The 144179-nt window shown below is 43.0% G+C and overlaps 1 protein-coding gene across 4 annotated transcripts; it reads left to right on the top strand.

The window, feature by feature from the left end:
* The first annotated feature begins 55951 nt into the window (after positions 1 to 55951).
* Positions 55952 to 129762, top strand: Glce (glucuronic acid epimerase). Of its 4 annotated transcripts, none has more exons than XM_060375603.1 (7): positions 55952 to 56087; positions 56768 to 56830; positions 60727 to 60799; positions 94072 to 94165; positions 119998 to 120596; positions 121404 to 121649; positions 125949 to 129762. In XM_060375603.1, exons 5-7 carry the CDS (start codon positions 120011 to 120013, stop codon positions 126971 to 126973), a joined length of 1857 nt encoding a protein of 618 aa, XP_060231586.1. In that variant the 5' UTR covers positions 55952 to 56087; positions 56768 to 56830; positions 60727 to 60799; positions 94072 to 94165; positions 119998 to 120010; the 3' UTR covers positions 126974 to 129762. The 4 variants fall into 4 exon arrangements, with proteins under 4 accessions (XP_060231586.1, XP_021495612.1, XP_021495611.1 ...); XM_021639937.2 differs by having other exon boundaries at positions 56768 to 56834; XM_021639936.2 differs by lacking the exon at positions 56768 to 56830 and having other exon boundaries at positions 55955 to 56087.
* The last annotated feature ends 14417 nt before the right edge of the window (positions 129763 to 144179 follow it).

Below are 144179 nucleotides of genomic sequence, written 5' to 3'. Positions count from 1 at the left end.
CTGGCTCTCGAGGAAGAGTGTCGCACAACAGGTTTACACTATACCAGAACTGCTAAAAATAAACACATTTACATTGTGATGGAGAGTTGGGAATGCATATTGCTCTTGTTGGGGACCCAAGTTCAGCCCCCAGCACCTGTGTCAGGGGGCACACAACCCATAGCTACAGCGCCACAGGCTTCTTGTGTCTTGAGGGCATTCGCACTCATGCACACATCAGACCTTCCTACGCATGTAAACTAAGTAAAACTTTACATGTATTTATAATGGGAGTCATGCACTGGCATAAGTGTGGGGTCACAGGACATGGCAGGTGTTATTTCTCTCCTCCTACTGCGTGGTTTCTGGTAAGTCAACTCAGGTAGCCAAGCTTGGTAGCAAAAGCCCTTAGCTACTAAGCCACCTTGCTGCCTCTCTTTATGTTTAACCTGAACCTCCTATCAGGACCCCAAAGATGGATTTTTGACACTTGTTGGGGGGTGTCACTAGATCTCCTTATTTATTCTTCTTCCTGGTGTGGCCACATGGAATAAATCTTCTCTCTCTCTCTCTCTTTTTTTTTTTTTTTTTTGCACTTCACTATTTCTTGTCTCCTTTATCAAGCTATTCAGGACTGGAAGCCATGCCTCACTTCTCAGGGCCACTGGGGGCCCAGGCTCGGGGCCCAGGCTTGGACACTAACAATGGTGTTAGGATCCTCCTCCACATTTACACCTGCTGTGTCACCTCCCCCTCCCCCCCACCCAAATGGGAGAATGCTGCCTTCCCTGAAGACTCAGTGCTTAGGCAGCCTGTAGTAATCCCAGAGTGGATGAATTTGTAACAGAGCTTTGGCCCACCACATTGTGAAGGACTAGAGTCAGATCCACCCAGGGACTGGCAGAGGAACCCACCCCCACACCACCGTTGTTAGGTCAAGCAGGGATTTTTAAAGGAAGTAGGATTTTAAACTCCAGGTAAATAAGGCATTGCTGGATGAGTTGGCTTCAAGCCAAGAAAGGACTGTGGTGAGTGAATGAAGAACTGTAAGCACATTTTATGGAGAGGAGGAAAAAGTTGAGTGGCAGGAGGAGGGAGAAACTTCAGAAGTTTAAAGCAGAAGCTAGAATTCAGAAGCCCCCTCTCCCCACCGACACACACACACACACACACACACACACACTGGTGAAGAATGGTGCTCAACTGGCAAAGTGCTTGCCTAGGATGGTGGTTTGAGTGAGAAGTGACCCTCATAGTTGCACATAATGGTCCCCAGTTGGTGGCGCTGTCTGGGGAGGTTGTGAAGGTTCCCATGTAAAGTCTGGCTGGAGGAAGTCACTGAGAGTGATGGCTCATTCACTTCCAGTGAGTTCCTTCGCTCTCCTTGTATGGTTGAGACCTGATCTCTTCATGCCCTGCTTTGGCCACCTGCTGCCATGCCTCCTCGTAAAACTCTCCTCCAGGACAGTAAGCCCAAGTAAATAATTCTTTCTGTAAGTTGCCTTTGCTTACAGTATTTTATTACATGCATGATGCTTTAGGTTCCCTCTCTCTCTCTCTCTCTCTCTCTCTCTCTCTCTCTCTCTCTCCCTCCCTCCACATACAGCTTCGCAAACTGGGCGTGGTGGGGTATACCTGTAATCCCAGCCCTTGGCAGGTGGAGGCAAGAGCATCAGAAGTTCAAAACCATTTCAGCCAGCCTGAAAACATGAGAATCTGTGTAATACACAGAACAAATGAAGAGCTTCAGGGACTGGAGAACAGAAAGGAGACAGACAGATCAGATATCTCTTAGAACCCATAGTCCCAGACACCCCACAGCAGAATGCTGGGCACTGTGGTGACCTCGACAGTCCTGAACCCTCCTAAAGGGGATAGGTCTCCACTTCATCAAGTGCCAGGTTTAGCCATGGAGAATGTGAGCCCAGGGTTGCCTACCCTTTAAAACTACAAAAGAAGCTTGGAATGTGAATTTTAAGATGAAATTTCCCTATTTAAAAAAAAAAAAGCATAACAAAATAAAACAGCTTCAATCAAAACATGCCTACAGGCCATGAGTTTACAACTTCCTGTTTGAAAGGTTCAGAAAGATTCCTAGATCCTAATCATGGAGCTGCTTTTGCAGGAATTGGTTCCAGCATGGCGTGCTTTTTTTTTTTCTTTTTATGTTAGTTTGTTGTCTTTAGAGGAGGATGGTAGTTATGCAGAGAAGAAAAATAAAGACAAAGGAAGATGAGATCATGCAAAATTATGAGAAAGACTTAAAAAGGGCTTGAGTACAGATATAGTCCTGTCCTCTGTACAAATAATACGCCAGTGCAGCACTCATTGCTCCAATTTAGTGGCTCTGTGGCATCCCCTCTCCAGTGCTTGTCCTGACCAGGGGTCAAGGTCATTAGCAGACAAGGTACGAAAGGCTGGAGAAGTGCTTGCCCACTGGAATGTGCTCTGGAGGAAGTGTAGGGTAGAGATTCAGTCACCAGGTATCAAAGCTAGCTGTGAAAGAAGAGAGGGAGGGCTGGGCATGAAGACCTGAGCTCCTCGGTTGGAAGAATGCTTGCCTGACATGCTGGAGCCCTAAGTCTGGTCCGAAGCACTCCATAAACTGAGCATGGCAGCACACACCTATCATCTCATCGCTGGGAAAGTGGGGACAAAAGGACCAGAAGTTCAAGGACAAATGTGAAGCTAGTCTTGGGGGGTGGAGAGAGAAGAGAGGTACAACCTTGCGGTGCCCTGTCAAAGTGTCAGGTGTGTGAGCGGCGTGGCCATCTTGGACTCTTTTAACTGCAACTGCTGAGACCAGAAGAGTAGCCTAGATTAGTCTCTGTCAATCAGGAGACACATGAGAAAAAGAAGGTTGTTTAAGTCACTGTTTTGGAGCAATTCCTTAGGCAGTGACAATGGAAACACTTAGTAAGGAGCCAGCCCATGATCCCTGCCACTTGGCTGGATGGCTGACAATCAATGAGTTAAATAAATTAGAGTCTCATCATTGTCCGGTACCAAGAAGTTTGCTTTGTTTCACTGGCCAGAAGCCAGTGGGGAGAGGGGCCCGAGACCTGAGGAAATGTCATTAACGAGGTGTGCTGATGTGCTAAGCAAAACAAAGGGCTTTTCCCCTAAGATTTATTTTTTTAATTTTAATTATTTGTATGCCTGCAGAGGTCAGAAGAAGGAGTCAAATCCGCTGGAGCTGGAGTTACAGGTGTGAGCCACCTGGCATGGATGCTGGGAACCAAACTCAGGTCCTCGACAAGGTCATTGGCATTGAACAGCTGGGCCATCTTCTCGGTCCCCTGAGTGCTGATCAGTAAAGAAGAATATCTAACTATTTTTGCAATGCCTATCAGGACCAGTTTCCGACAAGGAAAAGACTAATGTGTGATTGTCTGGTGAATTTTACTTTCTGCATCAAATTTAGCCATAAAACCACAAGCCAGGCAAACCAGTACAGCACCCACTCACCCTGCATTTGAAGGAAGAGGTCTCATCTTAATGGCTCAGTATTTCATGTTTTTCAGCTTCCTGCATGTTCATTTCATAAGCAGCTGATTGATCTTGAGCTTGATTCAGACCGTTGATGTCATCACTGCTGATCAAAGGTCCCTGGGCAATCAGCTCTAAGTCTGAAGCAATGGAGTGGAGCAGGCAGCTCCACGTGAGCGGACCTTCTGCCAGCCTAAGCAGACTTCTAGGATGTCTGGTACAAGCAACCATGGAAGTAGCTAAAAATAAAAAGTCTGTAGCTGACACAGTTAGCCGAGGGCTGTTTCATGAGTTAGAAAGCCGTAGGGGTGGACGATGAGATAGAAGCAATAAAAGAAAATGAGGTTGATATCCACTCATTTTCTCTCTTTCCAGTAACTTCTTGGAAGGAGGAAATGGAGATGAATGGGACATAAAAATCACAGAACATAGACTTGGCAGGGCTTTTAGAGATAAGTCATCAACCTTTCCCCACTTGTAAGTCACAGTGGCTAACATTTGTTGAGTATTTACCACAGGTCAAACATTATGCAAAATATGCTTGAATTCATTCTTTAATTTTATCCTCAGCTCATTCCCTCAAGGTACCGAGACTTGAATGTCCACTGTGTGACATCTAAATAAGTAAACTGCACACAGCCACACTGGACAAATAGAGGTTCATATCCTGGCCGGAATGAAGATTAAAGACATACTTGTGCTGTCAGACCCTTTGATTATCAGAGTATTGAAACAATGTACCCCAAGAAACTGGCATCCCCCCAGGAGAGTCATACTTGGAGTGGGAAAGGGATGAAGTCTAGTGCCAATCAGAAGAGGAACTGTCTCCAGGCAGAGATTTCCCACAGTTCTGACCACTACAGAAGAGCTTGTCTTGAGCCGATGATGATGATGATGTTGATGATGGGCAGGATCAGGACCTGATGGGACTGTCTAGTTATGCACACCTCTCACTGTCTACTTAAACTTAACCTTTATGGCAGGACCCTGATAGGGAGGGAGGGTCACTGAAACTCTTTGTTCTTCCTCCCAGTGTGGCCACATTGAATAAATCTCCTTTTCCCGCTTTTCACTGTTGTTTATTTAATTGGCAGGTGCAGTCCCTGCTCCGCTATCCGGGATGCTCAGTTCCATTTGAAAGAACAGATTGCTCAACATCTCACCTACATCTACATGAAATCTGTTTTCCTAGAACCCTTTGCTCCCACTGCAGTAACGCATTGGCCAATTCTGCTTTAGCATGGTCCTTCACTCAGCATCCTCTGAGCTCTTACATCTCCAAACTGAACATGGATAATGGTCCTAAGCCCCTTCTCTTCAGGTATGTGTTGTTGTGTGTACGTGTCTACTTATGTTACATGTGTGCACATATGACGTGTGCATATTTGTGCACATGAGCATGAAGTTGAGAGGTCAGTGTTGGGTGTCTTTTTCAATTGTTTCTCCACCTTGGAATTTTATTTTTTTTTTTTTTTGAGACAGAGTCTGTTATTTAACCTGGAGTTTACTGATCCAGCTGGGCTGTCTGTCTGTCTAGCAAGCCCTAGAGATCTGCTGTGTCTGCCTCCCCCAAGCTGGGATTACACTTGCCATCGTTACACAGATGCTACATGCCCCAATTATTGTTACACAGATGCTACATGCCCCATGCATGTCCTCATACATGCATGGCAAGCATTTTACCTGCTGAGTCCCTGCCAGCCCTCACAACAGATATTTGTATAGACTGTGCTGCCTCTCTGTGTAAACCCCCAAACTTGAACTTCTGCAAACCCCAGGCCAGTCAAGCAAATAAAGAGTGGGCTGGAACAAGGAGGTCACGAGGACTTCTTATGCCTTCATCTTTCCATAGAGACAGGGACAAGGAGGTTTTTTTCCCTCTGAAAAGTCAATGATAAAAGACAGCTAGCACTCAGCCTTGCCATGGGGACAGCTAGAAGTGATAGGCACTGAGACAAATTGGCAAGCAAATGCTTGATCTCTGCGAAGCAGACATCCCTCAGATCTCTCCAGGTATTGCGCCAAAGGGCTGTGCTGAATTGTCTGAACTTTCTAAAACCTGCTGGAATTTGGAGTTTTATTTGAAAACTTTTGATTTTTATCAGATTTCCCCCCCTACCAACTTCTACACTTGAAGAACAGTTAAAATGGATTCTGTGAGCCAGAGTAAGTCTGCAGACAGCTGTGGGTGTCACTCTTCTTTCTCACCAGGTGGACCCAACACCCTGACAGAGTCTGAGGGTGGGGGAACCTCAGCCCACTTGACCTGCACATCCCGCTTCTAGGAATGCGGACTCATCTGCAAGACCTCCTCCAGCAGCTGTGGCGCATCATCCTTGAAACTGACTGAGGGCTTGAGCTCAAGTGAGCTGCAGGCCTCCACATGTGGCCCAGCCTGATCTCACAAGGCATCTTGTTAAAGGCATCTGGAACCAAGTGGTCCAATTCTGCATTCATTCATGCCAGCCCGTTCTCTCTTGGAGAGGTTTTGACTATTTTCCCTCTGTTTGTTTTTGTGTGAAGCTTGGAGCATCACCTTTTTCTGTAAAACCAAGAGCTGGATTCCAAACCCCGCTGAAGCCTGACAGCCCTACAGCATTCATAGGAGCATGGACTCATGGGCGGGAACGTAGCCCAGCAGGCAGGGTGTTTACCCAGCATGAGTGAGGCCCTGAGTCTGATCCTCTGCAACACAAGAACTGGATGTGGTCGCACATGCCTATAATCTTGGCACTTGGGAGGTGGAGGCAGGAGGAACATGAATTCAAGGCCGACATTCAAGGGAACTCAAGACCAGGGCGAGCCATCGAGGTCGCTCAGTGGATAAAAGCGTTTGCCGTGAAAGCCTGAAAGCACCATAAAAAGCTGGGTGTGTTGGCATGTATCTGCTGTTCCAGTATTTCTAAAGTGAGGTGAGAGATGGAGATAGAAAAATCACCCAGAAGCTTACACGCCAGCTATCCTGAAGTGTTCAGCACAGCAGAAACAAGAGAGACCCTGTTTCAACATGGCAGGAAGAAGGTGAGAACCAACTCACAAAAGTTGTCCTCTGACCTTCACATTTATGCTGGGCATGTAAACACACACACACACACACACACACACACACACACACACGCACGCACACACGCAAACATACACACACAGTGAACACTCATGAGCTCTTGAACTTCAGAGGGCTGGTCTATGCTCAGCACCTGTCCAGCTCCCTCATTCTCTCTTCCTACCACCTGGAGGAACCTATGTCACAGCTCTGCTTGGTGGCTACGGATAAACAGTAGGCTTCCTCCCACCAACAGCTGAACCCCCAGCTCTAGTCTGTAATTCCCACCTCGGTGCCTAAGTGGAACTCTTGCTCTGGGTCTCAGTTCCTCTCTGCAGATCCATGTACCACAAGGGTCAGCCTGGCGTTGGTAAATGGCCTGTGGACTAAGGACACACACAGCTCTGGGCACTGTCTCTGGCGCTGCCACTTCCGTGATGTCACTTCTTGATGAATCTGCTTCCACAGCCACGCACGCCACGCTCTTAAACAGAGCCTCCCGGAGGACCAAAGCATTCGTGTTGTTTGTGCTCTTCCTACCCCCCCAATAGTGTAACCAGGAGGAAGCACCTCACGGCCGAGCAACTTGCACAGCTTGCTGTGATAATCTTCTGACGCAGCACCCCTTCAGTCTAAGAAGGCTCTAGCAGCAGGGAAGTGGGGCCATAAGGAAGAGTTCCCTATCATGGCTCCTGAACTGTGTGAGAGTAGAAAACTTGAGCTGAGCACAAGCAAGCAAGCAAGCGTGCATTCTTTTCTCTCCTCTCTTCATCATGGGTGTGACGGGACCAGCTGCCGCCGTTGTGACTTCCTGAAGTGATGACTGTGATATGGAATTGTGAGCTGGTATGAACTCTTTCTCTCCTGGGTTGCTTTTTTTGGGTGTCTTATCACAGCTCCAGATGTGAAGCCAGGACACTCGCCTAACTACTAATCCACCCAAAATGAGTCCTAGAGCCCAGGCTCCAGATACATGGAAAGGGGAGAGGAGTGTATCAAAGCACATTTCCTTTGTGCTTGAAAAAACATACAGCAGCAGATGACCCACATATGCATGTATGGCCTATGTCTTAAAAGTACAAGAACATGTCAGATCCTCTGTAGCAAAGGACCCCACTGGCCATGGTCCCCTGCACCCACTGTAATCATTCTGCATCTTGGGGCTAGCTCCGTTGACCCAACACTTCCTAAAAAGTAAGTAGGCAGTGAAAGTGCAAGCAAATGGTACTTGTTCATGTTATGACCAAGTCTGACATTTCCTATCACCAAATGATCCTGGTACATAGATATTATTCACTTAAGTAATCAGTCATTGTCGATGAATTCCAGGATGCTGAGTGAAATTAGCAAAAAAAAAAAAAAAATTGTGGGTGTAAAATTCATTCAAAGTTCAATTTAGTGACAGCATTTGCTTTCAATTATTCTGCCCAACTATTTGAACATCTCTCTTGTACTGGTCTTTTTTTTTTTTAAATAAATAAACAAATGTGTTAAACGTTTTTGTTCCATTGCTGTCAGGTTCAATCCTATCATTAACAACACACTCTTCTTGTCTGAGAGTGAGAGTGAGATGATTAAATGGAGAGTTGACATGAAGGTGGTAGGGTAGCTGTGTAGCTTGCTGGGGTCTCCTGCCCCTGGGCCAGCCACTGAAGGGTAGGGAACAATAGGGGCCCATGAGGTTGAGGGATCTCACTGTCTCCATTCTTGAAGAAGCCTTATGATACCCGCATTCTAGGCTCCATTATCCCTATTCTACACACCTGGGGTTGTATCCTACACATTGCCTCAAAACTCAGCCCCTTCCCTAGGACCTGACGTACTCGTGTGGTTCTCTGACGCCTCTTATCCAGTGGTTGTAACTGCAGGGCTGAGTCCCCCCAGACCCTGCACCTCTGTTCCTTGGGTCCCATCACACTTCACATCGAACGCTCTTGTTTATTCCTCATTCTGGGTCTGTCTGGGTCCTCATTCTGCTCTCTGTCAGTTTTCTTTTTTCTTTATTAATTACACTTTATTCACTTTGTATCCTTTGTATCTCCCTCCCCCCCATAGTTCCCTCCCTCCTCCCGTCCCAATCCCTCCCTTCCTCCACCCTCTGCATGCATGCCCCTCCCCAAGTCCACTGATAGGGCAGGTCTTCTTTTCCTTCCTTCTGATCCTGGTCAATTAGGTCTCATCAGGAGTGGCTGCATTGTCTTCTTCTGTGGCCTGGAAATGCTGCTTCCCCCCTCAGGGGGGGGTAATTAAAGAGCAGGCCAGTCAGTTCATGTCAGAGGCAGTCCCTGTTCCCATTACTATGGAACCCACTTGGACACTGAGCTGCCATGGCTCCATCTGTGCAGGGTCCTGGGCCGTCGCCTTGCTTGGTCCGGGGCTCTGTGGTTTTGCAGGCCTCTCTGTAATCCGCCGTAGACACTTCTGCCGGCCCTGACCTAGACAGTCACACTCCTCGGTGTCCCATCGCCTGGGCAGTTCGGCCCAAGCCTCACATCAAGGGTGACTGTTACCAGCAGCTATGACCTGCTGGACATAGCCTCCCCCAACTCCCCCACCTTTGATCCCCACCCATTTCCAATTGTCAGTCCCTTCTCTGCTTCCCAACATGCCCTGTGCTCTCCTGCCCTCATGCTTTTGGTCACAGCAGCCTCATGCTGGGAAAGCAAGCTTTTTCCATTTCTCTTTTTTAAGAAAATCATTCTTTCCTGAGCCTGCTCAGTGCTCACATCGGCCATGAAGCTTCCTTGCCTCACCCCAGGCTCCAGCAATCTGTCAACTTCAAAGGGCTCAAGCGCTTACTGTCTGGAACATTCTTTTTGATCCTTAACAAGAAGTTTTGTGATTTTTTTCACCTTCCATTCACTCAGCTGACTAGTACATTCTTTGAAAGCAGGAACATGCTTTGTGGACCTTGTGGATGGTCTTGCTTAACGGAAGAAGCCATTTATAAGCCTTCTTGAGAAGAGGCTATGCTGGCTGGTCTTAGGTCAGCTTCATACAAACTAGAGTCATCTGAATGGACCAAACCTTAATTGAAGAAATGCTGTCATAAGATCCAGCTTTAAGATGGGCATGGTGGCACATGCCTGTAATCCCAGCACTTGGAGAGGCAGAGGCAGGCAGATAGCCGCGAATTCAAGGCCAGGCTGGTCTATAAAGCAAGTCCAGGACAGCCAAGGCTACTCAGAGAAACCCTGTCTCAAAAAACAAACAAACAAACAAACAAAAACAGCTCTAGTGCATTTTCATAATTAGTAATTGATGGGTGAGGACCCAGCCCATGGTGAGCTGTTCCATGGCTGGGCTGGTGGTCCTGGCTTCTATAAGAAAGCAATTGAGCAAGCCATTAAGCAGCATCCCTCCATGGCCTCTATGTCAGCCCCTGCCTCCAGGTTACTGCCCTGTTTGAGTTCCTTTCCTGACGATATGGAAAGTTCCAACGATATGAGTTCCTTTCCTTGATGATGTGGAAGTGTAAGCCAAACAGACACTTTCCTCCCCAACATGCTTTTTGGTCATGGAGTTTTGAGTACATCAATAGAAACTCTGAGATAGAGGTGATGTGTCCATTTCTCTCATCTCCTGCTTTAGGGATGATTCGAGCTAGATGGTTCAGAAGAGTTAGCCTGGAGGCTGTGCCTCAAGAATGGCAGTCACCTGCTTGGGATTTCTATGAAACAAGCAGCCTGGAAGAGGCCCCAGCACATATGGACATAGTGTTTGCATGATAGTAGTCTCTTGTTAGCTGTGAGCAGTCTCCACTAGTTCACATGACCCATGACCCATTTGTCTCCCCAGAGACTCAGGGAGTGGTCACAACACTAAAGGTCTAAGATGAATGTGGTTTTGCTGCAGAGAAGTCAGTTACATGACAACTTTAGGAAGCCTGGCTTCTCTAGCAGCCCAGCAGCAGAATTCTCCACGAGTGGCCAAGAATCTCTGCCGATTCTCAAGATTCTCTTCCCAAAGATCCCAGGATGAGGTCTAGGTGGTGAGGCCTCTTTCTCACGGCCAAAAATGGAAAGAAAAAAAAAACAGCCCTTGTTCTGCCCAGTTCACGAACCCCAAAAGACCAGGAATAAACAGACTCTGCTGTAAATACATGAGGTTCTTTTTATTGTAAATTACAAGCTGCAGCTTGGGCCCACACACCCCCCACTGCCAAAGCGGTGGGAGCTGAGCACCCGTGCCCAGGTTAGTTGGGTGATATATAGATTCTGGTCCCTCCCAGCATGCCCAAGGCAGGGGCAATTCCTGCCTGGCAAGCATTTATTGGTCAAAATGCTACATTTTGAATTGATTGGCTATAGGAAGGTCCCCAGACCATAATGACCTGGTCTCCCTTCCTAGGGGGATGGGCCAGTTTCCTAGCAACTGTTATCTCTAGTGGGTGGAAAAAGAATGCAGTAAGGCAGTCCTTCCCCTCAAGGCATCAACAGACTTCTCCACCCGCATAGTTCAGGCCTTAATAATAGCTGCTAATTTTTAATCTTTTTGGTCTCTCACCCCCAGTGTCTCCCAGCTGTCTCCTGAATATTCCCAAAGCCAGCCTGGGTCTCCTGTTGGCTAGCAAGCTAATATTCCTTTTGTTTGTTTGTTTGTTTTGTGTGTGTTCATGGTATATCTATGTGTATGTGTGCATCCTGGACTGTGTGTGTGTGTGTGTGTGTGTGTGTGTCTGTCTGTCTGTCTGTGTGTGCCAGTGTAGGCTAGAGGTCAACATAGGGTGCCTTCCTCATTGCTCTCATTTTATTTTTCATCTGTGTGAAGTGTGTGTAAGTGCCTTGGCAGAGTGTGAAGGTCAGAAGACAACCTTGGGTGCTGGCCCTCACCTTCTGTGTTAAGACAGGGTTTCTTGTGGTTTACTGTTGTGTATGCTAAGCTGGCTGACTGTAAGCTCCCAGGAGTCTTCCATCTTTGCCTCTCTCCTGCCATAGGAGTGCTGGGCTTGTAGACATATGCCGCCATATCCTTTTTTTTTTTTTTACTTGAGTACTGCGATATGAATGCAGATCTTTGTTTGCAGAGCGGATAGGTTAATGAATGAGCCATTGCCTTGGGTCCCTATTTTTCATTATTACTGCTGCTGCTACTGCTGCTGTTACTATTGGTGTACTTCTGAGGTGTGGTTTCACTCTACCACCTTCTGCCTCTGCCTACTGGGTGCTGAATTCTAGGTTAGCTCAAGAATATCCATCACAAGCTCACAGTTAAGAAAGGCTGCCTTAGCTGTGCCAGGAGCTGTGCCAAGGACTTCTTGAGTGCTATCTCATTCCACTATCATGGAAACCTGCTAGAAAAGGTTAGAGATAAGAAGACCCAGGCTGGAAGTTCTGGGCCCACATGGGAAACAGATTTGGTTAGAAGCACAGCTGACTCCAGATCCCCTCTTTCAACAGCCACACTGGTTCTGTCTAAAGGCCCTGGAATGGGAAGCCCTTCCCGGCTGCCTGGATCACAGTTTGCTCTGGCTCTCTTCTGCTTCTCTCAGTCATAATGTGAACTGTGGCTTCAGACACTCTTACTTGATACTTGTGAGGCTGAGATGTGAGGCTTTGGGAATCACTATGCTACAGATCTCATCGGCTGCCCCACCAACAAGTCTACAGCCAAACTGTCCATCTCTGAGGCTAATTACAAACCATGTGTTTGTGTGGGTTCTAGATCACAGCAGCTCCTTGGCTACACCCTCCAACGTTCTTTAGGAACATTTGTGCTAGGCCAGCAAGGCAAGTCCCAATCTCTTCCTTGGATTTAAGTCCTGGGTAACTTGACAAAGGGCTTTACCTCTCTCTCTTCCTTGGATTTAAGTCCTGGGTAACTTGACAAAGGGCTTTACCTCTCTCTCTGCCTCAGTTTCCTCCAGTGTAAAGGAAGACATCATTCACCATTCTCTCTTATGTCACTCAAAGAGTAACTGAGATACAGGATAAGGCTCAGCACAACGTCCACATATTGTTTTCTACTAATGTCAGGGCTTCATTTCTCACATGCCAAAAGATTACCCAATGCATAACTGCTGGGGAGAAAGCAGACCGAGCAATTGCACCCAGACAGTGCCGAGTGACTTGCAGTTAGTAGGGCCAGCCCCCTGCCTCAGCTCTCAGCTCCTTTCCTTAATGCCTCACTTTTGCTAGGCTATCCTCTGCTCTGCTCAGGGTAGACTGGGCCCTTCTAAGGGAGGCCAAGGGAGAACTGAGATGGGGCAGCAAGAGCCCCAACCCTTTTTCCTAAAGACCTTACAAAGCTCTGACCTAGGGAATATCTCGCCTCTCTGTCCCAGGGTGAGGCATGAGCTCAGCTTGCTTATGCCTTATTGAACTCATATAGTAAGGTTCACATTCCTGCTCTGCTCATGATTGTCTAGGTAGTCTCCTCGTCCTTTATCTCCTCCTCTTGAAAATGAGAATGTAATAATATCTGCTGAATTTGTGTGAGGACTGAAGGGATGTGACTTGGGCTGGCATAGTCCTTGTGGTGAAGGCTCAGGATTAACATTGTTACCAGAGAGGTTATATGAGTCTAGGAACCAACTCTCATGGGCCACAGGTGAGAACACTAACAGACACGAGCTCTATTAGCATGGCAGGACTGGTACCTGGGTCCTTCCAGTCATTCAGATGCCACCCCTGTTACCCAACTATTCTCTCACCTGCCTTCCTGCCTGGGCTTCCCATTGTCTTTGGGGATGTATTGCTGAGACTGCCTGGGTGTGCTCCCTGTACCCGAGTGCGCTCAGATGAGCTCTGCCTTTTGCCCTGTGACTGTTGTGTGTTAATTACTGGGCAGGTGGAGGCAGCTGCCATGATCATGCAGCACCTGCTGTGGCTTGTCAGCCCTGTGTCAGATGCAACCCCAGGGCAAACAGCAGTCCAGCTAATGAAAAGCTCAGCCTTGGCCCTGGGGCTGAGCAGCTGCCGGCTTTGTGTTTCTCTGCCGTTTGCTTGGTGATCTGGCCCTCAGCACCCAGAACCAGGGCCAGAGCCTTGGCACCACAGTCTCCAGTGATCTAGTTACAGAACACATTCTCTGGCTCATCTCAAAAAGGCAGCTTTTTGCTATCATTTCGGGAACTCGGAGTGGGAGGGGATCTCCAATCCTCAAATATTTTTCTGCTACAAACCTGAAATTCTGCCAGAGAGCTAATGGTTCAAAGGAACAATTCTCAGAGCCCAGATGCATCTGCTATGTAGTGTTACCTGGCTTGTTAGGAACCCAGAGTCTTGGAGCTGGGGCTATAGCTCAGTTTGTAGAGTACTTGCTTAGAATACATGGAGCCTTGAGTTCCACTCCCAGCAGCCCATAAGCCAGGCATGGGTATGCATGTCTGTACTCAGACTCAGAAGCTGGAGGGAGAGGGAAGGATTAGAAATTCAAGATCATCCTCAAATTGTGAGCCAAAATAAATCCTTAAATTGCTTTTCTCAGGTGTTTGTCAAAGCAGTGAGAACGAGCGACCAACACAGAAGAGGTCTGAAGGAGCCATGGAAGGATGGCAGCAGAGCCTTCGCCTCCAATCCGAGAATCCTCATGGTAGAGCCCAGCAGAGAGAGAGAGCGGTAGAAGCGTGTGACAAATAGGGACAGCAGAAGCAAGAATGAGGCTCTCCCCTCAACTTCTCCCCATCCCACTCCCTTTGTTTTGCAGGGATTGTAACTCAGCACAGACACCACCATCCTTCCCAAGATTCCCCACTGGGCTAATGCTTTTCTCACTCTTGATACTTCTTTCCAATCTCCTTTGGGTACATGTCTCACAGGCTGTAAGGCTTCTTTAGAGAGGTGGCTGGTGGAAATATAGGAGGGGTGAGCTCTCCTGCCATTCTGGACCCACCTGGTTAAGAAAAGACCTCTTTAAGAAGGAGGACCCTGGGTAAGATGCTCAATCCTCATTCAGAAAGGCAAAAGGGATGTACATTGGAAGAAGGAAAAAAACAGGGAACAGGACAAGAGCCTACCACAGAGGGCCTTTGAAAGACTCTACCCAGCAGGGTATTGAAGCAGATGCTGAGACTCATAGCCAAACTTTGGGCAGAGTGCAGGGAATCTTATGAAAGAACGGGGAGATAGAAAGACCTGGAAGGGACAGGAACTCCACAAGGAGAGCAACAGAACCAAAAAATCTGGGCCCAGAGGTCTTTTCTGAGACTGATACTCCAACCAAGGACCATGAATGGAGAGAACCTAGAACTCCTGCTCAGATATAGCCCATGGCAGCTCAGTCTCCAAGTGGATTACCTAGTAAGGGGAACAGGGGCTGTCTCTGACATGAACTCAGTGTCTGGCTCCTTGATCACCTCCACCTGAGTCAGGGGCAGCCTTACCAGGCCTCAGAGGAAGACAATGTAGCCAATCCTAATGAGACCTGATAGGCTAGGGTCCTATGGAAGGGGAGGAGAACCTCCCCTATCAGTGGACTAGAGGAGGGGCATGGGAAGAGAAAAGGAAGGGTGGGTGGGGTTGGGAGGGGCTACAGCTGGGGTACAAAGTGAATAAATTGTAATAAATAAAAAGAGAGAGAGAGAGAGAGAGAGAGAGAGAGAGAGAGCTTTTGCAGTTCATGCTGAGATCACCTTGGAGACTGACTTTTGCCCAGATACTGGAGGTCCTCCTGCCTAGTTCACATCCTCAGAAAGAAAGACAAGCCCCTGGAGAAACAGATTTGTGTAATCCATAGCACATACAGTGGTGGTTTAAATGAAAACATTCCCCTCCTACCTGCCATGGCTCAGCTGTTTGAATACTTGGCACGAAGGTGGTGGTGCTGTTTGGGTAGGGTTAGGAGGCGTGGCCTTGCCTCCTAAAGGAAGTATATCAGTGAGAGCAGACTTTGAAGTTCAAAGTCTTCTACAGGGCCCACACCTTTAACCCCAGCAGAGGCAGGCGGATCTCTGAGTTTGAGGTGGGCCAGGGGTACAGATAGAGTTCCAGGACAGTAAGGGCTTTTAAACAGAGAAACCCTGTCTCAAAAAGCCAAAAACAAACAAGGGCCCCTCCCACCGTGTCCAGTGCTCTCTCTCCTTGTGCACGCCGTTCACGATGTGAGGCTCAGCGTCCAGGTCCTTCCGCTGTGCCTCCTACTTGCAGGCACTTCCTCCACTCCGCTCTCCGGAACTGAAAGTCAAGTAAACCTTTCCTACTATAAACTTCGGTGGTTGTGGTGTTCTAGCACAGCAATAGAAAAGTAACTAATACACTCCCCTTGCTTCTCAAGCCTTTGCATAGCTACTTGCGCCTTTGAAGGAGGAGGAAAGCGAGTTAAGACCTGATCTCTCTAGGACGGTTCACATGCAGGAACTTTTAGGTCTGCTAGCCCAGTTTCCCCTCTCCCTATTGCCAGTGGTTTCAGAGTCAATGTTTCATCTTTAATTTAAGGGTGTAATTCTCACTAGAATTCCACTCCATTCCTAAGTGTTCTGGGCTTAGGTCAGTCAGGGTTCAAATCTTAGTTTTTCTACTTGTTAGTCGTTATGTTCTGGGTTAAATATCTAAACTCTTCGAGCTTCATGCTTTTCTTTGTAAAGTGGAATCTATGTTTTATTCCTCCAGACACACATCTATAGATACTCATTATTATTTCAAGGGTTAAAAATATGCACTGCTAGCTGGATTCCTCACGAGCACATTTCTTTAAAGTTACATAAAGAGGGGAGTGAATAGAAGCAGAGCGAATGGTTGAGGATTCTGACATTAACTTGGATTATTGGTGTTTCTACAAATGCAGTCATAAAATAGAAATATAATATGGACGGGGCATAGTGGCACATGCCTTTAATGCTGGTTCTCAGGAGGTAGAGGCAGGCAGATCTCTGTAAGTCTAAAGATAGCCTGGACCACGTAACAAATTTCATGCTGAGACCCTGGAGTTATGCCAGAGAAGACCTAGGATTCCTAGGATGACAGAGTGTGACAGTATGGAAATGTCTTAGTGTGTGTGTGTGTTTGGCAGGGTGGGGGCTGGTACCATTAGCAACCCACTTCTCTGCTCTGCTTGCTTCTCCCTGCCTGAAGGCGGAAAGGCAGACTATGACTTGTAATTACTTGCAGCAGAACTGAAGGAGCCATTACCTGGGCTCTTCAAAGGCAAGCACAGAACGCTACTTAGCCTCTTAATTGAATGCAGCCCCCAGCACCATCTAACCCTTGGAGGTGCCCCTGGTCGCAGCGCCTGTCCTCTCGATCATAATGAGTAAACTCTTCTATGTGTTCTCTTGAGGAAAGAGAAAAGAGTTTCTCTGTAGCAGCATGAGACACATGTTTGTGAGCCAGAAAGACCATGAAGCCTGTTTCATAGAGATTGAATGAGAACTGGGGCCTGAGGAGGAAGAGAGGCTTGGAGGAATCAGGCTCCCATGAGAATCTGGATTCTAACTTCGTGGCTGCTTGGAGATCAATGGTAGCCTTTGTCTGTGCTACCCAGCTGGATAGGGCCTGGGGCTGGCAGGTGTTTTACATTATTAATAGTGAGCTCTCTTTCCTTCCTGATAATCTAGTCTCCTTCCACATGTATGGAACCACTTAGAAAACCAGCCCTGTCTACGTGAGTGTTAAGTTGGTAGCAAGGCAGCAGCCCCTCCCATCTGGCGCCGCAGGCCTTGTGCCTGAGGGCCTCTGGACTTCTGAGGACCAGAAAGATGTTTTAATTTGGGTTTCTCTTTAAGACCAGGGTGAAAAGAAAGAATAGTAATGAAATAAACAATGATGACTATAGACTGGTGAATCAATACTTATTTATACCAGTATAATTATATATAAAATATAATATTTAACATTTATTTTGCTAGAAGGGTCCACAAAGTCAAAAGGCATAGGGCCTGGGAAAATTATACTATGGTCCTAGACAAGGGATTGGAAGAAATTTTAGTGGGGTTTTAAGACAAAAGTGTGATCTTACTTCGGGCCCTTTTAACCCCTTGGCCTCAATTAAGTCATTCACTCAGGCTGCAGCATTCTCTGTGGTCCAGGCTTACGAACTGCTGAGGAGGGTGAGTGTGTCCCTCACCTATTCCTCTCTGGCCAGGGTCTAAGGACACAATCATCATAAAACTGGAAATCCGTAAGCATTCAGTGGGTGTGTGCCTATGAGGACAATGGGTCCTGTACTCCAAGAGTGAAGGGCTCCATAGGAGCATTGAGGAAACCCACCAGGCAGCCACTACCTGTCCAGTTCCCAGCAAAAGACATGTTAGTAAACAGCTGTGCCCTTGAAGGTGCTTGTCCACACATGTATCATGAAATATAAGCCTCCCTACACACATTTAAAAACAACCTTTCTAAAACAGGAAGAAAGGAAAGAAGAAGGGGTGGGGAGGAAGTGGTGGCTCACACTTTAGAAGTAGAGGCAGGAGGCTCCGTGTAAAGTCGTCTTTCTGGGTTGCACGATACCCTGTGCAACGAAGAGGGGAAGAAAGGAAGGAAGAACAAGACCATGGGAGAGAGGAAACATGGGGCCATTTGGCTAGAACCTGCTATTCTTGATGTGACACAGCCTCCTCCTGCTACCCCAAGGACTCATGGGAAAAAAGGTAGCGCCAGAACTGGGTTGTGTGTTTGGAACTCTCACTGATAAACATGTCCACTCTGTGTTCCAACTTGCTCTTCCTCTCTTTCCTCGTCCCCCTTCTCCCTTTCCCATTTCCAACTCCCTCTCTCTCTCTCTTTTTTTTTTTTTTTTTTTTTTTTACCCATTCTCCATTTCCGTCTTCCCCTACATCTTTCCAGAAAGTTCTTCCTTCTTATCAGGATGCAGAGAGCATGGCTATCTGAGGCTATCTGAGGCATAGCTGTGAGGCCTCCAGGTTGGTATGTCAGGAAGGCCTCTGAGAATAGCTGCTTAATCTTCTGGTCACATGGAACCTTGTTCAGACTGTGAAGTTCATCCAGGTGTCCCCAGCATCATTTGTCATTCATGTCATTTCCACACCCTCTCATTTCTTTTCTTCTGTGCCCTGGTAGGAAATGGGGGTGATCCTTTTCAATTGATTTACCAGAACAGGGTCCAGGTGGTCCAGCCAGCTGTGGAGAGTTCAGACAGCTGGACCTTACTCTGCCAGCCTGTAGGGCTGGTGGGTCAGGGGCTTAGGGATACAAGCACCTTCATCTGCAGGGGTGAACCAAAGGCACCTTGGACTAGAGAAGGTTAGCCTGGCTCTATTTCGCTCACATTCGTGGGGGTCGGGGAGCAGGGGTCAGCTAGAAGGGTCTGGGTATCTCCATAACTGGGCTGGGATGTACAGCTGTCTGAATGGCATACAGTGTTCTGTCTACCTCTGTGAAACTCTACCCACAAGGGTCCCTAGCTACTGTAATTAACAGTCAAAGAAATGTGCACTCAGGCAATCAAAAACCATCTTAAAACTTATCAGATGGGCAGGTAATAAATATTTTTGAAGTTTGCCTTCTAAGCAGGTGTTTTCAAAGCCTACAAGGAAGAGTCCTACAAGCTCTCTGAAGACGTGGGTTGGAAATAATGCAAGCCCCAATATACTTCTTGACACAGCAATTCATTCCTAAGAATGTGCCCGAAACATTTGTTATTGTTCAAGCAAATTTCTAATTTAAGAATTATGTTTCTCAATAAAGAGAGGAATAGGCTAAAAAAATAAAAAATAAAAAAAATGGGCCTGAAGAAAATCATGCCGTGCAAGAGTGAGGACCTGAGTCCCCACTTGAATCCCCAGAGACTATGTAAAGATGGACGCCATGGTAGCATGGGCATGCTTGAAATCCCAGTGAGTTTGTGGTGAGATGGAAGATGGTGGGTCACACTTGGTTCTCTACAGGTTCTGGAAGCCGAAAGTCTGCTAGTACAGTGTTGTCAGGCTGGCGTGCCCTCAGCAGGCTATAGAGTCGCATCTTTCCTGGCCGCCGGCTTCATGCCCGCCTCTGCCAGCACTGTCACATGTTCCCTTCTCTGGGTAACTCTCCTCCGTGTGTCTCTTATAAGCACATGAAGTCCTGGGTTTAGCTTAAAATACAGGATGGCCTTGTCTTGAGACCCCAAACTTAATAGCATCCACAAAATCCTTGTGTTAGTCAACTTCTCATCGCTGTGACCAAAACGTCTGGCAAACAACCTCATGGGGAAGGATTCATTCTCACTCAGAGCATCAGAGGAGTCAGCTCATGGTAGCTCCATTAGAATATCATGGTGGCAGAAGGATGTGACCAAAGAGTTTCTCTACCTCATTGCAGCCAGGAAAAATAATCTAGTGGTAGTGGCTTGGCAGATGGCATGCCAATCATGGTGTGTGTGTGTGTGTGTGTGTGTGTGCGCGCGCGCGCGCGTGTGCATTCATTGATTTTCTTTTTTCTTTTTCCTTTCATACCCTTCAGCCTAGCAGAGTGCTGGGTACTTGGTACATGATAAGGAAGTGGAGGGCCTACGTGTGTTGGACTGGCTATCAAGAAGCCACACCTTATGCGACATCTAGTTGTTATTATTCTGTGCCTTAGTTTCTGCTCTTACAATATATGGTGGTCAATGAACTCATTGGCTTCTCAGCTTTTTTTTTCCATCAATGGAGTGCTTCTACCACCTCCAGTTACAGCTAGGACAGTGGGGGCTGGGACATGGCTCGGCTAGAAAGTTCTTGCAATGCAAGTGTAAAGACCTGAGCTCAACTTCCAGAATCTACAAAACCCAACCAAATGAACAGGGGTGGTGGCAGAGATAGGAGACTCCCTGGGGCTTGCTGGCCAGCCAGTGGGGCCGAATAAGTGTGTTCTGGGTTCAATGGAGAGACCCTGTCTCAAGAAATAGAGTGGAGTGCACATGAGAAAGACATTCTTTGCACACACATTTGTTCATGCCCAGGGACATGTACATATGCGCACACATACACACACACACACACACAAATAAATAAATAAAAAGATAAAATGAAATAAAACACCCAGCACAGCAATGAGACAAAGCAGTACAGTAACAGCACAGGAAACAGACTGTAAGAAAATGCTGTGTCTCTCCACTCCACCTCAGCTGACCCTCATACTCACTAACACACCACATGCCAAATGTTTCATAAATACCCATCAGTAGCCAACTTGTCTGATTCTTTCCAGGCCTTTCCTGCTGCCACGTTGAAATGCTGTACCCAGTGTCCCTCCACCTGGCACAATCTGGACATTCCACCCTCTCTGCTCTGTGGGCAAGGCTGCCCTGCTCTGTGTGTGCTGTGGAGGAGGCCTTGTTTCTGGACACTGCTGACGAAAGTTCACTGGTGTTTTTAATCAGACCCAGGGCTCCCTAGGGAGCAGGAAGCAGCTCTGAGATCCCCTGTTAAGCTAGCCAGAAAGTTGCTGCTTTTCTCTAAGCTTCTGGATAACAACCCTCAGGGAGGATTCCAGGCTGAAATAAAATCTATGGCCCTGACATCCTTTGCTTCCCGGCCAGGTGCCTCACTGCCTAGGCACACTTGATAGAGCTCTCTTCTGCCCTCTGACCTTCGCACCTCATCCTTGAGACAGCATTATCAATACCTACTGCCCAACAGGTGCACATCAGAGCCTGTACCCTGGGTGTCAGTCAGTCCCTGTTATAAAGCCAATACCCTCACGCTCTAGAACCCCAGCCACCCCTCTGGAGAGCCAGATGTCCCCAGAGTCACCAGGTCATATCAACATCTGACCTAAAAGGCCCTGGAGTTCCAGCACCAATGCTGTGGTCAGGGTCAACTCTGACAACTAGTGCCCAGGCCTTGATGGTTATTAATATAATGGTTATGCCCTTGGCTGCCTGGATGCAAGGTCATGCACATGAGGCACCCCGCACACTACTTCCTGGGAGCTAGAGAACAACAATGTTTATAATGGTCATGCTTCTCAGAGCAGGATGTCCTGAGTGTGTTTCCCTCTGTCAGTGTCCAGCTAACGTGTCTCCCTTTTTGCACAGCACCCACTTCCTCTCTCTAGGGCTGAGACATGATGGTTGTTGTTTGGTTTCATGTGCCCTTTAAACACTCTTGGGTCTCCCTGCAGGTTTTCTGCTTGTTTCCTTTGTGGGTTGGCTCCAGATAGGAGGTGAAAAGAGATGGAGTCATTTGGTAGTGGTACAGAGAAATCATTCCGTATTTAGCAGCCAGTGCTGTTGGCCACACCACGAAGGCCCATCCCAGGACTGGGGAGGGGAAGGCCCTCATTAGACACACCCTCTAGTGTATGTTCTTTGTTGTCTATCTGTCTGTCTGTCTGTCTCTCTCTCTCATTCTCTCCCTCTCTCTTACCTCTCTTTATCTATAGATAAAACAAAACCAAAACTTACAAGTTAGGACTGGAAGGAGGCTTGCATTTGGGGGTCCTTAAAGACTCAGACCATGGGGCTGTCCTGTGCCTCCTTTCTCCCCAGCCAAAGACGACTCTGGGTATACTCTGGACCTAGTTAAACCTTTGCCCCACTTCACCCTGACTCTAACTAATCCACCATGTCACCTTGGGCCAGTTGATCAATTCTACTAAATCTCAGTTCCTCCAAGGGTTAAAGGAGGGGAAAACAGAGAAAGAGGACAGGGTCTCAGCACTGACTCTGGAAGCCCCAAATATAACAAGTCACAGAGGGCATCCCAATCTGCTGTCCCTGTGACAGTGTAGTTAAGTTACAGAGATGTTCAACACGGGGGACACAATAGCCTGATACCCCCAGTCCATGCATAGAGGGGAACCTGGAATTTAAAGAAGACAGCATTATTAGGAAGCTTTGGTTGGCATTTCATCTGCCCCTATCCTAATGACTTTAGGAAACCAGATAAAGAAAAGCCTCCCTAACAGGAACAGGCAGGCAAGCTCAAGCACCGCATACTTAGCTCGTTGCCATCTACCCCCATACCCATTCTACCCATATGCCGTTGTATGCCCCATCTTCTTCCAAAAACTGTCTGTGGCAAGTATAGTTAGGCAAAAGCTGTTGTTTTTAGCAATAAAACCAATATCTCTTAGTATGTTGAGGAGGGAAGGGAAGGAGGAGAGGAGGAGAAAGAAGAGAAGAGAAGAGAGTAGCTAGAATGACAAATAGCTGAGAGAGGGGGAGGGAGGAGGGAAGAGGGAGGAAAGAAAAGGACAGATGCTCTGTAGCAAAAGTCCATTTATTAAGCAAACGACCTTTCTCTTTCCCTCTGCTATGCTCTTGAAAGGCCTCTGCTGAGCAGTTATTGATTGGAGAGCTGGCCACAGTCCCTGCCTGGCAGAATCCATCAAGGCAATACCTGCTTTCACAGGAGATGGTTTTCTGGCACTGACGGATCGGGATCAAGCCAGTTCCTTGCAAGACACTTTGGATCCAAACGTGCCCCAAGGAAAGGGATCTGCATGCCGCTGTTTCTTTGATCTTATTCAGAAGGCTGGGTCTAAAATATGGTGAGTTCAAGGTCACCTGAGCCACTTAGTAAATTTCAGACTATCCTGGTCTACAGAGCAAGACCCCCTCCCATCTCAAAAAAAAAAAAAAAAAACCCAAACAAATTAAAAAGATTTTTTTTTTTTTAATATGAGAGATAGGGAGATGGTTCAGTGGAAAAAAATGTTTGCTGTGCAACCATGAAGGCCTGAGTCTGAATTTCCAGAACCCACACAAAGCCAAGCATGCTAGCCTACATCCATAATCCCAGAGCTCCTATGACAAGAAGAAAAGCCAAGTCAAGGAGCTGAGACTGGGAATTTACTGGAAACAGCCAGCTGGGCTCTCATACTAATTGGCAAACATGAAAGAGGCCCAGTCTCAAACAAGGTGGAAGGCTTCTCATGCATGACTTGGCACACACACGTGCATACACGCAAACACATAAAAATAAAAAGAAACTGAAATAAGAGCTTTGGGACATTGGATTTGCGCCCCCCCCCCAGATGCTAGGACCAGGCCCACTGTCCTGGGGATGGCCCTGGAGTCCGACCCTGAGCTCAGGGGATGAACTGTTGATCAGTCAGCCCAGTGACTCAGTTGACTAACAGGTTTGTATTGAGCACCTAAGGTGTTCCAAAGAAATGCTTGAATGCTACCGTTGAGGTTGTTTCAAGGGAGGAAATGTCATTGTGAAATTTAAAAAGAGCTACTCTTGACAGCAGATCAAGAGGCTTTAAACAGTAAAGGAAACTAGAACAGAGTGTTGGCGTTCCTGGTGACTGCCCTTATTAGGAAAGAGCTGAGCAGGTGATGGGACTCTAAATTCAATTCAGCCAGAGCGGCGTCACCCAGCAGGAAAGTGATAGAGCTGGACTCCGAAGGCAGCAGCCTGGTCTCAGGGCCCAGAGTCCGGAGCCACATCTGCCGCCAGGACAGGCCGCCAGCATACAAGAAGACACCTGGCTCTGTGACTTGTTGCTTTGGCTGAGAAGCATCCCCAGGGAGGTGACAATGCTCCAGTACACTTGGGAGGTTGCTTTGTTTGCAAAGCCTTCCTGGCTGCCTGCCTACTCCGTCCCTATCGGGAGGACAGGACAGAGGAACTTCTGTTTTTGCTTCTGAGCTGGTGGTCTCCAGGAAGTTTTATATGTGTATGCAGCTAGCCACAGGGCATCTATTCTCTCTTGGCTAATACAAAAGCAGGAGTTTTTATAGTGAGCTGATCAATGACTAGTCTGAGCCTGCTTTTCATCCACACATGAGAAATCAATTAGTCATTCTACACCAACAAAGGGGAGTAGCAGGAGAGCTGGAGTGATGGATCCCACTTCTGGGGAAGGCTTAGGCAGCAGAGACACTCACTTAACCTACAAAACAACCTTTGTGCCAGGGACTGTTATTATAATCACATTCTACATTATGATACATTCCCTGTGCCTTTAGGGAAGATAGGCAGTTTGGAGGGAGGCTGGGAAAACAGCACAGTTGGGAAAGTGTCTGCTGTGTAAGCATGAGGACCTGATTTTGATCACCAGAACCTACCTAAAAAGCCAGGCACAGTAGAATACACTTGTAACCCAGTGCTGGGGAGGCATGGAGCTGTGTAAGAAAGCTCCACGTCCACTAAGAGACCCTGCCTTAATACAGAAGGTGGAGAGGGATTGAAGGAGACACTTGCCCTTGATCTCTGCCCCCCCCCCCCCACACACACGTGGGGGGGGGGATTGGTGGTGAACAGGGGCCTGGGCTGAAAAGCAATGTAACTGGAGTATTGGGATATTTTATTGGGTTCTTAATGTGTACCATCCTTCTCTACCCCAGTCATTTCCAGCTCCCTAACTCTGTAGATGAGAAAGGTTAGAGGGGAAAGGAAGGGGGGGCATAAGTCTCTTTAGACTACTTTCTGCTGATTAGGGGTATTGAGTTCCTTGGGGCAAATTTGGTTTTTGTCAACAGGATATCCAACTTCTATTCGTCCCTTTGACCACTTGACAAACTGCAGCAAACTGCAGCAGCAGGCAGAGCAACACCGGCTCTTTAGAGCATCTCTGGCCCCCTCGGGGCTCTGGCATCTAGAAGAGTCCCCAGAAGTCCAAACGTAAGCTATCCTCAGCTGGCCAAGTCATGCCGCTGCCAGAGCACGAAACACATTATAGTCAGCTACTGTGGACAATCTAAAGCAGCACCAGCTCCCGCACTTGAAAGTAAAACAAAACCGTATTCACATAGCATAATTGGGATTTTAAAGAAACCAAAATTCTCACTACAGAGCAGGACACACAATTATAGCTTCTCTTTGCTACTTAAGGGTACTGGATGAGGCTCAGACTCCTCTTCTGTAAAATGGGAGCTGGGATTGAATGGAGAAGGCTCTTTTCTGCTCAGCTTCTTGGATTTGGTGATTGCCCCCAGGGCCTTGTCCTTGACTTCTAGAGCACAAGCTGGCTGCTCAGATCCTGCTCTCCCAGCTGTCCCATGCTAGCAAGCACCAGCTTGAAGACTACCCAAAGCTGTGCCCTTCCACCCTTTCCCAGAGCCATCTTGAGCATCTACCATCGCTTCCTGCTTCTTGGCACGCACTGGGCACAAGGGGTAGGACCCTGTGGTGCTTGGCCAAAAGACCAGACAGAGTATGGCAGACAGCAAACAGAGCTGTTTCTGCTCTGCACCCTGGGTGGCTGTCGCTGCCCACCCTCATGTTGGCTGAAGTCTTGCTCACCTGGCATTAACCCCTGCCACTCAGTTAATTCTGCCAAACGGCCTTTACAGACAAGCCCTGATGAGAGAATGTGCTTTCAGTTTCTTGTAGCTTTTAACCCTCCAGCTGTGTGAGGGTGCTAGCCTCACTCTCTGCTTCTAATGTTCTGAGAATTGCATCAGACACACAAGAGTCTTGCTGGTCTTCCACGTTACTCCCACCGGTCAGAAGGGCTGGGTACCACAGTGGCATCTGAGTCCAGGAGAGACTTAGCATGGCCACATGGGACTGAGGAAGCTGCAGGCTAGAGTCTGGCCTCTATATTCTCCTGCTCATCCACATCAGATCATTGTGCAACTGGTGGGAATAAGGGACCTGTGGGGGAGGTCTCACCAGCTGCCTCCTTTTGTAAACTTCTCTCTCTCTCTCTCTCTCTCTCTTGTGTGTGTGTGTGTGTGTGTGTGTGTGTATTTCTGTAGGTCAGAGGACAACCTCAGGTACCACTCACCTTGTCCTTTGAGTCAGGGTCTCTCACTGGCCCAGAGATTGCTGCCCAGGCTGGGCTGGTTGGCTACCAAGCAGGGTTCTCTTCCATGGCACTGGGATTACAACACGCACCAAGATGCCTGTTTCGTTTTGTTTTTGTTTGTTTTAAATACACGGGTTCTGGGGGTTGAACTCAAGCCCTCATGTTCATGTGGCAACACCTTTCCTGACTAAGTGACCTCTCCAGCCTTAAACGAAATTGTATTGCTGCGCGACCACACTTGCTGGCTGCTGCTGTTGTACAACAAAGACGAACTGTCACAACAGAGGTCACGCGTGGCCTCCGAAGCCCGAGATGTTTGGTATCTGACCTTTGGAACAAAAGCCAGGCACGGTTCTCCATCGCTCTTCTCCGAGTCACGGGGTTACAGAAGTGTCTGCTGCCTTCCTTTCAGCCACAGACGTTTAATACACAGACTTTATAGGGTCATGTGTAAGTCAGACCTCAGAAGTGCTTGACTTGTAGTTTCCTTTTCCTTGAACGACTCGTGTGTCATGTCACCCCTGGTGGCTCTGGAGCAGCGTGCCATAATCAAGTACATTATTTTAAGATCTGTTTTTAGTATTTTTAGATTTCTTTTTTATTTTATGTGTATTAATGTTTGGCCTACATGCAAATGTTCCACATGTGTTCCTGGTGCTCACAGAAATCAGAAGAGACCATTGGAGGCCCTGGAGTTAGAACTAGTTGTGAGCCACCGTATGGGTGCTGGGAACCTAACTCAGGTCCTGCACAAGAGCAATGGGCACTCCTAACTACTGAGCTACCCCTCAGCCCCACTTGAGTTCTTCTACAGTGAAAGAGAGAACTACTCCTCCTTCGTGCTAAATAAAACCATGAATAGGTTCCCATCAATTTAGGGCAGTTTCTATGACAAAATTTATGTCACATGGTAGGTGGCCACCAAATGAGTTACATGTGCCACTTATGGAGACCATAAGGACTTTAGACTAGAAGGCCATTCAGGGTGGTCCTATATGGTAGATGAGGAAGCAGAGACTGGGAAGGTTCAGGCTGAGGTTCTCTGGTTGGCAAAGAATGGGCTGAGACCCTGACTAAAGCCTGATTTGTCTATGAGTTCATTTTCCATCTCTCCAGAAGGCCCAAGTTTCATCCCATTGGCCCCCATGTCACCTTGCACAAAGCTTCTCTGAGAAGGAAGATCTATATTGACCTCTAACATTTCCAGGTGTTTTTTTTTTTAATATATATATATATATATATATATATATCCCATTCTTTGCCTCACAATCTAGTACTTAATTAGGTGCTGCCTGGAGACATCATACTTCAGTGGCCTCTGTTTGAGGATAGAGTCTGGGTATTCATCTTTTCTGGAGACTGACGGCACAGAAGTTACAGAAGGCACAGAGTAAAAGATGTGGGAGGTGGTTCACTCTGTAAGAAGAGGCATGAGGACCTGAGTGCCACCCAGAACCTGTGGAAAGAACGGGGTGGGGCAGCATGAGCCTGTGATCCCTGTCCTTGGGAGACAGATGCAGAAGGATCCTGGCGACTTGCTGGACAGCCAGTCTCTTCAACTGGTGAGTTCTAGGTTGAGTGAGAAGCTCTGTCTTGAAAAAAAAAAAAAGGTGCAGAACAAATTTAGAAGGACACCTAATGTCAACACACACACGAGGGAGGATGCACAGACACACACAGACAGACACAGACAAACAAAAGGACACACACAAACACACACACACATGCACATTTAATCTGGGTAGTAGGTGCATGTTTTCTGCCTGGCACTGGATAGAATACAGGGGGTGCAGGTATGTGCCTAAGGAATTAGAAAATTGTAGGGCACACCCCATTTGACTCTACTACAAACCTCACCACTCCCTATTTCCCAGATTTGGAGATAATGTTCCTGTGAAGTTGAGCAATGTATACAACTTTGTGTTCCGCATACCCGCAGGAAATCAGTGGATCTTCAAACAGGCATCTCAATCGTCAAAGGCAACAAGCAGCCTAAGACAGCCATCCTTCTGTGGTTGTTGTCAGCAGGAAAGCCAGAGACAGACAGAGTCTGCGTTTAGGAAAAGCATTTAGGAGAATCTCGTGGCTGAGGGCTCTCGTGGGGCTTGGGTAATACTGATGAATATGTGCGTTTTGAAACGGTCAGGAGTCGTCTAATAATCCATCACATATAAAGATGCCTTGGGGAGCCACTAACCCTTTCTCTGCTGCTGTGAAGTCTAACCCCTTCCAGCGAGGGGCGCCTGGGCGGCAGCACCACAGGATTTATCATCATTATCAGCTGGGGGTGGAAACGGAGAAGACTGCTTGTGTGTGGTGCTTGGGTAAAGCTCTGTCCAGGATAAATCTCATCTCTGCCGTCAGAATCTTCTAGCCCAACCTTTTCTAGAAAACACTACAGACTATGTGTGGCAGTGGAGGGAGGGTGTCCAGCTCAACCAGTAATCTAGGAAAGATTAACTCTGCTAGTTTATCTGGCCTTAAGCAAATTGCTTACTTCCCTACATCTCACATTTTCTTCCAGAAAAGGGACTGTCAATAATACTCCCTTTTCCGAGTTGTTGTAAGGTTTGAGATCGTCACTGTTGACTCTGAGTGTGTACCTGCACACTCATCATGCAGCTGCTTAAGGAGGCCAGAGCCTGAGGTTGGGAGGTCTTCCTCAATCCCTTCCAGCTTTGGTTGTTGTTGTTGTTTTGAGACAAGATTTTCCAGAGTCTGAAGCCTGCTCTTTTCAGCTAGACTGCCTAGCCAGCGGGCCCTTGAGGCCTACCTGCCCCCAGTTCTAGCACTGGAGGCAAGTGCTACCATACCCAGCTTTTAACATGGGCCTGGGGGCTCAAAATCAGGTTCTCATGCTTATCTAACGGTCCTTTTACCCCCTGAGCCACCTCCCCAGCACTGAAACTAAATTTTAAGTCTCTTTCTTTTCTGCCCACTTGCTAGTCTCAAAAGGTAATAACCTAGAGAGTGCATGCCTGCTCCGTGCCCTGGAAGAGAGAGAGTTATGTGTGCCAGAGGGTGTCATTAGAGTTAAACTGAAGGTCAAAGACCAGCAGTGGGAAGGAATACAGAAGGAGATCCTGCCATTAGGATGATCTCTGCCTGGCCCACTGGGCCAGTGCCCGAGTGGTTTCCCAATGGTGGTCAGAGAGAATGGGCTATAAGACAGCTACTGCTTTAGAGACAGGAACTATTGGGAGAGGAGGAGCCCAGTGCGGGGGGAGGGGCATGACCAGCTCCTGCACAAGCACCAGGGAGCAGCTGCACCTGCTGAAAGGCCTTTGGTGGCAGCCCTAGTGTGCCTGGCTTTGGCCACTCCCTGTGGTGCTGCTGTGCCATTTGTAAAGATTGAGGATGTGCACAGTGAAGCAGAGAAGGTGAGCAAGCTAGTACCCAGTGCTCGCAGATCCCCACCAACAGTGAGCCACTCACCGGGATCGCCCAGACAAGAGATTGTTTCTGATACTACTCTGAGCTACCCCACAATCCAGGTCCCGTGGCCCCAGAAAGTGCAGTTTGTGTGAGCTTGAATAGCTATGCATCTTGCTATTTTTTAAAAATTAAAAAAATATATGCATGTGGGTGTTTTGTCTGTATGTACATCTTTGTATCACGAAGACAGAAGAGGGCGTCAGATCCTCTGGAATTGGAGTTACAGACAGTTGTGAGCTGCCATGTGGATGCTGGTAATAGAACCCAGATCTTCTAGAAGAGCAGCCAGTGCTCTTACTGCTGAGCCATCTTTCCAGTCCCTTATTCTGATATTTTTTGAGAAGTGTTCTCCTTATCTGCTGTCTTTGGTATTATGATATTATGAAATATGTATTTGGTCTGGTCCCCTGAGTCCTGACATACTACTTCTAAAGTCCTCAGAAGGATGCATATCTTGATATGCTGAGGAAATGACTGGAACCAACAGTCCCTGGGAACTTCCTGTTAAGGGGGGAGGCTATCACAGGAAAGACTCAGGCATGGTCAGAGGGTGGAATTTTCAGCCCTAGTCCTTAATGCTTGGAAAGAGAGGAAACCAGACATTCACTCAATCATGGCTGCAGAAAACCTCCATGCCTCCTCTGAGCCTTCCCCACACCCACACAGATCTTTCCAGGTTCTGGGAGCTTTCTGGTAGCTGAATAGGCAGAGAAGTTCCTGGGAGTTCTCTGAGTGCCTACCCACCCACATGGCTTTCTCTGCAGTCTTTTCTATCTGGCTATTCATCTCCATCTTTTAGAGCATCGTTTGTGGTAGATGGCTAAATATAAGTAAACTGTTTTCCTGAGTTGCATGAGCCAAGACAGAAAAGGAAGTCAGTGAACCCTGTGTAACCAAGTGATCAGAATCCCAAGCCATGAGCCCTGGACTTAGAACTGTCAGGAGGACGGGAGTGCCTCCAGCACTGAGCTCCAGCCTGTGGGAGCGGATGCTATCAGGTGGTGGTAGAACTGAATTATTTTAGCAGATACTCAGCTGGTGTATGCAGAACTGATGGTTTGGTGAGAGGGCCTTCTTTCTGAAAACCTGAGTCACAGAAGTATTCTCTTTGGTGTAGCCTCTGTAATTAAAAAAAAAAAAAAAAAAAAAAAAAAACATAAACCAACCTGTAATCCTGGCACTTGGAGAGGCAGAGGCAGGTGGATCTCTGCAAATTCAAGGCCAGCCTGGTCTACAAAGCGAGTCCAGGACAGCCAAGGCTACACAGAAAAATCTTGTCTCAAAAAACAAACAAACAAACAAAACATATACAGGGACCTTGTGGGGCGGTAGGTAGTGCACACCTCCCAGTGCCGGGAGGCAAAGGCAGGGTCTCTGCATTCTAGCCAAGGCTACACAGAGAAACTTTGTCTTCAAAAAAAAAAAAAAAAGAAAGGAAAGGCCTTGAGAGATGGTTCAGAGGGTAAGAACACTGTTCTTCCTCCTAAGGTCCTGAGTTCAATTCCCAGCAACCACATAGTGACTCACAACCATCTATAACGACATCTGGTGCCTTCTTCTGGCCTGCAGGTGTACATGCTGGCAGAATACTGCATAAATAATAAAGCAAAGAAAGAAAAACAAAAGAATATATATAATTTTGTGTGTATATATATCAGATGCAATGGTTGGCTTTTATATCTCACATGTCCCTTGTACTTTCCAGAACAAATTGATTTAGTGGTAGACCCTTCAAATAAAAAAGCTAGTAAAAGAATGGACTAAGGGGGAAATGGTTGGATGGGTGGGCGGGCGGGCGAAGAAGCATGATGGTCGGTCTTACTGATTAGCATTTGCGTTTTGCTTTTCTCCCTGCCCCTGTCCCGCTTTTTCTTCCTTCAGTACAGTTCTTGGTACTTTTGTTCGCAACACCTCCAGCTTTTCTCCTTTGTGAGTTTCCTTTCTCATGGTTTCAACTCTGTGAGATCAGAATGAAAGGCTGGGTCAATTTCCCATTCATACATTCATTAATTAATTGAGTCAATAACTGTTTATTGAGCTCCATCTGTTCCTTTGCCCATTCACATAGTCTCTTGACATGATGTTTATTGAGCACTGGTGGTATGTCTTATGTGGTGCCAGGAGCTGAATGATGGCAGAAGAAGAAATACCTCAGCAAAATTTCTGCTCTATGGGGCTGGCCCAACAATCTAACACAAGTGGACAGACATTGTCAACACGGGCTCTCCTGACCTCTGGCTCACACCCTCAGCGGTTGCCCCACACTCAGATCATCAAGGCCAGTTTACTCCCAGCCTCTGTGCTGTCTTGACTCTTGGCCTTTAATAATTGGTTAGACACACTGCTGCAGTGGCCACATAATTAATTCAGCATTAACAGAGGCAGCCAACCCAGCCTACCCCCTGCCTCTCTTCAACCCAGCCTACCCCCTGCCTCTCTTCAACCCAGCCTACCCCCTGCCTCTCTTCAACCCAGCTTACCCCCTGCCTCTCTTCAACCTAGCCTACCCCACTGCCTCTTTTCAACCCAGCCTACCCCCTGCTTCTCTTCACCTGCTTCTCTCAGTTGTTCAATGGCTTCTGTTCCCTCCCAGCCTCAGCTTTCCAAAGTAGAAGAAACATCTGTGTGCTCTGGACCTCCAGCACCCCATGTAAAGCCCTTCCACAGCCTTGGATGATCTCTGCACCTCCAGCTACAGCCTGCTTCTTCTGCTCAGGACTCTCCTCTTCTGGGCCCACTGAGGCAGAGCCACATGCCAAGCTCAAGCTGACCCAGTTTGTCCAGATGCAGAGGTCAGAACTCAGGATCCTTTTGACTGAGCTTCCTAGCTGCTGCCTTCTGGGTACTAGAGTCACTGCTGTTAGTTTCCTTTCCTGGGTTTTCTTCTTTATGGTAAATATTTCCGAGTCTGGACTGAGGAGATAGCTCAGTTACCACCGATGCTATTACCAAATGCTGCTTGCAAGCAAGGGGCCCTTGAGGTCAATTCCCCAGCACCCATGTTTGGTTTTTGTTGTTGTTGTTTGTTTGTTTTGTTTTTTTAAGAAGCCAAGCATTGTAATGTGCTTACTTTACAGTACCATGCTTAGGATGCCAGGACTGGAAAGGAGACGTAGAAATCCCTGGGCTTTCTAGCTGTCCAGCCTTGCCTACTTGGCAAGCTCCAGGCAATGAAAGACCCTCTTTCCAAAAGCAGAGTGGGTAGCATTGGAGGAATGATAGCCAAGGCTGTCCTCTGGCCTCCACAAGCATACAAATACACACACACACACATACACATACACACACGCACATACACATACACACACGCACACACGTGCACACGTGCACTTTTGAGTTAACTTTTTCCAGATTCAACCATGACCTCTCAGTTCTAAAGGCCCCTTTTCCCTCCCTTTTTCTCCCCCTCCCTCATTCTTTGTCCCTCTTGCTGAACATACTTTCTTTTTCCTGCAGAACCTCAGAACCTGTGCTGTCCCCATAATGAACCACTACAAGGAAGGCTTCCCAGGAGCTGAGGCCAGGCAGCTGATGTCTGGTTTTAAGTGACCATTATGTTTCTCCTAGTGCATGCTTGGTTCACGCTAACCACTTCTGACACATTCTCGGATCTCGTTGAACTGATGCTAAGACTCCATAGTCCAGCCTGGCTGAGCACTTGTCTAGTATATGTGAGGTTCTGGATCCTGTCCCCAGCACAGCAAAACTCAGCCAAGCAAACAAGCACAACAGCTATTTTACAATTTGAGAATCTATTAATATGTTTTAGATTACATTCTTGAGATTATTAGCAGTCTAATTGCTCAATGTTCTGCATTTGTCTTATACTCAGATACTTGACTCAATTCTTATTTTAGTTCTAAGAATTTGTTACTCTCTTAGGATTCATAAAGTATTTGTATTATATTCAATGAGTGAATATTTAAAATATTTTCACTGCCCATTTTTTTACTTTAATTTACTTTTCTATGACTCAGTAAAAATTTAAAATTAAAAAATCTTTATTACGTAGTCCAGCCTACTACCTGCATTTATATATTTATTTATTTACTTACTTACTTACTTATTTAGTGTGAATATGGATGTTTTGCGCACATGTATGTTTGTGCACTTCCTGCATGCCTGATACCCAGGGAGGACAGATGAGGGTGTTGGATCTTCTGGATTGCAGATGGTTGTTGAGGTGCCATGTGGATACTGGGAATTGAAAACTGGTCCTCTGGAAGAGCAGGCAGTGCTGTTAACTGCTGAGCCATCTCTCCAGACCATTCATTTAACAGGAGAGGAAGCGGAGGTCCATACAGGATGCTTTGAGCTCAAGTTGACAGGTCGTCTGGGTGGGGATGACCCGAGGCTCTTAGTGCTGATCAGCTGTCCTTTCTGCTCCATCAGGCAGCCTTTTGACTGGCAGCCTCCTCTGCGAAAGCAGAGTGGTCTTTTCCTTTCAGGTCAGTTTCTCTGTAGTTCAGTATTTTGTACTGCTCTGTGTTTTTATGTTTGAAACTCGGTACATGTCCTGGCTCCTTTTCCCCTTGCTATGACAAAATACCCAACAAAAGGAAGGTATAATTTATTTTGGCTCGTGGTTCCAGGGTCCAGTGCTTTATGGCAAGGAAGATGCAGCGGCAGGAAGGTGAGGCAGTGGGTCACAGTGCACCCACAGTCACAAAGCGGAGAGACGGACGCTGGCGATCAGCTTGCTCTCTCCTTTTTATTCAGTCCAGGACGGCAGCCCATGGTATGAGGCCATGCACAGTCAGGATGGATCTCTCCAGCTCTGTTAACACAAACTAGACATATCCTCACAGATGTGCCCAGAGCTTTGTCTCTTGGTAGTTTGAGACTCCTGTCTGGTTGACAGTCAGCATTACCCATCACATATATAACTCTGAGCGTGGCCTCTTGGAATTTCTTTTAACTGTCAGTCTGAGGAGACCATGCCAGCCTTGATTCTGTCAGGCATCACTAAGACAGACACTCTTGTCCAGGCATGACAGGTTCACACATGAGCTTCTCTCACCCAGAGGGCTCTGAACCCTGTGACCGATGCCAGTGCACCCCATTGCAAGCCTGGCAAGCCAAAGTCACTCCTGAAGCCAGACTGACCGCGGTCTCCACTCTCCGACTCCTTGGCTGTTGCCTACCACATGAACTCTCTCTTCCCACCTGCCTCTCCTGCTCCTTAGGAGACTTCATTTCAGACTCCATCACCAGAATGGGAGGTAAGGGAAAATAGGACTCTGGCTTCTTCTGTAACATACCCTTTCCTAAAAACCTGCATGTTGTAATGAGAAAACTCTGAGCCAGGAGTGTCTGGTCGCCAGGTCCTGTCACTTTCCAGACTCACAATATTTCTCGGTCCTCAGTTTTCTCATCTGTATAATAGGAAGAGATGGAAACCCACAGCATGGTATATGTTTTACATTCTAGGAGGCATCCTCCAGGCCTCATTTACAGTCTTTTGTTTATTTATTGCCACAAGACCACAAAACAGACAGCATCTCTATTTAAAAGAAGAGAAAACTGATATGGGCAAAATTAATTTGCCAAGGATTACCCAGCTGGCAAGTGGCAGGGGTTCTTCACCTCCCGCCCTTTCTTGTTTAGTTATCATAAAATCCAAATAATTTCCTAATGAATGTGAGGCTGTTTTGAAAGGTAGCAAGCACTCTGTAAATACAGGGGAGTGTTACTAAAAAACCCAGGATACTTGTTCACTCCCTTTCTTTCTCCTTCTCTGTTACCTCCCTAACATATAAGCAGCTGCCTTTGGTCCAGACCTATCAAAGAAATGTCATGAGACCATTTTTCAAAATGTCAAATGCCTGTGTACTTTCCCCCGAAGTAATTAAGCCCTTTTATTTTCTCCAAGTCAGGATGCAGAACGCTGGGAGCTTCCAGAGCATGCCCTTTCTCCTCCATCCTGAACTAATGGAAATCAAGGCTGAAGGGTGAGCTTGCCTGGGACTCCTCAGATCCCATCCATGCCACAGAGGCCTGGCCTGGCTTTGGCAGGCCTCCAGTAGTGACCACGGGGCCCTCATAACAGGGCTCAATTATTTATCCAGAGGCCAAAGACTCAGTGGCATGGGCCAGTCCTGACAGTTGCCAGGGTCCCTTCACCCAAGGTGAGTGGGTGCTGGAGGGTGGACTGCAGCCCTGACAGGTAGCCCACTCATTCTGTCATCTCCCCTGGGTCACTGATGTCATTCCCAGCCTTTACACACAATGCCAAGCAAGAACGTCATGCCCAGAGGGCAACTGACATTTCAGTGGCATTCTTGGCTGTTGACATTGAGCTAGATATTTGTACACACATTTTCCTATTTCATCTCCATGGCAACCTTTACTTTCCCTATTGTCCCTGACAGAAGAACTGAGGCTTAGGCTCTGCATAACACACTTGGCAAAGGGCAGAGCTGGAATGAGAACCCAAGCAATTCTTCAAAAAAATTTTTTTGCATTTATTTATTCACAGGAGTGTGTGCCTGGACATGTACCACCACAAATATTTGAGGATCAGAGGACAATGTATGGAAATCAGGTCTTCCACTATGTAAGTTTATTTAAGAGATCAAACATAGGTCATCAAGCTTGGCAGCAAGCACCCTGACCCACGAAGTCATCTTGCTCCTCACCAAGCCCAGGTATTTCTAGGACACTGTGAGTAGTGGTTTGAATAGGCATTTGAACACTTGGATCCCAGCTGGGGTCTAGGGAGGCCTTAGGAGAGTGGCCTTGTTGGAGGAAGTGTGTCACTGGGAAGTGACATAAGACCCCACCCTGCAGTTCCCTCTCTCTGCTTCCTGCTTGCAGTTCACAATGTGAACCCGCAGCTTCTGCTCCCAGTACCATGTTTGCTGCTTGCTTCCATGCTTCCCTGCCATGATGAAATCTTACCCTCTGGAACCATAGCCAAATAAACCCTTCTATAATTTGCCCTGGCCATGGCGTTTTATCACAGCAATAGAAAGGTAGCTGTCTTAGTCAGGGCTTCTATTGCTGTGAAGAGACACCGTGACCAAGGCAACTCTCATAAGATAAAAACGTGTGATTGGGGCTGGCTTACGGTTGCAGAGGTTTGGTCCATCATTGTCGTGGCAGGAAGCGTGGTGCTGGAGGAGCTGAGAGTTCTGCATCTAGATCTGAAAACATCAGGAGACTGGATGTGTTTCCAATGGGCATGGCTTGAGCATTTAAGATCCCAGTGACATACTTCTTCTAACAAGGCTACACCTCCCCCAATAAGGCCACACCTCCTAATAGTGCCACTCCCGAGGACCAAGCGTTCAACCTCATGCATCTATTGAGGCCATTCCTAGTCAGACCACCACAGTGACTAAGATACCCTATGAACTTTCTCCCAGATAGCTTCTTCTTTGATAGTTATCTTTAAAAGCATAATCCAGAAAGCTTAGATAATGTCAAACATAGTCTTAGGAGGAATGGATTTTTTGCTTATGGTCTTCCTAGCTTTATTCTTAACTTCTCATCAGATATGATGCACCCATCTTTAGAATCACCTAGAAGGTTTAAAATACCACATTCCTGGAATTCATCCTTGAAGATTAGCCATAATCCTAACATTGGTATTTTTCAGCTTCCCCAGTGATTTTAATAATCTCTCAGGCCAAAACCATCCCAAGGCTTTTCTTTAATCTCTTTCCAAATTGCCATCTATATTCTGGTATTGCTGAGGTTGTGCAAGTCCATGGACTTCAGTTATATTTTTTTCTTCCACCCATCATTATTTATTGTTGTTGTTTTTGAGACATTTTCATTATGTAGCCCAGGCAGTCCTGAACCTCCCAAGTGTTGGAATTACTTATAGGTATGTACCTATGTACACTATGTAGCTCCTAGTGGACCAGAACTTGCAATGTAGACCAGGCTAGCTTTGAATTCATAGAGAACATCCTTACTCTTCTTCCTGGGTGCTGAGGTTAAAGACATGCACTGTCATGCCTGGCTTTAAAGACTCATTTTAAATTATGTGTATTGTTGTATGTTCGTGAGTGTGAATGTAGTTGCCTGGAAAATCCAGAAAGTGCCTCAGATCCCTTGGAACTGGAGTTACAGGCAATTTTTGAACTGCAAACCAGTTCTGGGAATTGGACCTGGGTCCTCTTAAGAATAGTATATGCTCCTAACTGCGGAGCCATCTTTCCAGCTCCTCATTAGTCTTTTAATCCAGTTCAGACTCCGTCACTTCTGTAGGGATGCTGACCACCACAGCTTGCAGTATTTCCCCGTCATTCGTATTTTCTTAGCGCTGTTGGTTTTCATTTGGCCTCTCCGTTGGTTAGAGTATGTGCTCAGAAGGTACATGAAAGACCTAAATGACAGAGGTGCCTCATTTAACATCTAGGAATATATTTTTGTCTCCAAGGGAAGAATGGGTCCAGCTGTATCTCCAGGTATCAGAGATCTAGGCTTTACTATCTTGTCGCTCATCTATAGCACAGTGCCTCTGCTCCTATAAGTCAAGCCAGCAAGTTCTCATTTAAATATTTCAGCCAGTAGAGAAGGGGAAAGCAGGGTGAGGGGGAATTGCACTGCAGAATTATGAGCACATCCCACAGTCTGGACCTTGATTGTGTGACTACACTTAGCTGCAATCAAGCCAGCAAGATTTAGTTTTATTTTGCCCAGATTAAATCAACTGATTGTGCTAGCAGACATGGAAAATGGACCAGGGAGAAGAGCCTAGCAGCTTCAACGTGGACTTGAGTTTATAGTTTTTGCATTCATGTCTGTGTTCCAAGGTTCACTGGAGAGGCTCTGTGAGAACTGGGCCCTGACCACTTCTGTGATTCAGACCTCTAACATGGGAGGCGTGAGCTGAGAAGCATTGACTGGCATGAGACTAGAGCAGTGGACAAAGTTCTGGAGCGTAAGGCAGGCTCGCGTTTTGGTTTGTGTAGCCCATAATCACGGAATGCATCTCAACCTCGCTGATGATTGAAGGGTGCTTCAGGTATCTACTCCAGCCCTCTGGCTTGGTAGAGAAGGAAGCTGAAAATGAAAAAGGGTAGTGGCTTGTCTAGGATAAACACACACACACACACTCACACATATACTCACATACTCACACACTCAAACACACACTCACATACACACACTCTCACACACTCATACACTTAAACACCCACTCACACATACACACACACACACTAATTCATACACACATACACACACCAAATAATTCATTTAAAAGTTCTAACATTCTGTAAGTAGGAGAGCCAGAGATTAGGCTTCTCAGCAACTAATTCAGGCATCTTGCCACATCTGCAAAATGGGACTCTAGGGAAAGGGTGATCTTCAAGCTTCCTTCCAACTCAGAAACCCTGGTGCACACACTCAGCATTCCTACCACCCAATTAAGTGAAACACACAACTGGGATAATTTCCAAAAATGGGACTGCTGCACCCATCTGGATCTCAGCACATAATTCAGCAGCTTTGAATAGTGAGCTAGAGGTAGGGGAGGTGAGAGAGGGGTTTTAGAGTCAGTAAGAAACAAAGCCAGGTGGAGAAGCAGAGGAGAGAGACACGGGTGATCCAAATGTTTGACCAGTCTCTCCAAGACACTGGTCTGGGTACTACAGAGCCTCTTCCCTCAGGGACATAGAATCCGGGTCACACACAGATAAATGGCGGTGGAGGAGGGTGTCTGTCACATTAAACAGAGGAAATGTCACAAGGCAAACTGGCCATCTTAATAGTAACAGCTTCCGCTTATGACTCAACTAACGTGCAGTCCCCGCTCTGCGACAGGTATTTATTTTATAGGCTTGATCTCATTACATTCTCACGACAAGCTTCTGGGATTACTGAAGGTCATACAGCTGGTAAGTGGTGATTAATTGTCGGAGGAGTGGTGTGAAGAACATAAATTATGGAGTGGTTCAGCAGGAGAAGAGCATGGGGATGGAGTGGTCTAGGCTCCGAGGTGGGTGGGAGGTGACTTTGGCTGGATTGCTGAGAGCAGGTGAGATTGGTGGGATCAGGGAGGAAGTTCGGAGGGAGGAAGTCAGCCCATCTTTGCTGGTGCTGCATGAATGAGTTCCTAGATAGGGTTGAGGAGACGCCAAAGCCAAGGACAGATGTCTGGTTTGAGGATGGTAGGGCTGGGAAGTGGGGAAGGAATGAGACACTCCTGATAGTCATACTCCCAGAAAGGGTTAAAAGGTCAATAGATTGTCCCTTGCTCCTCCATGGCCTACTGCCAAAGGAAAGTGAAAAGAAAATGACTAGAAAACTCAGAAGGCAATCTGTGTCAACCGCCCTTCCATCAAAGAAGCTCACTTCTAGGATTTAACCCAAAGAAAATGTCAGAGACAAGGGAGAAAATGGAAACAATGGAGCATCTACAGTAGGAAAGTGGTTTGTGGAGACCCAGCGCTAAGTGTTAGCCAGCTCATACAGGACCGAGTAACTGGAGCACGTAACGTGGAGTGAGGTGGCAGGATGCCAAGTACAGAAGTTCTTAGCTTACAATTCTACAGATTTTGTAAAATCATGTGTGCTTACATGTGTACACATGTACAAAAAATAAGACAAAAAGGAAAGACATTGTACCATGATACACTTAAAAACAACAACAGGGTCTCCTGTAGCCCAGGTTGGACTTGAACTCTACATGTGGCTGAGGGTGACAGGAACTTCAGAGCCTCCTCCTGGCACCTCCCAGATGCTGGGGTCACAGATGTGCTCCACTGTGCCCAGCTTAGGCAGCACTGAGGATTGAACCCAGGACTTCATGCATGCTAGGCAAGCACTCTACCAACTGAGCTGAACACCCTGCACCCCTCCCTTGCTTTGTCTTAAAGACAGTTCAGTAGTTGCTGCTGCCATAGAGTTTTGGGGCATTCATTTAACTTTCTGGGCTCTTATATAAAGCTCCCAGATGCATGTCCCTCTCCACCCCCAACTGGATCGGAAGCACGAAAGTCTCCTATTAATGGTCTCTGTAGCCATTTAGATAAATTGTCTTTCACAGAGCCATAAATCCTAAATGAACGACACTCTTATTCCAGGGGACAGGCACCAAAGCCTGTTTCTAACTCGGTGATGTATGGATCTGTAGCTTTCAGAATGTCAAGGGTCCTTCATCAATATCTGAAGGACCTTCTCAGGTACTGGACCGTGCCACAGCCAGTGAGAAGACATTACTGTATTCGGGTCAATAGTTTTCACTTCATTCTGCTGTGTTGGGGGGGGGGAGGTATGTTTTTCTGCCTTCACTGAGATGCCTGGGCTATCAGAGCCTATCATGTGTGACTTGATCTGCAGCTTCACAGCTAGAGAGGCAACGGAAAGGTTAAACCTGAGAGAGCCCCTCCTCTCTTAACCCCAGGGCGGCACCCCATCACCAGGTGACAATAAGGAGCCTCCCGGAATATCAATGACCAGGGATGAGGCCATGCTTTGCCCGAGCCTCCTCTGAGCTCCGGGCTTCATTCATCACACAGCTGACAGAGCCAGAGCCAGAGGATGAGCACCAGGCTCAGTCTTTTCTGTTTCCCCCAGTAAAATGATGGATGCCGCTAGAACTGAGAGGGAGAGGAGCAGGGGAGGGAAGCAGGGAAATGAAACGGGCTTGTCTTCGGTGAGCTTGGGCAACAGCTCAAAGTGTCTGGGACTCCCAGGGAAATCTTGTACAATGATTTCACTTGTTCCTGCTCACAGCCTTCCAGCTCTCGGACAAGCGGGGCTCTGCCTTCAACGGCTCTCTTTGTGGAGGCTCGGCAGCGTGATAAACTGGAGCAGGCACATCGTCAGGTGTAAGAATTTTTTTCCCCACAACATTCTCTGGGCTGTTTTTCCATCTATAGAATAGCCCAGCTTAGAGGTTTTTGTTTTGTTTTTTTTTTTTTTTTAAATCAGAAATTGTATTTCTACTTATAAAACAAAACACATGCCCATTTGTCTCTCCTTTTAAAAGGACTTCTTTTATTTTTTAAATGTATGTGTATGCATGTGTGTCTCTGGGTATATATGCACACGTGTACGAGTGCCGAAGGAGGCCGGAATTGGGTCAGATCCTGTGCAGCTGGAATCCTGGGAAGTTAGTTGTGAGATGCCTGATATGGGTGCTAGAAGCAAACTCTGATCCTCTGCAAGAGCAGTAAACACCTCTGACTGCTGAGCCATCTCCCCACCCTGCTCTAGTGTTTTAGTCCTTACAGTCTGCAGATGAGAGACTATCCCAGAGCTGCTGGCTAACTACTTTCCCCAGTAAATTATGGCACACCCCGTAATGATCAGCCACAGAACTCTTATCCTCAGCACATAGTAAGCCAAACTCCCAGGCAGCGGGCAGGATGTAAATGTTAACAGCCTTGTAGCTCATTGGTGTAAAAACTCTTTTATGAGTACCTAAATAACCTGTGATTTCTCAGAGCCTGAAGCGTGAGCACCATCCCAGCTCCTACTAGATGGGGACGTGAGAACATACAGGGCTCACTGATGTTCAGGGAGAGCAGAGGACTGTATTGACACGTGCCCACTGCGGGTCACAGCACAACAAGGAAGGGAGGAGGCCCCTTCCTTCAGGCATTGATGTCCTTTCCTTATTGGTTGGTATCAGGTACTGCCAGACCTCTGAACTGGTCAGAACTGGTTCTTGTCTCCCCCTGAGTTGCCGTCCTTGAAGTCTTCCTGATATGGCACTAAGTGGCAGCTGGCTGTTCACTAAAGTAAGTGACTACTCTCAATGCTTCTTCCTGCTTGTCTGGCCCAAAGCCTCTTGATTTTTGTCTTGTATCTTGAGCTCTGACTTCCTGGTCTCCACTGTGCTACTTGGATTAGCTCTAGGCCTAGCGCCCCTCTGTCGGTACTCAGCAAGTCCTCTTGTGTGTAGCTAATCTGTCCTTCCTTGAGTATGATTGCCTCACAGGACTGACATAGCCCATGCCCTTCGTTCTCTGGTCCCAGCTTTAGCCTCTAGGCTGGAAGGTCCTTCTCTCATTTCCCTACTTCCAAGCCTGTGCAGTGGTCCAAGTCACCAGGTACATTATGTCTCATCCTTTGGCTTAGCAGAATCCTTTCTAAGTGTTTTGGTTGTTTCATTTGGGGGGAAAAAAAAGCCCTTCTTGCCTCACTGTGCAAACTGTGTTCCCAGGGAGTTCAGTGGGAGCTCCAATCCCTGAATCCCAAGGCTTCGTGTGGTCATGCTTGGCCCACGTCAGACTATAGCTACCAATACCACCTTCATGGCCTTAACTTCATGGCTCGAAACTCTCGACCTGTCCATCTTTGGTCACAGTATTTTGCTTTTCTGCAAAGGCTTTCTGTTGCCATTTGTTGCTGGGTTTGCCTAGTAACCCGCAATCCTATATCCCAGTAGCTTAATATAGTAGCGACTTTCTTATCATTTCCTTCAGGTCAACAATCTACCACATAGTGATAGAAAAACCCCTGCTTCCATCTAGCAACCCCCTCATCTTCTAGGACCTTGTAATCCCTGTTTCTTTACATCCATATGGCCAGTAGGTCAGCAGAGGCAATGAGTAGCTGGGAAGCAGAGGCTACCTCCAGAGATCCTAGAAGCTGATTAAGAAGTAGCAGTTACTGCTGCCTCTATTCTCATCACTGGTTTGAACTAGTACCAAGCCTTCCCTAAACGACGCAATCTTCTGAGTTCCACAGGGGAATACACGGTGAGAGGCATGCACAGCTTTGCCTCTGACACATGGTGGGGGCACCTGTTGACCAGGGGCCCTTTCCTTCCACTCCAGCCTCCCACCGTGGTTCGGTCTGTCTAGTCCAGAAAGGCCCAAACACCCGAGCAGACACCTTAGAAGATGTGACAAGGGATATGGGCCTGGGCTTTTTCTCCTCAATAGATAACCTGAGCAGAAGATGGATCCCTGAAAGAAGGTTCCTTGGGAGTCCCTTTAAGTCCTGTATGATTATTACAAATTGGGCTCTTTCTGACAAGTGACAGCCTTTCATGTCTTTCAAGAAATATTCTTCTCTCCCTCCTGGAGACTTGTTCAGAGAGAGATACCCAAATGATAGATGCTCTGCACATATCTAGATGCACGAGAAAAAAAAAAAGTATGAGGAAAACTTTAGACTGAACAATGTAGATCACCATGGAAACAATCTTTAGAACACACTAGAGGGAAGGAGTCACTGTTAACATGGCTCATATTTTGCAGATATCCAACCACCAAATTCAAATCCAGACCTTTCAATCATTTAGCCTTCAAAATGCTGGGGTTGTTATGAACATGTAAGCCATACTGGTCCCCAGGAAGACGTCCTCACACCCATCTAGTACTCTTTAATGAGGCTACGGCTTTCATTTAGCAACTTACTGTCTCCCCAAGTGGTTAACTTGAAGTCAGTGAAAGGTCAGGTTAACATTAACCTATTAACACCACAAATTTACTAAATTATTCCACAAGTTGGGTTGTTTTATTTTTATTCTGAGTTGGAAGAATACAGAGGAGGGACATTTTAGTCAAAATGTGCATGAGAAAAAATAAGAGGTCTGCCTTTTATATGGTGTGGAAAGAAAAAGAAAACCTGTTCGTCATTATACAAAAGCAGTCTTTCTTACTTTTCTGTCCTAACACATGTGAAAAGATTTTTCAGATGTGGAATGCAATAGCGATGCATCATTGTAGCTATTTAAACCAAACCTTTGGGGGAAGGGCCGGGACACTGTATTAGTTACTTTTCTGTGGATATACTAAAACATCATGACCAAAAGCAACTTAAGAAAAGAAGGGTTAATTTAGCTCATGGGTCCAGAGAGATAAATTCCATCACATTAGGGAGGACATAGCCTAGTAGCAGAGGACCCTGGCTGATGACAATTTCCTCCTTTACACACAGAACGGGGAGAGAGGAGGCAAGGCCATAAAGCCGTTCCCAGTGGCATGCTTTCTTCAGCAAGGCTTCGCCTCCTGAAGGTTATATAACCTCCCTAAACACCACCAGGAACTGGGGGAGTGTGCAAATACATAAACTTACCGGTGGCATTTCTTATGTAAACTACCACAGTTGCTAATGAACAGTTTGTCCCAAAGGCTTCTAAATGTATGTTTAAAAATTATAGCGACTATTTCAAGTGAGTCCTCAGTGAAGGAGGGTCAACGCAGGATGGATGCTGGACTTAAACCCTGTGGTGTCTGCCCACAGTTCCCCACCCAGTGGGCTTCCAGGGTTCTCACAATGCCTGTCTATTTTCAGTAGCCTTCTTGGAGAAAGGCTGTGTGCCTTCCTCAATGGATCATGTAGCTGGGGAATCAGGACCTATGAGATATATACTTCTGAATACTTCCAGTTCTCCTCTCCTTGCACCTCACATAAAACAGCATAGTACTCACAGACCAACCTGAGCATCTTCCCAAGCACTCCAGCTTTAGATGTTACGCAATGGGTAATAATACATCCTTGCCTTGTGAACAGGTGCCACACAACATCCCAGGGAGTAAAAGCAATAGAAAACAGTCTGCTTATGTTCAGTGTGGATCCAATTTTTTCCCATATGTTTTTGATGCAAGGGTAGGTGTGTCCGTTGATGTTGAATCAGGATACAGAGAGCGATTATACATGAGGATGTATATGGACTCAGGGAGAAGAAAGCCAACTTAAAAAAAAAAAAAAACCTGAAACACAAGCCAAACCTTCCTTCTTTCTTGATTTCATTTCTTTCTGCAGATCCCTGCCAAGCATGTGGTAGGCACTAGGCATTCTCTCTGGTGCCAGGAGTGTTCCCACTGTATGCCTCCTACCCATCTCTAAGACTTCCCCTTCTTCCTATTTTAGGCAACAGATCTCTCCGTACCCATTGCTCTGTAATATGCACACCTGTGTTAGATGTCAGTTTCCTCGGAATTGAACTTTTCCCTTTAGGATCGAGGAAGAGGCAGGCTCTAGAGATTCAGGAGGTCAGAAGTCTGAGAAAGTGAAACTTGGAAGCTTCTCAAAAATCCCTTCCCAGCCTTACAAAAGGAGTAAGGCGGCTGGGAGAGGAGACTGTGGCCAACAGGGCTGCAGAGAGATGTAACCTGCAAGCTGGGCAGAAAACTCCAGGGTTGGAGCTTTGGCGAGTCTTATGTTAGCGTGAGCTTTCCCATGATGCAGCTGCTTTGAATTATCTCTGCTGGCTCATACCCGTGGTAGTAACCTCAATACAAATTCATTGCTTTTACAAGTTGGACTTCAGTGCATTCATTAACCTTGGTCTATGATGGGTTCCTTACTTAGAGTGCCCACACATATGTACATGTGTGTGTGTGTCCAGGAAAAGTCTGTGTCACACTACAACCTGTTCTCAAGAAGGTTTGTTTGGCTTGTTTATTCATATGTGAGTCATCATATTTCTCTTTTTAGAAGAGTTAACATTTTCAATCTCGTGTTCATTGTTTTGTCAGATGACTGTAGTCGTCAATTTGCAAGGGAGATAGTTTCAAGGCAGAAGACTTTCTCCATAGTCTTTATCTCCAACCATCTGTCGACCACCCACTTAGACTATAAATGAGGTTGGCCCCTTGTTTGCTTCTTTTTGTATGTTATCAAAACAACAAATGGGATTGATGGACCTCAGAAAAACATGTTAGTATTGCTCTTAAATTGACAACACATAGAAACTGACATCCTACTGCCTCCTACCTACATCTTCTGATGTGTTTTACATCTCTGGAAAAGAATCATACTGAAATTTTCCACACCTCTGATGAAGCATCATCTAATTTTAGCACAAGCTTCTCCTAGAGGAATTGCCCATCATCTCCCAGCCACTACATTTAACTCCTATTCCTGCCCCACACTTACCCTAGCTGTCATTTCTTCTGGGATGCTCTCTCTGATCCTCAAAGACTCATGGGATTGAGACACACTGGAATGTGATTGCATAGTGCTCAGTAATTCTCACAGCATGTATTGTGGTTGGGTTTCAGTATTTGTTTTGTGGAAGTATGTCCCAGTGATGTCAGCCTTCACTTATTATGATGTTCAAACTCCCATTTGAGTGTTGATCTCAAAGCAAACCTCTGTGGAATGTGTACATGACCAATCTAAAGGATTATGTTTCTGTGATATTCCATTACTACATCCAAACGTGGAGAATTCCCTTTTATGATCTACTGAAATGCTGGTCACCTTGCAGAGGAGTCACCTGCTGTTGAGGTCAAACATCTTAGGTGGAACCTGTTCCTAGATTCTGCCCTCATTGGCTCATTCCTGGGATGTCCCCACTTCAAGCCAACTGGTGAGATCACACTGGTTATTCTTCCCCTAGGCACCGGGTTGACCAGGTCACTCTTAGCCTTTAAAGCCTCTGGTAGTTTGGACTTGGCTTGAGTTAAGCTACGACCTTGACTGACCTTCACATCTATCTGCAATCTGATCCTGACCTGTATTTCAATATTTGTTATTCTCCACAGTGTTGTTTGTCTTTTTCCATGGTCTTAAAGCTTTTGTCTGTATTGTTTATTCCACCAAGAAGTGCCCATACCTTACTGAGTACCAAGCTTTAACCCATCCCAAGAGCTAACCATTTCCTCTCTACAGTCCTTGGCCACCGCTGTTAGGACTCTTTCAGGTTCTGATCTTCAGTTGGCTTAAGATAAAAGCAAAATACTGGGATGTAGCCTAGGCATAGAGCTCTTGCCAAACATTCACAAAGCCCTGGATCTGAACCCCAGCATCCCATAAACTAGATGTGATGATGCAAACCTGTAATTCTAGTACTCCAGAGGCAAAGGCAGAAAAGTCAGGTGATCAAGGTCAACCTTACTTACTATATGAAAGGTACTATACATGTGGTTCTCATCTTAGCCATGTGGCTCCCCAGATGAAGAAGATTGAAATACCCCTTCTGTTTCTTCCAGTAGCGGTATCCTGATCATCTACTGGGAAATCACTTTACATATAGACTGTAGGGTTGGCCCCCCACAGGCTTCAGGAGTGGAAGTGTTTGCTATGTATGGGGAGGTCTTCCATCGGCTCTTTTCTTTCTTCAGCTTCTGCAGCAACTATGTTGAATTTGTTGTGGTATTATTTATTTGTCTCTCCCCTCTCCTTATTCTTCATTGTATCCTACCCTTATGTATTTTTTTTGTTGTTTATATTTGACAATGAGGTGTTGAAGGAAGGGGAGAAAGCAAAGATTTTTCTTCTGGGATCTTGTGGTTCAAACTTTTGTCCTCATTGCTAAAAACAATAGGATGTCTACCACACATTTGAGCCACAGAGACATTAATGCATTCAAATGCACTTTCTTTGCTGTACGTTAACTGTTTGTCGGTTTGGAAGTGATCTATATCTATGGCCTATCTATATGTTTCTTATATGTGTAAAATACAGTTTATTGTGCAATATATATTATATATATATTTTTATATATATGTAAGTTATATATATATAAGTGTTTTATATATATATATATAACTTGACTAAATGATTTTCTTTTTATATGGATTTTCTCTTTAAAATTAGACACATTTAATAATTTTGGGGGGAGTAGTTCATGTTGAGGCACATGCTTGTAGGTCAGAGGGCAATGGTTCGCCATCCACCATGCAGGTCCTGGGGATTGAAGTTGGGTCATCCGGCTCGGTAGCAAGCTTTGATATACTAAGCCATCTTCTCTCATTTTCAATTAGGTAGAGAAAGTACTTCTTACTGAATTTTATTGTGTCATGTTAAGACCAGAGATGTACTATCATATTCAGGAATAACTTCAATCTTCTTGCTGTCAAACGAGGCCCGTTCTTGTGTGAACACTTCATGTTCTCAAAAGGCCACTTTTCTTTTGATAGGGGCCCTATAGATAGAGCTCTCTGCTTTTTATTCTGGGCTAATCTGGATGGGTAAGAGGATGCTTTCCCGCTCTGTATTCATAGAAACATATACTTTCCCCAAGATTGGCTGAAAGTAGTGGGTTTGTGCAATGATCTAAGTGTTTGGGAGGAAATGGTTCCCCTACTGCTCAAGACCTACTATTAACTGTTCCAAAAGGCTCCATGCTTCCTGTCTCACCAATTGCTGTAATGCTCTTAAGGGCTCCAGAATTTTTGTTTCCATCAAGAATTTTTTTTTCTTCTTTCTACAGGTGTAGAGACCTTTGTGTTTTATATGCACCAAGTTATGGCTGCTGCTCCATTGTCCTTGCTCCTCGGGCATCTGATACTATGAGGAGTTAGGTTTCTGTGCAGGGGTAGGGACAGATACTACTACTCTTTACAATTGCAGTAGCTACAGATTTGCTGCATAATAAATGCTCCTGCATAAGGAGTTTTCAAATCATAGACATGTATTATCTCACATGGTCTCTGTGGAGCCAGGAGAGGATTTTGCTAGGTGGTCCTGGCTCATCTCTCATGAGCCAGGTTAGGTGAAGCTGCAGTCTCCTGGGATGGCTAATCTTGATTGTCTACATTTGGAATCAACTAAAACCCAAACAGATAAGCACATATGTAAAGGATTTTTATTTTCAAGAGACAGGATCTTACTACGTAGCACTGGCTGTCATGTGTAGAGCAGGCTGGCCTCAAACTCATAGACATCTGCCTGCCTCTGCCTCCTGAGCACTGGGGTTACAGATGAGTGCCACCACACTTGGCTTTTGATTACATCATTTAAGGTGGGAAGATCCACCCTAAATCTGGGCCACACCTTCTGGTGGCAGCCACACAAGAGGGCCTGGAAGGAGGGAGTGTTTGCTTTTTGCCTGCTTTCCTTCCATTTTGGTAGCAGGTTCATCTATCTTGCTGCTCAGGCATTCATTTTCTGGTATTATTAGAATCCATTTTGGGGGGATTCCAATGTAGACTGAAGATCAGTCAAAACATCCAGCTTCATATACTGAATAACTACTGGATTCTTGGTCTATCCATCAGGATGGTCCATTGTTGAGCTGAGCAGACCACAACCTGCAAGCCATTCTAATAAATTCCATATATATTCATAGTCTATCAGGTCTCTTCCTCTAGAAAGGCTGATCACTATATCACCTTACGGATTCATTTTGTGATCACCAAGATAGCTGACTCATACAGGTGTTACCTGGAGGCCAGGTCTATTGCCATGTGCACCCCTGTCTGAGGATCCTCATGCAATTGGTTCCTCAGAGAGTACAATGAAAAGCAATCAAGGAAGAAGCTGCGATGTCTTTAAAAACCCAGTCCCAGAAGCCACAAGCTCCCATTTCTGCCATACTGTTTGCTAGCAGTGAGTCAGCAGGTGTCCCTCATGCAGAGGAGAAGTGCAGTGAGCTCCATTTCATGACAGGAGCTGCACCGAGTCAACTGTGGGCCTTTACAAATCACCACAGGGTTGCTGATATTTTCCCCTTTGTGGCTTATATTCAACTAACAGTCACACAAATAGCAACAACAAAGCAAAGTCAAAGACTTAGAGGTCAGTAGGTGGATAGGTGAATATTGGGGCAATTCAGACAGAATTTCAGTCTTCCAACCTAACCAGATAGGTATTCTCTAAAGCTCTAAAAGAGTAGAAGTTGGATCTGAGACCTGGATTTCTTCTTCCAACTAAAATAAAACTTCTTTGTTTTATTTTATTTTTATGTTTGTGAGTGTTTTGCTTATCCACGTGTTGTAGCAGCTCATGGAAGCCAGAAGCTGGCATTGGTTCCCACTGAACTGAAGTTGCAGTAGATTGCAAGCCTCCATGTGGGTGCTGGAAACTGAACCTAGGACCTCTGCAAGAAGAGCAAGTGCTCTTTACGGTGAGCTGTCCCTTCTTCCAGATTTTTGAGGAATACTGTCTTGTGTGGTCTTTCTGAAGATGAGATTAGCCAGGAGGTAGCTATTGCCAGAGTTTGGTGTGGTGGGATAGCAGAGTTTGCTCTGGTGAGATAGCAGCAAGACATCCCTGCCACCAGGGATAGAACTATTCAGTTGTAGTCACTCAGACTAATAGGTCAGAATGCAGGCTGCAGATGGTAAGGCCTCAGGAAGGAACACACTGGTTCTCTTCCATTGCTGGTTGGCAAAAACCAGTCACAGATGGAGGTGAAAAGGCTATGAGCAGGCCCCAAAGACACCTGCTTAAAATCACCCTCAGTACCACTGCCAAGTGGCAGAACCCTTAAGTGAAATTCAATGCTTTGATCTCTAAAACAAATACCAAGGTGGCTCTGGGCCCTGCTGTGGGCTCTAACAGCAAAACACAAGGAAGGAGTCTCTTGGTACCAGATGGAGAGGTTGGGGGAACAGAGATGACTGTCAGGACACAGACTGATGCATCATGCAGTAAAGACAGATGGTGAGAGAGGTGTCCCAGTCTACAGTGGCTTTCTGCCTTTGCAGCGCTCACCTTCCCCGTGTGCCCTACGCATGCAGCCTCTTTCAGAGCTTTTGATTTCCAAAGCATTTTTTATTTAGAAGTCAAACACAAAGTAAGTGCTCTGAGGTTGGATGCCCCTCTGGCTGAGAGCACTTCATCTCTGTGCAATTTTCTCAGCAGACTTCTGATAACACTAATGATTGAGAGAAGCAGTGGAGTGTCCCGACCCGTGAAACGCAGCACTGGAGAGAAGAGGGCCCACATGGACGTGAAGTCAAGAGTGCCGTTTTCTTTTCAGGACAGCCCTGCTTCTGAGGCAAGAGAACAGGGCCACGCCCACGGGAGCACGGAAAACATGGAATTATTCTTCAAGATCTAAGCTGCTCAGACGTGTCACTCCTAAGAGGCTCATTGGCTCTGCTAATCCTCTCTTTAAAGGGATCTGCCTTTAAATGGTTCTACACTGGCCCTTCTACAAAGTGAACAGGAATCCATTAAGCTGAGAGGTGTGTGCTCATAAAGCTATTTAGGTCAGCGTACTGTGGCAGTCCTTTCTCCAAGTACTCAGAAGGCAGAATTACCTACCCTAATGGCTCTGAGCCCACTTCCAAGGTCCATGTGGGCTTTTTCCAATGTATTTATTGGTGTGTATGATTTGTGTGTGTGTGTGCATGAGAAAGAGAGAGAGAGAGAGAGAGAGAGAGAGAGAGAGAGAGAGAGCGCTCACATGTGTACCATGGCCCTTGACAGCTTTCAAGAGTCAAGTTTTCTCCTTCTATCCTGGGTTCTGGCAGGTGCTTTTTATATGCTGGGCTATCTTGCCAGCTCCATCCCTGGACTTTCAAAGTGCTTGTCAAATGACTATTTTAGAGTGGGAAAAGTGAGGATGAATCTTGGATACGTGAGCCCAAGAGTGTCCATAGAGTGACAGTTACTTTGTAGTGTGGGCCTGGACCAATGTACTAGTTACTTTACATATTGCTGAACCAAAATACCTGATGACTCCCAGAGGGTACAGTCGTTATGGTTCAAAGTGACGGTGGCAGGGCTTGAGTAAACTGGCCACCTGGCACCCACAGTTTGGAAGCAAAGAGAGAGAAATGCTTGTGCTCAGCTGCCTTTCTTCCTTCATTTAGTCTGGGGACTACCCCATGAGGTGGTGGCACACACACTTAGGTTGGGTCTTCCCATCCCAATTAGCCCAGTTAAGATCAGTCCTCACAGACACGCTCAGAGACTTGCCTCTAGAGCTCGTTAAGTTGATAATCAATGCTGATGACCACAATCGACTGGAGGATACTGTAGTTGGTCTTAGCTACTTCATGGGTTCTTCTTTTTCCCACCCTTAATCTCTCCCACCTGACCCCCCTCCCCCCCTTCACCTCCTATCATCAGATAGGAGAAATAGAAGAATGGAGGAGAGAGAGAGATCTTAATCTATTTTTTCTTCTTGTTTCTCCTTTGCTTGCAGTTGATCTTTGCTACTTTGTGGTTTCTTCTTTTTCCCATTCTTTATCCCCCCTCCCTGATTTTACCCCCTATCACTAGATAGGAAAGAAAGAAGGATAGACTGGGAGAGAGAGAGTTCTGAAACTCATTTGTTTCTTCTTTGAGCACACCTACTAACAAAGTGAAACCCCGCCCCCTCCCCCTCCCCCACCCCCCAAGGACCACCAACCACCAACCCTGCCTAGCAGCACCCTAGCATTTATACACCCTCTGAAAAGTCCCCAGAATTCCAAATGTCACACAATCACAAAAACTATCTACAGCTGGCAAAACAAGGTCTCTGCTAGAGCACGAGGCAAATCGTTGTCAGCTGCTTCGAAGGAGTCCCATATCCCCACACCTGGGATTAAAATGAAAACATTCTTATAATATTTCTGTGTCTTTTAAAGAAACCAAAATCCCAAAATTGTTACTACAGGATACAATATGAGGAAGGCTTCATGTTTTCTCTCTTTAACCTGCCTAGTCCCAGCAGAAGACTCTGAGACTCTCGCCCTACTAACAGAATTTTATTTTTTGAATATTTTATGTTATTTTTTAATTTTTAGATTAATTATAGTTTATTCACTTTGTATCCCAGCTGTAGGCCCCTCCCTCATTTCCTCCCAATCCCACCTTTCCTCCCTCATTTCCTCCCATGCCCCTCTCCCAGTCCACTGATAGGGGAGGTCCTTCCCTCTGACCATAGCATCTCAGCTCTCATCAGGATTGACTGCACTGTCTTCCTCTGTGGCCTGGTAAGATTTCTCCCCCTCAGGGGTAGGTGATCAAAGAGCCAGCCACTGAGTTCATGTCAGAGACATCTCCTGTTCCCCTTACTAGGGTACTCAATTGGACACTGTGCTGCCATGGGCTACGTCTGTGCAGGGGTTCTAGGTTATTTCCATGCATGGTCCTTGGCTGGAGTACCAGTCTCAGAAAAGATCTCTGTGCCCAGATTTTTTTTTCTCTCTTTGTGGAGCTCCTGTCCCCTTCAGATCTTTCTATCTCCCCCTTCTTTCATAAGATTCCCTGCACTCTGCCCAAAGTTTGGCTGTGAGTCTCAGCATCTGCTTCCATACCCCACTGGGTAGAGTCTTTCAGAGGCCTTCTGTGGTAAGCTCCTGTCCTACTAACAAACTTTTAAATCTCAACCTGGCCATCCAAGTTATTTACCAAGTACATTTGTGTAATAGAAGGTTTTTTTGTTTTGTTTTGTTTTTTGTAAACTCAGTTATGTTATGTAAATGTGTTTTTGTTTTAACCATAAGTGTGGGATTTTAGTTTGGACTTTAGTTTGTCCTTAGCTGATAACTGTCCTGTGCAGGGCGTGGCCTTTGCCAGCTCGTAATGCCTGCCTCATGCAGCACAGAGAGGGTCGTGGCCAAGGACTCTGAGGGATATAAATATGGAGAGAGAGAAAGCCTGGTGTTGGCATGTGGCATGTACCAGTTTGGAGTGACCAGAGTCGGATGGTGTTTCAGATAGAGAAAAACATTTCAACATGGTGGCTCTGAGCAAACTGTCTGCTGCGTTTGCTGTTGACTAAGATTGGTATAGCCCCAGGGGAACCCATCAACCCTAAATAGCTGGGAGAAGTAAAGGGGTCTGCCAGCCTTCTCCCCGCTAACCTTCTCTCTCCTACTTAGGGTTTGGAGGTTGAAAAGGAGAGCCTCTAAGAAACCCCAAATAAAAAAGCGTTTAAAAATATTTGTCAAGGAAAAATGGCATGATTTTTTTTAAATTTCAGAGTATGTTAGCTTGTTTTATCATTTTTTAAAATATACTTAGTCGTTTGATAGACGTGCTTCCACACCTAGCTTCCTTACAGCTCCTACAAATATTTGGATTGGTTCCGGATTTCCATTTTAACACCAAATGAAGTCCAATTACTGTGGCTTGGTATTTAAAGCCGGTCACTGTCTGGTTCCTTTCTGATCTTGGCTCCCTCCAACCCCTACCCGGCTTCTGTGGAAATCTGTTTACTGAACTGTCCAACTTGCAGCCAGGCTCAGCTCACATTCTTTTATTGTTGCTCTGGTTTATATTATTTTTCTCTGAAAGGCTTCCATTTCTGTCTTTCATTTATATGGGCCAACCCACTATTTCACCATCCAGTTCAAGCTTTACAGCCGCACAGCATCTCTTCCCTCTGGATTTTTTTTTAACAGCTTTTGTCTGAACCAATTTGTGGTTCTTAGAGTGTGCAGTGGTGTGTGGACATTTTTCTTATTATGCTCAAGGTGTGGGATAAGATAAGGGATCATCAATATTCAACCATTTTTAAACTAGGAGAGGAAACTTAAAAGAAAAAAAAGTAGGTAAAGAATTAAAAGAACAGGCCGGTGCTAAAGGAAGACTCCCTTAGCATTGCCAGTGAGCTTCAGAGAGGCCATTGGGGAAAATGTCCCACCCAATTACCTATTAGGAAAGAGGTCTTTTGAAACTATTAAGAGAGCAGCAGATTGTGTGGACAAACCAGCTACGAGAAAGTGTGGACCACAAATATACCTTAATATTCTTAAGAAGTGGGAGTCTCAGAAGGAGAGGACAGCTCGAGTGTAGAACAGGTATATTGAGTTTGTTTGGGGGTTAAAGGAGTTAGAGATTGGTAATGGGGGAAGCTGACCGAACGATGTGGGCCTGGCTGAGATCCAGTGCACCAGGGCAGGTGTTAACCTTGAGATAGAGTAACGGTACTTTTTGCTGTGGGTAAGGGAGACTAGAGGAAGATGACGGAAGGCTACAGGGTAGGCATAACAATGAGAGAAGAAGGGACTTAAGTGTGAGAAGAATGGCTGCCATTATAAAGGTTAGGAAAGCCCTGTTTCTGAGTCCAGTCCAGATAAGTTATCACAGCTTCCATTCATTCCTTTCACGTTTATTTATTCGATGTGCTGCCTGTGCCAAACATTCCTGGGCTCTAGGATCTGCAAAGATACAAGCTTCCGAGTACTTCTAGGATTTGTTAGGTTAGATATTTCGTTTTTTACCCTGTGGAAGTAGAATGCACAAATGAATTAGAAGAGTCCTTTGTTAGACCAGATATTGGAGCTTGAAGTACCCGTGGCAAGGTGGTCCTGTGTGAAAGGAAAAAGGGAAGAGAGGCCGAAACAGGGGAAATCTATATTAAAGGGGGAGACAGACGTGGGTAAACTGAGGCCGTTAGTTGGGACTTCTGTGCTCATTTCTGATAGAAGTGTGAACAAAGGTAACAGCGCCTCGATTTATACCTGCATTAAGTTCAGGTGCTCTACTAAACCAGGTGTCTCTACGGCAGCCGAGCGGGACCAAACTCTACCCATGTCCCCTCAGCTACCTCGTAAAGGCCGAGGTTCAGGGACTTGAGGTCCGCAACACCTTTACCCGCAATTTATTGCTGAGAGGCGGGTAGAATCACCTTTCCTCTTTTGCAATTGGTCCTCGTGGTCGGCGAGTTCCGCCTCTTGCGCTGCCACCGCTGACAGGTTTTCGGCGCTGTCCTTCCGGGAGGCCCCGCCCCCTGGGGGCCCCGCCCCCGAGGGCGGGCAGGCCCCGCGTGACCCCGCCTCCCACGCCGTCGCCGACAGGCTCCCGGGGCTGCCACTCGAGGAGCCTCCGCCCCCTGCCACGGCCTCGCCCCTCGCGTGGCTGCGATCTCGCGGGAAGAGCCGCGGGCACGGCGGCTGGGCTCCCCGGCGGCGCGCGGAGCGGGCGGGCTCTCGCACACGAGCGCTTCCTCGCCGAGGGGTTGGAGCTGCGCCGCGCAGGCCTGGGCCGCCGAGTCTCCGCGGCCGCGTCGGTCCGACCCGGGGCTCGGGCCGCTCGCCCGCCGCCCGCCTCAGGTGAGGGGTGCCCCGCGGCGGCCGCGGCGCGCGGGCTCGCGGCGGGGGCGGCTCCCGGGGGTGCGCGGCGCCCCGAGCGCGGGCGTCTCGTGACGCGGCGGGGGTCCCGGGCTGCTCTGGCTTTGGGGCGTGGTGGAGTCGGTCCCGACATCCCGGGTCTCCGGGGTCGCGGGAGCCTCTGGTGTCCGGAGAGCCGTGTGCTGGCGTCGCGCGGGTCGGGGCGAGCGGACCGCCTCTGGCGACCCTGGGCAGTTGGGGGACTCGGGTACAGTTTAGCCGGGTCCCGAGGGCGTGGGAAGCCCTCCGAGCGGAGAGGATGAAGCGGGAGGGTGTCGGGGTTCCGGAGACCTGGGGAGGCTCACGGTCGCCCCGGTGATCGGGCGATCACCGTCCCCCCGGGGCAAGAACCGGCTGGTGGGTGTGGGTGGGGGCGGGAGCGCGCTCGGGGAGACCGGCGCTCGGGTTGGGCTTTCTGCTTCGCCCAGAGGGGGGCGGTAACTGTTGGCGATGGTCCCCAGTCTTTTTCGGGGCGACACGGAGAGTGATCTCGCCGTGTGGGCGCGGCTCCGCGGACTCCGGGTCCGGGGGAGGTGGTGCCGGACCCGGTGTCAGGAACCGCCCCTGGCTCCGCTCGTGGCGTTCGGTGGCTAACGTTTTCCATCTGGTCTCTTTCTCTGTAGTTGAGACTTGACTCGATTTTCACTTGGAAGATTGATCGGAGCAGTTGCCTAGTTGGAGACACCGTGGGTTTGTTCTCCAGTTTTCTTTTCTTTGCCCCGGGATTCCTTTAGGGACGCGCTAGTGTCGTCCTACGAGCGATACCCGGCTTGGGCATGCTGTCCGGGTGATTTTTTTGTTTGTTTTAAGGAGGCAAGTAGGCGAAGGTTGAGAGAGGATTTAGCTCCTGAGGGTAGGAGTGGCTGTGCTATTTGGGCTTTCAGTTCTGCGTAGTCTTTGATGATCCTGCAGGGTTAAATCCATGCTGTTTGCCTGGGTGCTAAGTAGTGCCCCTTCCAAAGCACTTCCAGACGAGAGTAACTTTTAAAAAGTATATATATAATGTAGATATGGTCTCAAGTAAGATTCCTGCAAAAGCGTCATTGGCAGCCTGTTAAGGATGGAGCTGTTTTAGAGAATCCTGGGGCATCAGTTTCACTGTGTTTTAATCTTACAGAGTCCTTGATGACTGCCAGACTTAGGTGGAACTTAAACTGACTTTTATGTATCTGCCTGTGAGTGGTTTTAAAATGTGTTTCAGAGTGTCTGTACATTTGCCTGACAATTCTCCTGGTTAGGCAGTCCAATGTGACCTTAGTCTAAAGAAGCATTGTTGTGGGGCCTGTAAACGAGAAATTAAAAAAAAAAAAAAAAAAAAAAGCAGGTAAATTGAAAGTATGGCAAAGTAAAGAAGTTTGCCTTGCCAGTATTTTTATCAGATTTTTTAAAAAGGTAATTTCTTCTGCCTTTTTAATCAGAAAGATTAGGAACAGGGTGCTGTTTGCAGATAATTAAACAAGCAAACAAGGGAATGTATTGTTTGTTGGGCTCAACTAATCAGGTAAGCAAGTATTTGGTTGAAACCAAAGCCCAAAAAACTCAAGTAGATCTTCGTCTTCAAACTTTTTGTTTTTTGTTTTGTTTTGTTTTTGAGAGAAAAACAAATGACAAAGCAGGCGAATTTCAGAAGCTTTCTTTTCTTTCTTTCTTTCTTTCTTTCTTTCTCTCTCCTCTCTCTCTGTCTCTTTCTTTCTTTCTTTTTTTTTTTTTTTTCCGGAAAGCTTTCAGACTTCTAAATGAGCATAGACTGACCCATCTGCAAAGACTGGGTTATCTGTTAGGTATCGTGATGTAGTGATTGAAGAAATGTATCCTACATCAAGAAGCAAACAACAAATAAAACCATTAACTTTCAATGCTGATAAGAAAAAACCATGTCCTTGGGATACAACTTTTTTTTTCTCCCTTAAATAACCCGAGTAACAATTGACATCTGTTGTGATAACAGAAGCTGAGCTTTCTACATTCAGAATTATTTTTTCAAAAATTGTGATCAGTAGAACTTAGGCATTAAGTAAATGTTGCCTCTTTGAAAATGCTTTTGTGGTGTAGGCATGAGGAAAATCTGTTGGCACACAAATGTAACTTACCGTGTTGGGAGGTGTCTTCAGAAGGAGAAATGGATGGTAGAGAGCTGTCTGATTTCATACCCTAACATCCCTTGAGTTCATTTCAGTGAGCAGCGCTGCTTGTGTGAAAATTAGTTAATTCCAAAAATGGAAACTGTGAGTTTGGGAAATATCCAGTATTTACAGGCTTCTGGCAGTGTTTCCACATCTTCCTCTTTGTTTAGTTATTTAAAAATTATGGAGGCTAGGGAGGACAAGTGAGGTGCAGGGCACAAGGTAAAAAGTGCATAGCTAAATGTTAAAACATTTCAAGATACTCAGTATTTGACCATATAAAAGGTGTGTGAATGGGGGTGGGGTGGGAAAGTGCTCTTGTACTGACTCCAGAAAGATTTTTTAGTCTTTGGTCAAACGTAGGCACGTTTAATGAATATGTTTTTCTTGTAAGGCATATGAACCATAAAAAGTTTTATAGTTTCATTATTACAGTTCTGAAAAGGAGAGTACCAAAGTGGGTTTTACACTATCATTCAAAACTCTGGAATCATATATACTAAAGCAGTTTCTAGAAAGACAATTGTAAGACATGCATTCTAATCTTCACTGTGCTTCTCTAATAGTGTGGCCTTTGATAATTCTTAGTCTTTCAGGGCCTCGGTTTCCATGTGTAAGTATGTATGCAAATAATGGATGTAAGAAAAGCCCTGTTAATAATTTGTACAAAGCTCAGTTCCAGGGATTGTACTGTATCAGTTTTTGTGTTACAGCTCCTGCAAAGATGGCATGTGTGGCTCGTTCTCAGGATATAAATAGTTTTGTATGTATATGTATATATCTGACTTCAGAAGCTTCTTTATAGAGATAGGAAGTGTTTAATTCTAGAGTACATATTCATGAAGGTAAATCTTTTCTTTGGATCAGTTAGCTTTGCATATTATAGTGGTCTTATTGTTTTTAGCATTTTTGTTTTTTGTTTCTAATCCTTTACTCTGTGGCAGAATACCTATGCAATAATGTTAGGTTCTTACTTAATTCTGGAGTAGAATGAGTGAGCTCTTTAGTTATTGGCCCTAGGCTTGACCCCTGAATTCCATCCTTATACTGCTTTCAACATAATGTGGATCTGTTCATTTGCTCCTTACTTAATACCCATTGTTCTTTAGCTCCAGGATTTAGTCCTGACTGTCATTACAAGGCCTTTCATCATCCCTTTGGCTCATCTGCATTTTCTCCACCATAAACCTCAGGCTCCAGTTGTACTAATGAGATCCGCTTACTGAATGAACTGTTTCCTTGACTCGGTCTTCTGTTAGATTCTTTCCCTGCTTAGCGTGCTTTCTCATATTGCTGTAAAAACTACTTATTTTTCGTTCTTCACACCCTGCATTTTAGATCCCTTATCCTCTCTGGTCCTTCTTTCTGTCTCCCTGGGCTATTCACTTAGGTATTCTTGTTCATTCATTCCCTTAAGTTTATTTATTTATTTATTTTTGCTGTAATTGGTTTGTTTTTTTTTTTCTGTATTCGAAGACAGGTTTATATTTGCTGTTCATTTTTGAATCCCTTTTGCTTGTTTATTCATACCTACATGTTTGAAATCTAAAAACCAAACACCTTCATAATGTCCAGCTTTCCTACACTCATCTTCTTCTAGATTATCTTCTCTTGCCTAACCCACAAACTGATATTAGGACTCTGGTTCTTAGCCTCATATTAAAAAGTGAGACTTCTAGTGCAGTAGGAGTTAATGTTACACAGGAAAACTTACAGGAATGTCCTGTTGAATTTTGAGGCAGCTTCTAATCCGTAGCTGTTGGATTGCTAGGTGGGATGGTAACTAAATCAAGAATTTCTGGTTGTGGACATAGGTAATTGATAGTTGTACCTTGACTGCTTCTTACATGGAAAACAGTATTTGCTAAATTGTGTGTGTATTTATACTGTCTTCGTGGTTACTTTCAATCCATTGCCTTTCATTTTTAAAGCCAATTCTGACATTAACATTACCTCCCAAGAAGCAGACTGTGACTATATGTAGGTCTTATTTATACCATGTTCTATGTTCTTTCATAATATTGCACTGCTTTCTGAATTAGATCGCTTATTTGGTGTTTTGTTACTGATAGGTATTTCACTGGCTTTATAAATGGAAGAAAGTTTGTCTATGTAGCATCCACCTCCCAGTACCTAAAAAGGAGAATTTGTGATCAGTTTGGCTTCAAAACTATTTAGCTATAAAGCTTTAGCATGTGTGGGCATTGCATATGCAGTAGTAGTTGAATAGCTCCCTCGTGGTCACATAGCCAGCCTATCTGTGAGGTATTTTCTGCATAACTAGTTGTGAACTCTGGTGTGAAACTACTATTAGAGCCAAGGATGATGACACACACCCATAAGTCCAGCACTGAGCTGGCTGAGGCAAAAGGGTTTGGAGTTTGAGGTCATCCTGGGCTAAATAATGAGAATTGGTCTCAAAAACAAAAACAGTGTCATTTTATGGTTTTCCCCTCCAGGAAAAGTGATGCTGAGGATCTTAGAGTCTTAAGGACATGGCTCAGAGAAAATCCTGAACTTGGATCATGTCAGGTAGGGACTCTATCTGTTTCTCTAATCTTGATATTTTTCCCTTCCTTTATCTTTTCTTTTCCTTTGCTTTTTAAAGGAAGACTCTGCCGATTACTGAGTTATTACTATCAGGCTTACTGGTAATCTCTTACATACCTAAAAATGTGCCAACTGTATGTCAACTAAGGGAGTTACAACAAAAGCGTACAACTAATCACTTTCCTGATTTGGGACGTGGTATTGTGGGTATGTGTTTGAATGAACTCATCTTCTAGTTCACTGGTTCTCAGCCTTCCTTTAATGCAGTTCTTCATGTTGTGGTGGTCCCAGCCATAAAAGTGCTGTCATTGCTACTTCTAACTGTAGTTTTGCCACTGTTAATCATATTTTTAATGTAAATACCTGATATGTAGGATATCTGAGATGGGACCTCAACCACAGGCTGAGAACCACTGTTCTGGCTCTTAGCCCAGGAATGATTTCTAATGGCTGGATTAATGAATTTTTATATATGGAACTACCAGTCAGGTAGAGACACTGAATATTTATATGGCATCATAACTTCTTTATTCTCTTTCTAGTTAGTACTTTCCAAAGTATTTGCTTTTCTACAAATCAAAATTTGTAGATTGTATTTGCTCTTTGTTTTTGAACTTCATAAAAAGAAATGGAAGCTAGTTTTTCTTTTTATTGGTTTTCTTTGTTTAACCTAGTGTCTATAAGATTCATTTTTGGGTTTGTATTTAATTTTTTTGTTTTTTTCAAAACAGGGTTTCTTTGTAACTCTGGCTATCCTGGAACTTGCTTAGTAGACTAGGCGGACCTCAAATTCACAAAGATCCTCCTGCCTCTGCCTCCTGAGTAGTGGGATTATAGCTGTATACCACCACTTCATTAAAAAGTGAGTGATAGCTTCGTATTAGCAATAATTTATTTGTTCATTGCTATATATTATTCCATTGCATGTGGACATATGTACCTATTCTGTATTGTATATTTGGGCTGTTGACAGCTCCTAGTTCTTAGAAACACAGTTACTAATAACAGTTTTATACATGTGTTTAGTGGGAATATAGAGTCATCTGCTGGCCAGGAGTTACTTTCATTTTAATATATTTGACACACAAGCACACATGGTGTTTACATGGAAGGTTCTGAGCTGCAAACGCTTTATATAGATCTGCAGAATGACAGTGAGATATTTGTAGCAGGTCGCTCTCTGCATGATCTCCAGAGTCCAGATGGTAATCTACCTAGAAGAAATTCAGGCCTGTGTCTTTTGCTTCCATCTCAGCTTCTCCCCCTGATTTACTGGGTAGGGAAAATAGGCTCATATGCTCCTGGAGCTTTGGAATGATGCCAATTCCTATGCTGCTAGAATTGAGTGTTAGTTTAAAAAAAAAACTTGTAATTTGATAAATGAAAGAATTTACGTTGTATTTCTTTGATTATAATAAAACTGAGCATCAGAAATTGGTTTTTAAAAGAACAATTAAATGTTAAAATATTTATAAGAAAAAGATTTTTAAAAAGAATTTCTTAAGCATTGTCTTAGGGACTGTTTTAAACTGGAAAGCTTGTGCAGACCAGGCAGGCCTCCAACACATAGATCTGTCTGACCCTGCCGAGATGAAGGTGCTACCACTCCTGTGTGTACTACCACTCTTGGCCCATTTTCCCATTAAGTGGAGAAATTTGGTTACCACAAAGTCATAAAATTTCAAAGACCTAAGTCTCAAATGCAGTCACTGTTACCTCATGTTTTTGTGTTTGCTTCTACAGATAGTAGATTTTCATGTGTATACACATCTCCAGCATGCTCAAGGAGTGGTTGTGGATGGCCACAGGCAGCAGATTTTCATGTATATCCACATGTCTTCAGCATGCTCAAGGGGGTAGTTATGGATCCCACAGATAGCAGTATCTGTGAAAATAGTCTTGTACACCAAGTGGCATAGTGCCCACTTTCAGTCTTTTGTGGGCTAGTTATCATCTCCTAATACAATGGAAAGGCTATACAAATAGGCGTCAGACTGTTGTTTAGGGAATAATGATTACAAAAAAGTCTGTACAGTTGCCAAGTGTGGTGGTGCGCTCAGGAGGCAGAGGCAGGCGAATCTCTGTGAGTTTGAGGCCAGCCTGGTCTACAGAGTGAGTCCAGGACAGCCAAGGCTCTGTTAAACAGAAACACTGTGTCGGGAAGCAACAACAACAAAAAAATAAAACGAAAGAAAAAGAAAAAAATCGGGACACGGCTGGGATACAGAGTTAATAAAATGTAACTGATAAGAAAAAATAAAATTAGATAAAAAAGAAAAAAGTCTGCATGTTCAATGTAGGGGTTTTAACCCCTGTAATATTTCCAACCATGGGTTGGTTGAATCCTCATTGTGAAACCAGTAAATATGAAGGACTAATTATATATGTAATATATGTATGTACATATGTGAGTGTGTGCATATAAATGTGAATGTACATGTATGTCCCCATGCATATGTGTAATAGACTGAACGTGCAAATATATGCCAGAACCTGAGATGAATTTTAGAGAACTGTTGGTATATTGTTCTTTTGGAATGTATACAATTCTTTCTCATTCAAATGCCATCTGGTTTCAATCCTGACATTGCATTGTGATGCTTATTCTCAGCGTCACCTGTCTCAGGTTTGTGTAGACATGCCACCATTGGTTCTTATATTGTCATTTAAAACAACCAGCCACAGTGCTGTGCAATGAAGAGGATAGGGTGGACATCCTGGTCAGGAGAGAAGATAGAGGAAGCAGGAGAGTAGGAGCAGAGGTTGGCAAGAGAGAACTTGATACCACATGGATAAATGAATTGGACCTAAGATATGACTAAAAGCAAGTATAATGGGTAAAATCTGGATGATAGGAAAATATGAGGGTTTGGAGGTTTAGGATGGAGTAATCATTGCCCAGCATTGTGCTCTAGGTTAATTAAAATAATCCTAGTCTCTGGTGATTTGGGTATACAGCTTGTTTAGGAATAACCACTGCTTAACAAAAGGATAAATCAATAGTAAATATTAATATCCCACAGCAGAGAACATTGATTTAAAATACTGTTTGGTTTAGATGTGGTATAGTATATCATATTGTGTACTAAAAATTAGAAAGGGTCTAAAAATGATTAGTATCTGGCTAGCGGCCCAGAAGGACGAAAAGCAGGGTCTGGCAGCATTTGGCAGTAATTTTTTATAAGACAAGTGGCCTTAGCATTTTTTATTATTAGATCAATTCTTTGACAGTAGCACTTCTGTTTATAGTACTGGTCCAGTACTACTGTTCTTAGAAGGAAAGCCAATTTTTTTAAAGAAATTAGACATTGGATGCCTGAAAGAAATTATTTAAAGTACAGAAGCTATTTGTTGTTATTCAAAAGAAGATTTAGGGGAAAAACTCTATATTAGACATTTTAGTATTTCTTTGCTTGTAGTTATGAGTTTTAGCAGAATTTTTATGACATTCTTGGTTAATAGTGAGGTAGAAAAATTGCAAATAAAAGTCATCATTTTTCTAAACTCTCATTTGCCTAATTAAAAAGCTAATCAGCCTTGGTATAAACATTTAAAAGTATGTATTTTTGTAAGACTTTCATCGTAGTAATGTGGAAGTAATTTATATCATACATCAAAGATCTTTTTAAGCTTGACTTAAATGTGATTGCTGAATAAATGCTTTGAGCAATAGGAGTCAGAATGGAGAGATGGCTTAGTAATGAAGAGCCCTTACAGAGGACCTGAGTTCAGTTCCCAGCACCCATGTCAGGTGGCTCACAACTAACTCCAGCTCCAAAATATCTGACACCCTCTTACGGCCACTTAGACACACATGCATATATTCCCACACAGATACAGTGCACACATACATAAAAATAAATAATAAATAAAACCAACCAAATAAATAATAAAATATACTTTAAAAAACATTTGTACAAAAACTTACTTTTGAACAAAAAGTAGGTTTTATAATGTTTTAATGATTTAGGGAGAAGATACTCTTTCAGTAAGTTTTGTTTTTTCTTTTTTTTTAATTTTTAAAAAAATTTTAAATTAATTTTTTATTAATTACAGTTTATTCACTTTGTATCCCAGCTGTAGCCCCCTCCCACATCCCCTTCCAATCCTACCTTCCCTCCCTCTTCTCCCCCCATACCCCTCCCTCAGTCCACTGATAGGAAAGGTCCTCCTCCCCTTCCATCTGATCCTAGTCTATCAGTTCTTATCAGGACTGTCTGCATTGTCTCCCTCTGTGGCCTGGCAAGGCTGCTCCCACTATGGCTATGAGCCTCAGCATCTGCTTTGATACCCTGCTGGGCAGAGTCTTTCAGAGGCCCTCTGTGGTAGGCTCCTGTCCTGTTTCCTGTTTTCTCCCTCTTCTGATTTCCATCCTGTTTGCCTTTCTGAGTGAGGAGCATGCATGGAGATAACCTAGAACCCTTGCACAGATGTAGCTCATGGCAGCTCAGTGTCTAAGAGGAACCCTAGTAATGGGAACAGGGACTGTCTCTGACATGTACTCAGTGGCTGGTTCTTTGATCACCTTCCCCTGATGGGGGAGCAGCCTTACCAGGCCACAGAGATCAGTCTGCCTCTGTCTCCCTGGGTGCTGGGATTACAGATGTGCACCACTGCACATTTTTTTAAGTCCTCCATTTCTAAAAATAAAATTTGTGAATAACTATTATTTACTGAAATGTATCTGGTTTTGTGACTCAGGATCAGTAGGGGTAATATCAGATGTATTGACATTCATATGTCCTGTTCAAGATAGATAATAAAGTAATAGGGCCACTGAATGAATTTATACCTAATAGAAATTTGTATTATTTGGGGAGTTTTACAAAAAGAATTCGTTATAGGTAGAAAATGCTCATATTTTTTTTTAATGTTTGTTGTTTTTGATTTATGAGACAGGATCTCTCTGTGTAGCCCTGGCTGTCCTGGAACTCACTCTGTATACCAAGCTGGCCTGGATCTCAGAGATCCACCTGCCTCTGCCTCCTGAGATCTGGGATTAAAGAAGTGCACCACCACTGCCTAGCCTTAATGTTCTATTTTGAAATTGTATATTTTTTGTAAAATTTAATAGTATAAAGAATTCCTTTTGCCATAAACCCATTACTTGGCATCTCCTAATGTTAGCACCTTATATAATGGTGCATTTATCAAAACCAAGAAATGCAGGCTGAGTTTTTAAAAAGTAATTAAACAACTTTTGGTGGGAACACCTGTTACATATGAAGCATGTTAGCTGCTGAAGTATGTATAGTGTTGGGAAAAAAGTCTTCGCATGTAATATTATTAACACAATAGTAAACTTGGAGTGGTTCCTTGAACAGATTGTTATATGCTTGAACATATTTACAAAAGAAGGTTCTGATCATTAGGAATTAACATGAGCTTACAAAGAATATTACAAAGCAGGGTAGATATACTGATAGAGACATCAGAACTGATGTGGCAAATACATATTCACGATGATATCTATCTTTATTAGAGTTCTAATATGTTCGAAACATTGGCATAAATATTCTATATATGTCAAATTGTTTGGTTCTCATTTTATAGCCAAAAGGTAGGGACCAGTAAGGACAGACGTAGCATTTGACCTGTATATTTGTAAACAAACTAGAAAAGTATGTCCTGAAAAATAACATAGAAAGGTAGACTTGTAATTGATTAAAAGCCCTATCCAAAGTTTGAATTTTAATAGTTTTATGTTAAAATAAAGCAGCAGGTCTAGAGAGATGACTCAATAGTTGAAAAGTACTTGCTGTGAAACAGGAGAATCAAAGTTCAGATCTTAGCACCCAAGCTGATGAAATCTTGCTCACAAGGTAACCCCAACACTGAAGGGCGTGGAGGCATAAAGATCTCTAGAGACTCATGGCTTCCAGTCTAGCCAGAGAGAGGGAGGAGCTCAGGTTCAGTGAGAGTCCCTGTTGCAAATGAACAAGACAGGAAGTGTTAAGAGACCAGGAGTCCTCCTCTGATCTCTACATTCTCATAGTTACGTTTGCCAGTGTGCGTATACTATACTCACGCGTATGTAGACACACACATGAAATAACATCCCTCACGATGCTTTCTTCATCATACAGTAAATTTCTTAGCAGTGTCTGTCTTGCAGAATTTAGAATCAGGGTCCTCACCTAACCTTATTTTTAATAATGAACAACAGCCTGTATTAAAGTATTTGAAACATTTGAATTTGATGCATAGCTTTTGACAAGATAGTTCTCTACAGTTAAGGATTTTGAGGCATTGAGTAATAGATTTAGAGGGCAAACACTAGTGTTTTGTTTGCATATGTATGTTCATAAACATATATATATATGTAAGCAAAAAATGTTTTTACTTGATTATGGCTCCTTATTTTGTCTGAAGTTAGTTTGTGGTTTGACGTCTCCATAGTTAGCATCTACTTCAGCACCATTGATTTGAAGTCTGTTGTCTAGAATACATTTCATTGATTATCATTTTCTTTTTTGCATTAACTTAGGTTTTTAGTTCTCTCTGCCATCTTTTAAAGAGGACATGAGTAATTTTCTAGAGGACAATAATCAGAGAGAAATCATGTCTTGGAGCAGATACTTGCACAGTAATCAAAACATTTCATGTTCATCCAGGAAGAAGGACTTCAGTACAATAGTGGTGGTGCTTTTTGACTTGGGTACATGGGTGATGTCTAATGTGCTTCCTGACTCAGATCTCTAATTTTGTGAAACATACAAACTTGAATGGTACATAGAGGATTAAGCATTCCCTGCATTCCCAGAGGAATTAAGTAGGGACAACAGTGAAAGTTAGAGGAATGTTGTTATGGAATATTGCTTCGTAACGGAAACCTTTCCAGCAGTTTAAATGAAAATAGAGCAACTGTTTCTTATTGCACAGTAAAGTGCCTACTGAGTAGTGCTTACTCCATTAAGGAGCTTTCCAGTTCTAACCTGGTTTTTAAACTATTTATTTTAAAAAATTTCTTCTCCAACTATAATTCCAAAACTTTAGTTGCCAAAACTTTCTCTTAGTCATTTGCTTTCGTTTACTCTGAACGTTTATGACTTTATCTAGTATCGCACATTAATAGGGAAGTCTATACCTTCTTGATTATCAGTCTCTGAGGTTGGGCCTTATTGTTCCTTAACCTTTATACTGAAAAAAGTTGTGATCTTCCTGCTTCAACTTCCTGAATAGCTGGAGTTAGGGTTTGTGCTACCAGGCTTAGTTCATCCCCATATTCTTAATGTCATCCTCCCCCAATTAAATTTTTTTCGTTACATATACTTACTATGTAGGTGTGGGGGTGGACAAAGATGCTATGTGTATGGTGGTTAGAAGACAACTTGCAGGAGCTGATTCTCTCCTTCTACCTTGTGTGTGGTCAGGGACTTTGTAGTATGTACTTTTCCTCCTGAGCTGCTTTCTCTGTACATGCCAATTTCTTTGTCTTTTTTTTTTTTTTAACTTTGTCATACTTGTATAAGCACGTAATTTTGTGAAAAAATTAAGTGTATCATCTCTACTCTCTATATAGTCTTTGCCATGTATAGGGGGTAGTCACCACTTAGCATGCCTTAAAATCAAACCAGTATTACCATCTATTGATTGACTTTTACTCAAGGGAAGCATGGACCAGTATCAGAGATCTCTTTGCCTTTAGTGAAACTAGCAACTTCCATTATGAGAAGATCTTGTTGCTGCTTCTTCTGGGTGGAAGCAGGGGTCTCTGCAATGCAAATTGCTTTTCTACAGTTACTATTATAGTTAAAATTTAAAAAGAAAATTCTTGTGTGAATTTGCTAAGCATACCTCTACTAGAAAAATACATTGAGAACTAGGCGTGTAATCTTGTGTCATACTATCTTACAGCACAATACTCATTTGCTCATATTTAGAAGCCAAATGTCCAGCATATATTAATGTAATTGTACTAAGGACAGCTGGGTAATTCGGTCACTGGATAAGCCACTTAATTGTGTGGCTATATTTTTATTACTGAATACATTATATCTTAATGAGAGCTAAATACTAGTGTGCTCTAGTAGTTTTCCAGGAAACTTCGTTTAAAGTCCTTTTTGGCACTGCAATATAGGTTACAAATAAAAGCTATTCTCACATAATTTTATTGTTAAGTACACATAATTTAAACTTCTAAAGTCAGCCTGTGATTTTGAGGGTAAATTCTTAAGTTGTCTTTATTATCACAGAACCCTGTTTCTTATTATTTTATTCCCAACACTTTAACAGTGTCAAATAGACAGCGGATGTTACATGTTGTATTAGTGAGTCCATCAGTAACTGACAGAAGCCACATGGATCTAAGATAGAAGAATTGGATGATGAAGGTAGTTTCTCCGTCTCTGCATTAAGTTTGTTTCTCTGTTTTGCCTCAGTTATACAGTGTTTGTCAAAACCAGAAAGTTGTTTTGGTTGGTGTCTTAGTTGGGGTTTCTGTTGCTTTGATGAAACACCTTAGCCTAAAAGCAAGTTGGGGGTGAAAGGGTTTATTCAGCTTACATGTCCACATTGCTGATCATCACCAAAGGAAGTCAGGACAGGAACTCAAGCAGGGCAGGAGCTGTTGCAGAAGCCATGGAGGATGCTACTTACTGTCTTGCTTCCCATGCTTTGCTCAGCCTACGTTCTTAAAGAACCCAGGACCACCAGCCCAGGGATGGCACCACCCACAGTGGGCTGGGCCCTTCCCCCTTGGTTACTAATTGAGAAAATATCTTACAGCTGGATCTCATGAAGGCATTTCCTTAATTGAGGCTCCTTCTTTGATGACCCTGGCTTGTGTCAAGTTGACACATGAAACCAGCCAATACAGTTGACTTTTGAAATTTAGCTGAAAATGATTGGTAAGAATGTTAGATTCGCCAGTCAGTCTTGGTGCACGCCTTGAATCCTAGCACTCAGGAGGCAGAAGCAGGCTAATCTCTGAGTCCAGCCTGGCCTACAGAGTGAGCTCCAGTTGGCCAGGGCTACACAGAGAAACCCTGTCTCCAAAAACAAGAACAAAACAAAAAAGTTTCTGGGACTGGCTCAGTGGTTAAAAGCACTGGTTGTCAAAAAACTGGGTCCTGGGGGTCCTGAAGAGACTGATACCCCAACCAAGGACCATGTGTGGAGAGGACCTAAACCCCTGGCTCAGACGTAGCCCATAGACTGAGTCTCCACGTGGCTTCCCTAGTAAAGGGGTGCGGGGGTTGTCTCTGACATGAACTCAGTGGCAGGCTCTTTGATCACCTTCCCCTGGGCATAGGAGTGCAGCCTTGCCAAGCCACAGAGGAAGACAATGACCAGTCCTGATGAGACTTGATAGGCTAGGGTCAGATAGAAGGGGAAGAAGACCTCCGTCTCAGTGGACTAGGGAAGGAGCATAGGGGGAGAAGAGGGAGGGAGAGTGGTATTGGGAGGGGACCACAGCCAGGATACAAATTGAATAAATTGTAATAAATGATAGTAATAATTAAAAGGGAAAGAAAAAGCACTGGCTATATTCTTTCTGAGGTCCTGGGTTCAATTCTCAGTACTCACATTGTGGTTTACAACTGTCTATAACTAGTCTCATGTAATTCTTACAGACTCCAGTATCCCGTTCTGGTGTGCAGATGTACATGCAGACAAAGCACCCATCTACATAACATACATAAACAAAAAATTAGTTTCTGAGAATCAGGGCACTCCTTGTCAAATTGAACTGTAACACTGAAGAGAAGTAGAAGATGGTTCAAAGCAGAATTAGAAGCAGTAACTTACATTTGCTTGTGTTGCATATGATGAATATAAATGAGGTCAATGAAATGAAGTATCATGCTTTCTTATAAGAGAATATATTAGGAGTCCTGTGTTTTTAATTGAGGTATAGTTAACAGTAAAGTGCATATATTTAAGGTATACAATTTAATAAATTTTGGCAGCGGTATCTCTTAGTGCCTGGAAACCTTTATATTCAGGATTGTAAATAAACCTACCATATCCAGAAACATCTGAATGAAATCTTTCCGTCATTCCTCTTCACATATCCATATCCTGCCTCCTCAGACCATTGATCTGCCTTTTGTCACTAGGTTGTTTTGCATTTTCTGGAGTTTTATATGTAAGTAATCAGTCAAATAATACATAATTTGGGGAGGAGAGCTCTGGCTTATTTCACTTGACATAATCAGCTCCCGGTTTTTCTCTGTTATCTTTCTCAGTGATTTCTTTCTTTTGTTATTGGTGTTTGTCTCACTGTGTTGCACAGTCCGGCACTGTGTAGTCAAGGTTGGGCTCACGCTCTTCTTACAGCAACTCACAGTGCAAAAGAAGTACACGTGACTTAAACATAGGAAAGGTTTCCTAGAAAGCTAAAACAATTTAAGAAAATATTCTCTCTCTCTCTCTCTCTCTCTCTCTCTCTGTGTGTGTGTGTGTGTGTGTTTATAGGTTAGAGAACAGCTTGTAGACATCAGCTGTCTCTTACTTTATGAATTCCAGGGATTGAAATCAGGTCATTAGACTTGGTGGCACCTTTATCCATTGAGTCACCTTACCAGCTGAAAGCAAAAAGTTTTAAGATACTGTTTCATATTTAAATCTCAGGATAAGAATGCTTCGGTTTGTACATTTTCTCACTTGAAGTGTAATCTTAAATATCAAGTTTTTAAAAACTACCTTGTGGTTCAGTTTTCTCACCAATAAAATTGAAATATTAATACTTCCATGAAGGAATGTGATGAGAATTAGATGAGTTAATATACATGAAGGTCTCAAAAGAATGCTTGACACACATAAAGGTTCTTTGAAATTATTCTGAGCTAGGCATGGTGGTACATGTCTTTAATCCCAGCATAAGGTCCCTGAGAGAGGATTGTGAGTTAGAGGCTAGCCTTGGCTACAGAGACGTGGTCTCAAAGAGCACAAAACCAAACCAAGGAAACAAAATAGTTAATACTAGTATCAAAGTACAGATTTAAGCAAGGGCATTTTTCACTTAACAAATTTAACAAAAATTAAGAAGTAATGGAGGGCTGAAGAGATGGCTCAGTGGTTAAGAGCACTGCCTGCTTTTTCAGAGGACCTGGGTTCAATTCCCGGCAACCACATGGTGGCTCACAGTCATCTATAATGTGATCTGATGCCCTCTGCTCCCATGCAGGTGTACATGCAGGTAGAGCATTCATATACATAAAAATAAATAAACCTTAAAAAATATTGGCAAGAGTATGCAGACTTCCTCTTCTGTACTGTGGGCAGGAATATAAGCATGTGTTCATCTTTGGAAAATGAGTTGACTTAATAAAATGATACATGTTCGTGCTTTTTAATTCAGTCATTTAAGGCAATTTCCTTTGTTCATTATAGTATTAATTATATTATCAAAAGCCATAAATGATTCTTAATATGATCTGGTTAAAAATAATGGCACGTCTACACAGTGAGGTGTTGTACAGCCATAAAAAGCAAGATATGGAGCATCAATGCTACTCCTTTGGACATCTTTAAACATCTCCCTTCCTTTTTTTTTTTTTTTCCCTTTTCCCTGTTGTTTTGTTTTGTTTTGTTTTGTTTTGAGACAGTGTTTCCCCAGTGTACCCCTGATTGACATGGAGCTCACTGTGTAGACCTGACTGCTCATGAACTCAGAAAGCTGTGACCGCCGTGGCCTCCTGATCTACCACTATGCCTGGCTCCACTTTTCATGCCTTTCTGGTTTATTTGTTTTTTAGGGGGAAAAAAGCCATAGAAATGTTTATGACAGGACAGTATTATTATAAGAAAATTAATTGTATATGTGTGACTGTACATATACATGCACACAGTAAAACACATTTCAATATGCATCAACTTCATAAAGACTGAGTTAAAAAGGAGTAATTGCTTTTAGAGAGACTGAAGCAAAAGGATGGGAAGATTGAAAGTCTGAGATGCTACATTAGTTTGTGTTTATATTCATACTCCTCTAATGGTTCTGTTACTGTGTTTAAATCTTACCCTTTTTGAAGCATTTACAAATCCTCAGGAAGTTGATACCTCGATCAGAGAGGTCCTGCTTTATCCTTATTCCTGGCGCTAACATTTTACATCATCTAGTACATTGTGAAAACAGTGACACAAGATAACAGTCAGCACATTTTCTCAGATTACAACAGTGTTTACGTCTATTCATTATGTTTATATATTATACCAAATTTTACCACAAGTTTTGCAGTCATTACCATTGTCAATATACACAACTGTCTCCTCGCCCCAGAAAAATTTCTGGATCGTCCTGTTTTAGCCATATCTGTCATTCTAACCTCAGGCTTAAAAAGCATATACTCTTTTTTTTTTTTTAATTGTATTATTTCTGTTTTAAGTGTGTAGATATTTTGCCTGAAGGTATGTGTGTGCACCATGTGCATGCCTGGTGCCTGTTAGAAGCTGGGAAAGGGCACGGGATACTCTGAAATTGTAGTTGCAGATGATTGTGAACTGCCACCCATGTAGGTGCTGGGACTCAAACTAAGGTCCTCCGGAAGAGCAGTGAGTGTTCTTAACTCTGAGCCATCTCGCCAGCCCCCTAAAAGCATATAGTCTTATAGTAAATATAATGAAGATATATAAACAAGCCTGTACAAAGAACAAAAGATGGTTTCTTGGTCCATTTTACATTGCAGTAGCAGTATCTGTGATTGGGTAATTCATACTTAAGAGTTCCAGGTGGCTAAATAATAGAAAAGGTTGGTTAGTGGTTCTGTTCCTGCATTAAGTGCCATTAATTAGCTAGGCTTATAAAAAAAGAAAACTGAGAGCTTTCTGTGCCCCCTTTCAATATAATCTTGGTTTTGTAGATAATTTCATTTTGAAAGAGGGTTATGATTGTATTTATTTGTTAAATAAATATGTGTATTACTATAAAATATCAATCACTATTGTATGTCCTGGAAATAAACCATGAATAAAATAGGCATAAATTCCTATCTTCATAAAACTTATATTTTAGAGGCAACCACAAGGCTAAAAAGATACAAAGCATGTTTGATGGTAAGCAATGAAGAAGAATAGGAAGGAAAGGAGAGTGTGGGGAAAGTTGCACGTACTTTTTCAGAGGTTATTTAGGAAAAGTCACTGACAAGGTGACTTTTAATCAGCATAAAGTTCATCAGGGAATGATGTATGCAGACAGTACAAGGTATTATAGGCCTAGCACTGGAGCATGCTGGAGGTAATTGAACAGAACCTATCATTGAAATGGAGTGATGGTAATACAGGATGAACTCAGAAAGGTGGTGGCTGTGGATGGTAGTTAGGTCAAGCAAAATTTTAGAAGGTGACTGTGTGGATGTTAGCTTTTGGTCTAAGGGATATGGAAGGATAGATGTGAACAGGATAGTGATTAGATGTGATAGATATGACTAGACTTAAAAAAAAATCTTTCCACTTTTGGGGAATGACCAGAGGTGAGCAATAACATTAGAAGGCTGCTGTATCCATCTAGGTGAAAGGCTTTAACTTAGATCAGGCAGTAGAGTTTATAAAGTTATAAGGTCAACAGAGTTCCTAACAGGGTGAGAAAGAAGGGTGCAGATAATGAGGGAAAGTAAGAGGTTAAGGATAGTATGGAATTTTTAGTATAATTACCAGAAGGATAGAGTTTGCTGTAATGGGTAAAACTGAAGGAAAATGTTTTGGAGGAGAAAAGTTTTGGACAAAGTAATGTTAGGATACATACTAGGTATCTAATTGAAAAAAACTGCAGATGTCTGTATCTTGAAACCAAGGAAATGAACTAGAAATTTTAATTTTAAGAATTGAAAGAGATCAGCTGGCTTCACAGGGGAGAAAGGGTAGAGATCTGAGGTCCCAAGACTGAGAGGCACTTAGCAGCATTTAAAAGTTGGGTAGTAAGGAGCCAGAAAAGAAACTTAGGGGGACCTGATTGAAGTGTCCTGGAAACTAGAGAAGAAAGTATTCCAAAAGAGGGAGGACAAAACTGCTGTCTAATACTGTTGACAGGTAGAAGAGGACTGGTAATTGATTATTATTTTTGGCAATGTGGAGATAGTATTCTAATAAGAACAGGTCAGATAAGATAGTAATGATAGTGGGGGATCTGATTGGGATGAATTTAAGAGTAAGGGGGGGAGAAGTTAGAAATGAGCAGAAAGCACCCTGAGAAATTTTGCTGAAGAAGTGGTAGTAGAGAAAATGAAAGGGTGGGGAAAAAAATCTGTTTTTTAGATGGAAAACTGGCATGTTTGTAGGAGCTGAGTAAGGAAAAATTTGATAGGGAGTAGAGTTGAGTGCATGAATAGAAGACTGGGCCATCACTGACCATAAACAGCTGATGCCAGTAATGAAAGAGATGAGGATATTTGGGCACAGATGTAGTTAGATGTGTTTGTGAGCTTATAGAAGTTGTATTGCTTCTTTATTTCTCAGTAAATAGGTCAGCATCTCCAAAATAGGGTCAGCACATGAAAATGAGAATTGGAGAGGAAGGAACGGCAGACTGAAGAACAAAGGGTATACAGTAGTTAAGTACCAACATGGAATGGGCAGAGAATTGGGTTGGTACAAGTTTTAGCCAACCAAAATTGACAAAGTATCAAGGAGGAAAATTTGTTGAGGTTTTGTGCAAGAAGACAGATGTTGCAGGATATTTGATTCCATTGTGAACCCTGACATTGTGAACTGGAAAAACCTGTTTCTTGTGTGGCTCAGCCCTAGCACACACCTTTATTCGAAGAGCTTTCTGTAAACAGGATTAAATAAAGTTAACCCTAGTTTAGTGGGTGGAGCAAGTAACTGGTTGGCAGGAAATGAACATAGGAAAAAACATTAAGAGAGTGAGAGGAAGCCCAGAGGACAGATAGAGACACAAACGGGAAGTAGAAAGGCGACATTCAGCTTAAAGGCTATTTAAGACACCGTATGGAAGGGCTTTTTCCTTCTGAGATGTGAGCTGGGTAATAAGGATTTTTTTTTTCCTTCTGGGATGTTGGCTGAGTAGGAAGGTCAGCTGGTTGCTTTCTCTGCCTCTCTGAGCTAGTAGGCTTTCACCCTTACATCTGGCTCCTGATTCTTTATTGGTAGAATTGAACGATTGGGATTTTGTTTTTAAAAAACAACAGACAGGGAAGCAATAAATGGTTGAATAGGGATTTAACCTTAGGTAAGTGATGACTGAGGAAGACAACAAAAGAGATTGAGAAGGGGAAAAGTGGTAGCAGTAGACTAAGCAGGTGTGGTGGCACAAACCTGTCATTTTAGCACTTAGGAGGGTGAGACAGGAGAACTGCACATTTGAGTTCACCCTGGACTACACAGTGTCTCAGTAAAGCAAGCTGAATAAGTAAGTAAATAAATAAATAATAAGTAAGTAAAGGGGGTGAACTGATAATGCCTGGTGCTCGATGCTGTTACACAGTTGCATTCATTAAAATCAACACAATTTAAGTTTGACCATGGGCATAAGGGGCTAAAATAATACTGGAATTAAAGTTAACTCAGCTTAAGCTTTGAGTTAGTGGCTAAAATAAGATTGGAATAGGATCATGGGACGAGAGACTATCAGGGAATACCAAATCAGGGATTTGGGGAGGAGACAATGATAATGGTGGAAGCAGCTATAGTCTTGAAGAAGTAAGTAGAACATTTGATAAGTAATTGAAACAGCAATAGTCTTGTGACAGTAAAATCCAAATTGTATGTTTTCAGAAATGTGTGGAATGGACATCGGATATTCTACCTCCAGGCTCTGCAGTAAAAGGAGCCAGGAGAGTGAACACAGCACACAAGGAAACAATAAGGGAGGATCAAGTAACAGACAAATGTCATATATGGATGGAGGCATAGACAATAGGAAGAGTAGATGTTGGAGATAGCAAAAACTAATGCAATTTGGAATTGAAGGCTTTTTCCTTCCTGTTTAATGTCTTTTTAAGTCTTCTCTCTTATAGAGTCATTTACAGCTTAGAAGCATTCTCTGTATTTGACTATCCAGGATTTTATCCTAAAAAATGAATGCCAGAGGTGTGTAGTGGTACATGATTTTGATCGCAGCACTAGGGAAGCAGAAGCAGGTGGATCTTTGTGAGATCTAGACCAGCCTGGTCTACATAGTGAGAACTCTGCCTCAAACAAACAAAACTATCCCCAAGACCAAGGTTAAGGGAGCATAATTTAATTTTCCCAGGACTGATTGTGAACATTAATAAAGATTTTTTTCAGGCTGCCCAGGTATTGCCTTCATTCATTTGTAGCTGTTGTCATTCAGCATAGAATAACAACAGGTCTCCCTCACAATCTTGCCTCCTTCCATGTCTTCCAGAAATATCTAAATCAAAGAAAAACAACAGCTATAAAAAAACAAAGAGCTGTTCCATTTCTTTTCCAAAGTTTGTTCTATAATTTAATCTGTCTTTATTAATAGTATCTTTATTTTTTTAACATGTGAGAAAATGTTTTGCTTCACAGATGCCTTTTATTTTATGTCAGCCAATCTCTTTTCTAGTTACAACATTAAATATTAAAGAAAAAAATTCCAGTTCAGGTAGCCTTATACAATAAGGAAATCAATAAGTTTAACACACCTGGAAGTAGAGGCCAGGTGGGCTTCTAGTTAGTCAGTAAATGCATTAGTGCAGACTCAGAAGATTCAGATTCTCTCTATTAGTCCAGCCCACTTTGCATAGGAAAGAACCCTAGGATCTAAAGCACTGGTTCCCAAGCTTCCTAATGCTGCCACCCTTTAATACAGTTCCTCATGTTATGGTGACCCCAAACATAAAATTATTGCTACTTCATAACTGTAATTTTGCTACTTCTCTGAATTGTAAGGTAAATATCTGATATGCAGCCCCTAAAAGGGTTATAACCCACAGCTTGAGAACCACTGCTCTAAAGTATGAAACAGGCTGATTTCCTTCTAAAAGCACAGACATAACTGGAAACCACCAGAAAATCTTGTATATGACTAGCCTGACTCCCTTTTATCTTGGAATCAATTTATGGCAGGTAGGTCCAAGATTGAGCTAAAGTCAGTTCTCCGAGTTGCTGTCGCTCAGTTGTAGTGGATATATGAGGTGACAATCATAATGTCTATTACAGTTTCTACCTTGGTTGTATTCTAGTGTTTTGAAGCTTTTTAATGTTTTTATAACGAGCCAAAATATGCTTACTTCTATTTTGTTGGTTTAATTGCCATGTTCATGGGTTTCTATCATGTAAAGCAATACATTTACCAAGAATTCCTTTCTTAAAAGAGTGCTGAAGTAGTGAAAAGGTACAAGATAGATTACAAATTTCAACACATAGCTCCTTGTAACCAACAATCCTTAACCTTTCACCTCCAGATAAATGACTTAGCTACCATTTACATGTGATTTGATTTCTCTCTCTTTTTCCCACCCTGTCAAAAGCTGCCAGCACTGTACCAAAATAAAAAAGAAACTGTGTTATGATTGAGGTTCTAATTCTAACTTCACCGCCTTCCAATAATGTGTGATCATAGGCAAACCACTTCATGTCCTCCCCCATTCCCGTTAAGTTGGAAAATGCTCTTACCAAGTGTTTTTATTGGAATTGAATAAGCCAAAATGAAAATTTTGAAAAATAGAGTAGTGTGCATTTAAAATCATTTTTTTTACACTAAAGAATGAGTAATTACAAGACAGAAAGCTTAATAACCTGAGAGATACTGTTTCTAGGAAATAAATATTCTGTTTCTGAATGCCTAAGATATACTATAAATAAAAAATAGAATTTGAACTTTTTTTTAAATTAATAGACAGTTGTATCATACTTGGTTTTAATCAGTGTGTACACTAAGTATTCCTTAGAAATTTTTACTTTAAAATAATTGCTCTGATGTTTTTTAAAAGTCAACAGCGGATTAGATTGTTAGCTGTTTTGCTTTATGTGGCCTATAGGGTGTGATGGCTACCTTTATTTATTTCAGTAATTGACTGTTTTCTGTTATGTGCTATGTTCTTTTATTTTTTCAGAGTGTTGCTGTTTTTAGGTTTCACACTGACAAATAGCAAGTTTGGTTGTTAGTACTAAAGAAGATAACATACTTTGTTTCTGAAACTTTGAAATATAAAACTTTGTGTTTGAAGATGGACCAAAATAAAATAACATGAAGAAATTTGACTTTAAAATTTACCTAATTCATGTCTTAGGTTAATGTTCATGTTGAGTCTGAATATATTAATTATAGAATTTCAAATACAGCTTTATTATCTTATTGCTGTTAGGAAACCAAGGTACGTGTGCTTCTTGCATTGACATATGGACCTTTTTATTTGTACTAGTCAAGCATTACCTACCAAAATAAGTTTGTCGGTGAAAAGACCAATCTTCAGTGCATGCTTTTCTTTTACATAGGAGGTTCTGTATTGACTATATAGGAATTGATGAGAGAGGAACTAACATGTTGGCTTTATTACCATTTACAAGCATACAAGGAGTTATCATTTTTATAATTTGATTCTCCCTTTAACCTGATAAGAGATTCTAGTATCCTCATTTTGTGAAAGAAAACATTGAAATCTAGAAATTAAGTAAACACTAAATTCTTCTTATGGAGTAATCTTACATTCCCTCTCTCAAAGGAGAAATCTGTGATAATCTCTTGGTTTTACTATTTGTAATACACTTTCTTAGCCTTGGAAAGCACAAATGATTTGGCCACCTTTTTAGCAGTTTGTGATAGGCCTTTTGTATGAATGTGCATTTGTGTTTATTCTCCTAGGCCTTCCTTGAACTTCTTAGAACAGTAAGTACGTAATATCAAAAATAGAGATTTTTCTCCACCATTTTTTTTTCTAATGTTGCCTCATTTTTTGCTTTTAAGTGTCAATTGTACATATGTTAAACTGTTAGTTTAACTGTTAGTCCACAGGTCATTGAGTCTGTTCATTTGTGGAGGACTATCTATCAACCTCTTTCTGTTTCTTTCATTTTTCTGGTTTATTTGTTTTGTTTTTTCCTTTTTTTTTTTTTTTGGAACAGTTTCATTTCATGTTTTCACATCTACTAATGTGTTCTTTTCTTTCTCTCATTTTCTTTGCTTTCTTTCTACAGAGTCTCACTTTGTAGCTAGGATTGCCTGGAGTTCATTATATATCCCAAGTATATCTTGAACATGTAATCTGTTGTCTCAGCAAGTACTGAGATAACAGGCATATGCCACCATGTCCAGTGGAATTATGGGCTCTTGAAGGAGCTAAAATAAAATCTGGTATTTTATGCCAGTCTCTTAGTATTGGCAGAGAAAGGGGAGAAAGAACAGAGTACATGTAGAAGCACGTGGTTTGCAACAAAGTCAAGCCTTGTGTTCAGAAACTTTCCGTTTTACCTACTTGTGCCTACTTTTAGTTCACCTTAGTTCACCTTGTCTGGTTCTAGAACTGAATGGCTCTTGATGCCTGAGCTGTATTGCAGGGATTTCATGTGGGCTTACTGTTCAGTAGATTTTTACAGCCATATTGTAGTTTGAGCATTTAAGTTAATAGCTTCTGGGTTAAGATTAGTTGGAGACTGACTGAGTTTAGAAGTAAATCTTGATTTCCACTAAGAGGGGTTTTAACAGGGTATAAGGTGCCCCGAGCTCTTCTGATGGGAAGAACCAAGCTTTTAATCTTACATATTATGTGCTTTTGGGGGTCGTTTGGCTCTTGACCTGGTTTTGGTTTGCTGTGGGGTGTTCCTGAAATTGGAGTGGTCAAGGAATCCTTCCTTCAGAATATTATTGGAACAGGAAATGGTCCGGATGAAATGAGTCCTGGAGACATTTGTTTATATGAACTTGAGCTGAAGTTTTTGGGGAGAAGGGAAAAATAATTATTCTTAGTTTCAACCAGGATTGCTAATATATTTAGTTGGAGATAGAGGCTCTAATAGTAATAAGATGATTGAGCTGGAATGGTTTCTGTTAAATACCTTCCCCAAGCGTTTGCTCTAGTATTAGTCTCTGTTTGACAGTCTAAAAGTTCTAAGATACTGGTCCTGTGTGTGTGAAAGCAACTATTAAACATTGACCCTGTGTGCATATGTAAGCTTTTGTTTATCCTGCTTTGGATATCAGTTTTTAATAATGACTTCCTGGAATTTTTAATTTTTTAAAATAAGGATTTTAATACATTTGTACTATCTACAAGGTATTTTTATAATAAATAGGAATATGAAAAATCTTCGCTCTACCTAGGAATCTGATAAGATGATGAAGTAACTCTTTGTGGACCTGCACCGTGATACCCTTAGTCGCTGAGTAATGGAATATGTTGTGGTAGAAAACAGTGAGGTTAAATTAAAACAAAAACCCATAGTCAGTTATAGTTCACCTTGTAACCTTGAGCTAACTAGTTAAACCTAAGACACCGTTTTCCATCTGACAAACCACGTGTACTTGAGAAGGATGGGAAGGTGTGACGCTGTCTGCCCCGCATGTCAGTATGACGATCACAGTGAAGGTGTGAAAGCGCTTTTGGAAATGCGCAACTGTACAACACAAGTGTAAGAACTTTATAAACTTAGCTCAGCTTAGTCAAGTCTCGCGTTTAACTGTGGATTTAGTTTCTCATCTAAACACTGTATTCCCTTTATCATCGATATTTTAGGAAAAGAAAACTGAAAATAATGTCTAGGTTGGAAAATGGATGGATATACATTGGTGTCTTTGGCAGAAGATGTAGCTCAATATGAAAGAATTAAATATTTTAGAGATTCTTTTAAAAATGTTGAAAATGTTTATCTTTTTAATTCCTAGTCTTTACATTGCATGTAAAGTTTCCATCTTGGATTATCAATAGAAAATTATTGTTGTTGTTTTGTATATGCATGCTGTGTATATGTGTGTGGTACATGCCTGTGAGTATGTGCCTACATGATCCTATAGGCACACATAATAAGGCCAAACAGCACATGAGGTGACTTCCTGTGTGGCTTTCTATCTACCTCTGAGCCAGAAGCTCACAGTTTGGGGTAGAGTGGCTGACCCGAGAGCTTTTGGGTTCTGTTTCTGTGTTCTCCAATGCTGATGTTCTGGGCATGCACAGCTGTAGCTGGCTTTCTATAAGAGTGCTAAGGATCCAAACTCAGGTGCTTATGTATTATCACTGAGCCATCTCTCTGGCCCTGGAAAATCATTTTTTAAAACAATCTGGTTGCTTATTGTCTGATTCTGAACTGATTCCTCTTCTAATTAGTATGTATGTATTCAGAAGAATACAAACTGACTTAATTTAATAATACTATGAATATAATTACAGAATTAAACTTGTCAGAATGTAAATCAGTGTTTGTAATATTTTGGTACCTTTGAAATTATTCACATTATTCTGCCATATTGGCATAAATCAGTGAGAGAATACTATTGGTTGCTAGAGTCATTTTTTAAATGCATGTCTCTTTTGGTGCTTACATTCTAAAGGATAGAGTTAGAAAATAAAAGACAAAATGCAGTGTGTCAGCAATAAATACTACAGAGAAAAAGGAGAGACAGGGACTGTGGAGAGGGTTGAAAGACATGGGGATTGGAGGTAGGCAAGCTTAAAAAAGTGGCCATCTAGTGAAGACCCAAGGAATAATCTGTATGGATAACTCAGGAAAGAGCACTCTGATTACCAGGTATAGCAATAATGTCTGTAAAAAGGATACCTGGGGTGTCAGAGGAAGTAAACAGCTAATGTGCTGAATTAAAATTAGGCTGGAGGAGAGATACAGAGGTCAGAGAAGTCAGGGAACTTTGTTGGGACTTTCTATTTTGACATGAGAATAATACAGTTGGAGAGTTTTTGAACATAGCAACCATATAACCTGATTATTCTTAATGGTGACAGAGATTTGAGGGTTCAAGGCAGAAAGACCGTTTAGGAGATTTTTGCAGTAATCCATGTGAGCCACATAGCAGCAGCAGAATTTTTTTTTTTTTTTTTAAGAAATTGGGTTTTATTTTTAAGTAAAACCAACAACTAAAGGATGAGAAGTGGGGTACAGAGAAGGTGCAAAGAACAGAGCTAAGGCCTGTGCAACTGAAAGGTTGGTGTTACCATCTACTAAAAGGGGGACTGGTGGTAGAGGAGGCTATGTGTGGCTAAAGTTAGTCAAGGCTTTAATTTTGAACTTCAGTGCTTATTAAATGTGCAAGTAGAATATGCTCACTAGGTAGTTGTGTATATTAAAGAACAGTTGTGGAGAGAAGACCAAACTATAATTAATTTAGGATATGTCAGTTTGTAGATGGTGCATATGTAAAGTCTGGAGGAGACCACTTGGGGATCAAGCATGGATGAAAGAGGAGAAGTCCAAGAACTGAACTCCAGGGTAATTAGTAATGTGAAAAACAGTAAGCAAGTTTGGAAAAAGCCTAATCAGTGTGTTTACAAGAAAAAGTAGGACAGGCTGAGGATGTAGGTAGGTGGTAGAGCACCTACCTAGTATGGGTAGGACCCTGGGTTGGTTTCAAGCAATGTAAAAAGATTGGGGGAATGGGCAGTTTTGCTGTAGAAGGATCCACTTTCTAATTTGTTCAGATGGTGGTTGGCAGGATTCATTTCTTCTCAGACCGCCTGTGGCAAGAGGCTTTTCTGTTCTTTTCCATATGTACCTGTAGAGCATCTCACAACTTGGGAGCTGACTTTGTCAGAACAAGCAAGAAGACAATAAAGAGTCCCAGCATAGAACATAGGAACAGAAACATCAATTTTTAATAATGTTGCTACATAGTGGCATCCTATCATTACTGCTATATTTGATACTTTTTTTTTTTTGTCAATAAGTTACTAAGTCCATCCTACTCTTAGAGGAAGAAAAGATTATATAAATGTGTGAATACTGGGTAAATCATGAGGGACATCTTTGAAGTTTGCCACCCAGTCTTCAGGTATCGGTAATGTAAGATGCTCATCTGGTTACGTGATTAACTTTTCCCAGCATCTTCATAACTGATAACATTCATTTGTAAGAAAACTGGGTGAGGTTAAGAATTTGGTTTCCATCCTGCCAAAAGCAATCTACAGATTCAGTGCAATTCCCATCAAATTACCAATGTAATCCTTTACAGATGTTGAAAGAAAAATTCTCAACTTCATATGGAAAAACAAAAAACCCAGAATTTCCAAAAATATCCTGTACAACAACAGATCATCTGGAGGTATCTCCATCCCTGACCCTCAAACTGTACTACAGAGCAATAGTAACAAAAAGGCATGGTATTGGCATAGAAGCAGAAAAGTAGATCAATGGAACCGAATAGAAGACCCAGAAATAAACTCAAACACCTATGAATACTTGATTTTCAAAAAAGAAGCCAAAACCATTCAGTGGAAAAAAGATAGCATCTTCAACAAATGGTGCTGGTCCAACTGGTTGTCTACATGCAGAAAAATGAAAATAGATCCATATTTATCACCCTGCAAAAAACTGAAGTCCAAGTGGATCAAAGACCTCAACATAAAAACAGATACACTAAATCGGTTAGAAGAAAAAGTAGGGAAGACCTTGGAACTCATTGGCATAGGAGACAACTTCCTGAACAGAACACCAACAGCACAAGCTCTTAGAGCAACAATGGATAAATGGGACCTCATGAAACTGAAAAGCTTCTGTAAAGCAAAAGACATTCTCATCAGAACAAAACGACAGCCTACAGACTGGGAAAGGATCTTCACCAACCCTATATCTGACAGAGGGCTAATATCCAGAATATATAAAGAACTAAAGAAATTAAAAAGCAATAAACCAAGCAATCCAATTAAAAAATGGGGTACGGAGCTAAACAGAGAATTCTCTATAGAGGAATATAAAATGGCAGAGAAACACCTAAAGAGATCCTCGACATCCTTAACCATCAAAAAGATGCAAATAAAAACAACCCTGAGATTTCACCTTACACACGTCAGAATGGCAAAAGTTAAAATCTCAAGTGACAGCACATGCTGGAGAGGTTGTGAAGAAAGGGGAACCCTCCTCCATTGCTGGTGGGAATGTAAACTGGTATAACCACTTTGGAAATCAATCTGGCGCTTTCTCAGACAATTAGGAATAGCGTTTCCTCAGGATCCAGCTATACCACTCTAGGCATATATCCAAAAGATGCTCAAGTACACAACAAGGACATTTGTTCAACCATGTTTGTAGCAGCTTTATTGTAATAGCCAGAACTTGAATACAACCCATATGTCCCTCAACAGAGGAATGGATACAGAAATTATGGTACTTTTACACAGTGGAATACTACTCAGCAATCAAAAACAAATCATGAAATTTGCAGGCAAATGGTGGGATCTAAAAATGATCATCCTGAGTGAGGTATCCCAGGAGCAGAAAGACACACACGGTATATACTCACTTATATAGTCCTATAAGATAGGGTAAATATACTAAAATATATGCACCTAAAGAAGATAAACAAGAAAGAGGACCCTGGGTAAGATGATCAATCCTCACTTAAAAAGACAAATGGGTTCTAGGTTATCTCCATGCATGGTACTTGGTTGGAGTATGAGTCTCTGAGAAGGCCCCTGTGTTCAAATTTCTGCTTCTGTTGCTCGTCTTGTGGAGTTCCTGTCCTTTCCAAATCTTACTATTTCCCTTTTCTTTCATGAGATTCCATGCACTCTGCTCTGCCCAGCAGTTGGCCATAAGCAGAAAGACACACATGGTATATACTCACTTATATAGACCTATAAGATAGGATAAATATACTGAAATCTATATACCTAAAGAAGATAAGAAAGAGGACCTGGGGTAAGATGATCAATCTTCACTTAGAAAGACAAATGGGATGGACATGGGAAATAGAAGAAGACAAAAAAACAACAGGAGCCTACTGCAGAGGGCCTCTGAAAGACTCTACCTGACAACGTATCAAAGCAGATGCTGAGACTCATAACCAAATCTTTGGTAGAGTGCAAGAAGTCATATGATAAAAGGGAGAGTTAGTATGAACGGGAGAGGACAGGAGCTCCACAAGGACAAAATATATCAGGACACGGGAGTCCTCTACGAGATTGTTTCTCCAACCAAGGACCATGTACGGATACAACCTAGAACCCCTGCTCGGATGTAGCCCATGGTACCTCAGTATCCAAGTGGGTTTTCCTAGTAAAGGGAACAGGAACTATTTCTGACATGAACTCAGTGACTGGCTACTTTTCCTCTCCCTTCCCTCTGAGGGAGGAACAGCCTTGCTAGGCCGCAGAGGAGGACATTGCAGCCAGTCCTGAAGATAGCTGATAAGTAGGGTCAGATGGAAGGGGAGGAGGTCCTCCCCTATCAATGGACTTGGAAAGGGACAGGGAGGAGATGAGAGAGGGAGGGTGGGAATGGCAGTGAATGAGGGAGGGGGCTATGGCTGGGATACAAAGTAAATAACCTGTGATTAATATTAAAAAAATAAAAATTAAAAAAAATAATTTGGTTTAGGACTATTAGATAACAAGCTTTGTACCCATGTTCCTGTTTCTAGTGATTTTCTTTCATGAAATGAGTTAATGTTAATAGAGTGTTAAAGTTAAGCTATATCCAGTGAAATATGCCTATAATCTTAACATTGTGGAGGCTCAGTTGGGAGGGTTCCAAGTTGGAGGCTAGCCTCATAGCAAGACCCTGTGTGAAAGCAATCAGACTATTACCAAGAAAAGTTAAAATTGTATCTTAAAGATGGAGCTGGTTTTCGCCTTCTACCTTCCCGATGGTGAGTGCTCTCTGTCACGAACAATTCCACATTTGGCTAAGGCTGAGGATCTGGCTTGCTTCCATGTATGTGGACCTATCTGCATTGCCCACGTGGCATGCTGGGGTTGGCTACCCAGAGGCTATGTAAACTGTGGGCTGGCTTTCCCCAGGGTCAGATGATTGTTCAAGGTTCCTGAATAAATTGCATTGAAAAAAAAAAAAAGAGCTCAACAAAAGTAGGAAAGCTATTAAAACTAGAAAATATATAGATACTTTTATAGAAATTTGAAAGATTGTTATATATTAAGATGATTCAAGTTTTCAGACATTTCCAACATAGATAAAATTTTATGACTAGGAAGGAGGTGGATATATAAAAATCTCTGCAGTTTGAAGTATAGCTGAACTTGATATATACTGTAAAATACTTTTTACTTGTAAAACCAAGCTCTTAACGGACCACAGATTCCAACTGTTTCTTGTTACTGTCGCCCACCTCCTTGGCATAGTTTATATCTTGAAGTCAGTTCAGTCTTTGTAGGAGAACTAAAGAACATCCTAGACTCACAGCATGTTAAATATTAGAAATAACTTTCCAGATGAGGAAGTAGTCACACACAAATGTATCCAAGCTTGCTAGTGGCAGAGCCAGTGCCAGATGCCAAGCCTCCTGATATTATAAATTGTGAGGAATGAGCCATATGTAACTGCTTAGGAATTTTAAGAATATTCATCCCTGTCTCCTACTCAGACCTGCTTTTGGGGTGCAGTTTGCACATTGAGATATTCAGGTGCTGCTGAGACGGTTCCAGTTTGCAACAGAGTTTAGGCACATGCTTTTCAGGGAAGTGTGCATTACAGACCTGAGTCAGATGCACAGTGTAGGCTCTGTCCGTTCTGACTCTTTAATCTCATATTCGGCTGGGTGTGACCAGTGCTGTAAGAAAAATCTTTATGTTAAGAAATAACCAAGAGTTTTGCTGTCCACAGTGTCCTAAGAAAACAATTCCATTGCCAGTCTGTATTTTGTAAATACTGTGTGCAGATTTCTTAATCATGAAAGAGAAGTTCTTTGACACTGGTGAGGAGAGGAGAAAGTCTCTGCCATCTGTGTTGTGGCAGGTTTTGCTGTTGTGTTAACTAGATAATTTTAATTACTGTTAAACAGACTGTTTGTGAGGTTGTTAATATTTTAGAGCAAGTATATAAATACAAAATGGCAAAGGGGTAGTTCCAGACTTAGAAACAAAAGCTCTAACTTTGAACATAAATCAGTTCTAATCTGTAACAAGATTCTTTAATAATACAGTTCTTGCTTCTGTGTTAAGAACAAAATGCTTGCAGTGTGGTGTAACCTCTCTGTAAACAAGATATTGTGACTAAAATGCTAACTTATGATTGGTTTGTGGCATGCTTTCCCTTCTCATCTGCTCTCCCCATGCCCCTTCCCACTCCTTCCTTCCCTTACTCTCTCCCCTTTGAGACTGGATCTCATTATGGCCTAGGTTGCCCCAGCCTCCAGAGTTCTGGGGTTCCAGTTTGTCCTGACATCTTGTTCTTTTAAACAAGTTTTTTTTATTTTGGTTTTAATTTTTTCCTTTCTAAAAGATAGATGTGGGAGTGTGAAGTAAAAGACTTAAGAGTAGCAGATTAGTCTGTGTGGTAGCACACACCTTTTATACCAAAATTTGGTGGGTAAAGACAGGCAAATATCTTAGTTCAAGGTTAGCCTGATCTACATAGTTAACACACTCATGCATGCAAATGTAACTCTACACACAAATTACAAATAATTATTCCTGTTCAAAATAGCAAAGTCCTCTCTCTCCCATTCAACATCTAGAACACCACTTGTTAGTTCCCCACTGTACTCTGAGAGGAAATTACAGAATTCTCATTAGCTGTTCCAAGACTTCTAAGGGAGTTATTCTGAGTCTTTTTCAGTGCTGCTAAAGTGGTAGTGTAGAACTTTAGTAATGGATTGGAGTAAATATAGATATACGAGATTTATAGATAATCTACCCAGGCATTAATTTCAAATGTGGCCATTTCAGAACTTTTTTTTTTTATCAGAGCTGTCAGCAAATAGCTAAATATAAAGCAAGTTTGCTCTACAATATATAAATGTGTAAATGTCACATGAAGCCTTTAAGGCATAAGGTTTCTTCTTAATTTTGCTACAAACTAAGCTCTTTATCTTAATTCCCTTCTTGATTCTTTTGCAGTTTAACATTATTAATAGTTACAAGTAGTTATAGTTCATGCAGTTATATAAATTTTGTATGTATAAAGTAGCATGTGCATATGTATGTGTCAACCTCTTGCGTCATTCTCTAGCCATCCACTTTGTTTTTTGAGACAGCCTCTCACTAGTCTGGAACTTACCAAGTAGATGAGGTTAGCTGGCCACCAAGCCTCAGAGATCCACCTGTTTGTCTCCCACGTACAGCAATTACAAGCATATCTCAGCAGGCCCCATTTTCTGTTATATGGGTTCTGGGGACTGAACTCAGATTAAAGCAAGTGCTTTATCGGCTAAGGTGTCTCTTCAGCCCTGTGGATAAATTCATAACAGCCTGACTGCTTGTAACTAAAAGTAGATACAGAGCTTCATTTCTGAAAGAGGGACTTCAGCAATACTGAGTAGAAAACTCATTGGATTTCCTTTGATATAGATTGTGTTACTGTTAAGGTATTAGCTTGGTGAGGGAAGGCAATAGCTGCCTTCATTTTGATCGAGGCAGGTGGTTTAATGTGCTGTCATCTTTAAAAAGTGCCTGTGAAATACTGTTTTCTAGGAACTCCTTTTTTAGTACCTCAGTAGCTAAGAAACTATGGTATCCTGTTCAGTTTAATTCATGTGTAAAAATTCTTATCTTTAATTGAATTGAAGAAGAGTAGACTATTCTGGTAACAGTGATAATGACAGAGGAACACTGCTTTTGGATACTACCATTTAGTCTCCCCAATTCAGATTCTTATGGTACAAAGTCGTATGGTACAAAGCACTTATCTGGCAACCTCAACTTATTGTCCCTCAGAGCTGCTTAATTTTTCCACTTATGACCCCTTCTTGACAAAAATACTTATGAGACTCTGGGTATATAGGCATTGAAAATGTGTACAAATCAAACATTTAATGATATACATGTATTTATTTTAAAACAATTCCTTGGTTTATATATAATTTTGTTATTTATTAAAGATTAAAGCAAATTTGCATACTAATGAGATGTATATTTTTCCTATAAAAATTAAATCTGGTCTAAATATTTGACACTGTAGGGCATAGAGCATCTTTACCTTTTTTCAGAGTTGATCAGTATTTTGATTTTATAATTGTCAGTGGTGAGAGAACATTATTTCACATAAATATTTGCCACAAAATGGCAGAAGTATGTTTAGGTTCATTTCAGAAGTTACTGGAAAATTTGTATACTCCCATTCTGAAATATATTTAACAATTAAAAAATGAACCTCAAGACAGTATGTTCAAACAACAATTTTTAAATAAAATATTTTAGGCCAGTGCAACACAAAGATATACTAATTTGATGCTGACATGCTGAGAAATGACAGAAAAATACCAAAATTCTTTGATTTCCATAATTAAACCATTGTGTTTTTGTAAGAGCAGAAAAGTTTTTATGTACATTTAAGCTACTACAATTCATAGTATAATGGATTAAAATCTGAGCTTTGCTGTTTGAGTCAGTTTGTATTGGCATTGCATATGAGTTGTGTTTTCAGAACCATCACTGAGAACACTACCAGAAACACTCTGGGCTCATTGCATATTGGGTTTTGAATCAAGCTTTGGTTATTGCACATGCAGGAACCTTTCACTGTTGCCAAAGTTTTTGTGACTCCACTTGAGTTATGCAACCACAGATGAGGTCATAGCACACACTAAACAGCTGTGTGTTGACCTTCTTTCCCATTGCCTTTTGCATCTTGTAATGGCCAACTGTATTTACTCACAGTAATTTCCATGATCACAGGATTTTGTCTTTATTTATCTTATTAAATGTTTGTTACTTAACTAAATAAAAGAAGTGTTCAAATGGCTATTATATGCTGGCATTACTATAAGCTCTAAAAACAAAGAGGAGTTTGGTGTCATGGGTCCTAAACAACAAAGGAAAAGGAAGAAAGAAAAAAAAAATGATTGAGGTTTTCTTGATTCTTTGGAGAAGGGAGAAAAATCTCTGCTTCTGAACATCAAGATATAGGAGCTACATAAATATGTCCAGTGCCACAGAGAGACAGCCAAGATGTACCAGCCTGGCAGAGGCTTCCTGGCAGGAGTCTTGCAGTTGTGGAAGTCTGATTTGGTTATAAATCAGCCTTTTAAAAAGTAAATCAAGCATCTAGTGAGATTATGTGAAACAGTAAGCACACGGCTTTCTAGTAAGAACTGTTTGAATGATGTTGAAGCCAAACTGACCTTGTTGAATCTTCACAAATAACACATGGAGATAGCTTTGGCTAGAAAGGCTTCAATAACCAATGTAAATCATTTCCCCCACCATGTGCTTCTGGAGCAAACATAAATTATCGAAGCATGCCATTTTGTTTCTAATTGCCTGTATTCTGTATTAGAACAGAGGCCTTAGCTGAGAGCTGCTCCTTACAGACTCTTTTGTCTTCCATTTGAAGTTAGCGCAAGCGCAAGAATAAAGAACGGCTGTTTGAGATTGCTGCTGACGCTAGCAGCAGGAGAGAGCCGAGTTTGCCTTAAATAGAAGCTGGCTGCATATTTTTAAAATAATAACTAGGATAAACAATAATCGGAAGATTAAATGATAAAGTGTTTGAGACATTGTGTTTAATTTTATCTCATTATTACAAAGATGGACACTGATGTTTTATGACCACATATGAGTAATTAATAATCACTGGAAGCTTATAGTGCTGCTTCCTTAATGGAGGTAAGATAAACAAGAGTGGAATTACTTGTGAGATCTCTTTTCCTACTTAATCTGCTTGATTTCCCTCACCCTAATTATTCAAATATTTTACTTTCCTTGATCATAAACTTTGATTTTCCCTAATAATAAAAAAGTAAATGAAATACTGTTTTTCATTTTCAGAATGTTCTCTGTATAATCACACCTACCCCCCCCACACACACTTTCTGCTGACTGTAAGTTAGGAGTGTATGTAGGGGTGGGAGGTGAATGAATTTGCCAGAGCACATCCATGTGAAGGCCAGGGCTCTGTAGTAGGTATCTTTCTCTATTTCTCTCTGCCTTTCTTTTGAAGACAAATCTCTCATTGCCCCTAGAGCTAACCATTTTCAATGGATTTTAGATAGATTGTCTGGCCAAAAAGCTCCCCAGGGTCTTCGGTCTTCCTTTCTCTGCCTATCAGTCCCCCAAGCACCTGGGTCACACTAGCTTTTTTTTTTTTTTTTTTTTTTTTAATGCTAGGGATCCAAACTCTGGTTCTCATGCCTGCACAAAAGCAGTTTATACATTAAAGCCTGCCCCTGGCCCTTAAGTCAGTGTTCTTTAAAAAGAGCTTTTGGGGCTTCTAGGAGAGATTGTTTTGTCTTTGAGACAGGATTTCACTGTATAGTCCTGTCAGGCCTGAAAGTTGTAATCTTCCCACCTCAGCCTCACAAGTAACTGGAATTACAGGTATATAACACTAAACCAGGCAAAGTTTTATTAGCAGCATAAAACTAACATTGTTCCTTCATATTTGCTAAATTAGTCAGGGTTCTCTAGAGAAACAGAACTGATAGAATGAATATACACACACAGGATTTATTAGAGTCAGTTATAGGCTGTAATTCTGCTAGTCCAACAATGGTTGTCTCCTGATAGAAAGTCCAAGAATGCAATAATAGTTTGGTCTAGGAAGCTTAATATCTCAGCTGATCTTCAATATACACTGGAATCCTGAGGAAGTGGACTCTAATGCCAGTCAAAGAATGAATTTGCCAGGAAGAGTGAGGGCAAGCAAAAAGCAATAGCTTCCCTTTTCCATGTCTTTTCTGTAGGCTACCACCAGAAAATGTGTCCCATATGTAAAATGGGTGTTCTGAGCCTCAAATGAGCCAATCTAGAAAAAAAAAAAAAAATCCCTCACAGGTGTGCCCATCTGTTTGGCTTTAGTTAGTTCCAGAAGTTGACAGCAATTTTGGGTTTCAAACTCTTTCCTCAGTAATTTCCTCCTAGTCCAAGATTCCACATGACTTTTGTGGAATGTCTCCTATAGTCTGTGACAGTTTCTTGTCTTTGCTTTACATGGCCTTGACTCCTGGCCAGTGTGTTCTATAGAATGCATTTCATGTGCTTTGTCTGGTACTTTCCTCATGATTAAACTGCAGGTTTTAGAAACTAGCAACACAGAAGCAAAGCATCCTTTGACTCTCTTTCTGGGAGTAAATGAAGGCACTGCATTTACTTGCAGAAGGTAGTGCTTGCTCAGTTTATCCACAGTGAAATATTTTTGTCTTTCTGTATTCTAACCTTTGGAAATGAATTACTGAATTCAGCCCATACTCAGGCTGGGGCAGTTTTATATTATGGGCAAGTTTTATATTATGGGCAAAGCATATGGATGTATATTATTAGGAATTCTCTTAGGAAGTTTTTGTTTTTCTTCCCCTTGGTCATTTATATCAGTGTGTATAATATGCTGATTTATCATCCAATCCAAACAGGCCTCCATTTTTGATGGTTAGACTTAGAATCGTCTCAACTTTGTAACAGAATAAAGCAAACCATGTTTTCTGGGTTTTCACTTTCAGTGTAATGATCAGTACATCATACAAGCTACTCAGCAGTTCATTTTGAACAGGCTTTGAATTAGAAGACTTTGAGTGCATGTAGACTAGGTATGCTGTTCAGTAGGCTAGGTGTGCTATGCATCTTGTAGGGCGTTTTCAACATTGGGTGGGTTGTCAGTCTGTAATCCATCATATGTCAGAGTACACCTACAGGATAGTATTTTGCTGTAGTGTTGGTCTCCCTGCTTTTTGTACTCTTCAGTGGCCTTTGGGCTCCCTCTTCCAGTCTCTGACCAGAAAGGTGAAGCGTTATTTGTTAAGATGCACGCCTGTAAGAAAGAAAGGAAAAGAAAAAGAAGAAAGATGTACTCCCTGGAGCTGTGCTCATCTTTAGGACTAAGCAGCGGGAGGATATAGAAGAGGACCGGGGTGGACCCATGTAAATATTCTCTTGGAACTGCAGAGCAGTTCTGACGAGAAGCAAAGTTTCCTTGCTCCTTGCCCCCACAGGTGGCTGGGCCTAGAATGGAGAAGAAAGAGGAGAGGGGTGGGGAGGGGCAGGGAGGAGTGAGCAGGAGAGACCTAGCTCTCCAGTCACCGCTGGAACAAACTTTTCATTTGGGTTTTATGCACGTTAGGCTGGATGGTACCAGAGGAGAACAACTTAATGGCCATTCTAAAATGATGCTTTGCATTCTGAGCTTTTTATAGGATCTACCTGTTGCCATTTACTTTTCAAGGTTCCCATGAATCCTTTTCTAGGCATTTTATCCAGGTCTTGGAGCTACATTCAGTTGGTGGGACAGTTGGAGTGTTGTATTTACTATATTTCATCTACAACCAGAACCTTGCTTAAAGGTTTTTCATTTTATTTTAGGAATTTAACAAGAAGAAACTGAAGTTTTGATTCAAATATTTTTTGAATTGAAGCCAGAAATGTGCTAGGATTTTGATTCTTTCATTTGATTAAGGTAAGATTATTTAATAGAATATAATTGTACTCCTACAAACATGTTTTCATGTTTATTTTATTAACACATTTTTATTTCTGAGTCTAAAAAAACATTTTTATGACTTCTTAAAACATTTTATGCTTGCTTAGCACACACAACGCCCTAGGTTCCCTCCCTCATACCACTTAAACCAGGTGTTGGGGCGGGACACCTGGAATCTCCTAACTTGGGAGACAGAGGCAGGAGGATCAGAAATTCAACGTCATCCTCAGCTACTTAGCAGGTTGGAGGCCCCACTGGAAAACATGAGATCCTGTCATGGAAAGTGCTTAGTGGGAGTCTTCTACCATTTACGTGACTAGTGTTTCTTATAACAGCTGTCATATACAAAGGAAACAGGAAGATGTAATTATGATACATTGAAAAGAAATGTCTACTTAGGGCACAAGTCATCAGATTGGCCCACAGCCTGGCCACTTTTTGTAGTAATGTTTTATTAGAACATAACAGTATCCACTCATTAGCTATTGTCTGTAGCTTCCTTAGCACTTTACTGCCAAGTTCATTACTTTAACTTTAAATGTGCATGTAAGTGTCTGAGTCCTTGTGCCAAGCCCAACATCTTGAAGTGGAGATCCTTCGAAGTACTAGTTTTCTAGTTAGGTGAGGTAGAGGCAGAACACATAGATCTCTGAGTTTGAGGCCAGTCTGGTCTACAGAGTGAGTTCCAGGCCAGTCAGGTCTACACAGAGAAACTCGATCTCAAAAAAAAAGAAAAGAAAAAGAAAAACCCATACACAAACAATAAATAAATTAAAAATAAAAAGAAATACATATTTTCTGAAATAATTGGCTTTTTAAAACAGACTTAATATTGTCAATAGTTGCATACAAGTACTTGTTTCTGAATAGTGCTCTTTGTTTTCAAAGCTAAAAGTTTATGTAATGCTGGTTTTATTCCTGTTCAAAAAAGAAATTTATATTGTGTTTTGCTTTACCTAGTAAGTTGAAACAGAACTAGTAAGACTTTGAAAGAATGATGATTGTTATTAATCGCTACCCAATAAAGTAGTTTACAGCATATGAAGTTTTAAATAAAAATATCCTAATATAAAACATTAGTGAGCCAGCTTTCATAATGCATTGTAGGTTACTTGAGAGGCTAAGGCAGAAGGATTACCAGTTCAAGGCTAGCCTGGGCTATACAACAAGATCATCTAGCAGCTAAAATAAGAATTAACATTTCCCACTAAAGTGTGAATAAACTTAATGTGGTTGGCCCTCCATCTCAGTAAATTTTGTATTGGTGGATTCGGCCAACATCAACTCAAAGATGTTTCTGAAAAAAACTTTGTAAACTTCATTTCCTTGTGGTAATTCCCTAAACAGTGCAGTATAACAACTACAAGCAAAGCATTTGTATTGTAACAGGTAGTATGTGAATAATATGGGGGTGATTTGTGGGGAAGATTTATGGAGGTTTCATGAAAGTACTGTGCTAGTTTACAAAAGGGACTTCGCACATAGATTTTTATATTCTTGGGTACTAGATCTAATTTAAAGTGATTCCTAAAATTATGAATGTTTAGAGACATTAGAAGAAATTAAATTTGGAGTCCAAAAAATCTGTGAGAAATGTGTTCTGTTTCTCAACAGTCTAAAAGACTAAAGCAAAAAAAAGAAAATCATATAATAATTTATGTGAAAATTCAAATGACTTTCCAACCTCTATTAAAGAAATAATCTGTTTTTGACACCAAAATCTGAAGGGGGAACTCATTTTGGGTAATTTTTTAAAAATGAACTTTTTGTAATCTTCAGCTGTAAAAAAAAAAACCAAACCACTGGATATGACTGATACCAAGCCTGAGAGGATGTTTGGTTTATAATAGGTTTGTATGTGATATTTGTGTTTGCTTTGTTTTTAGAAAAATAAAATTTAAACTTTTAAAGAAAGAAAGGCGAAAATTTAAAGGATTTGTAGTTATCTAATGGTTTGTTTTGTAAATATCATATTAAGTATCATTTCTTTTTTAAAAAAACTTTATTGATTCTTTGTAAGTTTCACATGCACCCCAACCTCACTCATCTCCTGGTCCCTTCATATCCACCTTCCGCCCTTGTCCTCTAGCTACAACCATCAATACTGGCTCCTCACCAGGACTCCTCCTGGATATCCTGTTATTGTCCTTTGTCGTGGAGCTCCTGAAGCTTTGGATCTGCAGGACTAATTTCTTCATATGCTCCAGCAGTTCATAGTTGAGCTAGATGTTTGGGTAGGCTAACTCAAAGCCCTAGTTCTGGGCCTGGGCAGTAGTTGAGTTGGTCAGCTGGCCAGTTCTTGTGCACCCATATCACCAGAACCAGCACACCTGTGCTGTTCAGTCCTGAGGCTACACTCCCAAGTGCTGCAGCCATCAAGGGGATGGGCCAGCTTTCCTGCTCTCAAACCCTCTGGTTTGGCTCACCTGTGCCTTCATCATCAGGGCCTGCTCTACTGTGAGGTCCAGGTCAAAGCGAGGTACAGGATGCACTGCTCCAGCCAGTGAGGGTGGGGCCAGCTCTCCAGAATGCCTATGTCCAGTGAGGGTGGGGCCAGCTCTCCAGAATGCCTATGTCCAGTGAGGGTGGGGCCAGCTCTCCAGAATGCCTATGTCCAGTGAGGGTGGGGCCAGCTCTCCAGAATGCCTATGTCCAGTGAGGGTGGGGCCAGCTCTCCAGAATGCCTATGTCCAGTGAGGGGTGGGGCCAGCTCTGCACAGCCCTTTGACCGTGATCCCAGGCGACAGACTAGACCAGGTTTTTACTGGTAAAATGAACCACTCATATTGACATAGACTCCTGCTGCTGCATAGCTACAGACACAGACATGGCCCTTGGTCGCAGCATGGATGGGATTTTACCATGGCCTCAGGTGGCAAGCTACTCACAACAAGCTATTCCTCTCCATTCTCATTTCTCCATTCTTCCTCTCTTCATAGTGCTCAAACTTTTTGGCTTCTCTTTGTCTTCCATCTGTCCACCACATACTTGCACATTGTAGTGGCGCCCACTGTGTGCAAGCCACTGAAAGGTGGGCGTCTGGATATCCTCTGTCCACCCACGCTGTGTGGCATGCCTGCAGGCTGGCCTCTGGATGTCTCTTTTTGATGGTGCTGTCTGGCACAGCAGCAGGCGGCCTTTGGGTGTCCTCTGCATGTGTCCTGTGGTATGGCAGCAGGCGGGCCTCTGCTCCAGATCACTGAGTATCATTTCTATAAGCATTTCACGGGACTGTTATAGAGTTACTGAGCACATGTTGATTTTCTGAATTTCAGCTAATAGTAATACAGACGTAAGTATTTTCTGATACATGATTAGTTTACAAGAAAACTGTTTCGTCAATAAACTCCTTTTATAGTAGATCAATAAACTACAGTGATTAGACCATCTTTATAGTAACTATTTTATTCTGTAGTAATGCTAAACTTTAATGACTTTATATAAAATTATATTTACTTACTAGCATTTTTATTTTACTAGTGGTATATATAGTACATTTAGTACAAATTAATCTACATACCAAGGATTACTTAATTATTTCTAGCATATTATCTTCAAATCAGGAAACAGAAGATATTTCAAGAATGACAAAATTGTACAAGAAACTTTCTTGGGGTATAGGAACCATCAGCCTACATAGACCTTTTCCTTAAAACTTGACATTGTTACTTGACATTTGGAAAGCCCAAAATAATAAACAGTCCAATGACTTAATAGTATTTTAAAACATTCTAGGATAAAGTAGATTATAGACTGTGAGTGGTATAAAAAACATTTGAATATATTTGTTTATTCCTTCTTGTGTTTCAGGTAGATCAGCACAGGGGATAAGTTACAAAGGCAAGCACAGCCTTGGGATTCCGGAGACTTGAATCTAAAAGTTACTGCAACCAGATTTGTGTGTGTGTATGTGTGTGTGTGTGTGTGTGTGTGTGTGTGTTGAGACAGGGTTTCTCTGTGTAGCCTTGCCTGACCTGGACTCAATTTTCTAGACCAGGCTGGCCTTGAACTCATAGAAATCCACCTGCCTCTGCCTCCCTGAGTGCTGGGATTACAGGTGTGAGCCTCTGTACCCAGCTAGTTGTATGACTTTGAACCACTAAACTCTTATTTTGTGTGTGTGTGTGTGTGTGTAATTTCATAATCTTATATATAACTTATAGGATGAAAGGTTTATTTGTTTATTTTTTCTTTTTTAATTAATTATTTTTTTATAAATTATAGTTTATTCACTTTGTATCCCAGCTGTAGCCCCCTCTCTCATTCCCTCCCAATCTCCTCCCTCCTTCATCTCCTCCTATGCCCCTCCCCAAGTCCACTGATAGGGGAGGACCTCCTCCCCTTCCCTCTGACCCTAGCCTATCAGGTCTCATCGGGACTGTCTTTCATAGTCTTCCTATGTGGCCTGGTAAGGCTGCCCCCTCCCCCCTCAGGGGGAGGTGATCAAAGAGCCAGCCATTAAGTTCATGTTAGAGACAGTCCCTGTTCCTATTACTAGGGAACCCACTTAGAGACTGAGCTGCTATGGGCTACATCTCTGCAGGAGTTCTAGGTTATGGTCCTTGCATGGTCCTTGGTTGGAGTATCAGTCTCAGAAAAGACCCCTGTGCCCAGATTTTTTGGTTCTGTTGCTCTCCTTGTAGAGGACCTGTCCCCTCCAGGTCTTTCTATCTCCCCCTTCTTTTATAAGATTCCCTGCACTCTGCCCAAAGTTTGGCTATGAGTTTCAGCATCTTGCAATGTAGAGTCTTTCAAAGGCCCTCTGTGGTAGGCTCCTATCCTGTTTGCTATTTCTCCCTCTTCCAATGTCTGTCCTGTTTGCCTTTCTGAGTGAGGATTGAGCATCTTACCCAGGGTCCTCCTTCTTGTATAGCTTCTTTAGGTGTACAGATTTTAGTATATTTATCCTCTATGTCTAATATCCACTTATAAGTAAGTGAATATATACCATGTGTGTCTTTCTGCTTCTGGGTTACCTTACTCAGGATGATCATTTCTAGATCCCACCATTTGCCTGCAAATTTCATGATTTCCTTGTTTTTAATTGCTGAGTATTATTCCATTGTGTAAATGTACCACAATTTCCGTATACATTCCTCAGTTGAGGGACATCTGGGTTGTTTCCAGATTCTGGCTGTTACAAATAAAGCTGCTACAAACATGGTTGAGCAAATAAACTCTTAAGTCTTTTTGTCTGTAAACTAAATCATTAAAGCTGACTTCTAAGATTAAGTCTTATTTTGATGTACATTTGTTGCATCTATTTTTATGTGTGTGTTGAAATATGTATGACATGAAATTTGCTGTCTTAGCCAATTTTTAGATGTATAGTTCAGAGGTATTAAATACATTCTAAACAGTATCTATCTCCACAGTTTTTCAGTTTGTATTTTTATGCCCATTAAAATAAGTCCTTAGAAACTTCCCTGGCAACCATTATTCCTCTGTCTCTTTGTGACTTTCTAATTATTTCATTATAACTATTTTAAGTCATACCAGTATTTGTTTTCTGTATGCAACATATTTCACTTAGTATAATGTCTTTAAAATTGATCTATTTTATAGCGTATGTTGGAATTTTCTTCTTAATCAAGAATAAAGGATACCCCACTGTATGTATTTGCCACATGTATTCATTCATCCATCATTGGACATACGAGTTATGCTGTCAGTGTGGGTGTACAGATAAAATTTTGCAACTATATTTTAGTTCTTTGGGGAGTATGTTAGAGTTGAGTTGTTAGGCCATAGTTCATCTCTGCTTTGCATAGTGTTGGCTGAGCTTTGAGTTTATCCTGTATGAAGTTCATAGTGTTTCTTGAATGTTTCTATTCATCTTTCAACAAATTTGGGAGATGTGGAGCTATATTTTTTTTACACAGTCTCTGCCCCTTTCTCTTCTGAAACTTCTATAGTCTTTATATTGGTATACATTGTGTTCTTATACCATAACCCTTGTTCTCTGTTTACTTTGTCAGTTTTTTTACTCTCTTGTTTCTGAGATTCCATAATTAGTAATCAAGAAGTTTCTGTTCTCAAGACTTTTATCACCACTGCAAACTTATTCAATATGCAACATCAGTGGATATATTCCCAATGTGAGAGCCCTTAGGAGGTCATTATTCTCAATGTCAGAACCTCGTGAAATGGATTTGGAACCCCCCCCCCCCCATATAATGGCCATTTAAAATGGTCAGAAATATGGCAGTACTTGCCCAGGGCTATACAAGAATAGAGGCTTGTGCACCGTTGTGCGCATATGTAGCAGATACTGTGTGTACACTTGACTTGGGAGGGCGTTTTCATCCATGCTCACTGTGGATAGTACGTGCTTTTTAAAGTGGGGTATACTATTGGATAGTTCACTGAAGCTAACTATAAGGTAAATATATTCACAATTAACAAAGTTATCAGGCATGTGAAAAGGCAGAAAAATGTGATCCTTAGCAAGGTCAGAAATCAACCAGTAAAAAGGGAGACACAAATGTGTCACAATTATCAGATATAGACACTAAGACAGCTATTATAATTGTACTCCATATACTTAAGAGACCAGAGGAAAACGTGAACATGCCAAGGAGAATGGAAGCTATTTATAAAAAGAGACCCAAATGGAACTTCTTTAAAGGAAGAACAGTATCTGAAGTAGGATCAGTAGCGTGTTAAATATTTCAGGAGAAAAGGGCGAGTTACGGCCTACAGATGCACAGGACATTCCCCCAGATGGACCAGGCACTGGCTTTTTAGGCTTGGTCCCTGGGAACCGTATGCTAGAAGGAGAGGACTGAAGTTGTCCTCTGGCCTCTACGTATGTATCATGGCATGTGTGTGCCAACACATGCACTCTGAATTAAAATGTAATAAACATTTTAAATGAAACACCAAGAGAAAGGCCAGGTAATGGAAAGGAATGCCGCACCGCCTAACTACAAGATGTAATGTAGCAAACTAACAGAGCATAGCAAGTGTTGGATTAGAAATAAAGACAAAAAATCGTTCAGATAATGGCCAGATGTTTCAATGTTTGATGGAAGAATTTGACTAGTGAATAACACCGCTTTTTGAATTCCCCATGCATGATATAGAAGCAAACTTTTTGAAAAGGAATTAGGGTAGAAAAGGGAGGGGAGTGGTGGTGGCACAGACCTTTAATCCCAGCACTCGGGACAGAGATAGCAGACCTCTGAAGTTCGAGGCCAGCCTAGTATAGAAAGGCTTTACACAGAGAAACTCTGTCTTGGGAAAAAAAAAAATGAAAAGGGAGGGATAAAAAAACAGGTGTCCTGTCTTCACACTTATTTTGTGCCTTTAGACTTAAAATTCTGTCTTTCTAGAGGTAAAGTTTGGCCCCAAGAAAGTATAGCCTCAATTAGGAATGTTTACCATGGGCCATATAACCCATGTTCTCTTGGACTGTGGGGAGGTTTTAGGTGTGTTGCAGTTGTATCATTTTAACTTTTGATTTATTAATATCTGTTAGCCTTTGAAATCTAAAATTTATCAAATGTGAGTATTAATTTCCTTTTCTATGCTGGGAATTAGACCCGGGGCCTCAGGGCATTCTAGGCAAGAACTCTGCCCCTTAGCCATGTCCCAGGTCTGAATGATTACCCTTCTGTCTTGAAGGAGCTTTCTTGTTTTGAAGCGTGGAGCGCTGTATAGGCTGTTGGTGGAGCTTATGGTAGGAGAGAGGATTTCCAGGTCTGTGTAAGGTGTGTGGTACCTACACAAACAGAAGGAAGTAGGCAAGGATGTGGCTGGAGGGAGAAGAAGATAACCTTCGGTTTCTGTCTGATACTTGGGTTCAGCTTTCGCCTCTGAGTAATCAAGTCGATTACTGTGTAAACTGTTCTGTAGTAGTAGTGAAGTATGGTTTTAACTTTTAGATTATGTGTTGTGTAGGAAATGTATTTCTGAACATTAAGGAATAATTCTTGCATAAAATTTTACAGCTCCTACAGCTGTATTATTTAGCTAAACAGAATTTCTGTGCTGTAGTTTACTTGCACTTGAGTTTTTAAAACCGACAAAAATATATTCTTCATGAAAAGTGAGATGAAACCGTAAATAGGAGGTGGAGGAAAATCCTAGAGTGCTGCAGCTAATCCAGTTTAGTCAACTTCCTGATTGTTTGGAAAATTGTTCATCTGGGAAGGCTTAGCTTAAATCTTACATAATTCACATTTATGGTTGATAAAATTTATGTTCCTGACCAATATATCATTCTGTGCAAAGGCATATTGTATTTTTTTGTCTTGATTGCTGTTCTTACCAACTTTTATGAGGTAATAAAAATTACAAAAGCTTAAAGAGAAGTATTCAGGGGAATGTGTACTCAGACTTTTTAGATTGCTTACTTGGGAATAATATCAGTTTACTAAGTATTTGAGTAAATGAACTGGTGAAAGAGGAAGATCATTTTGTTGGCTTTAAAGGCATAACTTGTAAACATCTCCCTCATTCTGCCTATTAAGAGTGTCTGCTGTGTGATAGGCACTGCACGGAGGGGTTCATTATCTTGTCACTATTTCATTAAGTAGATATTGTAACCAATTCATAGAGGAAGAGGGTTTTTAGAAAGGTTATTTAATTTATATAGCATTCTCTGTTTGGGGGATGAAGAGATGGCTCAGTGGTTAAAAGCACTGGCTACTCTTGGAGATGACCTGGTTTGTTTCCCAGCACCCATATGGCAGCTCACAGCAGTATGTAATTCCAGTTCCAGGGGTTCTGCACTCTCTTCTGACCTGGCAGGCACCAGACATGCAAGTGGTGTACAGACTTATACATATTGAATGAATGAATGAATGAATGAATGAATGAATCTAAACAAATAAGGTGACTGACTTGGATTAACTGCAGAGTTCTGTTTTCCTTTCAGATAGGTTACTACTTTGTTCAAAGTTATAATTTGACCCAAGACTAACAAACGGTACAGGCAGAAGTTTAACAAGTGATTACAGACCTAACTCCAATTTAAACTTTGTTTTTTGTTTTTTGAGACAGGGCTTCTCTGTGTAGCCTTGGCTGTCCTGGAGCTTACTCTGTAGACCAGGGTAGCCAGCAGCTCACACAGCTCTGCCCGCCTCTGCCTGAGTGCTGGGATTAAAGGTGCCCACCCCCATGTCCAGCCAGTTTAAAACTTTTAATCCACTGCTTGTCATACCACATTTCTGCTGAACATCTCTTATCATTTATCTCTGTACTACTAGAGAATGCTAAACTTTTTAAAAATTGTGTTCTAAATGTCACTTATTTGCCCTCCAAATTTTAAAAGCAGCCAACAGTTTTTTTCCCTCAATTTCTAACAGGGGGCTGAGCCTTGAATGAGGTAGCTCAAGTTTTAGGTAATTTAAGCTGAAGAAATCTATGAACTACTCACTAAAGAGAATGTTATTAGAAATTGCAAAATAAGCAGATTATACATGAGCACCTATGGCAGTTTAAGCCAGAAGTCAGTCTGTGTCTCAACTGGTGACAGGGTAAAATGGCTCATGTGTACAATGGAGTACAACTCAGTAACACACCAAGTCTAATAACTACCCCAACATGGATGAATCTCCAAAACATTCTAAGAAATTCTCACATGATTACTCACTACACATAATTCCATTTCTACTGGTGGCTAGAAGAGAGGTCTATCAAGAAGGATGGGACAAAAACAAAACAAAACACGAGGCACTTTCTGGAGCAATAAACATTCTAGATTTTGACTGTTGTTGGTGTAAATGTCAAAACTCAACAAGCTGTATACTTTAATGGTGGTGCATTTTATTATATACAAATTATACTTCAAGCGAGACTTGGTTGCAGAGTCAACTTAGTAAGACTTTATCTCAAAATAATAAGTAAAAGAGGACTGAGGATATAGCTCAATGATAGAGCACTTGCCTAGTGTACATGAGGCCCTAAGTTCAAATTCAAGTAACTCAACCCCCCAAAAAATGTCTCAAAAAGGTCTGACTTTTTACTTGAATTAAGTACATACGTTATTTCTTAGATGGTCTCACTATGTGGCCCAGGATGGCCTTGAACTCCCAGTCCTCTTGCCTCATCCTAACTGCTGAAATTTCAGGCATGTAGCATTACATCTGGTACACACACACAGACACACACACGAGTTTTAAAAACTATGACAATGAAAAAAACTAGTTAAACAGTTTAGATGAACAAAGGTGAAACAAAGGTAGGTTGCACATTCTGAGAAATACACAAGCTTTAGGGTCTGAAAGACATTTCAGTCGTGCTAAAACAGGCAATCTTTTAAACAATTTTAGTTTTGTTTATGTTTTTATTATTAGTTACATTTTCTTAACTCTGCATCCCACTCCTTCATTCCCTCCCAGTTCCACCCTCCCTCATCTACCTGCCCCTTTCCAAGCCCACATTCTGTAGGTACATGATCTCATTTAGTCCTAGACACTTTTGTCATACCAGTGAGAGAGCTAGTGCAAATAGTGATTGGCAGCAGCATCAAAGTCTGGGTGAGTCGGTGCTTGACTCCACGTCTGTGCTCTTATCTGGAAAATAGAGCCACTCGCTCTAGTTCAGAGAAGAAAATGTGATGACTGATAAGGACTCAAAACTGCTGGTCTCTTCCTCTTCCCTTTTGTAAGAAACTCCCTTGTCTTCTGCTCACTATTCTGTTGAATATTTATTATTAATTATAATGTGATATTTAAAGCAGTTTTCTAAGATGCAGAGGTTAGGCCAGGTCAGAAGGCTAGTGCTGTGGTTCCCAGGGTAGCACTGTTGGGAAGTGGGAGACCGTTAAGGAATAAGACCTTATAGGAGGCCCTTAGGTCCATGGAGCATGCCCTCCCCGGGCCTGTGGAGTCTCCATCTCTTCTCTGTCTACGTTGTGCTGTGAGCATTCTCAGACATGCGGTCCTGTGATGGTGTGCCATGCTCACCTAAGGCCCTAACAGAAGAGCCTGCCCAATACTGGACCAGAATCTCAAAGACAACTGAGTAAACCTCCACGTGGCAAGTAGCTTGTCTTGGGTGTTTAGTAACCCAAACCTGACAATGTTACTTGATGTCCTTTTATCATAAATATTAGAAAAGCATGTATAGGAATAGTCTAACAATAAGTTATTTTTACATGATTTCCTTTATATTCTGTCCACTTTTTCTGTAAGATGCTTTCTGAATCACCTCAGAATTGATTCTCGTCGTAGCTATATCAGAAAGTATCACAGTAATTACATTTTTTAAATCTGCATTTTTATATAGATTTTCTGCATATAGATTCTTCTATATGACTAAGACTGCATGTATTTAGCCTTTTAAAAATTGCCAACCCAGCAAAGTGGTGCACATCTTTAATCCCAGTACTCTGGAGGCGAAGGTAGGCAGACCTCTAGATATTTGAGGTCACCTTTGTCTACAGAGTTCCAGGACAGCCAGGACTACACAGAGAAACCTTGTGGTGGGATGGGGTGAGATTTTTAAAAATTACTATCCACCAGCTTCCTTATGAGCCTTCCTGTGTCGTTCCTGTCCTGCAAGATGGCACCAAACTTGAGAAAAGATCTCCCGTGAGAACTTATTGTTATCAGGACTTGTAGAACTTCCTAGGAGAGCTCTTACTCATATTGTGAAATCCACTTACACGGGAAACATGCAGAGCAGACACATCCTTAGGCTCTTCTCTTGGCTTTCCTAATGAGTGGAGAAATCTCACAGAGCTGCAGAGGCCTGCAACTCCTTTCTGAACTAATTTATTTACATAGCTTATGCTTAAATTTAACACATTGCTTAGAAGCAGAGAGCCTTTTCCTTCAGTGCTGCACAATACTTCAAAGAAGAGTTTGGTGCCACCGCACAACCGTTCACTCCTAGTCCTTAGGCTGGAGAGATCTTAGAGGCTCTTGCAGGGCAGACTGCTTTTCAGAAGCTGCTGCATGGTGCTGCTCTTGTTCTCTGCACTAGCCGTAAGCTTTATTCTGCTCTTACCTAGTTGGCAGAGATGCATAGTGATTTGAAACCAGATACTATGATATTGTGGCCTGGTGGAAAGAGCTTAACACTTTGAAAGTCAGATAAATGTTAGTATGAAAATACTACACTGTATATAGCACATGGTATATGGGGAATGTATTTTTTTTTTTCTGTAACCTTCCTTCCCTTCAAAAAAAAAAAAAAAAACCACACACACACACACACAGTCTGTTTGATTTGTTGAGGATTTTTAACCCCAACATGCTTTGATAGACAGGGGTAACAGGAATGCTAATGTTTTTTGGAGTGCTGCTGGTGATCCTCAGCAGCAGCTTGGGATGATGGGAAGATGAGGCTGCCGTGCAGGAACAGCCTGGTAAAGTAGACTGGAAGGCTGTGTAACTCCACCCTGTGGCGAGAGCAAGCCCTCTGGGTTTCTAGGTGAGATGTGTTTCAGCTTACTACTTAACGGCCAATGGAACAGCACTGATAGCAGCAAAAAATACAAGTAAATGTTGTCCTGCACCTTCAATCTAGAGAATGCCTACAAATTTGTAATAACCTCAGAAAGGCTTAGCAATTATAGTCTAACTATAATGCTCTGAAGTATTGTACAGTCCTTATGGAATAAGGCTCTCTTCTTGCTTGTAACAGTGTGTCAATCTAAGCATAAGCTATGCAGAATTAAAATTATTAATTGATTCATATCTCACTGTGTGTCTGTTATGAATTCAATGAAATTGAGATATGAGAAAAGAACTACATGAGGAGAAAGTAGTGAATCTGTGCATTGGTAGGACTTGCTGATCAGAGGGTGTGGTAGTCCCCTGGCTTGCTCCCCATATTCATGCTCAGCTTCTTCATCATTGAGCCCTAATTTTTCTTTTTTAACAGCACATTGCTGTCTGGAACAAAAGGTATTTCTCAGCCTTTCTTTCAGCTTGAGGTGACCATGTTACTGAGGTTTGGCTAATGAGATGTCAGAAGTGTTATGTGAAATGGAAGGGAAGTCTCATTAAAGGGAACTTATTCCACACAGAGATGTGCTCCTTTGCTCTGTCTGCTGCTTCCTGGGCTGCAATGTAGACATAAAGCTGAGGCTTCAGTAGCTTTCTTGGGTCATAGGTTGATATAAAAAGATTAAAAGTGGCTATGTCATTGATGAGTATGTATGTTCAAAGTTTCAGACTGCCTACTTTGGAGGTTCTTTTATGTGAGTAAAAAGAACACATGATACCTATTTCTAATAACATAACCCAGTACTCAGAGACAGCAGTATAGCTGGGCACAGGTATCTGATTCCCTCTAACCCCACCTCTAGGCACCATTGAAATGAAACCAGTACTAGAATCCCAGGAAAGTACCGTGTAGTGAATTCATTATTTTGTATATATTAATTTAATGCAAGAAATTATTATGGCAGCAGTTATTCATAAACCCACTATTTTATAAATAAAAGACACTGAGACTTGTAGGTTAGTAATAAGCCTTAAAACACTAGGGCTGGGCATATAACAACTCTTTGAGCTATGTTGTCTGCTTCCCATCCAAAATCCCCATAAATACTTGCACATGTTCCATGTGGGCTGCTTCTGCTCCATCAGGCCATTCCTCAGAGCAAGCTACTCTTAGCCACGTGCTCCTGGCTATGCTAACCCAAGGCAAATGGCTCCTTTCTTTCTCCTTCCTCTCTTGTAGTTCTTCTGCAACCCAAAAACCCTGGGAGCCTTGCTCTGCCTCCTCTTCTGCCCAGCCCAAGCTTTAGGCAACTTTGTTAGCCAATCAGTGATAATTTGGGAGGCAAGGTTCACACAGAGTCATTTTAAATACATGAGAATTTGCTGTAGGACAGTAAGAATCTTGAGGGGCAGGAGGAGGACAAGTAGTTAACATTTGAATATGTCGTAACTCCAGATCAACCCCAACAGTATCATGTTCCTGAACTACTGAAATATCACGAAATTTCAACTGAATACTAGATATTCACACTGAAAGGACTCAGAACTTGAAAAAAAAAGGGGGGGCTATTTGGGGTTTTGGGCAGGAAATGTACATGATGAACCTAGGATTTCGTGTCGTAAAAAATAGCAAAGAAGCTATCAAAAGCCATTGAGAATGTATGGAAGAAAGGACTTAAAAGCTAATTTGAAGAGAATGACACCGGCCCTAAACTTGAGCGTTAAATACCAGTAACTACAGTAAATTGAAATTCATCAAATATGGTAAAGCTCTGAGCATCTGTGTTGCCTCTTAAAGGTTCTTCGTTCATTTTCAGAAGTTATTAACCAATTTATTATTTTGAAATTGCTAAGTAAAAAATTCAGTAATTACTTTCCTGTACAACTACATAGTCTCAGGCTAAGCAAGTAGTTGGTAAGGCGAGGTTTTCTTTTCTGAAATGTCGCAGGTAATATGTTGAGAAGAACTGGTGGGGTGATAAGTGAACTGCTAATGGGGAGCTTAATAATGGCTCTGTTGTGGCAGCACCTGCAAGCACAGATTACTACCACAGAGATAGCTCCACATTGTATCCACATTGGGGTAGTTCCACCCCAAATAAACTTTGCGGATTTATCATCAAATATTCCTGATGGACAAACATCAAATCCTAGTTTTATCAAACCTCTAGATTTAGCTGCTGATTTACAGGAAATACCAGAGACAAGATTCTGCAGCTATTCCAAAAACAACGCACTGTTGAGTATAAGGCAAAACATAGACTTTTAATAGATTTATTTTGTTGACAGCTTTATGCATGTATATACTGCATTCTGATTACTCTCTCCCCTGCCTTGCCTTGTCTTTCATCCTTATCAGTCCCTTTCCCAGATTTATGATGTTTTGTTTTGTGACCCAGTTAGTTAAATTAAGGCAATCTGTGATTTTTAGACTGGAACTATCCGTTGGAGTCTGGTGGAGTCATTTGAACATTCATAACTGAAGGCAGTAATTAACCCTCTCCATGAATCTGTCAGTAGCAAGTAGTCCAGCAGTAGAAGGATAGAGACCCCCGAGTTCCTCCTTCATCTGTGCCTTATAGCTGTTAGGTCCGTTCTTGTGCAGACCCAGTGAAGGCATCTATAGCTGCTATGAGTTTAAGGTTGAATGGCTGTGTCTTATCTAGAAGGTAACATTCATAGTTCTTATCTTCTGACTCTTCCCTTCTTTACACCCCTCTTCCACAATGATCCCTGAATCTTTGAGGTATTCAAGAAGGAATAAGCACTTACCCATCAATTTTCAGCAACATACATAGCCATGAGTCTACATTCATAACATTCCCTGAAAAAGAGTCCTCTGTGATTAAGGCCAAGAGTAACAGTTGTCTCTGGGTGTAAATATCAGGATGTAGAATTGACACCATGTCAGTGTAGCAGAACAACAGTATTCAGCTTACCCCCCAGGGCCTATGATATCTCCCCTCCTAGTTTTTAACCAGGTTATAGAAGCAGGGACAGATTCCTTCCTATGGGTAGGTCTCAAATCTAATCAGGGAGCAGTACCTTCTTAACCGTATGCTATATAGATGGGTACATCTTGCCTGGCAAGTTGCTCTTGTCGATCACAGGAGTCACACCTAGGTAAGCTCACTGATGCCTTTTCTCCCCTGGCAGCCTGCACAGCACCTTCTGAAATTTTGGAAGCTAGCTGCCAGGAAGGAACTTCCAGCTCCGTTCTAGCTTGATTTCTCCATATCAACAAAAATATATTACTCACTATATAAGTGTTTACTTCAAGAAAATTTTGGGAAAAAATATTTTTTCAGACAGGGTTTCTCTGCAGAACCCTGGCTGTCCTGGAGCTAGCTCTATTGACCAGGCTGGCCTCGAACTCAAGAGATCAGCCTGCTTCTGCCTCAGTGCTGAGATTAAAGGCATGCAATACTACTCCCAGCTGGAAAGCATTTCTGCTGCTTGTAGGCTTGAAAAATTGTGGAAATCATAGATGTTGAAAATGAATTCTCAAGCAGTAAGGCTTGGATGAAAAGAGTTCTAGCTAATAGAAAAACATAAATCAAAAGGGAGTAGATAAAATAAGAACAGCAGGATGAAAACTTTTTTTAAAAAGCATTAAAACAAGTAGTAGAATAGAAATTGAATTATGCAGTAGCCAAATTAAACTGCACCAGACTAGAGAGCACATTAGAAAATTGGATTCATGATATAGAATACAAATGTGAACTTTCCCAAAATGCAAACAAAAATAGAGAAAAAAAATATTTGAAGGAAGTAAAGAATAAAAAGATCTAATATATAGAATGTATATTCTAAAAGACATGAGGGCAAGTTGAATAGAGATCTGTCTGTTGTTAAACACTGTACAAAAAAGATAGAGGATTACCTGATTAAAATTCAAATAGTATTCTCTAGCACCTTCAACATTTAATACGACGGTCCATTCTGGTGAAATTCTGTGATTTTTTTTTCTATATTAAAATCATAAAAAAATTAAATCCCTTACCATGCAACCAGGCAGGAAGAGAAACAAGCAAACATAACAAAGCAGAGACTCACCTTAGGTTTTTCTTACAGTTAAATTATATTTATATGTACATGAACAGTTGGTTTGAAGACAGAATTCAGCCTTATCTAGAAAGAGCTGGGGGTGGTAGCACATGCCTTTAATCCTTAATCTAGCACTCCAGAGGCAGAGGCAGGCACATCTCTGAATTTGAGGCCAGCGTGGCCCAAATAATGAATTCCAAGCCATCCAGGGTTATAAAGTCTTTTAAAAAGCCCGGGGGGGGGGGGGGGAACTATTAACATCCAAGTTTAGTTGACTATCAGGGAATCCAGTTTCTGAGAGGGAGTATTTGCGTATCTGCTTATAGACATTCTGAGATATGCTATGAACACAGACCTCACAGTCTGACAGCCAGTGTTCACTTTCCTCTTAATACTAAATATGTAAGCCATCAAATTATCATGTCTTCAGTGATGACTTCAAGTTCATCATCTGTAAAGTAGGACAGATACACTTATCTCGCTATGTAGCCACACTCGCATGGAACTCTCATCTCCAACCTTCAAAGTGCTAGTATTGCAGCCTGTACCACTGCTCTGCATTAAAAATGTAATCTTTGAAGCATTATGAACATCTTGTATCAGAGATCATGTTAACATTTTGTTACTAAAATATTAAGGGAACTAGCATAGCTTTTATCCTATTGAGAGTCATTTCTAGAGTACTTTTGTTTACTTTCTAGAAAGATCTTAATCACCCAAAATATTAGGTCTTTTTAAAGTTAAATCCATACTGGATATTTAACCAATTGACTGTATAATTTAAATCTTTAGTCTTTCAAGCCAATAACAGTAGTAATTAAATTGCAAATCTGTTTTAAAGAGTTGGCAAAGATACATCTCAGTGTATTCTGTTATGTCACTTACATTCATTTCTATTTGGTTTGTGGTTTTCAGATACCCAAGTACAGAGAAGAAAACACAGCTGCCTGGTTTAAATGCCTATCTTTTTAATTTGCATTTTAAACAATGCTCATTCATTTAACAAATCTTTAATCAGGCCTCCTGTGGACCAAATACAGTCCTAGCACTGGGAATGCAGCAGGATAATACTCTAAGTATGTAGTATATTGGACTGAGCAAGGAGCTAGAATTGCTGTTTTACATGAGTTTGTCACTGAGGCCTTTCTAATGAATTGACATCCAAGCAGTGGCTCAAATAAAGTAAGGAAGCCGGGTGAGTAGATGCTAGGGAAAGGGAGTGTCAGGCAGGGGGAACTGCAAATGCAAATCTTCTGATTAGAAGCATGCCTAACTTGAGTCAGTTTTCCCCGATTACTACTCCTTGAAGTGTTCTTGGTCCCCATAAAAAATTAAGAGAGAATTAAAGGCATCTTTCTCTTATTTCAGGGCACATTCTTCTTAACTTTTACAGTGCTTGTATCATAGTGTTACTCTGTTGCCTGCCCACTGATTTGTCCTGTAGGCACAGGGGTGGATAGTGCCTTCCTTACCTGCTGCATAGTAACTGGAGACTAATTGCTTAACCAGTCCATTTGAGTGCATATTGATCTATTTCTTCTACTCATTACCTAGGAGTGATAAGAAATGTAAATAACTTGATATATTAATAAGAATATAGTAAGCAGTCACAATCAGAGCAACCATGCCTTCACAAACTACCTACAGATACGGATTTGTGAAGGATCCGGATGCTGCTCTTATTACTAAGTAACCTTCTAGGAAGTAGACTATGTGCTGACTGGGACTGAATCATTCTGAAGTATAGTTCTCAAGGTTAGTTAACAGTTTTCACCATTTTAGAGGGTGGCCTGTTCTTCTGTCTGCCTTTCTTCTTTCTGTGTAGTGTTGAGACTTGTGGATTATTACTGACTCTTTGTGTTTCAGTTAACTTCAGATATAATTCTCACAGTTTTTAACAAATAAGAAAGAGGAACTTTCAGGCTGACCAGCAGTGTATTTTTTAATTGTGGAAATGTTTTAAACATGTAAGTATGCAACTTACCATACAGTATGCCTTTTGATCAGATTTAACAGTTACTAATATCTTTTTCCAATGCTGGTCTAATGCCCTCTTAGCTTTCTTCTGATCAGGATCTTGCTGTGAAGCTCAAGTTAGCCTCCAATTCACAATCTTCCGTTAGTCTCCTGAGTGTTGGGATTGTGGGCACTTACCAACACACCTAGCTTCTACATCTTTTTTGACCCAGGATTCCATTATAATTCCATTAGTTTTGAAAGTTTCTTTGTTATCTGTCATGAACCTGGAATCATCCATTTTTCAAAGAACTCCCGTTTTTGTTTTTGTTTTTCAACAAGAAATTGTATCAGATGTAAATCTTGGCATTAAGTGTGTTATTTGTTTCTCCCATCATATGCTTTGTCATGAGGGTAGTGTTGTTCCATTAGCAGTTACTCATGTTTGGGTGGAGGAAGGAAGACACTCCTCAAAGATGTAGCAAAGAACTGTGTCTTTCTAGGTTTAAATTTTGTTATTATTGTGTGTGCTCATGATGTTGGGCTTGGAGTGCAATAGTGGAGGTCAGAAGACAACTTTGGAGAGTCCGTTCTCCCCTTTAGTCATTACATGGAATCAAACTCAGGTTTGTCAAGCTTGTGTGATGAGAGCTGTCTTGCACACCTGATATTTCTGTTTCAATGATAAAATGTCTGGCATATCGGAAATATTATATAAATGATAACACATAGGTGTTTATGTTTACTTTGAGTTTATTACAACTTAAGGAAATCTTTGATTTATCAATATATGACCTTTGAGAGATTACTTGTACCATACTTTGTGCTATTTGGGTATTTGGGGAGGGCAGGGTTTCTCTGTGTAGCTTTAGCAGTTCTGGACTCAACTTTGTAGACCAGGCTGACCTTGAACTGAGAGATCCACCTGCCTCTGCCTCTGCCTCTGCCTCCCAGAGTACTAGGATTACAGGGGTGTGCCATCATGCCCAGCTTATTTTGTTTGTTTTGTTTTGTTTCATTTTTTGAGACAAGGTTTCTCTGTGAAGCTTGGACTTTCTTAGACTGGCTTTGTAGACTAGGCTGGCCTCAAACTCAGATCCATCTACCTCTCTCTCCTCAAGTTCTGGGATTAAAGGCATGTGCCACCACACCTGGCTATTTTGTTTTTAAATTATTTAATACATTTTATGATAGTAATATAAATGATAAAACATCATTGGATTAAATATTTCTAATACAAAAAGAAATCTTAAATGTTTCCCAGATCCAAATTTTTTGAACATTGACTAGATGCCACAAGTGGAAAATTCTGCACCATGAAACTACCTTATGTACAAAATCATCAAAAATACTATATAAAACTTGGAGGTGGAAAGATATCTCAGCAATTATAAGTACTTTCTGATCTTGCAGAGGACCTGGTTTGAGTTCCCAGCACTTACATGGAGCAGCTCACAACCACCAGCTCTAGTTCCATGGGTTCCAGTGCCCTCTTCTGGTCTCTAAGAATACCTCCACATAACACATGGTGCACAAATACATACATACAAGATAAACACATTTTTAAATATAAAACATTATTTTCAGTGTGTTGTATGTTGGTTAGATTTGAGTCCCATTTCAGAGATATCACATGCATGTAGAAATCCAAACACCGGGAGAAAGCCGAACCTTTCTGGTCTCAAGCGCTTCAGACATTGACCATGCATTGCATTCCCCGCTTTTCAATTCTATTTCAAGACACACGCAGATCTTTGCCTTCTTTCCTTTGTGGTCTTTAACTGAAATACAGTGTCTACAGAAATGAAGACATTTAAGTAACTAAAAGGTCTACCAAAGGATGACAGTTGAACAGACCTTTGTTTGGGTACCAGATTGCCCAACTGCACCCTTTGTTTACCTATCAAGGCTTCACTTGTCACTGCACTTGGATTACAGATAACTGGTATGAATCCCAGGTAAAACAACAGGCAGATTTTCTGTAGAAGAAATTGGAAATGGCTAGGCTTCCAAAGCCATCTTTGTTCTGACAGTTAGAGGACCTGCTGTCCTCCTGCTCTCTCCCTATAGGACTGTGGCTGTTAGCACCTGCCTGGCTCACACAGAACTCTCTCTCTCTCCAGTCCTCTCCCCCTACCGCAGTCTAGCCAAAAAGCAGACCACCTAACAGTAGTGGAGAGAATCCAATAAGAGGTCACCAGGCATGTGAGGAAAACTTAGTGCAAGAAAAAGTGACAGGAAACATGCCAATGCAATAAGCAGAAGTAATCCTGCTGCAATCAGGGACAAGGCAAAGCTGCCCACTCTCTCCTTATCTCTTCAGCATAGTTCTTGAAGTCCTAACTAGAGCAATGAGACAACTAAAGGAGATAAAGGGGATTCAAATCAGAAAAGAAGTCAAAGTATCACTATTTGTAGATGACATGAGTGACCCTCAAAATTCAATCAGAGAACTCCTACAGCAAACACCTTCAGCAAAGTGGCTGAGTACAAAATTAACTCAAAAAAAATCTGAAGCCCTCTTGTATACAAAAGACAAATAGGCTAAGAAAGAAATTAGGGAAACAACACCCTTCACAATAGCCACAAATAACATAAAGTAACTCTAACCAAGCAAGTGAAAGACCTATATGAAAAAAAAAAAACTTCAATTCTCTGAATAAAGAAATTGAAGAAGATATTAGAAGATAGAAAAGATCTCCCATGCTCATGGATTAGTAGGATTAACATAGTGAAAATGGCTACCTACCAAAAGCAGTCTACAAATTCAATGCAGTTCCCATCAAAATGACAACACAGTTTTTTACAGACATTGAAAGAACAATTCCTTTTTATTTTTATTAATTACAGTTTATTTACTTTGCATCCCCTTTGTACATCCTTCCCTCCTCCCCTCCCAATCCCACCCTCCCTCTTCCCCACCCCTGTCCCTCTTCCAGTCCACTGATAAGGGAGGTCCTCCTCCCCTTCCATCTGATCCTAGTCTATCAGGTCTCATCAGGAATGGCTGCTTTGTCTTCTTCTGTAGCCTAGTAAGGCTGCTCCCCCCTCGGGGTGGAGGTGATCAAAGAGCAGGCCAATCAGTTCATGTCAGAGACAGTCCCTGCCCGCATTACTATGGAGGCCACTTAGACACTGAACTGCCACAGGCTATCTCCATGCAAGGGTTCTAGGCCATCTCCATGAGTGGTCCTTGGCTGGAGTATCAGTTTCAGAAAAGACCCCTGTGCCCAGACTTTTTGGATCATGTTGCTGTCCTTTTGCAACTCCTGTCCTCTATGGGGCAAAACAAAACAAAACAAAAAACAACAGAATAGGTAAAACAATACTGTACTAAAGATCTGGTATACAAAAGATCTCAAGCTGTACTATAGAGAAAGAGTAATAAAAACGGCATGGTTCTGGCATAGAGACAGACTGGTGGACCAATGGAATCGAATCGAAGACCCAGAAATAAACTCACACACCTATGGAAACTTAATTTTTGACAAAGAAACCAAAGCCATACAATGGAAAAAAGACAGCATCTTCAACAAATGGTGATGGTCTAACTGGATGTCTACATGTAGAAAAATGCAAATAGACCCATATATATCACCCTGCACAAAGTTAAAAGTCCAGGTGGATCAAAGACCTCAACATAAAACCAGAGACACTAAATCTATTAGAAGAAAAAGTGGGGAAGAGTCTTGACCTCACTGGCTCAGTAGACAACTTCCTGAACAGAACACTAACTGCATAGGCTTTAAGATCAACAATCAATAAATGGGACCTCATGAAACTGAAAAGCTTCTGTAAAGCAAAGGACACTGTCATCAGAACAAAATGACAGCCTACAGACTGGGAAAAGATCTTCACCATCCCTACATCTGAGGGAGGGCTAATACCAGAATATATAAAGAACTTAAGAAGTTAAATACCAGCAAACCAAGTAATCCAATTAAAAAATAGGATACAGAACTAAACAGAATTCTCAACAGAAGAATATTAAGTTGCAGAAAAGCATTCAACAGAGAAATGTTCAACATCCTTAGTCATTCGGGAAATGCAAATCAAAACGACCCTGAGATTTTACCTCATATCCATCAAGAGTGGCTAAGATCAAAAACTCAAGGGATGATGCATGCTGGAGAGGATGTGGAAATGGGAACCCTCATCCATTGCTGATGAATGTAAACTTGTACAACCACTTTGAAAATCAGTCTGGCACTTCCTCAGAAAATTAGGAATAGTGCTACCTCAAGATTCAGCTATACCACTCCTTAGGCATATACCCAGAAGATGCCCCACCATTCATTAAGGACATTTGCTCAACCATGTTTGTAGCAGCTCTATTCGTAATAGCCAGAATCTGGAAACAACCCAGATGTCCCTCAACAGAGGAATGGATACAAATTGTGGTACATTTACACAATGGAATACTACTCAGCATTTAAAAACAAGGAAATCATGAAATTTGCAGGCAAATGGTGGGAACTAGAAAAGATCATCCTGAGTGAGGTAACCCAGAAGCAGAAAGACACATATGATATATACTCACTTATAAGTGGATATTAGCCGTATAATATAGGATAAACACACTAAAATCTATAGCCCTAAAGAAGCTAAACAACAAGGAGGAACCTAGGAAAAACGCTTAATCCTCATCTAGAAGGGCAGGTAGGATAGACATCTGAAGTAGGAGAAGACAACAGGACAGGAACCTTCCACAGAGGACCTCTGAAAGACTCTACCCACCAGGGTATCGAAAGAGATATTGAGACTTATAGCCAAAGTTTGGCCAGAGTGCCAGTATCCTTATGGAAGAAGAGGGAGATAGAAAGACCTGGAGGGGACAGAAACTCCACAAGGAGAACAATAGAGCCAAAATACCTGGGCCTAAGGGCCCTTGCAAAGACTGATACTCCAATTAAGGACCATGCATGGAGAGGACCTAGACCCCCTGTTCAAAGGAAGCTCATTGGCTGCTCAGTTTCCAAGTGGGTGCCCTTGTAAGGGGTACAGGGGCTGTTTCTAACATGAACTCAGTGGCCAGCTCTTTGATCACCTCCCCAGTGGGATGCATCCTTGCCAGACCACAGAGGAAGATGATGCAGCCAGCCTTGATGAGACCTGATAAGCTAGGGTGAGGTAAAAGGAGAGAAGGTCCTCCCCTATCAGGAGTAGGGAAAGAGCATAGAGGGAGAGTGGGTGGAACTGGGAGGAGACAAGGGAGGGGCCTGCAGGGAAAATACAAAGTGAATAAATTATAATAAATATCTAAATAATTTTTTTAAAAATGAACTCTGTAGTGTATAGAGAGCCACAAAGACAGCATTTCCTTTAAACTGCAGGAGGACACCCTGTCAGATTGAAAGGGCACATCTGGTGCAGAAATGACCAGCCAGCATGCCTTCCTTTCAGAACTGGAGTTCCTGAGACGAACAAAACTCCTTAGTGAAGTCAGCTCCATAGTGACAGGTATTAGACTGCATTTAAACATTACCCACAACCCTGACTGTTTTAAAATAGTGCAGTTCTGCCCTGAGACTTTGAAGCTAATCTGAATACAATCTGCATCCTGCCAAACTGTTAAGAGTGGGAGCAGAAGGGATGGAAAGATGGCACAGTGGTCATGAGCTCTTCCGGAGGACAGCTTCCAGGACCTGTGTGGGGTTGCCCACAACCACCTGTAGCCCCAGCTGCAGGGAACCAGGCACTCTGGCCTTTGTGCGTACCCACACTAATGTGCACACACCCACACAAAGACACACTGGAAAATAACTGGAAAATAAGCCTTAAGCCAGAAACAAAAAGGTGTTGGACTTGGACTTGAATTGATTTTAGGGGTTTAGGGGTTTAAAGTTTACCTTCTCTTGGAATTGGAAGAAATAAGTTTTATATGCTCATTGTTAACTTTCTTAACTGAAATTAATTTTTCACAAGATATTTTCATATAGGCATTTGTTCCTTTTATCCTGCTTAAAAGGTATATATTGTGGGGAAAGTGAGAAGAAATTACAAACAAAATAAGTAATTGTGGAATCACTGCACATTAAATTACAGAGCAACTGGCAAACATAGACTGAGCATTTACATTCTTTACTCTGAGCAATCTCAAGTGTTCTGTACATCAGACATAGAACTAACATAATTTCATGTTCTCCAGTGACCTTTACATATCATCATAGCTGTGTCTTCCTTCTTCAGTACTTCTTCAGACATTTGTCTGGCTTAAATTTGAAAGTATTCTTACTGCTATATTCAGAATAGGCTTGGGAGTGCAATTCTAGACATGGGTAGAAGAGGGGCCATAAAGTGCTGCAGGTGAAAAATGACCACAGCTTAACGTTGTGGCATTAGTGAAGTTTATTAATTGGGTCTCAAGTGAGCAACATAGAAATCAGAGTTTTTCGTCTGAGTAGTAGAAGAGTGAGTAGGTTGTGGGAGAAGACCGGCATGAAGCTGTGAGTGTTACAATGCAGAAGCTTATTTGGCTTCCAAGTAAAGATGCCAATTTACTTGGGCTGGCTCTTACGTGTGTATATACATACACATATGTATGTGTGAGTGTGTGTGTGTGTGTGTGTGTGTGTGTGTGTGTGTACACAGATATACAGATATATGTAGTTACAAAGAAAATCCGGCTTAGATAGAGACTTTGAGGATAGTCAGCATACAGGTTCTTATTAAGATATGAGGCCTGGGTGAGATCACTCAGGAATTAACAGAAATAAGGAACCGTGCAGACTAGGACTGGAAGGCCTGTCCACACTAAGGGGAAAGGCAGGAATGGAGGTTCAGAGCAGACTGAGGGGGAGCAGCCAGTGTGAGGTACAAGGAGACTCAAAATTTGCAAAAATATTACGGTTTGTTGTTTTCTCAGCCAGCTACTAAAGTGCTAGGATGTAAGCACTTAAATTGTTTGTTCTTAACTACTTTAAAAATTGAACTGTAAGATCTTTCTTTTCTTTTCTCTGTTTCTGGTTTGGTTTGGTTTGGTTTGGTTTGGTTTGGTTTGGTTTTTCGAGACAGGATTTCTCTGTGTAGCACTAACCGTCATGGAACTCCCTTTGTAGACCAGGCTGGCCTCGAACTCACAAAGATCCACTTGCCTCTGCTGGGATTAAAGGCGTATGCTACTACCTCCTGACTGTAACGTGTTTCTTTAATTGTAGGAACATAATAAAAAAATTCTTGAGATACCAAAGGAGCACAGAATGAAAATGTGGGCATCTCTGCTTTAGAGATTTGTGCTAACTGAGCAGTTTGCCTTTTATCTTTGCCCATTCTGGGAAGTTTGAGTTCTTAATTTTAAATATGATCAGATTACATGTGTTTGATACAATGTCGAGATGCACAGGTTGAATAAGTGTGTCTTAAGCAAAACAAACTTAACCTGCGTGATTCTCTTCTCCTCCGCAGGTATGGTCTGAACATGCGCTGTTTGGCAGCTCGGGTCAGCTACAAGACTCTGATTGTTATCTGTGCGCTCTTCACTTTGGTCACAGTACTTTTGTGGAATAAGTGTTCTATCGACAAAGCAATCCAGTTTCCACGGCACTTGAGCGGTGGATTCAGAGTGGATGGATTAGAAAAAAGAACAGCAGCATCTGAAAGTAACCACTATGCCCTCCACGTGCCCAAGCAGCAATCGGAGGAGGCATTTCCTCAGGAGCAACAGAAGGCACCCCCTGTCGTCGGGGGCTTCAACAGCAACGGAGGAAGCAAAGTGTTAGGTCTCAAATATGAGGAGATTGACTGTCTCATAAATGATGAACACACAATTAAAGGGAGACGAGAGGGAAATGAAGTTTTTCTTCCATTCACTTGGGTGGAAAAATACTTTGATGTTTATGGAAAGGTGGTTCAATATGATGGCTATGATCGATTTGAATTCTCTCATAGCTATTCCAAAGTCTATGCACAGAGAGCCCCTTACCATCCTGATGGTGTGTTTATGTCCTTCGAAGGATACAATGTGGAAGTCCGAGACAGAGTCAAGTGTATAAGTGGAGTTGAAGGTTGGTATCTAGTTGTTGCACCTGGATTTTTCTAGCTTGATTGTGTTAAGGTCTAAGAAACAGAAGATGTTAGTTACACAGCCACTGTATAGCGTGATGGGAAGAGACCTTTCACTGTTGCTCTGTCTCAGCAGCAAGAAACAGGCCAAGTGTAAACCTATTGACGCTTTCCATTTGGTGTGATTTAAGGGCAGCAGTAAGACCAGACTGAATAAATAGGATTATTCCATTAACCTGCCTCAGAGTCTCATCAGTGAGGTCAAGGCACCAATCTCTAGAAATTGTACTTCAAAATAATATAGTTACTGAGCCAGGGATGTGGCTCAGTGATAAATCATTTCTCTAACATGTGCAGGGCCTAGAGTTAAGTCCCAATTATCACAGAAACACATATATGTAGCAGTAAAAATTGTACCAATACAGGGAATAGATGGGCAGCGAGATCCAGGCTATGGTAAGCTTTTTAACTAACACCTGTATTATTTCTCCAAGGTATAATTTCCCAGTGTTAAATATTTCATCACTTAGTAAAAAGTCAGCAGGGGTGTGTGTGTATGTGTGTGTGTGTGTGTGTGTGTGTGTGTGTGTGTGTAATCTTTTTTAAATGGGTCATTACAACAATGTACAATAATGTGTAATCAGTGTGAGAATTAAGATTGATCAATGGAACACAGCATGAAAGCAGAAAAAAAGATTCAAAGTTGTAGATAACCCTAAAACCTTCCCCAGAAGTGCAGCAGTAAAGGTTAGTCCTCAGAATGCCTCCTCAGTGTCTGGGTTTAGTGATTCGTTGTTTGTTTCTTATAGGTGTGCCATTATCGACACAGTGGGGACCTCAAGGCTACTTCTACCCAATCCAGATTGCACAGTATGGGCTAAGTCATTACAGCAAGAATCTAACCGAGAAACCCCCTCACATAGAGTTATACGAGACAGCAGAAGACAGGGACAGAAACATCAGACCTAATGAATGGACTGTGCCTAAGGGCTGCTTCATGGCCAGTGTGGCTGATAAGTCTAGATTCACCAATGTTAAACAGTTTATTGCTCCAGGTGAGTTTCATAGTCCTCTACTATACTTACATTGATGCTGATTTAACAAACTGGTGTACTTGTAAAATTTTTAATGGTTGTTTAAAACAAAGTAATAAGTTCTTTTTTTTTTATTCAGTCTACATCCTGGTTGTAGCCCTATCCCTTCTCCCCTCCTAATCCCACCTTCCATCCCTCCCCCACTCCCCTTCACCTATTCCTCAGTAAAAGGGAGCTCCCTTTCCCACCCAGCCCAGCTCATCAAGTTGCATCAGGACTAAGCATGTCCTCTTCTCCTGTGGCCTGGCAACATAGTCCCACCAGGGGGAAGTGATAAAAAAGCTGGCAAGTGAGTCTGTGTCCACTGCAGTTCCCACTTCCCTTACAAGAGGACCCACATGAAGCCTAAGCTGCCCATCTGCTACATGTTTGTAGGGGGCCTAGGTCCAGTTCAGACATGGTCCTTGGTTGATGCTTCAGTCTCAGCAAGCTCTTTATGTTACATAAATAATGTTATCTAAGTAAAATCTTCCCAAAACAGAACTGGGGGGTGGGGGGCGGGGGGAGGAGAGTCAGAAAAGGAGAATTAACTACATGAAGAACCAAGCAGTAGAGTGATGCTAAAATGTGGATATGGCTGTTGTTTGCTTCTTGGGGTCTGTATACCCCAGAATGAAGTTCTTTGGTTTGGTTTAGTCTTTGGTACTAGATTCTCACCTAGGACTTTGTACATACTAAGCAAGCATTCTGTTACTGAGTACATCTTGGCTTATTATAATACATGGGCACAGCAGAGTTGAATTTTTAAGTTCTGCCCTAAGTTAAATTTTGTTTTAACTGCAAGAACCATCTTTTCTTTTGCATATTTTAACCAATATAATTTCATTTTTGTCAAAAAAAATTATAGCATTAATAGGCCTATTCTCATACTGAATTTTGTTAATGTACTAAATTATATGAAACTCCATATAAAACCATTTTCATTAATAAAATCATTTATAAAATCAAATTAACCTTATGCAACATTTCCCTTTTACTAAGACAGTCTCATTAATTAGGATGTAATGTATTTTCCTGTACTAATCAATATCCATGAGAATTAATGAGTCCATTACTTTAAAAGACAAAGAAATAATCTTAGTACCTCAGGCTTAATCTTGATGTTGTCAGATTCAGGACTCATTTCCCCTTCCTCCAACCTGGAGTAGGTAAATAAAAGAAAAGAAAGAGGATAAGACCTCCTTTGTATTTTGTATTTTCTCCTTGTTCTTTATTGATGAAAGATCTGGAAAGCCACAATACAAATCTGCTCATCCTTAGCCTTGAATGATGCCTCTAGGGGTTCAGTGCAGTGCAGAGAAGGGAACCTTCAGTCTTTATTGAGACTAGAACATGCCTTGGTGAACGCAAAGGCAGACTCACACACCCTGCAGTGAGACCGTGCTGTCATTCAGTGGCCAGTCGCTAGAGAGAAACTACTTTTTGCGTGGTCTCAAGCACACAGAGAACTGTTGACAGCCATGTTGTTAGGAGGGTACACTTAGTTGCTCCCTGTTGGTAAGTCTGGTAGCTGGGAGTGGCATGTGTCTGTACATGTTACTCGGAGTGTTCCAGGAACTGCACTGTAATGGTAATGGAGCTTTGTGGGAAACAGTCGAAGGCATTGTTGTTGAGAAGTTGAGAATTGTCTTTAAAGCATAGGTGTTAGACCATCCAGATTGGGTAAAGGGAGAACCAGAGATGATTTTTCTTTCTTGGTCTTTTTCCTCAAAGGAGTTTGCTTTCCCCAAAAGGAACAAAATCACCTTGAGTAAAGAACTGTTATAAGCCAGATGTAGTAGTGCACCCATGGTCGCAAATCGCAACACTTAGGAAGCAGAAGCAGGAGGATCATAACCTCCAGAGCAGCCTAGACTACATAGTGAGGTCCTGTAATGGCAGTCTTGGTTTCCTTGTATGTCATGTAAATACGCTTTTGTTTTAATCCCAAGTGTGGGATTTTAGTTGGGCTGTAGTTGTCTTCACCTGTTAATTGTCTCGTGCAGAGTGTGGCTTTTGCCAGCTGGTAACAGCCTTCCATATGAGGTACGGAGAGGGACATAGTCTAGGACTCTGAGAATAAAAATGTGAGACGGAGAAAAAGACGCAGCAGCCTTTAGTGTGGTATTCCACGTGGTGAGGAGCGGAGAGACCCGAGAAGTGGACGGTGTTGCAGTTTAGAGAGATGCTCTGGGGTGCAGTGGCGTAGAGACTGCTAGCCCCACCTGGGGGTGACAGAGATTGGTATACAGAGAGCTGTGAAAGAACCCCTTGGCCCTGAATAGCCAAGAAAAGTCAAGGGGTCTGGGCCCCTCTTTCCATTAACCTTTTCTCTCTCCTACTTAAGGTGGGGGTGCTGGTAGAAGAGAAGTAGAGGCCTAAACACCCCAAATAAAGTAGAATTTTTAAAAAGACCACTACAGGTGTCTTTCCGCTACAAGACCCTGCCTGAAAATCAACACACGTGGAGGGGGATTTTATAAGTCTACTGGGCAGAGTATAACTTTGTCCTGTGTGATTCATAGAACAATTAGGAATCCTATAGTCTAGCAGCTAATTGAGCTTAAGCTCCAGGTTTCATTTTACTGAAAAGGAGGAGAGTACCAGTTAGAGAATGAATGCATGATGACATTTTGACAGGTAAAGTGGATTTTGCTGAACTAAGTTTTTACTATGGTCAATTTTTAAAACATCACCCTGGCATTATTTGATTCATAAGTCTGCTGTGGTATTCTCATTCTCAATACAGTTTTCATAACTGCTCTATCAAATGAAGTCATTAAGAGCTTTGGGCTGTGTGTATCCATCCTGGCAGAATACAGCACTGAAAGGCTCCACTCCATCTGCTGACGCAGTCCAGGCTGCTCTGATCTTTGCTCCTGTGACGCACAGAATATCCTCTCAAGGTCTACTGGAAGCAGAGGTCTGCTTTTATGGCTAGGTCTGAAAGAAGGAACCTCCATTTAATATTGGTTTGAGCATAGACTTTCAGTGTCATTTGTCTTCCTTGCAGTCTCTGTGCTGCAGAAACCTAGATTGTAGTCCATGCTATACTAGTAGCTGTTTAACCTCACAAAATCTATATATCTTCATCTTTAAAGCAGAAACAGTTCATGTTTTACCAACCTCAGGACCTGCATGTGGGTGTGTTTGGGAAGTTTAAGCCATGTAAAGATTAAGATGTTCATATTTCTCCTTTGATGGTTTATAATTTGTGCTACAAGCATTGTTTATGTGATATGAAGTGATGTGTGTGTGTTATTCTTGCTGCTACTTGATTTTAATATGCACAGTGTCTTTTGGTAACTGTTAGGTGAGTATCGTTTAAAGGGTCATCTTGCTGAGAGCCAACCATCAAGTACTCTGGCCATACAAGAAAAATTTTGTATTTCATAATTTGCCAAATAGAACAGCTTTTACCATTTTATTAGCATGTGGTAATTGGTGACAATAATCGCCATCATTTGTCACTGTTCTAAGCCAGTGTCTTTTTTAAATTGTCTAAATTATACTGCAAAGTGAATATTTTCTCTGCTAACACCCGAAATTGGAATTTGGAAAGGTCTGTTTTACCTTTTTAGAGCTCTGGCAGGGCAGGAATTGCGAAGGGTTTTTTCATTCCTAAGTATACTCTCCCCTTCCCTCTTTTTGTCTTATACATGAGCCATTGTTTAATTTCCAGTCATTTTGTTCTCAGTTCCAGAGACTATAAGAAACAAACATCGTTTTCAGTATTAAGTTAAGAGCCGGGCTGGACGTTCTAGGTTCTCTTGTTTGTGTTTGGCAAGTATCAGCTAAGATACTTTACTGTGTGTCTCGGTTACACATCTGAAAGTGGGAGTGAAGCCGAGCATATTCACAGCTAAGCGGGCTTGTCAAGCAAGGTCAGCAATGGAAGACACTTAGAATATCAGGCAGTAAACACAAACTGCATTAGAAATGAAATTTTATACGTAGCCGTCTGTCTAAAACTTGAACCCTCTTGTAACAGTATGCATTGAGCCAGCTTTGGACTATTTTTGCCCTTTTATGGAATACGTGCACTAGAATAATAGTGATGCTTGATCAGGCATCGGGTCTAGAAGGGACAGTTTTAGCAGCTATTCTTAGTTATTTGCCCTGAATCTTTTCTGTAAACCAGAGGAAAATCACCAGATTTGCTACTTAGCAAACATCTGGAGTTAATTTTGTGTGGTCAGTAGTTGTCAAGGATAAACTGCAATTAAATTTTAAGTATAAAAATACTTTTATTCTAACCAGTCCTTGGTCTGTCCCCCACAGAAACCAGTGAAGGTGTGTCTTTGCAGCTGGGAAACACAAAAGACTTCGTTATTTCATTTGACCTCAAGCTCCTAACGAATGGGAGTGTGTCTGTGGTTCTGGAGACCACAGAAAAGAATCAGCTCTTCACTGTGCATTACGTCTCAAACACCCAGCTAATCGCTTTTAAAGACAGGGACATATACTATGGCATTGGGCCCAGAACTTCGTGGAGCACAGTTACCAGAGACCTGGTCACTGACCTCAGGAAAGGAGTGGGTCTTTCTAACACAAAAGCTGTCAAGCCAACCAAAATCATGCCCAAAAAGGTGGTTAGGCTGATTGCAAAAGGGAAAGGATTCCTGGACAACATTACCATCTCAACCACAGCCCACATGGCTGCATTCTTTGCCGCTAGTGACTGGCTAGTGAGGAACCAGGATGAGAAGGGTGGATGGCCAATTATGGTGACCCGGAAGTTAGGAGAAGGCTTTAAGTCTTTAGAGCCAGGGTGGTACTCTGCTATGGCACAAGGGCAAGCCATCTCTACCTTAGTCAGGGCCTATCTTCTAACAAAAGACCTTGTATTCCTCAATTCAGCTTTAAGGGCAACAGCCCCATACAAGTCCCTGTCCGAGCAGCATGGAGTTAAAGCTGTGTTCATGAGTAAACATGACTGGTATGAAGAATATCCAACTGCACCTAGCTCTTTTGTCTTAAATGGCTTTATGTATTCTTTAATTGGGCTGTATGACCTAAAAGAAACAGCAGGGGAGAAGCTTGGCAAGGAAGCAAAGTCCTTGTATGAGCGAGGCATGGAATCTCTGAAAGCCATGCTGCCCTTGTATGATACCGGCTCTGGGACCATTTATGACCTCCGCCACTTCATGCTGGGCATTGCTCCCAACCTGGCCCGCTGGGACTACCACACCACCCACATCAACCAGCTGCAGCTGCTCAGCACCATCGATGAGTCCCCAATCTTCAAAGAATTTGTGAAGAGGTGGAAAAGCTACCTTAAAGGCAGCAGGGCAAAGCACAACTAGAGCTCGAAACCAAAAGTGCATTCCAGCCTCTTCTGAGCTCAAGGGCTGAGCTCTGTGTCAGCAGCAGGGCCAGCAACGCGTCGCACATTTTAACTAGCTTGTGTTCTGGGTCTGTGGGTCATAGCAACGTGAGAAGAAACCCTTACAGTTAGTCTTCTGAAACAGTTGCATTCCGTGGGTCAGGTGCTTAGAAATGTAGGCGCGGAAAGTGTTCAGTCAGTGTGCTGAACAAAGATGTGATTCGGCCTCCATGCAGAGTTGCTCTGGGTCTGTGCAAGGCGATGGTAAGGTGCTGCTAGCCTGCTGCCCAGCACTTACCTCAGACTTAGAGTGGAGTGCTTTCAGAATGTGACTGTTTATATTTATATGAAAGCAGGCCTTTAGAAAACTGCGTGCAGCCTGGATCGTGAACTGTGGTTTTAAAAACTGTTTCTTTCCCGTAGATTGATTTCCTGGGAGGGAGTAAGCATTTGTTGCATTTTTGTTCAATTGTATATGAAAAATATTTTGAATTATGGTTTTCTTGAACTATGTATATTTAAACATAGCCCGTGTTCAGGTTTCATGGTCACATAACATAAGCACAACTAAAATGAAACTTGTTGACTGCACAAGAAATTACAGACATGCTATGTTTTATGAAACTTGATCTACAATCAGTAAGTTTGATAATCGTCTTCCCCCCCTCTGTTCCCAATGCAGTGTGTCTTTGTCACTATCTATAATGCTACATTTCATTTCATGTATACTTCAGTAATTTTGTCCACTTAGAGGACATTACCTAGAATATTACTTATAAGCCTAAATTTGTGACAGACCTAATCATGATTTGAAGCTGATCACCAGTTCCTTTTAGGATGTTTCTCCCTTAAAAGAAAATTGCTAGGTTAAATGTTACATTCAGGAATCAAAGTGAAGTTCTTCCTGCCCAGATTGTCACCATCACTTTTCATATCGTTGCACACTGTTTCTCAGAAGCGTCATTTTGAATGACTCAAGCATTGAAATAGGGAAGATATTGCTGTCTGTTGGTGTGTGCCATCAGATCTGTAAGTTGGTGTCAGAGTCCTCACGCCATGGGCAGTGTCTGTGCTAGGGCTTCAGGCATTTGGTAAAAGCAACAGGGATTGGTTTTGCTCTGGTTTTTGTTTAAGGTGTGATAAAATGGAGACAGATGGGTAATGTGAGCCTCACACAGTTTCTAGGGACAAACAACGGAGTTTACTGTGCTGTCTTCAGAGGCACCTTTAAGAGCCAGGTGGATGGTCTGCCTACACATTGTACTTCCGCTGAGTTCGGCTACCAGACACTGCTGAACAGGAATGTGTAAGTATTGCACACATACACATACATACGTCAAACATGTCCGCATCAAAGGAGACAGGAGACAAGGTCTCTACTGAAGACGATATTGAGCTGTTGAAAAATAAGCCTGGACTCCCAGTTTATATGCCCACACCTTAATTTTGTCTACAATGAAACCAGCGAGGTCATTAGGTTCCTCAGCTTTTACTACCGCTGTGGTTCTCACACACTAGGTGTTTCAGCAACATCCGAACATGCACATTTTGTCTCAGCAATAAAAATGAGGACTCCCTTTTTATTTTCAGTACCTATGTTCAAAACAGGCTTGCCCACCTGGGAACAGTGTTCGCTCTATCAGATTTGTTACTGGAGTGGTCCTGGCTTCTGCTCTCTGTTTGCATATAGGTCTTCAGATGAGAGGAGTCAGTGAAATCATCCTGGTACTGCTTTTGTGACAAACACCAGTGCCTTACCAATGTGGTTGTCCTTTTCTACTGAAGACGGAAGGTTTTTGGGTTTTTTTGTTTTGTTTTGTTTTTGGGTGTAGAAATAACAGTTCACTGCTGTTGCTTTTCCACTGCCTTCCACGTTGCAACAGCTACTTGTCTTGAGATGCCAGAACTCCCTAAGAGGTCACATGGAGCCTGTGACGGTGACAGCACTGTTAGCGCTCGGCTTGTCAGACTTGAGGGCACTTCTGTGACACTGGGGGTTCACAAAAGTGAGACTGTAGGTGTGCAGAAAGTCTGCCTGTGAAGTGGGATCCATAGCATGCTTAATAGGTGATGCTGCTTTGGGGGAGCTGGGGATATGTAGAGGAGCGCTGCCTGGGACCCATGACAACATTACCTAGGTTTTTAAATCGTGTAAATGTTTACTTATCCTGAGTCTAGAGAGAATGGGGCGGGTATTTTAAATTTTTGTTGTGTTTCTTTAAAATTTTTCTTCAAAGGTATTGGTTTGGTTCACTTTTCTGAATTAGCTTCCATGTTGAATCTTTTGCCATATCAGTAGTAAAACAGCCAAAAGTTTCTAAACAAAGGGCAAGTTTGGCCCTTTAGGAGTTACTGTATATAACGCTTCATTCAAGAGCACGCAGCATCCATGAGCAAGTGCAGAAATGACACAGCACTCTCCAGATGTGGCGGGCTGCTCTCTTTGTTGGTGTACAGGCTCACCAAAAGCTGCTGGTTTTGTTCTTGTAATTGTTTCCTTGCTTCTCCATTGTACATGTGGGGCATATGCCATGTGTCGAATATGCAATAACGTGTTTACCGGATGCCCTTCCGGAGGGTGGTCCTCTGTAAAGCTGTACAGCCTTTGCAGTTCAAGCACAATGTGCACGTTAGTTTTCTATACAGCGAAACTTGATTTTTTCAAATTGAAAGGTATTTTGTTTCTATATAAAGTTTAATGGGTTGTTTGTGCTTAATGTAAAGCTGCTTTATAAAATTGTAAAATAAAGTTTTTATCTTGAAAAGGAATGTACTTAGATAGTTCTCTTTATTCTGCTTAGTTTGTGATTATGTGAGCCCAGCAAGCATTTGACCAACATTTCCTGTTGAACTTCCGGATAGGGAACCAGAGTATAATACAGGAGCCTTCATCTGTAGGGAACCAGAGGACACTGGACACGTTCAGATAATAAAGTGCTGCCCTGTGCTCAGTCAGGGGCTAAAGCCCTGGAGCTCTAGGGTGAGGACAAGTAGAAGCATGGAGGAGCAGCTTGAACAAACACTTGGGCACCCAGCTGGGTGTGGGCATGCCCTCCCTGTGGTACCTTCTCTCCTATTAAGGCTAGGTGAGGCGGCCCAGCAGGAAAGGTCCCAGAGGCAGGCACTGAGTCAGAGAGAGCCTCTGCTCCCACTGTTCGAGGAGTCCAACAAGAATTCCAAGCTACCCAACTGTAATATATGCAGAAGGCCTAGGTCAGTCCCATGCAGGTGCTCCGGTTATTGGTTCAGACTCTATAAGCCCAGGTTAGTTGAGTCTGTGGGTTTTCTTGTGTCCTTGACTCCTTTGGCTCCTACAGTCCCTCCTCCCCAACTCCCACAGGATTCCCCAAGCTCTGCCAAATGTTTGGCTCTGGGTTTCTGCATCTGCTTCCATCCGTTGCTAGATGAAGCCTCTGATGACAATTTGGCTAGGCACCAATATGAGTATAGCAGAATATCGTTTCATTGGATTTTTCCCAGTCATGTTTGGTTCTATCCTATGTCTCTGGTTCTTGGCAATGACGGGTAGACCCCCTCTTATGGTATGGGTCTCAAGCTGGACCAGTCATTGGTTGGCCACTCCCAGAATTTCTGCACCACGTTTACCCCAGCACGTCTTATAGGCATGGCAAGTTGTGGGCCTAAGGTTTTGTGGCTGGGTTAATGTCCCAATCACTCCACTGGAATTCTTGCCTGTTCACACTCTGTATTTCCCGTTGCCAGGATTCTTCATAGGGTCACCCTCATAGACTCCTGGGAGTTTCTATTGCTCTAGGTTGCTAGCTTGTCCCAGACATGATCTCCCCACCCCCATTCCAGTTGTCTCTCCCAGTATTCTCCATCCTTCCCACCACCTGAATCCTCCTGTTCCCATCCCCGGCCACTTCAGAAATCAATATGGTGGTTTCTCAGAAAATTGAGAATTGATCTACCTCAAGACCCAAATCTACCACTCCTGGGCATGTAAACAAAAGATGCTCCACCATACCACAAGGACACTTGCTCAACTATATTCATAGCAGCTTTATTTGTAATAGCCAGAAACTGGAAACAGCCTAGATGTCCTTCAACAGAAGAATGGATAAAGAAAATGTGGTACATCTACACAATGGTATATTGCTTAGCTATTACAAACCATGATATCATGAGATTTGAAAGCAAATGGACGGAACTAGAAAAGATCATCCTGAGTGGGGTAACTCAGACCCATAAAGAATGATATATACTCACTTATAAGTGGACATTAGCTGTAAAGGTTAACCATGCTACAATCCACAGACCCAGAGAAGCTAAGTAACAAGGAGGGCTCAAGGGGTGGGGCTGGGGGAAGCATGAATCTCACTTCGAAGGGGAAATAAACTAAACATCCCAGGTGGAGGGGTTTCTGGATGGGGCAGAGATCCTTAAGGCTCAGGCAGCAGGCTCACTGGCTCACGACCCTGTCAGGAACTCTGTGTCTTTGACCCCATGAATTTTGATTCTCTTACAGTACTGTCCAGAGGAGAACCCACACTTCTTTTTTTATTTAATGATTTTTTTATTAATTACACTTTATTCATTTTGTATCCCCCCATAAGCCCCTCCCCCTTCCCCTCCAGATCCCACCCTTCCTCCCCTTTCTGCATGCATGCCCCTCCCCAAGTCCACTGATAGGGGAGGTCCCCCTGTCCTTCCTTCTGATCTTAATCTATCACATCACATCAGGAATGGCTGCATTGTCTTCTTCTGTGGCCTGGTAAGGCTGCTCCTCCCCCCCCCAGGAGGAGGTGATCAAAGAGCAGGCCAATCAGCTTATGTCAGAGGCAGTCCCTGTTCCCATTACTATGTAACCCACTTGGACACTAAACTGCCAGGGGTTACATCTGTGCAGGGGTTCTAGGTTATCTCCATGAATAGTCCTTGGTTGGGAGTATGAGTCTCTGGGAAGTTCCCTATATTCAAATTTTCTTGTTCTGTTGCTCTCCTTGTGGAGTTCCTGTCCTCTCCAGCTCTTGCTATTTCCCACTTCTTACATAAAATTCCATTCACTCTGCCCGTCAGTTGGCCATCAGGCTCAGCATCTGCTTTGATAGTCTGCAGGGCAGAGGCTTTCAGAGGCCCTCTGTGGCAGGTTCCTAGGTTGTTTCCTGTTTTCTTCTTCTTCTGATGTCCATCCTCTTTGCCTTTCAGGATGGGGATTGAGCGTTTTCGTTAGGGTCCTCTCTTTTGCTTTGTTTGTTTAGATGTACCGATTTTAGTGGATTTATCCTATGTTGTATGTTTATGAGTGAGTATATACCATGTGTGTCTTTTTGCTTCTGGGACAACTCACTCAGGATGATCCTTTCCAGGTCTCACCATTTACCTGAAAATTTCATGATTTCCTTATTTTTCATTGCTGAGTAATACTCCATTGTATAGATGTACCACAATTTCTGCATCCATTCTTCAGTTGAGGGGCATCTGGGCTGTTTCCAGCTTCTGGCTATTACAAAGAAAGCTGCTACAAACATGGTTGAGCAAATGTCCTTTTTGTGTACTTGAGCCTCTTTTGGATATATGCCTAGGACCGGTATGGCTGGGTCTTGAGGAAGCGCTATTCCTAGTTGTCTGAAAAAGCGCCAGATTGATTTCCAGAGTGGTTGTACAAGTTTACATTCCCACCAGCAGTGGAGGAGGGTTCCCCTTTCTCCACAACCTCTCCAGCATGTTGTCACTTAAGTTTTTGATCTTGGCCATTCTGATGGGTGTAAAGTGAAATCACTTCTTAAAATGGTTGTTTTGTTGCTCTTGCAGAGGACCGAAATTCGGATCCCCTCACATAAGTCAGGCAGCTCACAACCACTTGTAACTCCAGCGCTGAGGGATCTGATGCCCTCTACTGCCCTCTGCAGGAACTGCACTTACACATACTTACATACGCTCAGACACATATATGCATGTAATTAAAAATAAACATCTACTGGAGAGAAAACAGTTAAAAGCACTTCTTGCTCTGGTGGAAGACCTGAGTTCGATTCCCAGCATTCACATGGTGGCTCACAACCATCCATAACTCCAGTTCTAGAGGATCTGATGAATGCAAGTGGCACCCTCACATGGATACAGATAAAAATACAATGCAATAAGAAACTTTAATAAGATAAATATGTTTTTGCAAGTATTTTTAGGACTAAAGAGATGGCTCTATGGCTAAGAGTGAATGTTACTCGTTCAGAACAACTAGCACCCATGTGACAGCTCACTACTGCCTGAGACTCTAGAGGATCCCACATCTCTAGCCTCCAAGGGCATCCACACACACATAGGACATACATGAACACATAAATTAAAACTAAATATTTTTTAGTCTTTAAAATAAGCTAGTATAAATGACTACATTTTTATTTTGAATACAGAATTGAGAGATAACTTGTAGTAAATTAAAAAAATAGTATTGGGTTTATAATGTTTATTATTAGCCCTACGATTATCACAGTGGTATTATTTAATCCACTATCACAAATAATAAGACACAGACACCTGTTAGATTTATAATTGCCTTATTTACCTTGGGCCGGGCAGATAGTTCACTTACACTGTCTCAATAACCTCACCATCCACCTCCCAGCCCGTCTCCAATACCATCCTCAACCATCCTCATCTGAGCCATCTTCCATCCATAATCTTATAAATACTTGCTTGTATTCTTTATCTGGGCCTTTTCATGCCACTGTTAGAGTCCTTCCTCCAGGCCCATGTGATTTCTTCTCCACACTAACCCATCATGGCATCCTCCTCCCTCCTCTCTTCCCATCTCTCTGTCCTCTCTGAGCTGGGGGACCTTAGCCATGCCAACCCCATTCTGCCCTGCCCAGGTATAGGCAGCTCAATTAGCCAATCAGGTTGGTTTACACAACAAGGTTAGGCGTACCCAGATCTTGAGGGCTAGTAACACACATCAGACCAACCTCTAACAGATAATCCTGAAGCCACAGAGGGGCTGAGGATGACTCACTCAGTAAAGTATTTGCCGCACGAGTATGAGGACCTAAGTTTGTATCCCAGCATACATGTAATAAACTGGGCACTGTGGCATCTCTCTGTCTTCCCAGCATTGGGGAGGCAGAGACAGGAGGGTCTCTGGGCCTCCCCGGCCAGCCAGTCTAGCCGGTTATGCAGCTCCAGGTTCAGTGAAAGACCCTGTTTCTAAAACTAAGGTGCACATTATTGAAGAAAATACCAGCATCTAGATTTCACACACACTTTCGGGTGCATGTGTAGTCATATGCACACACATACACATACACACACACATGCACACATGGCATAGAGTCATAGACAAGAAGTACTTGAAAACTGCAAGTAGTGAGATTGTCTTTCTTCCCCCTCTCCCCTTAACAGGCAATATCAATGCTTTATTTAACAGGTGTAGGTCACCTGGCGGGCCGAGCGCTGGGTACCCAGGGTGAAGCCTCGAGGTCAGCGTAGCCTGTCCTTGCATGGGCCTTTCTGGTTGCAGATACTGGAGTCACTGGTGTCAGCAGTGAATCCCACATGCAGCTGGATGCGCCATCCCTGCAAACTGCCCCTGGCCAGCATGTGGGCTGCATGTAACTCATGTCCATGATGGCAGCAATCTGACAGAGAGCAGGATTTTTTTCTTTCTTAATGACAGTGTTTTGTGGGGTTTTTGCTGTTTGTTTAACAGCTTGTGGAAAGGGCCTCACTTTATTCCCCTGTCTGGCTTGGAACTCAGTATGCAGACCAGGCTGGCCTTGAACTCACAGAAATCCACCTTCCTATGCTGCCTGCATGTGGAGATTAAAGGCATGTGCTACCACCATGCCTGGCACATACCTTTAATTTTTAATCCCAAGTTCTCATTTTTATAAACTGTTTAAAACAGTCAACAATCTAGGGATAAAACACTGATTTCCATTTTACCAGCCCATTAAGAACGTCAGGTTGAAATGGATGTGAATTTAAATGTTGTGTTGGTGATGAATTTGAATGTTTGCTGCTCTGTTTCTGGTAAAAAGAAATACATTTACCATCTGGAGCGAGTGATTGATTGCTCCCATATGTAAACTGCGTTTCCTGAATGTTGAAGAGCAGCCACTCAAAGTTGCTAACCCTTCTCCAGGAGTAGAAAGATTTTGCAAAATGATAGCATTGCAGAAAGTCGTTAAGGAGGGGTAACAGCAGCAAAGGGGCAGAGGAAAGTGCTGTGAGGGACAGAAGCTCCCACGTGAGGCAGAGGGTTAGGCAGGGTGTTGTCAGTAACCCGGAGCTCATGGCATCCGAGTCCCAGGCGCTGCTGCCTGCCTGGGATTTTGCTCTCAGATAAAAGTGGAGGACAGCTTTGGCCCCCTTCGGGGGTCACATATCATACATTTACGTTAAAATGTATAACGGCAGCAAAATTACAGGTATGCAGTAGTAATGAAAATAAGTTTGTGGTTGGGGTCATCACAACATGAGGAACTGTATTAAAGGGTTGCAGCATTAGGAAGGCTGAGAACCACTGTGCTAGAGATTAGTCAGCTGGGAAAGGCTTGCTGTGAAAGCAAGAGAATCTTGAGTTTGAATCCCAGGCAAAGCTGGCTGTAATCTGCGGGAGGCAGAGGCAGGAGGATCCTTGGAGCTCAGTGGCCAACCAGCCAAGCCGAATTGGGGAGCTCAGTGAGAGACCCTGTCTCTTATTTATGTATGTATTTATTTAGCTGGGCAATGGTGATGTATGCTTTTAATCCCAGCACTTGTCAGGCAGAGGCAAGCGGGTCTCTGCAAGATCCAGGATTGCCAGGGCAATTATATATAGAAATCCTGTCTTGAAAAACCATAAATAATACGTAAATAAATAGATAATAAATAAATAAAATTTGTTTATTTTTATTTTACGTATATCATGTATATCTATGTATCATATGCACACCTGGAGCCCACGGACACCAGGAAAGGGTGCCAGATCCCCAGGAACTGGAGTTACAGATGGTTGTAAACTGCTGTGTGAGTGTTAGGAACTGAACCCAGGTCCTTTGCAAGAGCATCAAGCGCCCTTAACCACTGAGCCATCTCTCAAGCCCCTAAAACCTTGTCTCTAAAAGAGAAAAAGAGAGGCATACCAGAAGTTAGCCTCTGACCCTCTCTCTTTTTCTCTCTCTCTCCCTCTTTCTCTCTCTCTCTCTCTCTTTCTCTCTCTCTCTCTCTCACACACACACACACACACACACATACACGGCTATTTCTAGTATCTAGAAACACTGGTATCCATTGCTTTGAGGCCTAGAGAGGTCAATAACTCTCTGGGGTGACCTGAAGCTGAAGGCCTGCCTATAGACAAATATGTAGCAAACTGCACAATTTGAATTTGATGCCTAATATCATTTTTAACATCTACAAGATGAATTCTCTGGAATTCAGTCGACTACAGTGGGAGGTCCCCACAAAATCCCCACGTTCTGGCTGTATAGCAAGTAGAGATGAACTGGAGGAGGTATCGTGCCTCCTTGGCTCCTGCAGGGGGCGCTATCTCCACGGACCTGTGGCCCGGTGGCAGCACGCTGGCCTATTAGACTTCAAAGTTTCAGGCTCAGCTCCTAGCTCTAGGACGGGGGTCAAGGAGTAGTACAAAACAATCAAATCAAAGTTGGAATTAAGGCACTTCCACGGCATCTTCCTGGTGTATACCTTCTAGAATCCTTGTCCGAGGAGCACCCTACATAGAGCAGGAGTCACACAGGTCCATACGATCACAGAGAAGGGCAGAGGTCCGGGCTCTGGGCTCACACTTCAACTCTCTTTCTCATGATGCCTTCCAGTCTGTTTAATCTAGAAATGAGGCCCTGAGGCTGGGCCCCTGGGTGCATTTGTCTCTCAGCTCCGTCTTGACAGACTGAGGCTTGGCTCTGAAGGAGAAGGGAAGGGACTGATTCTCCTTTCCCTTTGTCTGGGTTATCAGTTCTGGATCGCCTCTGGGCTCATAACCCACAGTCACACCGGACGGGACACCTATCTGCTCCTGTTACCCATGTGCCTTCTCTTGGTCCGTAAGGTGCTCTGAGCCATTTTCCTCTTTCAAGAGGTTCTGTCTCTCCATCAGACTAGAGCATCACCCAGGGGAGGGGCTGAGCCTCCATCAAACCAACACTGCCTCAAGCTGCTTCTCCTTCTCATTGCCCTTCAAACATGTCTGTTCCCCAGACTTCACTCAGTTTGCTGGTGGATATTTAGCCAGGGTCTTGGATTAGGGTGAACCCCAGGTGTACAGCCTCCTGGGAATACAGACCCCTCTGCAAGCCTGGTGGACACAACAGACCTGCAGGAAGAAGCCAGAGTGACGGTGCATTGTCAGAAGACTCACAGACCGGCCTGCCCTAACCTAATCCTGTTGTTGGCCCTTGTCCCTCCTGCTCCCTTTACCACTGCTCCTCTTTGTTTTCATGTAGCTCAGGCTGGCTAGACAGATCTCACTATCGAGCTAAGCATGACTTTACACTCCTAATCCTCCTGCCTCCACCTCCCAAGGGCTAGAACTCCAGATGTGTTCACCTGAGCCCAACTCATGCTGGGCTTTCCAGGACACACCACACTGGCTCTACCAAAAAAGACACTGGACCCACTCACAAGAACCTTGCCAGGCCACAGAGAAGGACATTGCAGCTAGTCCTGAAGAAACCTGATAGGCTAGGGTCAGATGGAAGGGGAGGAGGACCTCCCCTATCAGAGGACTTGGAAAGGGGCAGGGAGGAGATGAGGGAGGGAGAGTGGGGGAGGAGATGAGAGAGGGGACTATAGCTGGGATACAAAGTTAATAAACTGTAACTAGTATTTAAAAAATAAAAATTAAAACTTAAAAAAAAAAAAGAACCTGATTTGTCCTTGGATCCCAGAGGAGAATCTGCAGGCCCTCTTTGAGAAAATGGGGTTCCGGTGTGAGGATGGCGATCCTGGTTCTTCCCCATCCCTTTCCCACAACCCTCTTCCTCACCTCCTGAATCAGACTTTGCCCCAGAGGGTGAACTACGAGCTGCCTAAGATGCAAAGTCACTTGTAAGAGCTCATCATCTATCCTTGGTCCCCACAGCACAACCCAGGCCTCTTGGGAGTGTGTCCGGAACAGGCCTGGGTCAGAGCAGAGAGTGAGTGAGGCCTGGCCCCTTGGTCTCCCTGCTGGTTCCTCCTGGTAGGCTGCTATTCTGCTCTCCCTCTTTGGCTCTTTTTCCTCAATAGCAGCCTCTTAATAGATGGAAGAAACCAGCTGCTGAAGGTTTTCTGTCTGGGTCACAGTCACTCAGTCAGTGCAGCCATGTCTAATCAATGTGCCCAGACCTCCAGTGACAGCCTGGCACCTGCCTGCGCTGTAAGCAGATCTCACGGTGAATTAATTTTTTTTCAAATGACTAATTGAATTTAAATAGACTGAGAGGAAAAGGTTGTCCTCTGCTGATGGCATGGATTCCTCCAGAGCTCTGCAGACACCTCTGCCCCCGGCAGCCAGCCTCTGGTAGTAGGGCAGGGTCAGCCTTGGAGAGAACTCTATGGATCCTGGGAATCTTTGCCCAGAGCTGTTGGGGCTTTCAGGGTTTTCAAGCAGTGTCTAGAAGGGGCCACAAACTCGAGTAAAAGGCCACTACACTCAGGGCTGAAAGGGTTCAGCCATTAAGAGACTTGCTCCACAGAGAACCATGGCTCAAATCCCAGCATGCACATCTGGCTCACAAACACCTGTAACTCCAGCTCCAGAAGGTCCAATGTCCTCTTCTGGCCGCCACACACATGGTACACATACATATGTGAAGGTAAACCACTCATACACAAAACATTAAATAAATCTAAAAGAAAAACACACTGTATTCTTCATATTTCAAATATGAACTTGGGGCCTAGGAATGAGTCAGTAAAGTGCTTGCCCTGCATGAGGTCCTGAATTCTATTCCCAGGATCCATGGGAAAAAAAAAGTGAGTTGGTACATGCTGATAACACCAGAAGTAGGGAGTCTGAGACAGGAGGATTCACGGGGCTCGCTAGCCAGACAACCTAAACTCATTGGTGAACTCAAAATTCTGTTTAAAAAAACAAAGGTGGAAAGTGTCCTGAGGAATAATACCTGAAGTGTTAACCCTCTGTCCCTGATAAGCAAGAGCCCCACCAAGGGAACATACACATACAGGGGGTGGGGGTGGGGGATGGAGAGGAGAGACAGAGAGGAGAAGGAGAAGCCACCTGCAAACCCATATGCTCACAGACCTTCAGAAACCATACATGGATAGGGTCAGTAAACAACAAGAAGTGGGACCTGGGCTGTGGCTAGTGGAAAGCATTAAAAATTGCTTCAAAAATTAAATTACTTCTAGTCAAGTATGATGTCTCACACCTGTAGTTCTAGTGCTGAGGAGACTGAGACAGGAGGATTGCCTCAAGTATGAGGCTAGCAGTGGCACAACAGACCTTCATGCTGAAGAAGCTATAATTACTGTTCATGTGAGAGGGAGGGCTAGGCTGAAGCTGAGGACAGACAGACAGCTGTCCAGGACAGACAGCTCAGAGTAGGACCCTGCCTCAAAAAGCAAAAACATGGGCTGAGGGTGCAGCTCAGGGGGTAGAGTGGAGACACATACTTATAGTCCCAGGACCTAGAAAGTGGAGGCAGGAGGATCAGAAAGTCAAAGTCATCCATGGCCACATAGTGAGTCTGAGGTTAACCTGGGCTACCTGAGTCTCTGCCTCAAAAGAAGGAAGGAAGGATAATAGTAAGTGATAGAAAATTATGAAAGCCAAGTGAGGTGATGGAGCCTCAGGTACTTGGGTAGCAGTCTGGAAAACATAGAGGACCTTGTCTTGAGGATGGTGGTAGTGATGATGGTGGTGGTGGTGATGGTGGTGATGAGGATGGATGGTAGTGGTGATGATGGAGGTGGTGGTGAGGATGATGGTGGTGGTGGTGATGATGGTAGTGATGAGGATGATAGTGGTGGTGATGGTGGTGATGAGGATGTATGGTAGTGGTGATGATGGTGGTGGTGAGGATGGTGGTGGTGACAATGGTGGTGGTGACGATGGTGGTGGTGACGATAGTGGTGGTGACGGTGGTGGTGGTGACGATGGCGGTGGTGATGATGGCGGTGATGGTGAGGATGGTGGTGGTGATGATGGAGGTGATGGTGAGGATGGTGGTGGTGATGATGGTGGTGGTGATGATGGAGGTGATGGTGATGATGGTGGTGGTGATGATGGTGGTAGTGATGATGGTGGTGGTGATGATGGTGGTGGTGGTGATGGTGGTGGTGATGAGGATGTATGGTAGTGGTGATGATGATGGTAGTGATGATGATGGTGGTGGTGATGGTGGTGATTGTGACGATGGTGGTGATGATGCATGCAGATTGCCACCTGGTAATCCTTTGAGGGTACCGTACCTACCCTCTGCTCCCTTCCCTCTCTTCTCATCCCGAGTACAACTCCACTGCAAAGCTGGTCCTTTTTCTGTAAAAATCCATAGAGGAGCCTTTGGGACACAAACACGAAACACAGGACTGGGTGTGCTCTGATGTTGATGAATGTTCTTTGGAAAAGTGCTTTCCGGAATGGACTCTATTAAGTCAATTTAAATCTTTGATCAATTTCCTATAAACCCCAGCTAAACTCTTTCCAATGATCTCCTTTCTTCCTTTCCAGTTAACAGAAACTATTTTCATCAGAAACTAGTTCTTTTCCCCTTAAATTTTATAGCAGAGATTTGTCTCGTAGGCCAATATTTGTCAATATGAAATCCTCAGAGATAACGGTTTCTGCTCTGGTGGGTTTTGTTGTTTTTTTTATTTTGTTGTGTTGCCTGTATTATTACCATGGCACAAATGGAGGCAGAGGCAGACAGATCACTGAGTCTGAGGCCAGCCTGGTCTACAGAGCAAGTTCCAGGACAGCCAGGGTTACCCAGAAGAAACCCTGGCTCAAAGTCTGTATCTCTTTCTGAGCCAAGTCCTTGCTGAGTGCTCAGGGTGTCCGGAGGAGGGAGGCGGCCATCAGGCGAGAACACAGAAATGTTGTTGTCTGCTCTAGCTGGTCTCGTTGTTGAAGTCTTAGGTTATGAGTCCTTTGGCAGTCTTGAAGCAGCTGTGGTGTGCTGCTGAGTTAACTCCTTAATTATTAGCCAATGTCACCTTCGAGAAGGGAGCCTCAACTGAGGCAATGCCTCCATTGGATTGGCCTGTCTGTGAGGCATTTTCTGGATTACTGATTGTGGGAGGGTCCAGCCCAGGGTGAGCAGTGCCATCATGATGCCTGGGCAGTGGTCCTGGTAGGGGGTGGGGGATGGGCATATGAAAGACCTCAGAATGTGAACCTGCACTTGGACCTGCTCGACTTCCCTCGTCAACGAACTGCTACTTGAAGTGTAAACTGACATAAACCCTTTCCATCCCATGCTGCTTTCGGTCACCGTGTTTATCACAGGACAAGAAAGCAAACTCCGACACGTGGTTTCAGTCTGGTGACGTGAAATATGAGAACCTGCACCTGGACCACGCTGGACGTGGAAAGCAGGAAAGGCAGAGAGAGCCTGACATTTAGAACCTGGAGGAGCAGCTCCTTCTGCACGGGCTCTCAGCAGGCTCTTTTAGCCAGTGCTGGATGGCAGGAAGTGGATTAGACTAATGAGGAAGTCATCTTCTTTCAAACTTGTGAGTCTCCCTTGAGTCTCAGACCCTCTGAAAAGAAGGGGAGTGGGGAAATCTGTGGTGCACTCTCCCCAGTTGGCAGAAATTGTCAGGATGGCTCTCAACACTCCCGGGGCCTGGAGTAAGAGGCCAACAGAGAGGCTGGTAGTCGGTGGCAGAGAGAGTACCAGGCACGCAGGAGGCTTTGGGCTCACGCCATTGCACCGTGAGGGGAACAGTGTCCAAGCGGAAGCCTATAATGTATGTAGATGTTTTGATCCCACGGTCCTTCAGCAAGATCTGTACCTAAGGAGAGGGAAGCAGTTTGAAGAGAAAATCTGTACCTTCATATTTACTGCATCACTGTTCACAGTAGCCAAGACACGGAATTGATCCTGCAACCAGGAGCTGGAGGCTGGAGAGAGTTGGGGTGGTTGGAAACCCGGGCAGGACGACAGTCTGAGCCGTCACGAGGGCGCCACCTGCAGGGCAATAGAGGCACAGCCGAGCAAAGTGGGAGAAGGGAGGCCGATCGCAGCAGGAGGATGCTGGGAGAACACAGCTGGAAGGGTGCTTCATTGCTCTCCCACCAACTAATCAGCCGTTTCTTCTTGTTCCTTCCTCTGGCAGAGAGAACTTCTCCCCAGCGTCTTACTGCAGATGCCTTATTCAGGGGAATTCAGGGGAGACTTAGAACAAACACAGCCTCTCCAAGACTTTTTATTTTTAAAGTTAGCCCTGGCTAGCCTGGAAATCGCTATGGAGACCAGTTTGGCATCACTACAGTCCTCCTGTCTCTACCTCCCCAATGCTGGAATTAAAGGCATGTGCCACCACGCCCGGCACGTTCTTTACAGATTTGACATAAATATTTCAAACATACCCATATTAGTTTTGTAAATTATTTAAGTATCTCAAGTGAGGGAAAAATCGCATAGCTCTCTGAGTCCCTACAACCTGATATCATTCTGTCTGCCACACAGAATTAACATCTCAGAGCCCCATCAAGGATTTTCCTTGTTTAGGGTGCCCTCCCAGCAGCTTTCCCAGGGTCATGCCTGCCTTCAGCACTCAGGGAGCTGAGTGCGAGCCCTCCTAGCCTGGCAGTCCCACAGCTCTCTTCCTCCACCTTTGCTGCCCTTTTTTGATGAAGAAGTCGGGACTCTATTCATTCCCCGTTTCTTCTCATCCTCGTTCCACTCTCATGGGATCTTATTCGTGACTATGCCATCAGCAATGACACCTAAGAAACGGACGTCGATGTGGCTGTGGCGGTCCACTGGATGCGTGTAATGAGACACTGCTTTGGGCCTGGGGACCCAAGCAGAGCCAGGGTCCTTCTTCCAGGGAGCCGTCATTCTCTGAGAGGAGCTGGGCAGTGAACATGGGAGCCAGCAGCTTAACAACCCCAGAGTCTGTGTGAGCAGGTGCATTGAACAGCTGTGAATGTGGGAACACCTGAAGCCCACTGCTCTAACCAACACGGTGTATTGTGGTGGCCGCAGGGGCTTAGCAGTTCAGGGGCCTGTGAGAAGCACAGCTTTTCTGCCAGCCCAGACCTGCTGAATAAAAACCTGTATGCACAGAGCCCAGCCTCTGGTTCCCGCTGCCCTCCAGGTGGCTCTGTAACGGCCTCCAAAGAGCCTTTCCAGGTAAAGGCTTATTTTGTTGTCAGTGGCTGTCACAAACTACCACAAATGTAGTGACCTTAAACAACATGAATTCATCTTTTTCCCTAGTCCTTGGCCTCAGAAGTCTAAAATCAGGTTCACTGTACTCAACCCAGATGCTTGCAGAACTGAGTCCTTCCAAAAGCCTCAGAAAGAAGCTATTTGCTGGCCTCTTCAGCTCTGAGAGGGTGTTCAGAGCCTTTAGGGCCTGATTACATCCATTTAACCCCTACCTGTTGTTAGAGCTCTTGCTGTGACTCTAACCCTGCCTTGTCGGTTCTGATTCTATTGGCCCCACCCTGGGAATCCAATATAGCTTCCAAACAACCTTAAATTAAGATTCTTGGTCTGAGGAGGTAGCTTACTTGATAGAATGGCTGTGTAGCATCCACAAAGCACTACACAGATGGGGCTTGATGCTGCATGCCTAAATCCCTGAACATGGGACTTACACACACACACACACACACATACACACACCTGCCCAGAACAACAAGGACTGGTAGACTGTCTTAGCTAATGTTTCTATTGCTCTGATGGAACACCATGACCAAAAGCACCTTGGAGGTTTCTTTCAGCTTATGTATCCTGGTCACAGTCATCTATGATAGAAGGATAGAAGTCGGGGGGGGGGGGGGCTCAATGCAGAAACCTGGAGGCAGGAGCTAAAGCAACGGCCGTGGAAGGGTGCTGCTTACTGGCTTGCACCTTGTGGCTTGCTTGGCCTGCTCTCATATAGAACCCAGGACCACCTGCCCACAGGTGGTACCGCACACAGTGAGTGAGGCCCTCCCACATCGATCATGGATCAAGAAAATATACCACAAGCTTACACACAAGCCAATCTGATGGGGGCATTTTCTCAACTGCTGTTCCATTTCCCACAATGATCCCAGC

Source organism: Meriones unguiculatus, chromosome 1, assembly GCF_030254825.1.
Source record: "Meriones unguiculatus strain TT.TT164.6M chromosome 1, Bangor_MerUng_6.1, whole genome shotgun sequence".
Lineage (NCBI taxonomy): Eukaryota > Metazoa > Chordata > Mammalia > Rodentia > Muridae > Meriones > Meriones unguiculatus.
The sequence above is the reverse complement of the archived record's forward strand: the minus strand, read 5'-3'. Positions and strand labels throughout refer to the sequence as shown.

What these genes read in the sequence shown, in the direction of transcription:
- Glce (XM_060375603.1), top strand. Translation starts at nt 120,011, where the DNA reads ATGCGCTGTTTGGCAGCTCGGGTCAGCTACAAGACTCTGATTGTTATC. An exon ending in GTGTATAAGTGGAGTTGAAG is followed by an intron (nt 120,597 to 121,403) that starts GTTGGTATCTAG and finishes TGTTTCTTATAG; the next exon opens with GTGTGCCATTATCGACACAG. An exon ending in TAAACAGTTTATTGCTCCAG is followed by an intron (nt 121,650 to 125,948) that starts GTGAGTTTCATA and finishes TGTCCCCCACAG; the next exon opens with AAACCAGTGAAGGTGTGTCT.